The 108,576-nt window shown below is 47.7% G+C and overlaps 14 protein-coding genes across 22 annotated transcripts; 7 read left to right on the forward strand and 7 right to left on the reverse strand.

The window, feature by feature from the left end:
• Positions 1–5,036: 5,036 nt before the first annotated feature.
• Positions 5,037–10,924, reverse strand: ZMAT2 (zinc finger matrin-type 2). The gene is made up of 6 exons (XM_082621406.1): positions 10,797–10,924; positions 10,374–10,467; positions 9,038–9,161; positions 7,500–7,573; positions 6,905–7,050; positions 5,037–6,247 (listed from the first exon to the last, which is right to left on the reverse strand). Exons 1-6 carry the CDS (start codon positions 10,812–10,814, stop codon positions 6,104–6,106), a joined length of 600 nt encoding a protein of 199 aa, XP_082477532.1. The 5' UTR covers positions 10,815–10,924; the 3' UTR covers positions 5,037–6,103.
• Positions 10,925–11,657: 733 nt separating this feature from the next.
• HARS2 (histidyl-tRNA synthetase 2, mitochondrial) lies at positions 11,658–19,704 on the reverse strand. Of its 2 annotated transcripts, none has more exons than XM_082621863.1 (13): positions 19,416–19,704; positions 18,129–18,203; positions 17,384–17,503; positions 17,177–17,272; positions 16,357–16,482; positions 16,144–16,251; positions 15,786–15,884; positions 15,372–15,465; positions 14,918–15,045; positions 14,583–14,825; positions 14,303–14,419; positions 13,029–13,116; positions 11,658–12,480 (listed from the first exon to the last, which is right to left on the reverse strand). In XM_082621863.1, exons 1-13 carry the CDS (start codon positions 19,632–19,634, stop codon positions 12,449–12,451), a joined length of 1,545 nt encoding a protein of 514 aa, XP_082477989.1. In that variant the 5' UTR covers positions 19,635–19,704; the 3' UTR covers positions 11,658–12,448. The 2 variants fall into 2 exon arrangements, with proteins under 2 accessions (XP_082477989.1, XP_082477988.1); XM_082621862.1 differs by having other exon boundaries at positions 12,970–13,116.
• A 53-nt stretch (positions 19,705–19,757) lies between these two features.
• On the forward strand, positions 19,758–32,674 carry HARS1 (histidyl-tRNA synthetase 1). 2 transcript variants are annotated; one of them, XM_082620938.1, is made up of 13 exons: positions 19,758–19,953; positions 20,255–20,344; positions 25,008–25,127; positions 27,295–27,390; positions 28,031–28,156; positions 28,787–28,894; positions 29,046–29,144; positions 29,374–29,467; positions 29,742–29,869; positions 29,962–30,204; positions 31,445–31,561; positions 31,762–31,912; positions 32,291–32,674. In XM_082620938.1, the coding sequence occupies exons 1-13, from the start codon at positions 19,864–19,866 to the stop codon at positions 32,365–32,367; spliced, it is 1,539 nt and encodes a 512-aa protein (XP_082477064.1). In that variant the 5' UTR covers positions 19,758–19,863; the 3' UTR covers positions 32,368–32,674. The 2 variants fall into 2 exon arrangements, with proteins under 2 accessions (XP_082477064.1, XP_082477063.1); XM_082620937.1 differs by having other exon boundaries at positions 31,762–31,908.
• Positions 32,675–32,762: 88 nt separating this feature from the next.
• On the forward strand, positions 32,763–35,529 carry DND1 (DND microRNA-mediated repression inhibitor 1). Its single transcript, XM_082620940.1, is given in 5 exon segments — positions 32,763–33,109; positions 33,212–33,329; positions 33,717–34,178; positions 34,874–35,263; positions 35,266–35,529. Coding segments are annotated over 5 exon segments (1,062 nt in total). The 5' UTR covers positions 32,763–33,085; the 3' UTR covers positions 35,334–35,529.
• A 110-nt stretch (positions 35,530–35,639) lies between these two features.
• Positions 35,640–41,270, reverse strand: WDR55 (WD repeat domain 55). The gene is made up of 7 exons (XM_082620939.1): positions 40,960–41,270; positions 37,366–37,466; positions 37,186–37,273; positions 36,902–37,081; positions 36,706–36,805; positions 36,447–36,616; positions 35,640–36,365 (listed from the first exon to the last, which is right to left on the reverse strand). The coding sequence occupies exons 1-7, from the start codon at positions 41,148–41,150 to the stop codon at positions 36,044–36,046; spliced, it is 1,152 nt and encodes a 383-aa protein (XP_082477065.1). The 5' UTR covers positions 41,151–41,270; the 3' UTR covers positions 35,640–36,043.
• A 1,938-nt stretch (positions 41,271–43,208) lies between these two features.
• IK (IK cytokine) lies at positions 43,209–57,498 on the reverse strand. Its single transcript, XM_082620935.1, has 20 exons — positions 57,369–57,498; positions 56,741–56,807; positions 53,291–53,383; positions 52,503–52,562; positions 51,511–51,678; positions 51,218–51,332; positions 50,678–50,748; positions 50,539–50,585; positions 49,492–49,655; positions 47,124–47,232; positions 46,736–46,775; positions 46,361–46,574; positions 46,093–46,111; positions 45,557–45,635; positions 45,217–45,297; positions 44,904–44,961; positions 44,002–44,090; positions 43,691–43,799; positions 43,481–43,515; positions 43,209–43,396 (listed from the first exon to the last, which is right to left on the reverse strand). The coding sequence occupies exons 1-20, from the start codon at positions 57,382–57,384 to the stop codon at positions 43,369–43,371; spliced, it is 1,662 nt and encodes a 553-aa protein (XP_082477061.1). The 5' UTR covers positions 57,385–57,498; the 3' UTR covers positions 43,209–43,368.
• Positions 57,499–57,647: 149 nt separating this feature from the next.
• Positions 57,648–59,434, forward strand: NDUFA2 (NADH:ubiquinone oxidoreductase subunit A2). The gene is made up of 3 exons (XM_082621413.1): positions 57,648–57,791; positions 57,914–58,020; positions 59,234–59,434. The coding sequence occupies exons 1-3, from the start codon at positions 57,691–57,693 to the stop codon at positions 59,323–59,325; spliced, it is 300 nt and encodes a 99-aa protein (XP_082477539.1). The 5' UTR covers positions 57,648–57,690; the 3' UTR covers positions 59,326–59,434.
• A 79-nt stretch (positions 59,435–59,513) lies between these two features.
• TMCO6 (transmembrane and coiled-coil domains 6) lies at positions 59,514–64,955 on the reverse strand. 6 transcript variants are annotated; one of them, XM_082621411.1, is made up of 12 exons: positions 64,800–64,955; positions 64,553–64,665; positions 62,920–63,035; positions 62,630–62,813; positions 62,267–62,371; positions 62,005–62,090; positions 61,658–61,774; positions 61,333–61,444; positions 61,032–61,095; positions 60,793–60,887; positions 60,214–60,381; positions 59,514–59,963 (listed from the first exon to the last, which is right to left on the reverse strand). In XM_082621411.1, exons 1-12 carry the CDS (start codon positions 64,882–64,884, stop codon positions 59,850–59,852), a joined length of 1,359 nt encoding a protein of 452 aa, XP_082477537.1. In that variant the 5' UTR covers positions 64,885–64,955; the 3' UTR covers positions 59,514–59,849. The 6 variants fall into 6 exon arrangements, 5 of the variants coding, with proteins under 5 accessions (XP_082477537.1, XP_082477534.1, XP_082477533.1 ...); XM_082621408.1 differs by having other exon boundaries at positions 60,805–60,887; positions 61,032–61,218; XM_082621407.1 differs by having other exon boundaries at positions 61,032–61,218.
• Positions 64,956–71,079: 6,124 nt separating this feature from the next.
• CD14 (CD14 molecule) lies at positions 71,080–74,387 on the forward strand. Its single transcript, XM_082623104.1, has 2 exons — positions 71,080–71,634; positions 71,724–74,387. The coding sequence occupies exons 1-2, from the start codon at positions 71,632–71,634 to the stop codon at positions 72,837–72,839; spliced, it is 1,119 nt and encodes a 372-aa protein (XP_082479230.1). The 5' UTR covers positions 71,080–71,631; the 3' UTR covers positions 72,840–74,387.
• Positions 74,388–81,179: 6,792 nt separating this feature from the next.
• LOC309805365 (uncharacterized protein) lies at positions 81,180–90,639 on the forward strand (the record flags this gene model as incomplete). Its single annotated transcript, XM_082623288.1, is given in 11 exon segments — positions 81,180–81,320; positions 81,896–81,973; positions 82,238–82,320; positions 82,853–82,939; positions 86,179–86,346; positions 87,405–87,456; positions 88,034–88,096; positions 88,100–88,209; positions 89,054–89,130; positions 89,290–89,510; positions 89,589–90,639. Coding segments are annotated over 11 exon segments (1,221 nt in total). The 3' UTR covers positions 89,730–90,639.
• Positions 90,640–90,712: 73 nt separating this feature from the next.
• On the reverse strand, positions 90,713–92,623 carry SLC35A4 (solute carrier family 35 member A4). The gene has a single exon (XM_082621416.1). It carries the CDS (start codon positions 92,606–92,608, stop codon positions 91,634–91,636), a length of 975 nt encoding a protein of 324 aa, XP_082477542.1. The 5' UTR covers positions 92,609–92,623; the 3' UTR covers positions 90,713–91,633.
• Positions 92,624–93,025: 402 nt separating this feature from the next.
• Positions 93,026–95,028, reverse strand: LOC309804210 (SLC35A4 upstream microprotein). Its single transcript, XM_082621418.1, has 3 exons — positions 94,911–95,028; positions 93,823–93,921; positions 93,026–93,224 (listed from the first exon to the last, which is right to left on the reverse strand). The coding sequence occupies exons 1-3, from the start codon at positions 94,923–94,925 to the stop codon at positions 93,027–93,029; spliced, it is 312 nt and encodes a 103-aa protein (XP_082477544.1). The 5' UTR covers positions 94,926–95,028; the 3' UTR covers position 93,026.
• A 40-nt stretch (positions 95,029–95,068) lies between these two features.
• Positions 95,069–101,873, forward strand: APBB3 (amyloid beta precursor protein binding family B member 3). Of its 2 annotated transcripts, XM_082621414.1 has the most exons (12): positions 95,069–95,537; positions 95,824–95,987; positions 96,070–96,146; positions 96,733–96,793; positions 96,997–97,143; positions 97,266–97,393; positions 97,821–97,935; positions 98,075–98,159; positions 98,405–98,488; positions 98,762–98,877; positions 99,015–99,206; positions 100,738–101,873. In XM_082621414.1, exons 1-12 carry the CDS (start codon positions 95,489–95,491, stop codon positions 100,972–100,974), a joined length of 1,455 nt encoding a protein of 484 aa, XP_082477540.1. In that variant the 5' UTR covers positions 95,069–95,488; the 3' UTR covers positions 100,975–101,873. The 2 variants fall into 2 exon arrangements, with proteins under 2 accessions (XP_082477540.1, XP_082477541.1); XM_082621415.1 differs by lacking the exon at positions 95,069–95,537 and having other exon boundaries at positions 95,828–95,987; positions 96,966–97,143.
• A 91-nt stretch (positions 101,874–101,964) lies between these two features.
• On the forward strand, positions 101,965–107,839 carry SRA1 (steroid receptor RNA activator 1). Its single transcript, XM_082621417.1, has 5 exons — positions 101,965–102,104; positions 102,230–102,355; positions 105,962–106,167; positions 107,134–107,242; positions 107,397–107,839. The coding sequence occupies exons 1-5, from the start codon at positions 102,080–102,082 to the stop codon at positions 107,606–107,608; spliced, it is 678 nt and encodes a 225-aa protein (XP_082477543.1). The 5' UTR covers positions 101,965–102,079; the 3' UTR covers positions 107,609–107,839.
• The last annotated feature ends 737 nt before the right edge of the window (positions 107,840–108,576 follow it).

Below are 108,576 nucleotides of genomic sequence, written 5' to 3' on the forward strand. Positions count from 1 at the left end.
AAAAACAAACAAATGAACAAAAAGGAAAGCTAGGGAATTCCCTAGTGGTCCAGTGGTTAGAACTCTGTGCTTTCACTGTGAGGGGCCGGGTTCAATCCCTGGTTGGGGAAATAAGGTATCTGGTAAGCCATTTGGTGCAGCAAAAAAAAACCCCAAACAAACAATAAAACCACCTATGACTGCAGCATAATTTGGAGACAGAGAATATTATAAACTTCATTTTATATATAAACTGGTAACTATACAAACCAAATCAGCAGATCCAGTTACAAAGCCATGCTACTGAAGAGAGGCCAAGATAGTAAAAAAGATTAGAGAGCGGCAGAATCCTACCAAAGGTGGAAGACAGATAAAGTCACCACCAGAAAAAGAGTCCCAGCTTGAGTGGAGAAATGCTGACAATAGGTCTGAGACTTGGTGGATGAGAGGAATTGAGGACTCTAAAAGAAATTCTTGAAAATGAGACTGGAAACGGAAATCTTTGAAAGGCAGCTTGTCCAGAGGAAAGAGATGATTTGAAGGGCAGGTATCCCTTGAGGGCTTGATAGTGAAGAGAAAGAAGGAAACAAGGAGTGAAAATGAAGACTACCAGAGAAATGAAAAAGAGTCACAAAATCAGAAGACACATCAACCTGGGCTCCACTCGCAAAAAAGTGCCTTCTATTTGGAAAAAATGCACTCCATTCTACCAACAGAAGAGGGCACTCTCAAACTAAGAAACCTGATAAAACACCCAACTGCCTGCCTCATTTGCAATTGCTGAAACTGGAAAGTAGACATTTCAAAATGAACAGAAAATAGTAAGTATAATATTATATAAAGACAACAAAAAAAGAGAATAATTTTTTTTTCAAAACTAACCATGAGACAAGAAAACTCCAACCTGATTTAAATAACCTTAAACAGTCATTTGGTGATATGAAACAATACTGTGAATCAGAAAAATAACTCAGAACAAAAATGGACAAAAACAATAAGATATAAGACAAGAGTTAGTCAAAATCAAAAGAAACTGATCAAAAAGAAAAATCATCTCAGGAAAAAAAAAAAGACTAAATTATAAGATGTCCAAGGGGAAGAGATTTTACTTAAAATACAATAACTGGTTTTGACAGAAGGAATTAAAACAGCCAAGAAAATAAAAATAAAATTAAGAAATCAGTAAGAAAGATCAGAGAGAAAGTGCTAGATAGAGAGGCAAAGAAGGTCCAGCATATATTACAGTCCCTGTAGAAGAAAAACAAAATAATGAAACAGATGTTAGTATTCAAGAAAACTTCTTGGAAATAAAACTTCAATCTACACATCGAAATGGTCTCCCAAGGACCAAAGAAAATTGATAGGGAATGGTCAACTGTGAGGTATCTTAGAAAATCAATTAGATTTGAAAGAAAAAAATCCTCTGGACCTCAGGCAAAACGACCAAATCATTTAGGAAGGAAAAGAAAAGAAGTGAGAACCAAGATTTTATATCCAGCCAATCTGTCCTTTAAGTATCAAGGCTATAAAAAATCAGTATTAAATATGCAAGAATTCAGAATACTGTACTCAGGAGTCTCGTTTGAGGAATTTACTAGAGAATGAGTTTCATCCAACTAATACTCATCATGGTGAGTATTAAATATACTAATAAGTTGTAGATCTGCAAGTAAAATAAAGGTGGTGACAAGGGTGGGAAAAGAGTATGCAAATTGTTTTCTAAAAACAATATGACTCAAACTGGAAGGGAGGAAAGGGAAAAATGGAATAAAATAATTGATCGTTATATAAGTAATAGGAGGGAGTCAAGATAGAGCTGACAAACGAAATAATACAGCCCACTTATGGAAAAGTTATTTGAGGACTTAGAAAAAATACAAGTATAACTGGTAACTATTGGAACAAAAACGCAAACATTACTTAACGTCAAAAGTAATTTTAAAAGTTAAGTGGGGTTTTTCTTGGGGGGGGGGGTAGGTTGTTTTTTAGCACTTCCTTACTTCCTGGAACTACTAGGTGAATCCAAATGCTCTAGGTTCATCTCTGTATTTCCTGCCCCGGTCCTAGCACCAGCCATTTCTCCAACGAACCCTGGTTCCTAGTCGAATGGGAGCTGAACACCTGCTGGAAACCTGGTCGCTATGGTGCTCTCGTCAGAGGAGTCGTCTCAAAATGCTTTCTCGAAGCGGGATCACTGGGAAAATGAAGAAAGCTGGTATAACAAAAGGGATTAATGGGAAAATGAAGAAGGCTGGGACAGCAAAAGGGATTAATGGGAAAATGAAGGCTGGGACAGGGGCAAAAGGACTGGAGAGCGCCCGCGGGTCTCGAACCACTCTCGGAAGAGTGGTTGAATCATAATGCGGTCGAAGGAACCGCTGAGCTATAGCCAGCCCCACTTGAGACTCTGGATTATATCCCCTTGACTGTTGAGAAATACGTACGTCACAACCAACCAACCAGAACAGATACGATCCAGGCTGATTTAGCGTGCTACCCCACCCCCAATCCAGACACTCGGAGAGTGCCCATCTGCCGACACACTGCAGTGAGAAGGACCCAGGTCTCCCCTACCTCTTAGTGAGTTCTTCCGCAGTTGCTTCCGGGCTTATTCCCTCCTACCACGCGGCAGTCACCAGGTCCACCAGTCTCTGGACTTCTGGTCCAGCCTCTACGCTCTCCCGATAACCACACAGGGCCGCTCACTCTGTGGTCTAAACAACTTTCATAGTGCCTTGAGTCAGGAGAGTGGAATCTTTACAAGCTGCTAATTGTTACTTCAGGCCTTATTTTGGAACTTTGCAGCTAAACCCCACAGCTCCTCTCCTAGGTGTTATACAGTTCCCAGGTGTCATATAGTGTCACTCCTTCTGTTACTATTTTTAAAAAATTATTCTAAACTGCATAAAAACACCCTATTCCTTGCACGTATACTGTAAACAGCCACAATTCCTACTTTTCTCCAGGTAACCATGACTACGATTTCAGTGTGTACTCCTCCAGTTTTTTCCCTCAATCTACGTTATTTAACTGTACACACAACATAGTTTTGACTGGCAGGGGTGAAGGGTGGGCTTATTGGGGATTGGGTTGTTGGGTATTGTTGTTACACTTAACAGAATGTCTCGGAGATCTTGTCAGTACATACACTAGATCTAATTCATATATATTGTAATGGCTCCATTATACTCAAGTATAAATATACCAGTTTTATTTTAAATGTTTCACTGTTATAAACATAGCTGCAGTAAACATCCTTGTATGCATATGCACACATAAGCAAGTCTGTTTTTAGGATACTTATATGAGTAGAATTGCTGAATTAAAGACTTCACATTTAAATTTTTGGAGGTTATGGGAGAGATGTGAGAGGCCCTGGGACGCCTGAAGTCACAAAATCTGAAGCCATACAGACCTTTTGTTCCCTAAATACTTTAATTGGCAATTCCACCAGAATGTAAATTCCATGACACTTGGGGTCTTGTTGCCTTGTCCCAGAAGATGCTACCAGGGCCTAGAACATGTTCAGCATCTCAGCACTCACTGAACGAACTCATCTAGGCCGGTCACAGGCATATGACTCAACCAGAATGCAAAATTTCCTTGGATTTTTAGAAAGACCACAAACATCAATAAAGCTTCTCTTCCAGAGTTTGGAGTTCTCTAGGATTGCTCTGGGGTCCTCAATTTCCATCCCATCTCCTTCCTCCCTTCGTTTTTAATTCACCAGCTTGAACCCCTCCAAACACCCATGACCTAGACAGACCCCTTGGAAACTCAAACCACTTGCCAGTCCCAAGAGAATTTAGAGAAAATGGACTTCAGAATTGCTTTTTAGTAGAAATGAGCAGAAGTCAGATTCCACCGGTACCAAAGAGGGGGAAATCGCTTGAAGCCAAGTTGAATTAGCTGCCAGAAGAATGAACACTGAACCACAGAAGGAACTCAGCTCATTGTAACATTCTCTAGCCTGCCTTGACAGGGGGAACAAAAGGACCCAGTTGACTAGGGTAGATTCTTACCCAAGGACCTGTAGAACACATAATCCTGCCAAGGAAAGCACCAACTAATATGTCTGCAACTGGCCAACAAATATTGTATGAGAAATTTTGAGCCAGTCCTTGAACCAGTAGATAAAGACACATTCAGTGTTTCCATTGGCAAGATTCAGCATCAGAAATAAAATTAGGCAGGGAATTCCTGGTGGTCCAGTGGTTAGGACTCCGCTTTCACTGATGAGGGCTCAGGTTTGATTCCTAGTCAGGGAACTAAGATCCCACAAGCTGTGCAGCACGCTGCCTCTCACCACACCCCCCCCCCCAAAAAAAAGAAAAGTCGGCAAAAGAGATGCCTAACAGCAAGGGAATTTTGCACAGAAGTCCAAAGGAAAGAGTATGGTGCTTTGGGGGACCCATAAGTGGTTCAGATGCTACATAAAGGTGTCCAAAGGGCCAGATAAGGCAGAAAATGTCAACAAGCCATATGGTAGCAGCCTTGTTAGTCCAAGCAGAGCCCACTTTTCAAGGAACAGAAGCAACTAAAGTTGTTACAGAATTCACCTGCTTGAAGCTTGTGTAACTACCATTTGTTTTTTTACTTTAAGGAACTGACTTTTTTTTTCCGTCTGCATCCCTGGGGCCTGGCACAGTATCGGATCTAGGGAACATCAAAGTTGTTTTTGCTTTAGTTAGCCAGTCTGTACCTTCTAATTCTCAAGTTAGACCCAACTTGAGGCAACGCAGCTTCTCAATATTCTCAGTGGGGCTAGTAGGGGAGGAATTATGCCCCACCCCCCTGCAGGGACACAGACATCTTTCATTGTCATAACTTGGGGAGAAGGTGCTATTGGCAACTAGTGAGTAGAGGCTAGAGGTACTCTAGACACCCTACAATGCACAAGGGAGCCTCCACAACAAAGAGTTACCCAGCCCAAAATGTCAACAGTGCAAACACCGAGTAACCCTGTGCCTAGCCTAACTGCAGAGAGTTAGGAAAACACTAAGTTTTCAACCCTGAGCTCTGCTGTTCCAGAAACAGAAGATCAAAGGAGGCTAAAATTACAGGAAAAGTTATATTCAAACTCCTCCAGACACAGATCACATCAGAGTAAAGTATAACTCGTGTTGAAGGCACCTAGAAAAAAAGTGACAGGGCTCAAATGAAGGGAGAAGAATAAGTATGGGGAAGAATAAACAATACACAGGGAAAAATATGGGATGTTTCCACCAAATGTGAAATAGGCCCAGTCAATGCTATTTATTATACATGTTGAACAGCCTCTGAGACCCAAGGGCTCTCATATGAGGTTTTCTCCTTTTTCTTTTTTGCATCAAACAGGTTCTTCCAAGAGCCTGCTTACAAGGAAGACAAAAACAGAGTAATCCTCAATAAAATGAAACAAATAGGAAAAGCTAAACAGTTTACATATGAAGAACAAAGGTTAAAAAACTCACCGGACAAAAACCACACCAAACACTCATCCCATTTAATTTCCTGTTACATGCTCTGAGGAAGCTGAGAACACCAGGCCCCAAGGCAGCAATGCTCCTGAGGCTCTAGCTTAGGCTCCCTCTATGTGACAGTTTCATGCATACGCACCCGCACATACCAATGACCCAGGCAGAAGTACACATGCATGCACAGGTGGCCGGAGAACCATGGGGCAGGACTGGGGGAGAATGGCAAAAGGAGGGGCCAGTCAAGGATATGTTATCAACTGGAAACTGGGGACCCAGAGAACCCTTCTGCTGTAGGCTAAGCAAGAGTAAAAATTAAAACAAAGGCAGAACACAGGGTAAATGTAGGAGGCTCAGATGAGATGGACAGATGAAGAGGGAATGCAAGGGGAGTTTCGGGAAAGCAGCCTCAGAAGAGGTGTTTTTTCTTTATTGGGAACCCAGATGATCAGAGGTCCTCTGTCTCCAGTGAAATACTGAGGCTGAAGGAACATGCCACAGCACATTCCTTTGCATCCTGTGCTCTCTCCCAAGGTAGAGGGAAACCACAAACACCCACCCTCTAGCCCTCCCCACTGCCACTCTTAAGGACTTTCCCCAGTACCTCCCAAAAGATGACGCCCACACACACAAAGTTAGGCCTGGCAAAAAGCCAAGCATAGAAAGCCTCAGTAACTCTTCTTGGTGGAACCAAAGCCAGAGAAGCCCATCACAGCTGCCATCTCATCATCCTCCTCAAATGTCAAGTCCTCCTCAGCCCTCCTTTTCTTCTCCTTCTGTTTCTCTTTCTTGTAGGCTTTGGCCTTTTCCTCCTAGAAGGGAAATCACTCAGAATCAGTTCAGACTCGTGAGCCAAATGTTGAAAGAGATAGGTGAGCTTCCTTTCTATCTTTAGAATAACATAATTAAAGACAAGTGAAATTTTAAGAGCAGAGGAAAAGCCACAGTAAAGTTCATAAGGCACAAGAAAGAGAAGTTTTAGCCTGTGGAAAGCATTTCTCAATCCTACATCCCAGTTCATCTCTAGTTCTTAACAAGGTGATGGGAGTAAAGCCACATAATAGGAACTAACATTCTGGGGCATATAGTACAAGCCAGGAACTGGTCTAAGTGCTTTATGTACATTGTATACTAAGATATTGAATATGGGGAAACAGAGGCACAAAGAGGTTATATAGCTTGTCCAAGATTCACAGCCAGTATGTGAAGGAAACAGAATTCTGACCCAGTCAGCCTGGTTCCACGGGCCTGCTGGGGACTAGTTGCATTTAATTAATCACTCCTGTAGTTAAAAAAAAAAAAAAAAAGTATGGCCCAGAGAGTCCAGAAAAAAAGGATAGGTTTAGAGCCATTTCCTTCAGGTTATGAGAGTCCCAAACAAGGGCTATAAATGTTCCCCTTAATGTACAGAAATTCAGGAGATACAACTCTCCTCTGGGGATGGGAGTGGAATGAGGAAGACAGCCTACCTCTTCTCTGAGTTCCTTCATCCTTTCCTCAAAATCATAATCTTTCTGCTTCTCTTCCATCTTCTTCTTGTTGACTTCAAAACGTTTCTTCACCTGATCCAAAGTGGAACGTTCCACACGCATAGACATGCCCAGGTTTCGCTGATCTGGGTAGGGTCAACAGTGAAGAAGGAAAGGTTGTTAAGACATCCTAAGTCCCTCAAAAAGTCTTTTCCTGACATTAAAAAAAAACAAAAAACAGACTCATAAAACACACAGTAAAAATAATTAGGGCTAAAAAAAACTTCCCTGGCAGCAGCCCCAGATAACAAGATACATGCAGCTTTCAACTACCCTTACTGAGCAGATGCACACCAGTGGGGACAGCTGGGCCCTGGAGAAGACCATGGTCTGGGCTTGTTGAGAGCTTAGAACAGATACTCACCTCATGGACTCCAGAAACATTAAATAATGAAGTAAAGAATGACCTATGCTGAAGCAACTAGAGAATTCCCCAGACATTGAAAAAAAGAGGCCCAACAGAAACTACCCTTTCCCGCACCCCACCTCCAAAACTCAAATCCAGCCCCAATCACAAACTACCTCCAAGTCTTACGTTTCTTTCCATTAATGTGATCCAGGAAGTTGATGGAGTCTTTCACCACACAGTCACAGACATTGCAATAGTATCTAGAAAACAGAAAGAAATAGCACTATGATCAAATCTGGTTGTAAGGATTTTATCGTTTTCAACCAAAAAACTCATTATTTTTAGGTAACATTTCTTTTTAGAAGAAGCATTCTCATTTCCACAAAGCCTTGGCTCTTGGAAGAGTGTGGCTGCCAACCTCCAAGATGGCCCCCACAATGATCCCACTCTCCTGGTATTCCTACCCTATATAGGTCCTTCCCAATTTGCACCAGCGTTAGTCTGTGTGATCAATAGAATGTATCAAAGGTGATACTATGTCATTTCCAAGATTAGGTTATTAAAAAACATGGATTCTGGGCTTCCCTGGTGGCGCAGTGGTTGAGAGTCCACCTGCCGATGCAGGGGACACGGGTTCGTGCCCCGGTCCGGGAGGATCCCACATGCCGCGGGGCGGCTGGGCCCGTGAGCCATGGCCGCTGAGCCTGCGCATCCGGAGCCTGTGCTCCGCAACAGGAGAGGCCACAACAGTGAGAGGCCCACGTACAGAAAAAAAAAAAAAAAAAAACATGGATTCTGTCTTAGTCTGTTTAGGAGGATCACGTGCCCTGAGGAAGTCACTTGCTTTGTTGTGAGCAGCACTATGGAGCGGCCCATGGAGCACAGAACTGAGGCCTCCAAACCACAGCCACGTGACAGAGCTTGGAAGCAGATCCTCCAGCCCCACTTATACCTCAGATGAATGCAGACCCAGCAGACACTTTGATGACAGCTTTGTGAGAGACACTGAGCCAGAACCACCTAGGTAAACCTTTCCCAGGTTACTTCCCCACAGATACTGTGAGCTATCCATTGTTTTATGCTGCTAAATACTGGGTTAATGTATTAATTTAAATAGCAATAGATAACTAACACAAAGAGGAAGGACAACAGTGGATTTACTCAGAGAAGCAGCTCAGAAAAGTGTCACTCATTGTTATCTGTGTTATGCTCCTGCTGGAAAACCTAACTGGACAGAGAGGTAGTGGTGAGCAAAAAGATGAAGAGTTCTTGTGGGACCCTTCTTCCCAAAGGTTATAGTCTTGGTCTAGGAAGAAGGTGCACAACCAGGAAATCCATAACAGCTACAACCTTTGCAGCCAGTCTGGAACCTCAACCCCCTTTATTCACCATCAACAGCTCCTGGGCTCCATTCTAGCTTCACCTAACTTCTCCCCTAGAAATCTCCTCAGTAGTCCTTTTCTTCATTTCTTCCTCTGGCAGGAGAAAAAATAATCCCTTTTAAGATATTAAGAAGTAGTTACAGTGCTAATATGAAAAAGCCTACAGAGTGACCCCTCTTCGAGACACTATTATGTTAACTTGAGACCTTGGAGGACAATGGATGGAATTACAGGAAACAAGGTTGTTATTCTAAGGCCAGGTACCCTGCTCAACAATTCCTAAAACCAACGCAGTTTATGAGACTTACTGCTGGCTGCAGAGAAACATGAAAAGCCACTCACCCTCCCATCTCAGACTGTGGGGTGGTCTTGGTAATGACGATTGTCTTCCCAAGTTTGGATTCCAGATCCACCTTGTAGTCCCTATGCCGGAGAAGCTCTCGCTTGACTGGCTGCACTGGTTTTCCTGAAATATAATGGGGAAGGAAATTCCTTCATTATTAGAGTTCCTTAACCAGAAAGGAGAAGAAACTCATGAAATCCAAAATCCTGAGGTTTACTTTCATGTCTTTTTGAAACCTGAAGCAAGGGACACAACAGTCACTTCTAGCAGCAGCTAAGGAGCAGCTCAACACAGAAAAAATGACAAGCAATCCTTAACTCTCTACATCTTTCCTCCACTTCAAAGCCAACGAGTCTAAAAGCAATGTTTTTGTTTGTTTGTTTTGTTTTTTGCCGTACGCGGGCCTCTCAGTGTCGTTGCCTCTCCAGTTGCGGAGCACAGGCTCCGGACGCTCAGGCTCAGCGACCATAGCTCACGGACCCAACCGCTCCGCGGCATGTGGGATCTTCCCGAACCGGGGCACGAACCCGTGTCCCCTGCATCGGCAGGCGGACTCTCAACCACTGCGCCACCAGGGAAGCCCCTAAAAGCAATGATTTTTATTCATTAATTAACTGAATTGAAGGGAGGAGTTCTGAATTTTCACAAAAAGCAACCTTTTAAAAGAAGAGTAAGACCACTCAATAGTGCTTTCAAACAGATATCCCAAGCATAAAACAGAAAGGAATCTTCTGAGAGCTGGGAAAACTTTTAAAGGGGGACCAACATTTAGGAAATATCTGTTGTATGTCAAGTACTATTGTACAAGGCACATGAAACCCAAAAGTTAGATTATGCAACGTGGTGTAGAAGCAGAAGAAAAATGTACAGTTTGAAAACAGATGAGAAAATAAGACGTTTCTTTTTATACAGTGGAATCTCTAGGAGAGAAGCACCAACTCCCTGACATTGTATAACGCACAGAGAACAGCACTAAGCGCTAGGTTAAACAATACCATGTTCCCTGCTGCTCTTCAAAAGCAATAATACATAGCAGCAAAATACTTCTTCTGTCACTAGTAAGGATCCCACTCTCTTCTCTGTACTTGAGGAAAGTACGAAATGAGCCAAGCAAAGGTAGGGCAAGGAAGCAGAATCACAGAGCTGGAAAGCACCTCAAAAGCACTTCAGTCCATCTCCTCGCTCTCATACCTGAAGAAACTGAGGACCAGGGAGGCAATGCTCTGCCAAAGGTTACACAAGAAAGGAGGACAGCGCATTTCAACTCCCCACCCACTCTCCAACCATTGCATCGCCTCTTTAATACACTTAGCACTTGATAGAGAAGGCACCCACCATCCTTCTTTTCTCTCTCTTCCGTGAGCCTCTTCTCGGCGAGCTTCTCATATTCATCTTTGTCCCACTTTCGGCGAAAGTCCAAGTTTTTTGTCTGGGGGGAGGAAAAAGCGCTTGAGATTCGTCGCTAATCGTGTCCGGCTCCTGGAAAAACGGAAGCGCGTCCTCGCTGCCAAGGCGGCCCCGGGACCTGGGGAAAGCGAAGCCTCTCCGGACAGCACCAGGAGGCTGAGGTTGCCTCAGGACCCCAACCAGAGCCCTCCCCGATTCCACTGACCCTGTGCCAGTGCCTTACGAAGAAGCTCTTGAACTGGGGTCATTAAATTGCGAGGAGGTGTCGGGAAGTCAATCGGGTGCAGATACTCGGCGCCGAGAAGCCACCCCCGACCCCCCACCCCAAGCCTCCTCACACACAACACCTACCCCACTGCCCGACGCCATCTTCACTGCGAAGTGAATGGGAAGCCGTAAAAAGCCGTAAAAAGCGGCCTTGAGCCGTAAAGCAAGCTTGCCTCCAACAAGCTTAGACTCTCGTGTTCTAAACGAGCTAAGCACTGGAGGGCTTCTAAAACAGGATTGTAGGCCCCGCCCCTGCTCCAAAAATAGCGCATGCGCAAGGACAGTATGAAGCAACACGGAAGTAAGGGCGCCTGGAAACGTTTTTGCCGTGGCTTTCAAAACAAGCGTAGATTCAACTTGTCTTTTTAACCAAAGAGGAAAATGAGATTCGGATCAGTGCTCTCTGATCTAATCTAATTAACTTGCGTGCACTGCCAAGAATTTCCAAACCTTCTTTACGGCTGAAGCGCCGTTATAGGTGCTCTAGATGCTTCATTTACCTGTATGCACTAAAAATATGGCCCCAAGAGCACCGAACTGTTTGTAAAGGCTGCAGCCTTTCCAACGCACATATGCAAAGCGCTTTTTGCAGCTTGTCTCTATCTTGAAGCAATGCTATCAAACTTTGGTTAACTCATTTTTCCTTCAGCTGAGAAACATTAGAGTCATTCAATCTATAGGGCACAGTTTAATCAACATAATGGGACTTGGGAAGGTCGGTCATCAGTAACACTCTAGGGTGAAGAACTCTAGCAGACATCTAACTATACATTGATTTAGTGACGTGACTGTATCTCCAAGTTGGGGGGAAGGGGAACTGTGGCTGCTCCCTTCACTGAATACAAAAAAAAAACCTAGCCCACAGAATCCTCCAGTGTACACTCAAGCGTTTTCCATGGCCTATGCAAACCAATCCCTTGATAACAAATTACCCACCCAAACTACTATATTTAATATTTTATTTAATATATTATACAACCACTTCTAGAACAGGCACCTCCATGGCAGGACATGGAAGTCAGAGCAGTGATTCTGGCACAGGTAATGGTCTCCAAAATCTCAAAAGATCAGATCTCAATCTTGTCAGGTCACTTATTAAGTTCAACGTTCAAGATTATTAAACAGACAGCCTCACGCTGCTATTATTAACAATGGATGGGCTAGAAAGATGCCACATCAATATGGGCACTGCTATGCCCTTGGGATAGCATCTCTGTCCTCAGACAAAACAGAAAACAGTCATTGCCCAACTCTTTGCTCTCTCCCAAAAACTCCCTGGACAGGCCAAGGGCAGGTTATGGACAAACTTCCCAGAAACTGGCTCAGAAGCCAGAGTGGAAGGCTAAGTATTTGACTTTTGATCTCAGTGGTCAGAATCCTCTCAACCTGAGGTGACTTTCCCAGAGACTTGCTCATAGCAACCATCTCAGCATCTGTTGGCAGCACTCAGTGGCATTTCAAACCTGCCATCTGCCTCAGATGTTAGAGCATGTCTCTTTCACGTACCAGCCATCTGCACCCATGCAGAATAGCTGCTCACACTAGCCCAGGAGTCCTCAGGGCCTTCTACAGTTCTGTACCCAGGAAGGATGAAGGATGCTGAGGCACTTGTCACCCATCCTGGCCAGCAGTTGTTAAGTCCCTCAGGAAGTCAGTCCTAGATGAAACCTTTTCTACAAAGAGCAGCAGATGGCATTCAGGCAAGGATCAAGACTCAAGACAGTCGCTTCTGAATTTCAGCCACAAGATTTTCCCGTGTAATGGCCACCTGAAACATAACAGAACTCTCATGTGACAAACTAGAGAGTGATACTAGTTCCTTAGCCACTACTTTTCTGGATTCATTTAATTGTGCAACTGCTCCCACTTATGCAACCAGTAGGGAGGAGTATGTGCTTCAACCTGACCTGGAGAATGTATGCCCTCAAGACTAAAGGGATTCAAACTACTTATGCAACCAGTAGGGAGGAGTATGTGCTTCAACCTGACCTGGAGAAGGTATGCCCTCAAGACTAAAGGGATTCAAACACCTGATCTATGTCTATTTTGTTGATTAGTCTTGAAATACCCATAGAGATTTCATTTGTCGTTTTGCCCACCCAACCAATCATTGGCTATAATGATTGCCTAGGGTGGGTGCTCATTCATCTCTATTAACCCTGGAGATATTTTCTCAGCCAAAAGATACATATTTCTTAAAGAATCTAAGAAAGGCAGAAACACTTGGTCCCCCCTATTTCTGCGTGCCCCCACTCACCTCCTCCCTACTGGCCACTGAACGGAGCTTGATGACCCCTTCCTTCAGTTCTTGCTCACCAATAATGACCACCAGTGGGATGCCCATGTTCTCACAGTAGTGCAGTTGAGTTAGTAGTTTAGGGTTGTTCTTATACATCAGCTCTGCCTGAAAAGGGTGAAGAAAGAATAGGAGACTTAGGGACTACGCTGGTGGCACAGTGGTTAAGAATCTGCCTGCCAATGCAGGGGACATGGGTTCGAGCCCTGGTCCGGAAAGATGCCACATGCCACGGAGCAACTAAGCCCATGCACCACAACTACTGATCCTGCACTCTAGAGCCTGTGAGCCACAACTACTGAGCCCGCGTACCACAACTACTTACTGAAGCCCGCACGCCTAGAGCCTGTGCTCTGCAACAAGAGAAGCCACCGCAATGAGAAGCCTGCGCACCGCAATGAAGAGTAGCCCCCGCTCGCCGCAACTAGAGAAAGCCTGTGCGCAGCAATGAAGACCCAATGCAGCCAAAAAATAATTAATTAAATAATTTTTAAAAAAAGAATAGGGGACTTAGAAGTGACCATACCGAAGCAACCTAAGTGTCCATCGACGGATGAATGGATAAAGAAGATGTGGCACATATATACAATGGAATATTACTCAGCCATAAAAAGAAACGAAACTGAGTTATTTGTGGTGAGGTGGATGGACCTAGAGACTGTCATACAGAGTGAAGTAAGTCAGAAAGAGAAAAATAAATACCGTATGCTAACACATATATATGGAATCTAAAAAAGAAAAAAAAATGGTTTTGAAGAATCTAGGGGCAGGACAGGAATAAAGATGCAGACATAGAGAATGGACTTGAGGACACGGGCGGGGGAAGGGTAAGCTGGGACAAAGTGAGAGAGTGGCATGGACTTATATATACTAGCAAAAGTAAAATAGATAGCTAGTGGGAAGCAGCCACATAGCACAGGGAGATCAGCTTGGTGCTTTGCGTCCACCTAGAGGGGGGGATAGGGAGGGTGGGAAGGAGACGCAAGAGGGAGGAGATATGGGGATGTATGTATATGTACAGCTGGTTCATTTTGTTATAAAGCAGAAACTAACACACCACTGTAAAGCAATTATACTCCAATAAAGATGTTAAAAAAAAAAGAAGTGACCATACCACTCAAACCCCAGGAGCAGGCATATCCAAATAAGTAAGTAGCTAGCCCTCATACCCTAAGAAGACACACTAGTGAAGACTAGAAAGATCTTAAGTTCCACCTTAGGCATAAGGTAGAAGTGGGCCTGGTGCATGAATTCCACATATACCTAGATGTTTTGGATATTAGCTCCATTATACCTTGATCCCAGCATCCCAAAGCTCTGCAATTAGCTTCAGCCGTTCTTGGAGAAAGTTCTTCTGTGGTGTGGCCACAAACACTTGGGTCTCTGTGGTCCGTATCTTCTCACCAAAAGTCTAGTAAAAGAGAGAGAAAAGGTAAAACTAATAAAAACTTCCTTTGCACCAATAATTCAAAAAAAACCAAAAACAATCATCAGAAAAACAGTCCAACTGCACTTCCAGAAACATTAGAGTTTTTAAGGTCTGCAGCCTCACTCTGACCCTACCGAGGACCTACCTTCATCCTCTGCTCCACAATGGAGAAGATCCGCTCCACCCCAATGCTGAGCCCCACACATGGCACCTCGTGGCCTTTGGGGTCAAACATGCCCACCAGCCCATCATAGCGCCCACCAGCAGCCACACTGCCCACATTCAGTGGCTCCTCCTCAGCATGAGCTGGGGTCTGTAGCAGCACCGCTTCATAGATCACTCCTGTATAGTAGTCCAAGCCCCGAGCCAGGCTCAGGTCAAAGGAGATCTGTGGGGACAAGGTTATAGTCAGTCTTAGACAAGACTCAGGACGCTGAGAGCCCTAGACACAGCAGGAGGTCCACTCCCGACCCAGCTTACCTTCTCAGCAATTCCAAATAAAGTCAGGTATTCAAATAGCAGCTTCAGGTCTCCCAAGCCCTCTAGGGCCTGCTTGTTCTGGGATAGTCTGGGATCCTGGAACATTTGTTTCACCAAGGATACCCCTCCTGGGGAGACATGTGGGGAGAAATAATGTCTGTGTTATACACCCAGATGCGTTTCATCCAAATTTATCCCTAATATGCTCCAGCTAGTTCTCCTCATTTTCTTAAAAAAAAAGATCCTGATCACATATGACCAGATTCTCCTCCTCTGCCTCCATCTTTGACACCTAAAGACATAACTGGTTACAGTAAGTAAAAAGGTTATTAAATTAAAACCAGGCTCTGGAACTTAGAACATTTATGAAAAGGAGCTGTTTCAGAGGTAGAAGTTATACACTATCACCCTCACTCTGGTTCTATCATGTACCTCTGAAAACAATGATTCTTACCATGACATTGGACGTAATCCCCAATTCGATCAGCTACTTCAGCAGCCAGGCCTTTCTTTGCCACCATCTCATGTCTCACATCTTTCCAAGACATCTGTACAAACACCCAAACATTAGCCTAGCCCCAAGATCCTTCTTTCTCTTAATGGAAAGGGACATCTCATTTCATTCATTATGTATGTCACAAGTAGCTAACACTCTACTCAGCAAAGTCAGAGGCAGCTTTGGAAATCCAGCCACAATCTCCACTGTACAGCAAAACTCAGGTCTCGTTTCAGAATGTCTCCTTACCTTCCTCCCAGAAATACCTCACTTCCAGCCACCATCTCCTTATTTTCCTCTAAAGGTATATATAGATTTGAAGGCAGGGCAGAAACTCTGATAGGATCTACTGAAGCATATCTTCTTTGTTACCTTGTCTAGTTTGTCTACCGAGGAGCAGATGGCATGGAACTTGCTTTCAGGAACACCACAGACGGCAAATATCCCATCCAAAATCCGCCGGTCATTGACCTGTGAACTCAATGGAAGTGACCCAAGTGGCTTATGAATGACCTCTCCCTCAAAACAATGGCAGTCCCTACTTGCCTGACTCATAAAAGGGATAGAAAGGAAATTCCACAGGGTGACTATATAGATATAGATATAAAATGCAACACCTGTACTAAGAAAGTCCTAGAGCTACAGGCTTAATGGCTGGGGTCACCTATGTTTTCAAACAGCATTAGGCCAAATCCAGACTTCTCCCCTCAGTCCTCAGCTCTGGCCTCACCTTAATGAGAAAATCCCCCAGCTGCAACCCACTAAGGATTTCACACATGATCTTCAAACACTCTGCATCAGGGATCATAGGGTCAAACTGACCAGCAATGTCAAAATCCTACAGCAAAGAAAAAGACAGGCGGAAAAAAATTACTGAGCAGCCAGTTCCTAGGTTGTGGTCCCCAGAACTACCAAACCATGCTGCCTCCATCAGGTCACTTACACACTGGCAGAACTCCCTGTAGCGGCCTTGGACTATGGTTGGGCTCTCCCGACGCCACACCTTTCCAACATGATAGCGTTTCATCTTCTTCACTTTATTCATGGCCAGATAACGAGCAAAAGGGACCTCACATAAATAGGTTAAGGAGGAAGAATACTACATCCAGAGCTTAGCCCCAGTGGAAAGACATTAGGGAGGACTGGGCCTCTATCAATTGGATCTCATCCACTAGGATTAGAACAAGGACTTTCTCTGTCTCCTTTCCCACTATCACCAAGGCATAGCAATCAATAAACATTGAATAGTGTCAAATGAAGGAATCCCTGCAAGTCTGGCAGAAAGCAGGGGAAGCAGAGATAGAAATGACCCAAGAACTTCAAGTCTGGGCCATTCCCTCCCATTCAGATCAATTCTCAACTGTCTCAGAAGAGTCAAGCTTCAGAACCTGGATTTGCCTACAACTTCTATATCAATGTTTCTTCAAGTGTTCAAGGACCACGTGCATCTTAATTATCCAGGTACCTATTTAAAATGCAGATTTCTGAACACCACTCCAGTTACAGAATTAAGAAAATCTGGGGCTAGAGGTCAAGAATCTGTATTTTTGCAAGCTTCCTCAAGGGATTCTGACACACTATAAACTTAAATGACAGAGCTCCAGGCCAGGCTCTGCTGGCAGAATTGCCTTCTGGAAGAAACTTGAAGTAAAGGCTACTGCCAATGAACCTAAAGGGTCCCAGAGTCACTCCTGTCCCGTTATCAGAGAATGCCCTCTGGGTTTGGAAACAGGTAAGTCAGGTTCTCGTACTTAGAAGGATACAGTAAGGTCATAGCGCAAGGACAATAGCTCCCCACCCTGATCCTTCAGATCATAGATGAGCCCAGAGTCCTCTCCATACTTCTCAGTAAGCATTTCCTGCAGGGGTCAAACAGAAAGTGCCACGGTTAAAAGGAGGACTCCAGAACATAGGCTAGAAGCCCTTTGGGAAAGAAATGGGGTTCCTGCACTCTTTTTTTCTCCTCTTACCTTTAGCTCAAATGCCGGGGTATCCAACCCCTTTGCTCCATGACGTTTAAAGCAGCTAACAACCATATCAAGAATTTTCTCCCTCACAACCATCTGCTGGGGACTAAGATCTCTGGTGCCCTAGAAACCAAAAGGAGCCAGAGTGAAAACAAAGACAAAGACAAGTCCATTTAAGACAGAGTAAAACTACATCTATAATCTAAGGTCTGGAGTTGAAATCTCTTTGAGTTCAGACGACTATGAGCCCCACCCAGTATTCAAGAATAGTGAAGAATTAGTGAAATAGTGAAAAATTAAAAATAGGGAATACCCTGGGGGTCCTGTGGTTAGCACTCTGCGCTTTCACTGCCAAGGCCCTGGGTTCAACCCCTGGTCGGGGAACTAAGATCCCGCAAGCCATGCAGCACAGCCAAAACAAACAAACAAACAAACAAAAACATTAAAAGTGGTCAGGAAGGGGGCTTCCCTGGTGGCGCAGTGGTTGAGAGTCCGCCTGCCGATGTAGGGGACATGGGTTTGTGCCCTGGTCCGGGAAGATCCCACATGCCACAGAGCGGCTAGGCCTGTGAGCCATGGCGGCTGAGCCTGTGCGTCCGGAGCCTATGCTCCGCAACGGGAGAGGCCACAACAGTGAGAGGCCCGCGTACCGCAAAAAATAAAAAAAATTTAAAAAGTGGTCAGGAAGAGAAGTACAGGGCAGAACTCCAAGGCACTCTAGCGGACAGGGTGGGGCAAAGGGCATTACCTTTGGGGTCTTGATAATAAAACTTGATTTCTCTTGATGTGGTTTCAGTTGGGTTGCTAACGCTGCCTCCGCAACCTGGCAGAAGAAATGTGAGATATGGCTCCTCTCAATACTGGCCAAACCTGTGGTATATCTGGCCCTGTGTACCACCAACCTGAAAATACTTTTGGCCCTGAGCAACAGGAAGTCTGAACACTATTTTGTCTATCCCAATCTCAGCCCACTTCCAAAAACCCAGTTGTATCTGCAATATATATGTAATACATATGGGATCAGATGTTTACCATACAAGCTTCCTCACTATAATTGGAGTTTTTAAACGTATGAAAAACTTTAACCAGCAAAAAACAAGGAAGGCACAAAGCAACCCAAGACTATCACCACTAACCATATAGGAGTAGGGATTAGTACGATGCCCAGTTCAGTTCCTACTCAAAGAGCAATAAATAAGAATTGTTAATAAGGTAATAATGGTCATTAGGTTTGGAGATAGGGAAAAAGTAACTGGAAGACAGAACAGAAACAGCCCAAGAACACAGATCATGCCTGTGGAATGAAAAGGAATGGATTTCCTGATTGAAAAAAAAAAAAAAAGCCGATTGGTAGGATGCTGTGACTGCAAATAACAAAAGATCTGAGCTCTGTTGTTCATGATAGCACAAAGCATCTACTAGGAACACAACACTGTCATTGTTGTGACACAGAATCACAGAATCTGTGAGTTTGATTATCCCCAGCAGGCTGTATGCCCTTCCAGAAATATAGAGCGTGTAGTAGTTCATACTTTGGCAGATTCTGTGCTCCAAAGGACAGTAGTTGAAGCCCACAACCCCTCCTAAGAATTCATAATCTCTGAAAACTAAAAATTTTGAGGTAAATTCTAATGCGAACTCACTCTACTTATGGCCGTTAGTCATCTCACTTAGTGGGAATATTCATATATTTTGCTTAAAAAAATTTAAATGTGTTTGATCCCAAAAGGTTCAGATAAGGGACTGTGGACCTATATTAAAGTGCTCCCTTACTATGTAGCCATAGGTAAGTCATTTAACCTTGGAGCCTCCGTTTCCTCAACTGTAAAACGGAAATAATAACCCCAACATCTCAAGATTGCTATGATGATTAAATGACAAAGCATCCTAAAAGGCCTTAGCTCTGTGTCGGTACATGGTGGGCACTCAATAAAAAAACCGACTGTTAATACTGCGGGAGTACAGGCCGCGAGTCTATGCTTTCAGACCTGGAGATCCTGCCCCGACAGACCAGAGCTATCTCAGTCTGGCTCACCTGGCTATGAGAATGGACTGCCCTGATGCAGACAGCACCGGGCGGCCGCCGGAGCTGGCCAAACAGCACAGCCCAGGCCCTCCCATGTAGGAGTCCGAGCTGGGGCATCGTGCAGCAGGAGGCAGGATTTCCGGAACACGAGGCAAAGCACCTAGGAAGGAGGCAGACAGGACCCCAGGAAGGGTACAAGGCGCTGTAGAGGCGAAGCCCGAGCACCATAGAAGAGGTGAGCGTTTCTGCACCTCCCGAATCCCGCAGGGTGGCTCCAGTCCTCTCTGGCTCCCGCCCAGCTCCCGCACTTCCGGTAGGAGACGGAAGTGATTGTTGTACTGCGTGGTGGCTTTCTAGGCGTGCGGGCCCTCGACTCGATAGCCGGAAGTCATCCGAGCTGAAGCTGTGGCCCCCCACAACCTATTTAGACAGCAGTCAGCTCCAGTTGGCAGGCAGTATGGCAGATCGTGTCACGCTGGAGGATCTGGTGCGACTTCAGGGAGAGCGCGTGCGGGCCCTTAAGCAGCAGAAGGCCAGCGCCGAGCAGGTACGACCCAGGAGGCAGGAGAGGGGACAAAGGAAGGCCTGGGAGAACAGAGCGGGGAGTGGTCTGCACAGAGGATGGGGATGTGGAAGAAAGGACTGGACTTGTAGGTAGGAGGACGGGCTGGGTGGGGAGGTAGCTGCGGTAGGACCCGAGAGAAGCAAAGCTAGACTTGGGAGAGAGATATGCCCCACATCCTGGTGAGGGAGGGATACTGAATGAATGACGGAGGGATACTGAATGAATGAGGGAAGAGGAAGGGGGTGGCAGATGTGGTAGCCCAGCGCCTCCTTTCCCTCCACAGATCGAGGAGGAGGTGGCAAAACTACTGAAACTAAAGGCACAACTGGGCCCAGATGAAGGGAAACAGAAGTTTGTGCTCAAAACCCCCAAGGTAAATATTTCTTTAGGGAGCCTCTGAGAGGTTCCCTAATTCCACTCACAAAGACGCATATATGCCTGCTTCTCTGAATCAGGTCATTGAGGAGGATCTGAAATCCTGCAGAGGAAACAACAGTTGGCTGTAGGCGCCAGGCTGGATTGGACCCTGAGTCATTCTGGGATGGCAAAGTGATGGCAGAAACTAGGCCAGCTGGGTGCTTAGGGGAGTCTACCTGCAACTGCTACTCCTTCTTTCATTCAGTAAATATTTACTGAGTGCTTACTGTGTGCCTAGCACTGTACAAAGCAGTGAGTGTACCATGGTGAACAATATAGCCTGCCCTCAGGGAGCTTACATTCTACTGAAGGAAACAGACTTAGGAGAAATAATCCCACACATAGATATGTAACTACAAATTGTGTTAAGTGATGTAAAGAAGTAAAAAGGATGCTCTGAGAAAAATAAGGGAGAACTGGGAAGTCTGAAGAAGTGATAGACTAGCTAACCTAATAGATGAGTGGAAGACAGCCGGGTGAAGAGTGTGAGGAAGATAAGTCCAGGTAGGGTATGGGAATCCTGAAGTGAGAAAGAACCTTGGTAGTTTCCAGGAACTATAAAAAGACCTTTATGACTAGAACCAAATAGAGAAGGAGAGTAGAATGGAATGAAGTTGGAGATTCCTAGCTCAACCACCATGATTTCAGTTCAGATGCCACTTTCTGTAAGTTCTATAAACTGAACTATTTACCTATCATCTGGGTTCCCTTGGCACTTCATAAGTATCTCTGTTATTGCATTTATTGCTGACTTTTCATTATTCACATGGTTTATTTAGCCTGAGAGTCTGGGACTAAATAGGTATTCAATGAATGTATGTGAAATTTAATTCCAAAGTAGAGGGGAGATGATCTGTCTTCCTTATGTTGAGATGTCACCATTTAAGAGTAATTCTTTGGGCTCCTAAAATCATTGAGCTATTCCTTTCTACATATAACTCATTTCAAAGGTCAAAGAGATGGTGTAAAACCCCAAGGCAGTGACCATCAATAGTTATTCAAACTATTGGGTGAAAAGATTAATGGGGATTTATGATAGATCAGGCTGACCTCAGGTAAACCCAATGATCAATCTTAGCATCACTAAAAGTAGGACAACCAGACATTATATTCCTCTTGATGTGATGCAATAGGAAGTACACAGCACCACCTATGAAGTATTCTTGCCAAGAATTGTACCTGAATCTAATCAGTCTTCAGACTTAACTACCAGTTTACCTAACTACCAGTTTACTGAAAATATGGGAAATGGAGGAACATGTTAAATGACCACATTGAATATACAGTTAACCAAATCTAGAATGAGAAAAATTCTTTCAGAAAAATGACTCAGTTTCCTCAACAAATAGAGGACATTTAAAAAAAAAAAAAAGGAAACTGTTGCAGATTAAATAGACATGAGACATATCAACCAAGTACAAGTTATGAACTTATTAAGAATCTGATTCAAACAGTCAACCATAAAAAGATATTATTGTGGCAGTTGGGGGTAATTAAACATGGTTTGGGCACTAGGTAAAGGGTTGCTGTTAAGTTGTATTGGTTGTAAGAAAGGTATTGTAGTGTTTTGTTTTTTAATCCTTATATGTTAGACAATCATACTGAAATATTTATGGATGAAAGTATATGATATCTGGGATTTACTTTAAAATACTGCAGGAAAAAAATATTGAGGCTTAGATAAAATAAGAATAGCAGATGTTGATAGTTGTTGAAGGTAGGTAATAAACACAGGGTGGGGTGGTCCAGTGTACTATTCTCTATAATGTGTGTTGGAAATTTTCCATAATTTAATGTTAAAAGAAAATGAGATACAGCAGAAACTAACACAACACTGTAAAGCAATTATACTCCAATAAAGATGTTTAAAAAAAAAAGAAAATGAGAATATACTGGAGAGTTAATATCCACTTAGTTTGTTGAAATACATTTCTTGACACGTGATTCATAATTAACAGAAAACTCAGTATTATGGGGAAAGGACTTTTTCAAGGGACCTTCCTTGTCAAAATTATTTTCATAATGTTATTTGCCTTTTTCACTTCGTTTGCAGTGAAGGTGCAAAAGCACTGGTGTGTAGAACTGCTGGTGTCTTAGCACAAATTAAGATGTTGGCACTGAGCTGTACTAATAACCATTATGTTCTTTACTTTCGTGAACTCACGGTAAAAAAAAAAAGATTCAGTTTCACTTAAGAATATCCTCGATAAAACAGTAAAAATTATTAATTTTATTGAATATCGACCCTTGAGTACACTGTTTTTTAATATTCTGTATGATGAAATGGAAAGCAGATAAAGCACTTCTGCTGCATTCCAAAGTAGGAAAAATGCTTGTGCCATGTGTGAACTGTAGGCTGAACTAGCTACTTTTTTCATGGAAAACCTTTTTTATTTGAAAGAAAAACTAAAAGATAAACTATTGTGTTAAAGATTTGGATATTTGGCAAACATTTTCACAAAAATGAACAAAGTGAGCCTTGTCACCTCAAGGAAAACATTCAACAGTATTTGTTGCCAGTGATAAAATTCAAGTGTTCAAGTCAAAGTTAGAACTTGTATTTTCCACCATGAGCTTGACAGGTTCTCAATACTTGAAGACTTTCCTGATGAGATCTATGGTGACATGAAAAAATATGGTTTTTTGATATTGTATAATGAGGCATATCAACATTTGGAAGATCTGTGTAACTGTTATCAAAGAACAAATATTTTCTAAATGACCAATGCATGATGTTATAAAATTGTGCCTGCGTAGAATATCCAAAGCACAAGATAGAGTTACAGATATTTTAAAAATTGTACTAAAATATACATAACATAAAATTTGCCAACCATTTTTAGGTGTACAGTTCAGTGGCATTAAGTACATTCATATTGCTGTGCAACCATAACCACTATTCATCCCCCAGAACTTTTTCATCATACCAAACTGAAATTCTTTACCCATTAAACAGCAACACCCCATTCTACCCTCCCTTCAGCCCCTGGTAACCATCGTTCTACTTTGTCTCTGTGAATTCTGGGTACCTTATAATGGATTTTAATGTAACAGTGTGAAAAGTTCATTGATGTACTTTCAGATTCCACATTGCAAACCAATCCTTAAGAAGCTCTCCCTCTGGATTTTGATGTAGTTTAAGAAGAATATCTACAATTAGCTGAAAAGTTTATTAAAAATATTCCTCCTTTTACAATTACACATCTCTGTAAGGCTAGATTTTCTTTATATATTCAACCAGAACAACATATCACAACAGAATTGAATGCAAAAAGCATATATGAGAATTCAGCTGTCTTCTATTAACCCAGGCATTAAAGATTTGCAAAAATGTAAATCAATGCCACTCTTCTCACCAAATGTTTTTGTTTTGGAAAGTAGTTACATTTTCCTAAAATGTTATTTATGTTAACATGTAATGGATTTTCTTTTTGTTAAGTGGATTAATATTTTTAAATGTTTGCAGTTTTAATTTATAATACGATAAATATTGATAGGTATAATCCACTTTGGGGTCCTTAGTAAATAGTAAGAGTGTAAAGGGGTCCTGAGACCAAAGAGGTCCTACTTGTGAGTAGCATATAAAAGCCCATACTACAAGCTCTGACCTGGAAGAACAGAGTTCTAGTACTGACTGCCAGGAACCAGCTGAATGGCCTTAAGTAATGATTTAACTTCTCAACACGTTCAAATTCATTTACTTAGCCCTTGTCATAGGGCTATCAGAAAAAAATTAAAGAAAAAAATAGTGGAGACTTCCCTGGTGGCACAGTGGTTAAGAATCCACCTGCCAAAGCAGGGGACACAGGTTTGAGCTCTGGTCTGGGAAGATCCCATATGCCACGGAGCAACTAAGCCTGCATGCCACAACTACTGAGCCTGTACTCTAGAGCCCGCAAGCCACAACTTTTGAGCCCACGTGCTACGACTACTGAAGCCCATGAACCTAGAGCCTGTGCTCTACAACAAAAGAAGCCAGGGCTTCCCTGGTGGCGCAGTGGTTGAGAGTACGCCTGCCGATGCAGGGGACACAGGTTCGTGCCCCGGTCCGGGAAGATCCCACATGCCACGGAGCGGCTGGACCCGTGAGTCATGGTGGCTGAGACTGTGCTCCGCAACAGGAGAGGCCACGACAGTGAGAGGCCCGCGTACCGCAAAAACAAAAAAAAAGAAAGAAAAAATAGTATTCATTAGGGTTTCTTTTTAAGGTATGTTGGGAGAGAATGTTACTTGTAAAATTTGGAATTTGATTCATTAAGCCAGTTTGAGTTGGTTATATGCCTGTCATCAGGTAGATGTTTTCTATTAGGCAGGGGGATGTTCTGTTTCCCAGAATATGAGTTTAGGAAAATTTCTCAGAGAACAGAGTTCCAAGAATTCTAGAAGATAGAACCAAGCTAAAAAGGGGTTGGAATTTAGAAGGGTGAGAGCAAATGGGTGTGGCAATTAATAGGGAATTGTTTGTACTTGTTTTACAACTCAGTGACCTGTAGGAAAACCTAAGTTTGGGGCAGGGTTTTCATTCGCCATCATTGAAGTCATGCTTTTATGTTTCTAGACCTTACTGTTCTTTGTTTTTAAACCCCATCCCTGGTTCTCTGGCTGATTTTGACTCCAAGGGCACAAGAGACTACAGTCCCCGGCAGATGGCAGTTCGGGAGAAGGTGTTTGATGTAATCATCAGCTGTTTCAAGCGCCATGGTGCAGAAGTAATTGATACACCTGTGTTTGAACTAAAGGTGAGGGGTGGATGAGGAGAAATTGCCTGGTGGAATAATGGGTATACAAACAACAAAGGATGGCAAGAGAGTGAGGCCCAAAGGTCTCTCTCTTGTTGCAGACAAAGATTGGCATTTTCTCCATGAGAAGGGGGACAGGACTGGCATAGAGAAAGAGGCCCTGCTTTTTATTTACCTTGGTTGTGGCCGGCAGCATCCAAAAGAGAGCCCTTCTCAGGAGTGGAAGTTTTTATGGCTCCTGTCTACATTGAATTCCATGGCACCTGTACTTGAGATGTTTCCTAGATACATGTAAATCGAACATATAAAGGATAAATATGCAACCAGTCTCCTATTGATGGACCCTGAGGTTGTTTCTAGTTCTTTGCTATTAAAAAACAGTTCTTTGCATCCCTCACTGCTTAAAACCCAGTAACTCCCAATGCATTTGTAATAAAATCCAAACTCTTTACTCAGGCTTACAAGGCCCTACATGATGTGGCAACTGCCTACCTTTCCCACCTCATCTCACGTGCTTCCTTCCCTTGCCCACTGTGCTACCATGGTCTTTTTCTATTCCTGGAACATACTAAATATGTTTCTATCTTTGAGCCTTTGTTCTTGCTCTTCCCTCTTGCTGAACTTCCTTTTTCTCTAGCTCTCTGCATGACTTTAATTCCAGAGTAAATTAGACATAACAGATTTTAATTTCAGATTTCAACTAAAATGCCATTCCTCAAATACTCCTCTCCAACTGCCTTGTCTAAAGTAGCCCTTGTCTATCACATTGACCTATTTTATTTCCGTTAAAGCAGCTATCACTCTCAAAAGTTATGTTAATTTGTTTCTTTGAGTTAATGTACTGCCTGTCTCTTTTCATTACTATAGAAGATCCATGAGGGCGTGGACTGCCTTTGTTCACTGATGTATACACAAGGCTTAGAACAATGTCTGGTACTAGTGGGCATTTATCTGCAGGGTAAATTCACAGAAGTAGAATTTCTGGGTCAAATGGTTGTACTCATTCCTATTTCTACCAACTATATTAGTTTGCTAGTGTTCCCATAACAAAATACCATAGACTGGGTGGCTTAAAGAACAGAAATTTATTGTCTGGAGGATAGAAGTCCAAGATAAGCTGTCAGCAGGGTTGGTTTCTTCTGAGGGTCATGAGGGAAGGATCTGCTTAAGGCCTCTCTCACTGGCTTTTAGATGGTGTCTTTTCCCTATGTCTTCACATCATCTTCCCTCCTGTGTCCAAATTTCCTCTTTTTATAGGGACATGAGTTATATTGGATTAAGACTGATCCTAATGACCTCATTTTACCTTAATTACTTCTTTAAAGACCCTGTCTCCGAATAGAGTCACAATCTGAGGTTACGGGGGCCAGGTGGGTGCAGGGAATAGGGCTTCAATATATGAATTTCGAGGGGACACGATTCAGGCCATAATACCAACCATTGTATGAGTGTTTCTATTTTCTATACACTGGGAATTTTCAGGTTTTTTGAACTTTGCCAGTCTGGTGGTGAAATATGTTATCTTGTTGAAGACATCACAGGGCAAGGACTCTCTCAGTTTTGGCTTTTGACAGTGTTCAAATCTCAGGCCATCATAAAAACATTTATCTTTGTTGATCTAATGACCCACTCCTAGGCATTTATACTCCAAAAAAATATTCAGAAGAAAAAACTATGTACCCAAATATATTTATTGAAATGCTCTGGAATTTTTTTTTCAATTGGAATAACCTAAACATCTATCAGTGTAACACTAGGAAGGAAGGAAATAGCTTCTTCTCACTAGAATATTCTGCAGCTTTTTTTTTTTTTGGCCATGCCGCACAGCTTGCGGGATCGTAGTTCCCCAACCAGGCCCAGGCCCAGGCCCAGGCCCTCGGCAGTGAGCGCGCAGTCCTAACCACTAGACCGCCAGGGAACTCCCAATGCAGCTTTTAAAAATAATACTTCAGCTCTGTCACAAAATGGAAATGTGATAAGCAGAAAACCAAATTGGTATTTCCTTGATTATAACTACATCAAATAAGGAAACATTGGGAGAGAGAACAGAGGAAATGTAGATAAGTTGAAATCAGTCATAGTTAGAATGGTGGGTTTTTGTTTTTAAAACTTCCTTTCAAATTGTTATATTTATCATTATGATCACATTTCTTTATGTTTTCTCCAGGAAACACTGACTGGAAAGTATGGGGAAGACTCTAAGCTTATCTATGACCTGAAGGACCAAGGTGGGGAGCTGCTGTCTCTTCGCTATGACCTCACTGTATCTTTTTAAACTTTGGATGTATTGGCCCTTACTGGGCTGGGGCTTTTACTAGCCTCAGGTTTGGGGGCAGCTAGACATAGGTGGGATCAAATATAATGCATCTTGCAGTCAGGGAAGTTATTTCTCTAAACCAGGAGCTGGGCTTTGGCTAAACAGAGCATAGCTAGCCTTCGAAGGCTTCTGAATCCTGAGTGAGACCTCAGCTTTATGTCAGGGTCCAGTTCTGACTCTGCCAACAATCCCCTGGATTCAGAATATGTCTCCCTTGCCCTGGCTGGTGGACAGAGTTCTCCCTAATTGACCAACAGCACGTTTCCTTTATCTCCAAGCTATGTCAGAGAATCATCTGCTTAGAGATCCCTACTTGGGGCCCTTTTTCTGCTCCCTGGCCAATCTGCCCACCCCCCTGCTGTGCTCAGCATAGCCTAGAAAGAAAAGAGCCTTAATATTTTATGAGACTTCAGCTGCCCTATATGGTAACAAAGTTGATTCTTGCTGATGTTCAGAAATGCTGTTAATCTTACAGATGGTGGTTTTACCCACACAGGGTATGGTTAGACCCCAGCTTCTGTTGGTGATGATAATCAACTTCCAGACTGTGAAAGGTGGGGCTTTCCCCTTAACTCTTTGTCATCAGGTTCCTTTTGCTCGATATTTGGCAATGAATAAACTGACCAACATTAAACGCTACCACATAGCAAAAGTGTATCGGCGGGATAACCCAGCCATGACCCGAGGCCGATATCGGGAATTCTACCAGTGTGTGAGTATGGGGGCAGGATGGGTAAGGAGGCCCTCCCTTGAGCCAGTAGAATCTATTGAGTACTTATGGTGTCCTGAAAACTCTAGATGCCCCAGATAATGCTAACCCTAAGATTTCTTTAGTATTTTCATATACAGGACAGGGATTACGCTCCTCATTTTATCTGAGGAAACTTGAGGCTCAGCAAGATGAAGAGATCATAGGGATAAGAAAGGCAAAGTTAGGACTAGAACTCTTGGTCCAGTGCTTTTTATATTAAACCACAGTGATAGGATCAGAGCAAAGGATGAGGAAACTGGATTTGAGGTACTGTCACCCAGACTGGTGGCACAACTTCTGAATGAATAAAGGACTAAGGCCGTATAATTGCTCCCACAACAGTGGAAGGAAATAAGGAAAAATAGATGAGTGAGATAATGAAGGAATAGCCCTGTGGATGGGAAGAAAACCAGGACTGGTAAGAGACCCAGGAATACTGGGGTTTTGCTCTGGGCTGACAGTCAGACGGAGAATGAAGAACGTGGTCTGTGCATGAGTGCAAAGAGGCCTCCTTCATAGAGAGCAGAGCTCCCAGGAGTCCTCCCTCAAGGTTAAACCCCTGAGGACCTCTAGCTAGCCCTCTCCCTACAGGATTTTGACATTGCTGGGCAATTTGACCCCATGATTCCTGATGCAGAGTGCCTGAAGATAATGTGTGAGATCCTGAGTTCACTCCAGATAGGCGACTTCCTGGTCAAGGTCAGAGCTGAATGGGGCTGGGAGGGCAAAGCTGGGCCTGGCCTCTCACAGGAGAAGGTCCTTGTGCAGAGGAACCAGTAGCCTAAGTGTCCAAGGCTATCGAGGGTCATGTAAGGAGATTCTCTTCTCACTATGCCTTGGGTCGCTGCAGGTGAATGATCGGCGCATCCTAGATGGGACGTTTGCCGTCTGTGGTGTTCCTGACAGCAAGTTCCGCACCATCTGCTCCTCAGTGGACAAGCTGGACAAGGTAACAACCCAAACACCTGACTCTTCTTTTCCCAGATCCCACCCTGCTCTGAGAAATGGAAAAGATTAGGAGAGAGAGGGACCTGCTTCTATGCCCACAGAGGAAGATTAGCCCCAGGATATAGGTTGATGGGCAGCTTCTGCTCAAGACCACCCCCTGAGAAGGGCTCACACTTGCTCTGCACTGGGGAAGCTGCCCAGGGTTCCCTGACTGGTATCTGTCTGCTCAGGTGTCCTGGGAGGAAGTAAAGAGTGAGATGGTGGGAGAGAAGGGCCTGGCACCTGAGGTGGCTGACCACATTGGGAACTACGTCCAGCAGCATGGTGAGAAACAAACCCTGCCTCCCCGGCAGCCATCCCACTGCCCTCAAGCGAAAGCCAAAAACGTGTGTGTGTGTGTGTGTGTGTGTGTGTGTGTGTGTGCCAAACTCGTGTGTGTGTGTGTGTGTGTGTGTGCGCGCACGCGCGCACTGGAGAGAGAGAGAAAGGGAATGCATGTGTGTGTATGCACACATGCATACATGTGTAATCCAGAGGAAAAGGTAAAGCCCTTATCTTTTTCTTCTTGTCAGTCTGGCTCACAAATCTGTCTCCCCAGGTGGCGTATCCCTGGTGGAACAGCTGCTCCAGGATCCTGAATTGTCCCAAAACAAGCAGGCCTTGGAGGGCCTGGGAGACCTGAAGCTGCTATTTGAGTATCTGACCTTGTATGGCATTGCTGACAAGGTGAGTCAGGTTGGGATGGGAGCCTTAGCTGAGCTCCGGGGCTGGAGGCCTTTGATCCTCATCTGCTGCTGACCATGTTCTTATCCCTCCAGATCTCCTTCGACCTGAGCCTGGCTCGAGGGCTGGACTACTATACTGGGGTGATCTATGAGGCGGTGCTGCTACAGCCCCCAGCCCAGGGAGGGGAAGAGCCCCTGGGTGTGGGCAGTGTGGCGGCTGGAGGGCGCTACGATGGGCTGGTGGGCATGTTTGATCCCAAAGGGCGCAAGGTGCCATGCGTGGGGCTCAGCATTGGGGTGGAGCGGATCTTCTCCATTGTGGAGCAGAGGCTGGAGGTAGGTCTTGGGGCTGGGTGGACGACATTCTGGGCAGATGGTGGCACCTGAGCTATCTTCTTTGATCTCTAAGGGGGCAAGTAGTACTGCATTGGGCAAGTTGCACCTTTGCAAAGAAATGGGAGAGAAAACTTTTGCTGTCCTTCAGACTCCCACTCCATTATAGGCCAGCTTGATGGATCTTTGATCATTCTTTCTTCACAAAATCCTTTGCTCCCTACTTCCTTCAGCGCTGTCAGGAATCTAGGCCAGTATATCCAAAGACCTGGATCTTCCTCATAATACAGAACACTTAATACTTTACTACTCTGTGCTAGGCACTGTGCTTAGTGCTTTTCACACATTGTCTAATAAAACTCTTAAACAGCCCTCTGAGGGTAGCTACTTTTATTATTTACATTTCTCAGGCAAGGGAACTGAAGATTATAGATCAAATAATTTGCCCAAGGTTTAAGTGGCAGAGTCAGAATTCGGATGCAGGCAGTCCAACTCCAAAGTCTTGCTCCCAACCACTCTGCGATATTGTCTCTAAGTGGGAAGCGTGTATCTGAGGCTGTGGGATCCCTCAGATGGCTATCCTGACTCTCTAGCACCTAGAGTAACATGAAGAAAGCCCTTCTTGGCCTCAAGCCCACCTTTGTTGCTACTGCTCTTAAGTGGCTGGTTGCCTTTCATCCCTCAGGTAATGCTCTGGCAGTAACCTTCCCACTGCTCCCACCCTTTTCTCTAGAGTGGAACCCACTGGTGTTTTCCAATTGAGGTCACTGTTCCAGTAGGCATCTTATGTTGTAAGAACAATGGGAATAGTTTTCCAGAAAAAGAGACAGCAGCATTCTTTCTCCCCTCCATCCTCACCCCCCGCAAGTTGTGCCCTATGGCTGACGTATAAGAGACACAGTCTCCTGACTGTGGGAACTAGGACTGCCAGGGGTGACTGGATTGCCTGGGTGAACTCAGAATATCACTTATGATGCATAAGGTTCTAGATGGAGATAAGCTTGAAGTTACTGTACATAAGCTACCTTTGCCCTCCATTATTAATTCTGGCAAGTCATATGTACAAGCCAGTCAGTTCATTTCTTATTCTTCTAAGAGCTACTTTTTGCCCAATTGCTAGATGACTAGCCTGCCCTGATAGAGTTGGGCCTGGTCTCAGAATCCTGACAGGAGCCTGCTCTGTGTGCTCTTTTAAGGTGTTGTAAAGGGTAGCCCAGTTCTTTCTTAACTGCTTCTTCCCTAGGCCTTGAAGGAGAAGGTACGGACCACAGAAACACAGGTGCTTGTGGCATCTGCACAGAAGAAGCTGCTGGAGGAGAGACTGAAGCTCATCTCAGAGTTATGGGATGCTGGGATCAAGGTAGAGGAGGCAAGCCCCAGAGTGGCAGCAAATTTGGGAGTGCTGGACACAAATGAAATAAAAGCTTATCCATAGTGGCCCTGCCATTACTGTGACTTCTTGGGGTGAAGGTCAGAGAAAGGTGCCAACTTGGGGCCCAAGGAGATTGTCCCGGAGGACTGCAGAAGACAGCCTTCATCTCCTTCCCTGGTCCCCTGCAGGCAGAGCTGCTCTACAAGAAGAACCCCAAGTTACTGAACCAGCTGCAGTACTGTGAGGAGGCAGGCATCCCACTGGTGGCCATCATTGGTGAGCAAGAGCTCAAGGACGGGGTCATCAAGCTCCGCTCAGTGGCCAGCAGGGAAGAGGTAAGTAGGTGGACAGGAAGGCTGAGGGACGGGGAATGTATGCCATTTCTGCAGACCAAGGCCGAAAGTTACTGTACATAAGCTAGACCAAGGCCAAGGCCCATTCAAGACCTAAGCAAAAGCCTGGCATTCATATTAACGCCCAGTCCTAAAGGACTTAAGGGGGTAATATGTTACTGTGGTCATGGTAGGGTAAAATCTCCATCCCCACACATACCCTGTGTCTCTCCACCTCCCCCAAGAAGCGCTGTCTCCCCTGAGGTGTTTGATTGGGTTCCTGCGCCCAGCTGAGCCAGGCCTGATGACTAGAGGAAGGCATGGGTGCTCAGAGAGCAGTGGAACACAAGATGCTCATACCACCTTGTTCCTCCATCCTGGCCAGGTGGACGTCCGAAGAGAAGACCTTGTGGAGGAAATCAAAAGGAGAACAAGCCAGCCCCTTTGCATCTGCTGAGTTGAACTATCAGAGGAAAGTGGGACTGGCACTATTTAAGGCTAAGACAAAACTCTGCATACGTACTTCAACAGCTTTGCACGTTTCCTTCCCAACAGGAAGACCTGAAGAGTGGTCAGAACAGAGACTTTTTTATTTTTATTATAATTATTTTATTGGTAATCACAGGCAAAAATGGCCACCCAAAAATGGGTGGGCCACGGGGAACTGGCCCAAGATGGCCTCCTCGGCAGAGCCCTACAACCAAGTGGAGGGAACGCTTCCCACAACCAGCCGCCGCGGAAGGTCCAATAAAATGCCTCAACCACTGGAGCCTGCCTGTGTCACTACTGCCTAGCCCTGCCTTCCCTGTTAGAGCCTGGGCCTCCCACTGCGACCACTTCAGCGGTGGAAAATGGGGAGAGACACTTACAGTAGCTCCCACGGGCTATTCCGCACGGGAAGGGCGCCCGTGACGTTCTCGCCTCCAGCTTCCATCCTGCCGGTTTGCGAGCCGTTTTTTAGGAGGTGGGGCTACCCGCAGACCCACCCACTAGGGTCTCTAGCTTTCACCTGAGGGTCTGTGGTTCTCGCGGCGCACGTGCGGCAGATACCCCCACCCCTTGGTGGGCGGGGTCGTGCTCAGAACCAATGAGAGCTTGGGGGGGAGGAGTAGGGAAGCTTCCAGAGGGGCAGATAGGGAGGAAGTTATAAAGGGGGTACCAGCGAGCCAGCGGGAGAGCAATGCAGTCCAAGCGGGAGTGTGAGGTAGGTGTTTGCCTCCCAGGGGGTCGGTGAGCCCTGGACATAACAGGAGAGGTGGGGGTGGACGCGGCGATACGGCATTCCAACCTGCCCTTTTGCCCTCAGCTGTGGTGTGAGAGGGTGAATCCAGAGAACAAGGCGGCGCTGGAGGCGTGGGTCAGGGAGACGGGCATCCGCCTGGTGCAGGTGAACGGGCAGAGGAAGTATGGCGGGCCACCCCCAGGTACGGTAGTCCCAGCCCTACGCCTACGGGAGGGCTAAGGCAGCCCCGACGGCTACGAGCCGCCGCGTTCGGGGGAGGGAGGGGCCTACGCCGAGGCTCCACAGTCAGAAACTTATAACTGCCCCATTACCCGCCCCCGCAGCTGATGAAACTCATTGTCTGTGGCTTCCCACCCACCCGCCCCCTCGAGGAAGGGAGCCAGTCTTAACGGTGCCAGCCCCGTTGGTAGCTCAGTCACCCAGTTACGCCAACGACCCGGGGTGTACGGGTGTTGTAACCATTTCACAGACGTTTGCACACATACTCCCTCCTGCGCTCGGTTCCTGGACCTCGACCCCGGAACCGTCCGGGTGGATGACGGTGCCCCTCCCCACCCCCTTCCCCCAGGATGGGTGGGCAGCCCGCCGCCGGCCGGGTCAGAAGTGTTTATCGGGCGGCTGCCCCAGGACGTGTACGAGCACCAGCTGATCCCACTGTTCCAGCGCGTGGGCCGCCTCTACGAGTTCCGCCTGATGATGACCTTCAGCGGCCTGAACCGCGGCTTTGCTTACGCCCGCTACAGCTCGCGACGCGGCGCCCAGGCCGCCATCGCCACGCTGCACAACCACCCGCTGCGGCCGGCCTGCCCGCTGCTCGTGTGCCGCAGCACCGAGAAGTGCGAGCTGAGTGTGGACGGCTTGCCGCCGGGCCTGAGCCGCCAAGCGCTACTGCTCGCGCTGCAGCCGCTGGGGCCCGGCCTGCAGGAAGCGCTGCTGCTGCGCAGCCCCGGGCCGGCACCCGCGCAGATCGCACTACTCAAGTTCAGCTCGCACCGCGCCGCAGCCATGGCCAAAAAGGCCCTGGTGGAAGGTAGGGGTGGAGACTGCGGGGGGCCGCTGGTTGGGGCTAAACGCGTTCTACCCGGCACTTTACCTCAACACGTCAGCGTAGATCAGCATAGCGGGTTAAAGTCGCGAGACCTTAGGGTCAAACACACTTGAGTTTGAAACAGACTATCTGACCTCACGTCCTTAAATTTCCACCGGTGCTACCAGCTACCACTCACCTAAACTTCACACTACACATGCACTATCTCCTGACTTAATCCTCCACATTGCAGTGAAACAGAACTGTAGAGCATATAGAGTTGTCCCTCTTTAGATAGGAGACTGTGTTAAGAAAAATTGACTTGCCCAAGGCAATCCAACTGAGCCTACCTTTTATCCACTGTAGAACCTACTTCCTGAAACTGAGAATTAAGCAGCATTTAGCACATTCTGTAGTTCCTGGCAAGTATTCAGGGTAAAGGTTAGCTATTCTGATGGTTATGAGATAGACAAAGCCTGCAATCAACCAGTACTCCAAGGAGATTTAGAAGGTAGCAGTTATTGCACTCCCTTTGTGAGTAAACACAAAGCCTAGAGAAGTTATTTAACTTGTCTGGTGTCACACCAGGAAATGGGGAGGCGACAAATTAAACAGGCTTGTGTGACTCCAGAGGACTCCGGTCTGGGCGCTTGGGCCCAGGGCTTAGACCCAGCCCTGTCTCTGCCTTTTTCCTGCAGGGCAGTCACGCCTCTGTGGAGAACAGGTGGCCGTGGAGTGGCTTAAGCCAGACCTGAAGCAGCGACTCCGCCAGCAGCTCACAGGTCCCTCTCTACAGTGCCTACAGCCAGAGGGCAGCCAAGTAGCCCTGGCCAGGGACAAGGGGCTGGAGTCCCAAGGGGCTCGGGCTGCCCTGCAGCTGCTGTGCCAACGGATGAAGTTGGGCAGCCCACTGTTCCTCACCAAGTGTTTGGGCACAGGCTCTGCTGGCTGGCACCGATTCTGGTACCAGGTGGTGATCCCTGGGCATCCAGTGCCCTTCAGTGGCCTCATCTGGGTTGTGCTGGCCGCCAGTGGGCAGGATGGGCATGAGGTGGCCAAGGATGCTGTGTCTGCACGGCTGCTGGAGGCACTGAGTCTGGGGCCAGCCTCCTGTGGTCTGCTGGGGCTGAGGCAGGAGGTACCATGGTTCAGCAGTGACCTAATCCTCTCCCCAGGCAGCCTGAATGAGTAGGTGGAGCCTGTGTCAGTCCCTGGCCCAGCAGGCCTGGGCAGCTGCTATCTGATCCCAAGAAGGGGAGGAGCATGGGCCCTGCCCTAGGCCTGACACAGCCTCCCAGCTGAGGCAGGGCCCACAGCACCTCGGGGCAGTTCAAGTTTGGCTAAGTTGTGGTGAGGGAGCTTCCCTTCCCCCTCCCAGCCTGGGGTATAACCTAACCCCAGGGTTGTTCTCTGACACACACACGCACACACACCCCTCTCTCCTTCCACAGCTTAACATGAATCTTTGCTTCTTATTTTCTTGATTTGTCTTTGTTGATGTTTTTATTTGGGGACTGGCTGAGCCAAAGGGTCAGGGCCTTTGCCCCAACCACTTGGCATTCTGGTTTTGGTGTATGCGTAGTTTTGAGTTTTTCTATGCTGGTTTTTCTATGCTGGTTGTATTTATATTAAACCCCTGGTTGGTTTACACCTGTGTCCGTGCTGTCTTGCGCCAGCTGTGGGCTTGTCTTACACTGGTGGAGTGAGCAGCGGCTACAGGGCAAGTCCTTTCCCACATCAGTGTGCCGATCCTGAGCATCTTCTAGTGCACAATAGGATATTTTAAATTCCCAGCCTCTCTAGGGATCCAGCCCAGAAAGCAAGACTCTTGTCCACTGAGAACCCATCCTGAGGTTCAGCTCATTCCCTCAGTCACTGTCATCCTCACTCTCCTCCTCTTCCTCCTGAGCTGTGGCGTCGTCTCCCTCCTCCCTCAGTCCTGCAAAGAAGTCATCCGTGCTCCAGGCCTTGCTGCTCAGCGCCCGTAGTGGCCCTCCCTTTTTCTTGCGCCGGCGGTAGTCATCCACCACCAAAGCCCGCAGCTGGGCCATGTCCCAAAACTTGAGGCGCTGGTCATGGCCACTGCTGGCCAGGAAGCGGCCACAGTGGGAGAGGGCTAGGTTCTCCACAGGTTCCCCGGCATGCTGGCCCACACTGCCCACCACTCGGTTTGGCAGGATGTTGACAGCCCTGGACAGAAAGAAAAGTGTTCGGTATGGGCCAGTTAGGTCTGCCCTTCCTATGACTGGAGGGCCATCCAGCTTCTCTCACCTGATGACTCCATCAGTGGAGCCGGTACACAGCAGACTCTCAGTGACTGGAACCATGCAGTCAATGGACTCAGCTCTCAGGGCAAAGCGGTCACTTGTGGCCCCAAAGCCATCCCAGTTGAAGAGGTAGATGGTACCTTCACTGGAGCCACAGGCCACCTTCTTCCCACACTGCAGGGAAACAGGGAAAACCATGTTTGTGGAGCCACATCAAACCAAGTCCCTATTGCACACCCCCATCCCGCCCCACCCAGCTGTACTTTCATAAGTGTGACAGAGGTCAGGTCTCCAGATTGAGGCTCGGAGAGCAACTCGAACCGGCGTCGTCTGATGTTGAAGACACCAAGGCAGCCATCTCCGCTGTAGAGAGAGCAAAGCAGTAGGCTTGGCTGGAGGTACCCACCAAGGGAAACATTTAACACAGGGAAGGGAGGGGATACAGCTTTGAGGCTGTACCTGGCTGTGAGCAGCAGCTTCTTGGCTGGGTCCAGAGCCATGTCAGCAATGTACTCCTCATGCTGCCGCATATCCATTAAGGGGCCCTCCTTCCGCTGGTCCCAGAGGCGGATGCCACCTGTGTCATCCCCAGTGGCCAGAACATTCTCATCCACCAGCAGCAGGCTGTTGATGGGGGCACTAGAGACACAGATACAGAACTTCTTCGAGCACCTTTGTCTCAGTAGGGATGTACCAATCAATCCTTACCCTTTTGTCTCAACACACAGTTGGCTTCCCCTTACCTGTGAGCCTTGGAAATGCGTCTTTGCAGTCGTCCCAGCTCCACATCTAGAAAATGGATGGCTTTGTCCTTGGACACAGTAACAAGTTCTGTGGGGAGGGAGGGGGAAATGCCAGGTCATGGTGCTGTTCGTTGCTCCCTTCCCACCACCACACTGCTGGCTGCCTTTCCTAATACTCACTCTGCCCATCTTCAGAGAAGACAACGGCTCGGCAGGACTTGAGGTGGTGACCTGAGGACCAGTGCTCCTTGGTTTCTCCCTCTTGGCAGGAGTAGGAAAAGCTGGGGAGAATGGAAGAAGAGTGAATGACTCCAGACCTCACCTGGGAGGATAGAGACCAACTAGCCAAACTTCCACCTACCTAGGAGTTCCTGCTTGCACACCTCCAAGCCCAAGGAGGTTACCATCCCATTTTCTTTTTTTTTAAATGAATAGGTATTTATATTATTATTTTCTTTAATATTTATTTTGGCTGTGCCGGGTCTTAGTTGCAGCATGCAGGATCTTCGTTGTGGCATGCATGCGTTATCTAGTTCCCCAACTAGGGATTGAACCTGGGCCCCCTGCATTGGGAGTGCGGAGTCTTACCCACTGGACCAAGAAGGAAGTCCCCCATTTTCCCATCTTCAATGAGCTTCAAATGTGAGGTCTTTTTTTCATTCAATGTACATTTTTGTGACCTCACCCCACCCCTCTTCATCATCTTTGAAAGCCATAACCTGGAGAAAGATTAGGTCTGAATCACTCTGGAGGTCCAAAAATAGTTAATGACAGAACAGCCCAGAAGTTGGAAATGTAAAGATTAGTAAGACAGGGATATTACACTCCAGGTCTACAGGAGCTAAAGAAAGCCACAATTAATTACGGCACATTGGGCTTCCCTGGTGGCGCAGTGGTTAAGGATCTGCCTGCCAATGCAGGAGACACGCGTTCGAGCCCTGGTCTGGGAAGATCCCACATGCTGCGGAACAACTAAGTCCGTGCACCACAGCTACTGAGCCTGCGCTCTTGAGCCCGCGAGCCACAATTACTGAAGCCCACACGCCTAGAGCCCATGCTCCCAACAAGAAAAGCCACCGCAATGAGAAGCCTGCGCACCACAACAAAGAGTAGCCCCCACTCGCCACAACCAGAGAAAAGCCCACGTGCAGCAACGAAGACCCAACGCAGCCAAAAAAAAAAAAAAAAAAAATTACGGCACATTGTGAACACGTGTGGCGGAAGGATGAAAAGGGAGGTAGAGAGGCACCAGCCTGTAAGCTCAGCTTTGAGGCAAGTACCTGTCAGAGATTATCCCTAGTGCCTGCCTCAGCAGATCTTCAAAAAGGGTTGAATGAATAAGTGCTTGCTTGCTAGTGAGTTCCAGGCAGGCAGAACTGGGTCTACTTATTGTTTGTTCTGTCCCAGTGCCTAGCATGAAAAGGTTGCTTAATAAACACAGATTGAATGAATACTTTGGAAGGGTAGAGAGCCCAGGAAAGCTAACTAAGGTGACGGCATGTGAGTTGGATCATGAAGAATAAGTAGTTCACCTGGCAGAGAACAAAGGGCAGATACTGGAGGCAGATGCTGATGTCTCTCCCAGGGCAGACACGAGGAATGAGGAGAGTTCAAGTGGGAAGAGAGAGGTATAGCTGAATCTGGAAAGAGGGGCTGGACTAGGCTTGAGACAGCCATGTAGGCCAGGCAGAAGTCTGAATTGAATCCTTTGGGAAAAAGGAACCTCTCTGGAATGGTCATAGGAGAAGTTCGAGGCCTCCAGAAGGCAGTGGCTGAGGGTAGAGAAGAGGAGACAAACAGAAGCCAGGGGTGTGTGTGAAGAAAAGTCCAGGGTGACTCCCAAGTATCTGGCACTGTAAACATGGATAAAAGTAGTAAACCTCTCTGCAAGGTATGTATTATTGTTCCCATTTTCTTTCGTCCTTCCTTCCCGCCTTGCCTTCCCTGCCTGCCTACCTGCCTTACTCTCTCTCTCTCTCTCTCACCCTCCCTCCCTCTTTTTTTAAATATAAATTTATTTATTTTATTTATCTTTGGCTGCGTTGGGTCTTTGTTGCTGTGTGCGGCTTTCTCTAGCTGCGGCAAGCAGGGGCTATTCTTCGGTGCGGAGTGCGGGCTTCTCATTGCGGTGGCTTCTATTGTTGGGAAGCACAGGCTCTAGGCACGTGGGCTTCAGTAGTTGTGGCACACGGGCTCAGTAGTTGTGCCTCGCGGGCTCTAGAGCACAGGCTCAGTAGTTGTGGCGCATGGGCTTAGTTGCTCCGGCTCTAGAGCGCAGGCTCAGTAGTTGTGGCCCATGGGCTTAGTTGCTCCGTGGCATGTGGGATCTTCCTGGGCCAGGGCTCGAACCCGTGTCCCCTGCATTGGTAGGCAGATTCTTAAACACTGTGCCACCAGGGAAGCCCCCTTCTCCCTCTCTTTTTCTCTCGCTCTCCCTTTCTCCCTCCCTCCCTCCCTTCCTTCTTTCCTCCCTCCTTCTCTCCCTCCATCCCTTCCTCCTTCCTCAGAGCCACAGAGCTTGCGGGATCTTAGTTCCCGGGTCCCTGGCAGTGAAAGCATGGAGTCCTAACCACGGGACCGCCAGAGAATTCCCTACTGTTCCCATTTTCAAAGATGAAAATCAGAAATTAACTTGCCCAAGGCCATTGCAGCTAATGAGGGGTTTGGGGGTTAAATTCATTAAGTAAATCTGATAGCACAACTCTCCTGGTTAAGGCCTTCAATGGCTTTTCACTGCTTCTAGCCTACATCTTTTATTCAAAATCAAACGTGTATTGAGCACTAACCCTGGGCTAGAAGCAGGAGATAAAATGGAGAACTAAAGAGACTACAGATTACACTCCAGGACGTTGTTTTTCAAACTCTAGTCATGACCCATTACTGAGCTGCAATCAGCATTTTCTGTGTGTGCCCGCAATAACGACAGAATAAAATAAATCAGAAAATATTAGAGTGCATCACACATAATATAAAAGCTATTTTTACTGTGGGGCGAGGTCAAAAAAGTTTAAAAAACATTTTTTTAGTGGAGGAGACAGTGTTCAAATAATTATGCAAAAGGATGTATAATACACACCATTATGTAGTTTATGAGGAAAAGGTATCTGGTGCCAAGGCAACATCTAACAGGTAATCTAATTTAGTCTGAGGCATGTTTGAAGAGTGAAGAGATGCTGGGGACTCTGGGACAATAGGTGCAAGTGAGGGAAATTCCAGGAAGAAGGAATAACGTGCAAAGGAGCTGAGGCTTCAAGGTACATTAAAAAGGTAACGATGAATAAGCACAGAAAACAAAATAAAGTGAGCAAGGGCCAGATGGTTAAGGCCCTGAAAGCCGGATTAAGGAATCTCAACTTAATTCTAAAAGCAAAGGTAAACTATTGAAGGATTTTAATCAAGGAAGTGAGGTGGCTGGATTTGTGTTTTTGAAAGATCAATTAAAGTGGGCAAGAAGCGAAAGCAGGGGGCCCCGTTGGTCCTGTTTCAGGATCAATACAATATTTCGGTGGGAAATAACCGTGTCCTGAACGCCTGCCTGTCCGGGCTCCGTCACAACTTTCCAGCCACTTTGTCGCTCAGTTCTTTCAATAGATTTGTGTGGTAACTTGCTTAAAGGCGAATGTTATTAAACGAATTGGACAAGACTCAGTCTTGTAAACTTAATCTCCCTGTAACTTTCTCTCCTCATCCCAGCTCCATCGCTGCGGAGCTTCCAGACCGAGCAGCCCCACACCCACCACCCTCACCACGCCCCAATCTCTGCCCCGCACTTACACGAACACGTCCCCGTCCACGTCCCCAGCCGCCAGGAGATCGCGGGCCGGATGGAACGCCAGTCCACTGGCCGGAGCCTCCAGCACGATATCTTCCGGAGTGTCCCGGATCCGGGCTGGGGCTTCCGTGGAGTCGGGGTCCTCCTCGTCTCTCCCATCCTCCGTGGGCCTCTCCTCACACGTGCCGTCCATGAACCAGAGGATCCGAGCCGCGCAGCAATTGGTAGGTAAACCCAAGAACCCGTTACTCGGCGGGAGGAGTGGCCCAGGGCACCGCTTCTGGGGTAGGGGGCCAGGCAGGAAGTGGCGTCAAGGCGTTCTCCGTAACCCGGAAAAGGCGGGGCCTGACTCAACTGGTGGGAGGGACCGACCCGAGGAGCCCGGTTTCTTAATCCCGCTACTTTCCCAGTGTTGCAGCGGAGGAGATTCCTGTGTCAGATAGACGGCGCAACCTTCAGCCCCCTCCTTGGTCACTTCACGTAAAGTCGGGAACTGCGTTTAAGTTCTTTCCCCTTTTCCTGAGCGGTGCTGACAGTTTGGTAGTGTCTCCCGCAATCAGTAAAGGATGACTGCCTGCCTTCGGGAGAGAAGAGCGAGACGCCAGTCGTTCATGGTTTGTTGAAAGACCAAGACAAGCGACAGCCAGTTTGGTCAGTAAGCGACAAAAGCCCACGCCGCGAGAATTTGACCTCCGGGGGTCGTAGACAGCAGGCAGTCCGCGCACACACTTAAGCTGCAGCCCTCCATGCTGAACATCCTCGTGGCCAAAGCAACAGCGTCCCGCCCGTTCCTACCGTTTGGCTACAGACTCTCACCGGGACTGGGCCGGCAGTGCTCAGAGCTGGCAAGGAGTTGCTGAAAAGGAAAAATGGGCACAACAGTTGACGTTCTGGACATCCCGGTTACCAAAGGTTCCACAAAGATGAGAGCACTGTGTATGGTGGGGCAGATAAGGAGGAGCATGTGCTCCATGTCTGGATCTTGGTTACTTCCACAAGGCTTGGTGGTACTTGCAGAAACTTATTTTAAACTGGCAGTCAACCCCCAGAAGGTCTCGATCTTAGTGACCCTCTAGGTACCTTCATCTGAGCCAGGTGGGTCTCTGTGACCTTTTTCCTAATTGTGACTGCTGCCTACAGCCATGACATCAGGGTGTCACTTACTGTCTGAAATTAGCCATTCTAGGTGCTATTGCAGACTGCCCAATTTCAGCCTCCTAGGCGCCATGCATAAAGCTGGCTTCCTCAAAAAGCTCTTGCCCTGGGCTTCCCTGGTGGCGCAGTGGTTGGGAGTCCGCCTGCCGATGCAGGGGACGTGGGTTCGTGCCCCGGTCCGGGAGGATCCCGCATGCCGCGGAGCGGCTGGGCCCGTGAGCCATGGCCGCTGAGCCTGCGCATCCGGAGCCTGTGCTCCGCGACGGGAGAGGCCACAGCAGTGAGGAGCCCGCGTACCGCAAAAAAAAAAAAAAAAGAAAAGAAAAGTTCTTGCCCTGTCAAAGTGAAAGTAACCAAAGGCAATGGCTAAAGTAGCCATCTAGCTCTTCTTGGATCTTGTACGCCCACAGGTCTTAGCTCAGGGCAGGCAGTGGCAGCTATGGATCCAGCCAGAAAGAACTGGTGACCTTTGCTGATGAGCACCAGACCAAAGTGCTGGCAATGAGCCAAGAGGAAGGGTGGGGATGGAGTGATTTGGAGGCCAGGGATCCCACCCTGGGCCTTGGCAAACTTACAGTGTGTTGAAGGGCACTAAACTCTTCTGGTCTAGGACAGGGATTCTCCAAGGCACTTCCCCTTCAACCCAGTAAGCAGTGATTTGTACTTGGAATTACTAAAGATCCCAGAAGGGCATAAATTTGTGAAGGGTTTTTGTTCCCAGGAGTGTTTCTCATCAGGTGACTTTACCTAGAGCCCAGTCCTGCACAACCTTGGGATCAGACTGGCAGCCCACTGGGCTGACCCTAATTCCCAGGGAACCTCTGCCCTAAGACTAGGTCCCCGGATGGGCCCAGATGAGTCTGATATTTAAGACCAATCATCCTTATGTTTCTCTATCCACCTCTTGCCTGACAGCAAGGGTCATTCTTCCCTCCTCCACTGCGCACCCTGGCTAGTATATATCCTGCTTAGGAATCTAGAGCCACAGCTCAGGAAAGGACTGACTTTCTCCATGTGATTTTTATACAATCACATGTATATGGAATTAGTAGCCCTCCTGGTGCATCTGGGCTCTCAACATAGAGAAGATAAGAGAGCAGGTTAACCAATTTTAATGGAACCAAAAGATTATACAATGAAATTTTATATACATTCACAAAAAAAAAAACCATCGTGCAACTTTTTTTGGAATTGTAGAAAGCGAGCAGTGGAGAGCACATCCTTGTGGAGATTATTCTTGGGGTTGGAACCAGAGATTAGTATTTTGGTCTTTTCACTTCAACCCTGCAATAGAAAGAGAAATGAGCATAAGATCAATACACTAAGCAACTCTCACCAGTCTCACAGAGGAAGAATAATGCTGCTCACCCATCGGCTTCCATCTTCTTCCTCTTCTCAATGATCTGCAAAAACAACAGTTATAGTTGATGGTTATGCTGCCAGTCTAAGCTCACCTGAGACCCAAGACTGACCTCTCTCCTACTTCCATGGCTCTCCGACCCACTGCCTGTTCCTGAATCTGTGGGCCAGTATCTCCTCCCAGCTGAAGCCCTCCCACCCAGAACCAGTCCCACTTACCGCACTAATCTTTTTCCATTGGCGATCAAGCTCTGCTTTGTCATTGGTTTCCTTAAAGCGCCTGGTTTTACGCCCTTCAGACATCTTGATGCCATATTGAAATGCAGCCCTGAGGGAAAAAAAGGGCAGTTGAGGGAAGAAGGCATCCGAGGTTGAATAGCAGTAGCAAGGTGTTCCCAGGAGACCCGGTGAGCAGAGAACTGATTTCAGAATGTTTCAGCCAGACTGCACCCTCTAACCTGTTGTGGGCTAGTCCGCCCCCACCACCATCCCTCTCCTCACTCTTGGCTGTATTTAGTACCAAGACTCACTTGGGCAAAGCCTCCTTGTTGTTCATATACTCGCTGTATTCCTCCTGGGTATCGAAGTCCCAGCGGCCTAAAGGGCCTTTCTTGTTACCCTGTTGCAGGACAGAATGGGGGGCAAGGAAGGAAGAGATGTCAGTGGAAATGAGATTTTAGCCCTTGATTAAAGCCAGGCTCTCCCATAATCCCAGGTTTTATCATTCATAAATCCTACCCTAATAAACAATAATAAATGTTAACTGTGTACTTACTATGTGCCAGGCATCATTCTGAACACTAAACATGTATCTTATTTAATTCTCTCAAAAACTCTATTGAGAGAGAACTATAGTTATCTCCATTTTTCTAATGAGGAAACTGAGGAAAAAGCAGTAAAATAAGTTGGCTTGGTCACAAAACCAATACCTGGCAGAGCCAGGGTTAAGCAAGGTTCCAAGATAGAATTAAACCATGCTATTAAGCATCGCGGGACAGAGAAAACAAGGGAAAGTAGATGACACTTCTTCACCCTTAATGGTGTTAGTGTTTTTGTTTTTGTTTTAAGGCTTAGAGGAAAATGTCAATCCTAGCTAGAATAAAACTCAGTTTGTTTTCCAGTTATTTTCTAAAAACTGAAATCCTTCTTCCCTTTCTGCATGTGCACTAAAGGCGTGCTTACTCCCTAGGATGGAAATCAAAGCCTGGCACTTTACAGAAAATAAAAAGAAATATAGTTATGGCCCTATCTCATTTGACTTTGTACAGATGCTTTAAAACAGTTAAGCTGCCCAGGACTCCACAATGCTGCTGCTCCTATTGCTGCAGCTGAAGAAAGAAGAGGCCCAGGAAATGAAACAGATCATTTGGGAGGAGGGAAGGGGATATGCGCTAAAGAGTAACTGTCCCCACCCATCCTTCCAGCTCCACACCTGGTCCATTTTGCTATAATCCACCTCCTCGTCACTGTCCACAGCCATATCATCCATCCTAAAGAGAAGCAACAGTTAAAGAGATGGTGCAGACCCAGATTCCTATGGTTCATGCAGAAACCTACCCACTAAGAGGCTATATGCCTAGGAACAACCATCCCTCCTAGGCCTCCCACTCAGAGCCTAACAGAATACTTTATCCAGTAAGAAGTACCCCTGGGTCCCAACAAATCAAATTTTCACCTCACTCCCCCCGCCCCGACCTTGCTCTGCAATCATCCCAGCCTCCCTTCTTTAAAAGAGTCTCACATACGTGGCTGGGTAGCACTCAGCATAGCTGTTGGACATGCCAAAGAAATCTCCCAGCTGCTTCTTGTCTTCTGGCTTCTTCAGCATATGCTATGTTAAAGAAAATAATTCTACCAATAGCAGAAAAACTTCAAGCAGGAAGGGCCAAGGGCTAGAAGCCCCAACATGAAAACTCTAAGGAGAGGGCTGTGAACGTGAATGAGTCCTCTGAGAAAGGGGAAAGTCATGACTTCATCCTTATCAAAATTCAGCACAAAAGGGAAAGAGCAAGATGGGGGCAGGGAGGTTGTGGGGAAGCAGGGAGGCAGGTGGAGTTGGAATGAACACGCTGAAATAAAGGATATGATTCAGTGCCTTCCCAGCCAGTAGATCCAGCAAACTTTTCATTGATCGACTTGATCAGCTCCTTGGCGGATCCGGGTCCTGGGCGAAAGAGAACTCTGTTCAGACTTCGAAATAAGGAGCTTACCACCTCTTCCCCACAACACACTTCCCACCTGTGCCTTTCATAACAACATTTTTTAAGCAACAGAACCCTTTAGCTAACAAAGTTTTAATCAAATTCCAATTCAAAATGAGCTACTCTGCTTGAGATGCCCAGAATACTGTCCACTCAACCTGCCCCACGTCCTCAGAACCCCACAGCTGGGAGAATTATATCAAACAGAGCAAATATGCCCTGCCCTTGCCCAGGAAGACAGACAGAACTCCAGACTCATCTTCTGTCTATTCCATAAAAGCAAGACATGGATCTTCCGAGAACCCAGAGCTAGGAAGTCCCCCAGCCCCACCCTTGGCAACTCTGAGTTCTGGGTCAGACTCAGCCCAGAGGAAAGCAGCACTGCCAGAGCCAATGCAAGATGCCATGGGTAAAACTCACCTTTGTCAACATCCATGGGCTGGAAAGAAAACAGAAACCGAAGTGAGCGTCACCAGGAGGGATGCCCACTCACCTCTCCCTCAAGTTCGAATCAACTCCCTACCCTACCCCCTGCCCCCATTTCCAGGATGGTTCCTACCCTGGATTAATTGACCCAGTTGCTGCTGTGGAGCCATGAGCCACCTATATAACAGAGGGGTTCTGTACCTGGCTGGGCAGCCACAGAGATGGGCAGCTCCTCCACCTAGTGCCCGGGACTACATCTCACCTCATCATCCACTTTTGGCTTCTCAAAGTAGCTGTGCCTCTTCTTCTCTTCTTCTCTCTCTCGATCCCGCTCCCGCTCTCGATCGCGTTCTCGCTCTCTGTCACGGTCTCTGTCTCTCTCCCGATCACGCTCCCGTTCCCGGTATCTCTCCCGCTCCTTGTCTCGAGGTGTCTTGGTTGTGGAGGGCACATAATCCCCAATGTCTTCAAATATACTAGGAAAACAGAGATCCCTAGCTGACAAAGTCATACAAACTTCCATTTCCGCCGGCCATTTCTCCAGATTCTCACACCAAGGCCTCCCCCAAATGCCAAAGACAGGAAACCCAGAGGCCCTTCCTCCCTCAGATCAGGGGGCAGGGGCTAGGATACATACTTCATGTCAGCCTCAGGGGGTTTCTTCTCTTCCATTTTCCCTGTAACATAAAGAGAGGAGTGAGGAAGACACTCCTGAGTTATTTCCCACTCAGCCTCACCATGCTCTTCAGTTCTCAATGCCCTTTTAAACATCTTCTGTTTAAAAGATGGGACAACAAAAGCTACCCCATACTCCCCCTCCTCAAGCCTCAAAACTGACCACTGCTTCCTGGGTGGGTCAAGCAGACAGAACCTGGATGCAACCATCCCTTGGCTAATGCTCCACTGCTCCCATTTTTCTCTGGTCCCCAGGAGCCTCCCAATGTTCTGGAAGCTCCAGGAGACCTTGGTTCCATCTCAGATGCCCCTCCAGGGGTAAGGTTTCTCTCCCTAACTCTCCAGATTACCTTTATCTTTCTTTTTGAGCTTCTTGTTGCGGGTACCCTGCCTCAGGTAGGAAAGGATCTGGGTGAGCTTGCTGATGACAATGTCATTTGTGGTCAGTGTGGTCTGGGCCTGAAAACCCCCAAGGAGCAAGAATGTTATCCCACTGAGCAGGACTCTCTTCATTTACTCATTCATTTACTTAACAAATTAACAAATTAAAGGATAAGTGAGAATTAAGTAGGTGAACACAGGGAAAGGAGGTGTTGTAAAAGTATATTCCAGACAGATGAAACAGCATACGAAGGCCTGGGTCATAAGTGAATCTAGTACATTCAAGAAAGCAAGGATGACTGGAGAACAAACTGGGAAGCATGGTAGAAAGAGTCTGGAGAGGCCAGGAGTTACAGAGCCTCAGAAGCCATGATATACAGATTTTGGCCTTGGGCTTCCCTGGTAGCGCAGTGGTTAAGAATCTGCCTGCCAATGCAGGGGACACGGATTTGAGCCCTGGTCAGGGAAGATCCCACATGCCGTGGAGCAACTAAGCCCATGCACCGCAACTACTGAGCTTGCGCTCTGGAGCCCACAAGCCACAACTACTGAAGCCCGCACACCTAGAGCCTGTGCTCCGCAACAAGAGAAGCCACTGCAATGAGAAGCCCGGGCACCACAACAAAGAGTAGCCCCCGCTCACCACAACTAGAGAAAGCCTGCACGCAGCAACAAAGACCCAATGCAGCAAATAAATTAATTAAAAAAAAAAAAAAGATTTTGGTCTTTATCCTAACACTAAGAAACCATCAAGGGGCTTCCCTGGCGGTCCAGTGGTTAAGAATCCACCTTCCAATGCAGGGAACATGGGTTCTATCCCTGGTCGGGGAAGTAAGATCCCACATGCTGCGGAACAACTAAGCCCCTGCACCACAACTACTGAGCACGTGAGCCAAAACTATAGAGCCCGTGCACTGCAACAAAGATCCTGCAAAACTAAGACCCAATGCAGCCAAAAATAAAATAAATAAATAAAGACTTTAAAAAAATAAAGAAACCGGGCTTCCCTGGTGGCGCAGTGGTTGAGAGTCCGCCTGCCGATGCAGGGAACACGGGTTCCTGCCCTGGTCCGGGAGGATCCCGCATGCCGCGGAGCGGCTGGGCCCGTGAGCCATGGCCGCTGAGCCTGCGTGTCCGGAGCCTGTGCTCCGCAACGGGAGAGGCCACAACAGTGAGAGGCCCGCGTACCGCAAAAAATAAAATAAAATAAAGAAACCATCAAATCTTCTAAACCGGGGGCAGGGCACATACGGGAAATCTCTGTACCTCCCTCTCAATTTTGCTGTGAACTTTTTTTTTTTAATTAATTAATTAATTAATTTATTTATTTATGGCTACATTGGGTCTTTGTTGCTGTGCGCGGGCTTTCTCTAGTTGCGGCGAGCGGGGGCTACTCTTCATTGCGGTGCGCGGGCTTCTCACTGCGGTGGCTTCTCTTGTTGCGGAGCATGGGCTCTAGGCGCGCGGGCTTCAGTAGTTGTGGCACATGGGCTTAGTTGCTCCGCGGCATGTGGGATCTTCCTGGACCAGGGCTCGAACCCGTGTCCCCTGCATTGGCAGGCAGATTCTTAACCACTGCGCCACCAGGGAAGCCCTGCTGTGAACTTTAAACTGCTCTAAAAAATTATCTTAAAAAAAAAAATGACAGTAGTGAAGGGAGAAAAAAAAAATCTTCTAAACCATGATGAGAAAAAGTCATGTTGTTACATGATCACTCTGGCCATGTGTAAAAATGATAATGGAAAAGGGGACGGAAAGATGTGGGGAGCGGTAATGGCTAAAGAGTACAGGGTTTCTTTTTGGGGTGATGAAAATGTTTTAAAATTGATTCTGATGCCAGTTGTACAATTCTATGAAAATACTAAAAGCCACTGAATTGTACACTTTAAAGGGGTGAACTGTTTGGTATGTGACTTACATCTCAACAATACTAAAAATAAATAGAATATTGGAAGGGAACCAGAGTGGAAACCAACTAGGAGCCCCTTTTAATAGTTCCAACAAGAGATGATGGCTTTTTTTTTTTTTTGGCCATGCTGCACAGGATGTGGGATCTTAGTTCCCCAACCAGGAATTGAACCCATGCTCCCTGCATTGGAAGTACAGAGTCTTAACCACTGGATCACTAGGGAAGTCCCAAGAGATGATGGCTTAGACTGGAATGTTATTGTGTTATTGGTGGAGATAGAGAAAAGTGAATGGATTCAACTGAGATTTAGGAGGTTAGAAGGTGGACAGGACTTGGTTAAATGTGGTAGATGAGGCTCAGGGCAGAAGTGAAGCTGATTCCCAGGTTTGAGGCTCACATAGCAGGCTCTCGGGACTTGGGTCACTCACCTCCATGGTGGGGCAATCAGCTTTGCTGCGGATAAGAGTAGTGGGGATGTCAGTATCAGCATACTCATCATCCAGGTCTACCACATAGGCCATGCGGCCTGGAAGAAACAGCTCATTCCGCTCATATGCTTTGCTCTTGAAGAGCATGCGGTAAACATTTCGGCCTACAAAAAGAGAAAGAGCAGCAAGTAGCCAGTGAGAAAACGTCTACAATAACAGCTACTGTTTACTAAGTGGCTACTGTGTGCCAGCCACCATGCCAAGTGTTATGCATTCTTTGCTTCATTCAGTCTCCACAACAGCCCTGTGAGGTGGTCATTATTATCTCCTTTTAGCTGATAAAAATACTAAGGCTGAGAAGTAAGTGATTTACTACCACTTAAGTCATATGACTATTGCAAGTCCTATAGCTACTAAGCGACAGAACAAAGAATGGGACCCCAGCCGTTTAACTCCAAAGCCTGAGCTCTTATCCACCCTGCCTACATTGCCTTCTCAAGGGCACTATGTGCCTAGCATTGTATTAGGCCCTGTGAGGAAGAAGGATGAAGTTTAAGGTAATACTGATGAAGACGGGAAAAAATAGCTCTACTGCATGCTCAGTGTGACAGGCATGTTGCATGTATTATTTCTCTTCGTCCCAGTAATCCCATGAGGTGAACGTTAACCCCATTTTTGCAAGTGGAGCTGAGAAGTTAAGTTGGTTGCACCCAAAATCACATGCTTAGTGTGATTTCATTACAGGATTCAAATGCAGGTTTCTGAATTCTGAGTTTTTAATCATCAACCATGCTACCTCCCTTAATGGATAAGCCCAAGTCTGAAAGAGCTTCCAACCTAACTGAGGGGACATTAGTAATATATATGAAATAACTAAGTCTACATCTGAGTTCTATTAGAGTATTTTGTGGGAACTAGCTGGTTTGGGGACAAAAAAGAGATAAAAGTAGATTGAGGGTAAGGGGAAGCATATTCTGTCCAGAGCACTAAATTCCTTACAATTCCCCCTGGAATGCAGAACCACTAGTGTAGAAATTCTGTACTCACCCAAACGTGTTTTAAATTCAATTTTATTTTCAGGATCCTCATCTTTCCTGAAAAGACAAAAAGAACATTTTTGCTAAATGTGTTCCTACTTTTGGCCCCACCTTTCTAAACTCTCAAGCTCTCCCTGATGTTTACTTACTTGGTTTCCTTCTGGGGCTTTTCCATCAGTTCTTCCTCCTCTTTCTCTTTGCTGGCAATTTCAGCTCGTACCTAACAGGAAAGCAATTAAGGTTTAGACATTTATTCACTTTACATATCCTTACTGAACACCATTATACCACACTGTGCCAGGAACTAAGAACTCAATACTGAACAAAACAATATAGTCCTTGCCCTAATGGAGCTTATAAAAAGAGAGACAGACAAATTAAACAATTAAACAACAAAGTGTGATAACTGCTGTAAGTAAAACAGAAGAGCTATGCAAGGGTGCAGGTAGTGGGAGGTGAGGAGTGGGGAGACTTAACAATACACAGGTGATCAGGGAAGGTTTGTTTCCCCAAGAAGATAAAACTGAGGCTGAGACTTGAAGGATGAATAGCAATTAGTCCTACAGAGGGGGCACCATTAGTTCTTCCACATGGTCTGAACTAACAGCAGTCTCCCTCCTCACCCCAAAAGGCACTTATAAGAGCATTCAGCATGCTAGTATTACTCTCCATCTACCAACCAAGCTCACCTTCTGAAGCAGAGCAAAGTCCAAGCCTTTCACCAAATGGGTGTGTTCCATGTCACCACCCAAAAATTTGGACTCCTGGATCAACTGTCTTCTCTTCTCTGCAGCTGATTTGTCCCTGTAAAATGAAAGAGGCCACATAAGAACCATCCTTTGTGGGTGGCAAGTGATCTTGAAATGGCTTGGCATGGGGAAATGGCTTTCCAGAGCAAGGAAAAAGTGAGGAAGAATTCATACTGCCATTGTATGACTTCGCAATGCTGAGGGAACCATGCCCTGGCCCACTCGGTACTCACGCCTCAGCAGTGGGGCCCACAGCCCTGTAGTTAGCTGTGGTGCTGATCAGCTCAGTTTCCTCATAATCTTTGTTCACTCCATCCCGCCGTTCCTTGGCACGGTCCCGGTACTTCTCTGCTAGTTCTCTTTCTCTCTCAATTTCTTGTTGGCGAAGTTTGGCATAATAACTGTGACCAGGGAAAGGCAAATGTGTAAGGCTCAGCAGAACTGTTCCTGCCTGTTTTCCTATACCTTCACCCAACTCTCCATGCTGAAAGCTCATGTATGTCCTCATAGAACTGCTGGCCACCTCTTGATATTCCTCAAAAGCAGAACTACAGCATCTTCCAGCTCACAGATACACTGTTCTAATGCCACAATAGTGTACTCCATCTGTCACTTCAGAATCCTTTGATGTCACCTAACTCTACATCACCGAGTCTCTACAAGTATGAGACTTTACCATACGGCAACCAGGAAGTCTCTGAATTTTTATCACGTTCCAAATTTCACCTGAAAATATATCATTCCTTGCCAGTCCTCCTTAAGAAGAGAGAAAAAAGCAAAGTACCAGGTCTAGGAAGCTTAGTATCATATAAATAATAGCAATGACAATGATAATGACGGCAGCCAAAATTAACTGGGTGGTTACTATATGCCAGGCACTGGTACTAAGTGTTTACATGGACTATCACAGTTGATCCTCATGACAACCTGATAAAAGTTATTATCACTATCTTGATTCCACCCATGAGAATATTGAGGATTAGAGAGGTTAAACAAAATGCCCACGGCATCCAGCTAGAAACTGGTAAAGATGAGATTAAAACACCACAAGCTGACTCCAAAGCCCTAAACAGCCATTCTAAATATCATTCCTTTCCACTATGAAAGCAGAGAATCTCAAGACGAGAAAGGAAAACCTCAGTCTCTTGCCTCATAACTAGCCCCTACTCCTTTTCCCCAAACACTATCCACCATAAAACCCAACACTCCTCCATCCTCCCTTTACCTTTTCTTTTTTCTCCTTCGTGCAGCTGGATCTTCATCCTCATTGTACTCCCTTGGCATCCTAGAAAAGAAAGAAATTCACTGATTGCGAAATATTGCCACAGCCCCAGAAACCCCAAGAAGTGGCTCTGAGGACTGAAGAAAGGCTTAGAATACTGACCACAGCAATAGCTGACCAGTTTCAATCAGGCAGAGATCCATGTCAATATTTGTAGGTGAGTGGTTCTCAAGCTTTAGAAAGCATCACAACCACCTGAAGGACTATTAAAATTATATACTCCCAAATATCTGCCCTAGAATCTGAGTCCGTGGGGCTGGAATGGACCCAGAAATCTACTTATTTAAGCACCAGCAGCAACTCTAGTACAAATGGTCCATGGAACATACTCTGAGAAAAAATGAGATCCCCATAGGACTTCCCTGGTGGTCCAGTGGCTAAGACTCCATGCTCCCAATGCAGGGGGCCCAGGTTCAATCCCTGGTCAAGGAACTAGATCCCACATGCTGCAACTAAGAGTTCACACGCCACAACTAAAAATCCTGCATGCAGCAACTAAAAGATCCCGTGTGCCACAACTAAGACCCAGCACAGCCAAATAAATAAATATTTTTTAAGAAATGAGATCCATACAGTATCGCAGTCTTTCCTGGAGCTTCAATCTCAAAAGGCAGAGAATCAGAACCATAGACCTCAAAAGAGAACTAGCTTTCCAGTTCCTAAGATAACTAGTTCAATAAATTTTCCATAGGAAGGAGATGGGAAACAGATTGGATCACCCCAGAACTTACTCATGGTGACGTGACTTAGAGGGTGGTGCAGAAGTAGGTGCAGCCCTTGGAGTCATGAGAAGTTTCCTGAAGTCTTCATTAGTGAGTTTTGATCTAGAGGGCGAAAATTTTAAAAATTAGTACCCAACAAAAATAGGAAAAGGAATATGTAAAAAATATGGTTCACTTTACTAGAAATCAGAGAAAAACAAATTAAAACAAAGAACATGCCACTTTTAATGCATCAGAGTGTTAACGATTAAAAAGTTTGATAAATCGGACTTCCCTGGTGGCACAGTGGTTAAGAATCCACCTGCCAATGCAGGGGACACGAGTTCGAGCCCTGGTCCGGGAAGATCCCACATGCCGCGGAGCAACTAAGGCTGTGTGCCACAACTACTGAGCCTGTGCTCTAGAGCCCATTGGCCACAACTACTGAGCCCTCGTGCCACAACTACTGAAGCCCGAGCACCTAGAGGCCGTCCTCCGCAACAAGAGAAGCCACCACAATGAGAATCCTGCACACTGCAACAAAGAGTAGCCACTGCTTATGGCTACTAAAAAAAAAAAGTTTTATAAATCCAGAATGAGTGAGAGGCTGGGACTTCCCTGGTGGCACAGTGGTTAAGAATCCACCTGCCAAGGCAGGGGACATGGGTTCGAGCCCTGGGCCAGGAAGATCCCACATGCCGCGGAGCAACTAAGCCCGTGTGCCACAACTACTGAGCCTGTGCTCTAGAGCCCATTGGCCACAACTACTGAGCCCGCATGCCACAACTACTAAAGCCCACGCACTTAGAGCCCATGCTGTGCAACAAGAGAAGCCACCACAATGAGAAGCCCACGCACCACAACAAAGAGTAGCCCCCACTCGCAACTAGAGAAAGCCCGCACACAGCAACCAAGACCCAGCACAGCCAAAAATAAATTAATTTTTTAAAAATTAGAAAAAAAGAATGAGTGAGAGGGACTTCCCTGGTGGCTCAGTGGTTAAGAATCCGCCTGCCAGTGCAGGGGACATGGGTTCGATCCCTGGTCCGGGAAGATCCCACATGCCATGGAGCAACTAAGCCCATGCACGACAACTACTGAGCCCGTGCACCACAACTACTGAAGCCTGCGTGCTTAGAGCCCGTGCTCCTCAACAAAGAAGCCACCGCGCTGCAACGAAGAGTAGCCCCCACTGGCCACAACTACAGAAAGCCCGTGTGCAGCAACAGACCCAAAGCAGCCAAAAATAAATGTAAAAAAAAAAATAATAAAATACATTAAAAAAAAAAACAATGAGTGAGAATTTGGGAAGTGGATACTCTCATGTATCGTTGATAGTAATATAAATCAGTATAAACAATTTAGAGGACAATTTGGCAGTATCTATCTTAAAATTTAAATGTGTAATATCCTGTGACCAAGCAGCTCCATTCATCTGTATTTAACCTGGCCAATTACTGGCATATGTGTATAAGAAGGCCTGTAAAAGAGGTTCAATTACAGTTTTGAAAATAATAAAAACTTGAGAACAACATAAACCCTAAGCATCCATTATGGGAGATTAACTAAACAAACTGTGAAAGTGTTTCCCAAACATGGGAAAGACAGCACTGATAGTACAAGACGTAATTTTATCCGGTACAGTGACAATGTCTCGCTCTTTGACCAAACTTTAGTAAGGGTCCTTTGAGCCCTCTCTTGATTAGGCCCCTTCCTTGGCCTGCTGAGCCCAGTTTTAGCAAAGAATCCTGCTAGGTCTCCCCAAGGAAGACTTTATTCAACGCTACTGTAATAGAAATCAAGACTATTGCAAAAGGGGAGAAGGACTGAAACTAAACTCTGAGTACAACAGGGACAACTGGGAATGTATAGAAAATTACTTGGTTAGGTATTAAGGGTACGGTGGAAGAGGAAGTTGATTAGATATCAAGGGAAGAGGAGTGATTGGATCTCCTCGATTGATTGAAGGGTTTCTCTATACCTTGGCAGGATTCTTTGTTAAAACTGGGTTCAGGGACTTCCCTGGTGGCGCAGTGGTTAAGAATGCTCCTGCCAGTGCGGGGACATGGATTTGAGCCCTGGTCCGGGAAGATCCTACATGCCAGGGAGCAACTAAGCCTGTGCACCACAATTACTGAAGCCTGCATGCCTAGGCCCGTGCTCCACAACAAGAGAAGCCACTGCAATGAGAAGCCCACACACCGCAACAAAGAGTAGCCCCTGCTCGCCACAACTAGAGAAAGCCCGCGTGCAGCAACGAAGACCCAACACAGCCAAAAATTAATTAATTAATTAATTAATTAAAAAACGAAACAAAACAAAACAAAACAGGGTTCAGTAGGCCTGGTCAAAAATAGAAGCCTTGGGGCTTCCCTAGTGGTGCAGTGGTTGAGAGTCCGCCTGCCGATGCAGGGGGGTTCGTGCCCCGATCCGGGAGGATCCCACATGCCGCGGAGCGGCTGGGCCCGTGAGCCATGGCCGCTGAGCCTGTGCTCCGCAACGGGAGAGGCCACAGCAGTGAGAGGCCCGCGTACCGCAAAAAAAAAAAAAAAAAATAGAAGCCTTGGAGAAGTCTGACTAGAGTTTGGTCAAGAAGTGAGTCCTTGTCACTGCCATGAAAATAACCGCTAAAATATTGAGAAGGGAAAAACATCAGGTGGGGGACTTCCCTGGTGGCACAGTGGTTAAGAATCTGCCTGCCAACGCAGGGGACACGGGTTCGAGCCCTGGTCCGGGAAGATCCCACATGCCGCAGAGCAACTAAGCCTGTGCGCCACAACTACTGAGCCTGCGCTCTAGAGCCTGCGAGCCACAACTACTGAGCCCACACGCCTAGAGCCCGCGCTCCGCAACAAGAGAAGCCACCACAATGAGAAGCCCGTGCACTGCAACGAAGAGTAGCCCCTGCTTGCCGCAACTAGAGAAAGCCCACGTGCAGCAACGAAGACCCAATGCAGCCAAAAATAAATAAATCACTAAAAAAACACCCAACACAGGTGGCAAAGTTGATATATAGACAATATAACACCGATTAATTTTAATATTTTAATTCACAAAGCAATGATGTATTTTACTCAAATATGAATATGTGTATACAAATGCATTTAAAAAGAGTAGGACAAAAAGATAAGTGTAAAAAAGGTAACGGTGGTTACCTCTAAGAAAGGGGATGGAATTGGGGATGTTATCACAGACAACATTACCCTTATTCTGATGTTTTAATTTCTACAAGAATTAATTCCTATATAATGTGTAATTAAACATCAATTTTTAAAACTAGCACTCTCCCTGCCATAATTTCCCCTCTAATACTCTTATGCAGTTGGCCTGATCCAGTTAAAGTTCACAAAGATAAAGAGGCAAGCGGTATGATTTTTTGGTCATCCTTGCTGACAAGACATTCAGAATTCTTTCACCACCACCACCACCACTTTACTCATTACCCAGCTCATTCCCATGGTTCTACATCAAAACACTCACTGGTGGAAGGAGTGAGGATCGTCCACATCGTGGCCATCTGGGGCCAATGGGTTGGAGAACGGCTCGCCTAAGAAAAGGAATTGATGTTAATTTAATCAATCTCTTTAGAGTCAGGTCTTGTGCAAAAGTTGGGGATCTAGTAGTGAACAATACAGATGTCTTTTCCTGTCGAGTTGCTCACAATCTAGTGAGGAAGAAAGGCAAGAACATCGACACTGACAATACAGGGTAACAAGTGCTAAAGCAGGAAAATACAAGGAGCTATGGGAGCTCAGAGGAGGGGGCCCCTAAACCAGCGCTGGAGGATCAGCAAAGACTTCTTGAAGATGACACCTAAGATACTACGCGAAAGATAAATTTACAGAAGCGAAAATTAAGTGACGGGGGCTGGGGGTGGTTCACAGATAAATCTCATCTGTCGTGGGTTGGGGCAAGGACAAGATTGAGAGACAGTCTGGAGCTGCCCGGCCTCGCTCGGGGCCCAAACTGCTTCGCCAGGCTCCAAGCATCACACTCCCGGCCCGCCTCCACCCTCGCGCACACAGCCGGCTTAAATTCTGAGGCCAAAATAACGCGCCAAGTGTCCCGAGTCCCGCGGGGAAGAAAGGGCAGATGACCCGAGCCTTACTATCTCGCTCCGGCATTTCGTCCGCGGTGTTTCAACCCCAGCAACGACCGAGGATCCTACAACAACACGGCAGCGACAGGCGACTCCCCACAATGCACCTCAGGAGTCCACCCACAGTGCCTTTCGTGTCCCAGCTTTTCCGCCGCAACGGAGGGCGGAGAAATCCGAGTGAGAGTTGACCTGCAATGCTGTTATGGCATTGGCTAAACTTGGCCCCGCCCCTTACGTCAGCCAACCTATCCCGGGGCTGGAGCGTCCGCGGCTGGTCTGATAGGATCACTTGGCCGGAAGGTCTAGGGCGGATGATTTGGTACCAGCCCAGATGGCGGCTGCCGCAGCGAGTAGGGGGATCCGTGCCAAATTGGGCCTCCGTGAGATTCGTATCCACTTATGCCAGCGCTCGCCCGGAAGCCAGGGAGTCAGGTGAGGCGCGGCCCGGTGAGGCGGGCGGGCTTCGGGGCGCCGGGGTCACGACCTCGACCTCCCGGGTGTTTGAGTAGGCCCGCGCCCACACCGCACGCACGGTGCTCTCTTCGGCCCTGCAGGGACTTCATCGAGAAACGCTATGTGGAGCTGAAGAAGGCGAACCCCCACCTGCCCATCCTAATCCGCGAGTGCTCTGATGTGCAGCCCAAGCTATGGGCCCGCTACGGTGAGCACAGGATGCCGGGGGCCTGAGACCCCGGTGGAGTAACAAGGGTTCGAGAAAAGAAAGGGCCGCCCAAGGTCACACAGAAACCTGTACAGGGACTGAATTCGGACTTGCTGTTGACCTCGTTGCAGATAAAGAAATATACATTCGCAGGGTTACAGGATGCTTTGTGTCCCAATAACATCTATGTGGAGGCGGGCCCTGTCCTGCATAGGGATCAGGAGCTGTCGTTTTTGTAATTCAGAACAGGCTTCAGATAGGGGAGAAGGGATGCTGGTCCAGTCCATCAGTGTAGGACCTTCCAAATTGTGTGGTCAGTGCCGGTCCAGGAGAGTGTGAGAATCTCAGTAGTAAAAACCTAAAATAATGACTGTGTTGAGCACTTACTGCTAGGCCCTGTGCTGAGTGCTTTCCTGCCTAAATCTCATTTAACCTTAATTAATATGAGGGATGGATTCTTTGGTTATTCAGCTAGGATGTATAACAGGGTTGAGCTTCTACATCTGTTCCCCCTTCCTAGACTGCACTTCTGCCAGACTTCCATGGCTGGCTCTTTGTTGTAATTCAACCTCCTCAGAAAGGCATTCCCTGGCCAGTTATGTAACATTGCCCCTTTACCCTATATAATTTTACCACATACTTATTAATGTTACCTGTGTGTCATTTTACCACAATTTGAAAATTACTGTCATGTTGCCTGACACATAGGGACACACAATATTTATACTTACTGAATAATGGTATTTTTAATCACGGCTTTTAACTAAACCTCGCCCTAGGAATGTCTGGAGGATGGCAGGGAGTCACACCCAAGGCAGATCCATTATAACAGTAGACAACTGCAGTATGCCATGCACTAAACATTGTTTGGAGGAGGAACAAAGGTTTTCCTTCCAAAAGCCAGCAGACTAGAGAAGGAGATGGACACAAATAACTTTAGTTTAGATGAACAATGGGAGCCACTGAATGGGCACCATTAAAAGGCAGGCTCATGTAATACACTGCTCACAATGGTTAATAATAAGTGCCTACCATGCCCCTTAAAACGTTCCTGAAACACTTTCCTTCCCATTATGACCATCCAGAATCAGCCAAAATTCTACTACCCTTCCTGTCCTACCAAGACTTTAAATTGAAGACAGAGACCTTTTATTATACTTTGGTAGCCCGTACAGTGCAGAGTGGATACTTAATCACCTCCCTCTCTCTTCAGCATTTGGCCAAGAGAAGAATGTCTCTTTGAACAACTTCAGTGCTGATCAGGTAACCAGAGCCCTGGAGAATGTGCTAAGTGGCAAAGCCTGAAGCCTCCACTGAGGATTAAGAGCAAGAGCCCCAGAGCCTGAACTCTGCTGGACTGAGTACAATGTGGAGAAATGTGTTCTTCTGCTCTTTATAAAGCTTGTGCTGAAAATGCTGTCTCAGGATGTTCTGTTTCTCATTCCACTGACTACCCCTTATTGTGCAATCAAACGAGGCAAAGCAGCTGAATATAAAAATAAAACTTATTTTATTCCATCCCATCAAAAGCCACCAGCTGCTGAAGCAAAAAAAAAAAAAAGAAAGAAAAAAAAGAAAGAACAAGAAAAAAGGAGATTCTATGGACCCAGATTAAGTAGGCCACACTGGGTTCCCTCTGGTCCTCCCGCCTGGACACTGCTGGGTAAAACAGGAGGAGCTGGGATCCAGAGATCTTGACTTAGGCTTAGGTGTGGGAGCAGAGGGCATGATGTCATTATGGTTCTAAACCTCCCAAAGGGGCTCTGTGAGCCAGGAAGCTGGGGAGTGAGGGAGATGGGGAGTGGAGTACATGACTTTGAGAAGTCAAGTCACCCATGAAGAGCTGTCTGCTGGAGAGCATGCACACGATCCTGGAGCTGTGCCACCTCCTCATGCCTTTGTAGGGCTTGCAGCCCTGACTGCTGCAAGAAGGCCTGGGCAGCCTGAGAGCAGGGAAGAAAAGGATTCAACACTGGGTCCCTCAGTGCTAACACGCAATTACCACAGCCTTATAGGTTAGCCCACCTCCTCTTGGAAGAATGCATTCCCAACAAGAGTATGGAAGTTCGGACCTGGAGCCCACATAGGCTAGCCAGGCCCAGAGCAATGACTAAAGTTACAGGAAGGAAAGGGGCCATGGTGAGACCAGAGGCTTCAGAACAGGAGGACTGGGGACTAAGGCCAGAAACCCACCCCTGGCTGATAGAGGAACAGCAGTTGCAGCAGCTCCAAACTCTGGCCTACTACTTCAGTGTCAGAGAAGGCCAACACGTCCAGCAGGGAGGAGAGCAGGGGCCCTGGCCATAGACGCTGACAGTAAGCAGGACCTTTCTCTGCAACGTTGCACAGAACCGTGAGCACCTGCAGACAGATACATGTACACAGTCCTCACAAACGATGAAAACCGAAGATTTTAACGATAGCTTCTATGGAATCCTGACCACATGCCCAGGCAGTGTGCCAAGCACTTTTATATGCATATTCTGTAATCCCCTCAGCCACCCTCAGGTAGGATTACTATTCCCAATTATAAATGAGGAAACTGAAGCTTAAGGTGGTTAGTTGATTTGCCCAAGGTTAGTTACTAGTAAATTACAGTTTAGGGACTCACACCTAGACTGTCTGGTCTATGACTGATGGTCTGGCCCTGAAGCCATCCATACCACACCACCTGCCAGCTCTCAGCTAAGGGTACTTCTGAGGGCTCAGGGCTGCTCCCACTGTTTACACTTTGGCCACCAGACCTTGGACTCAAGTGACCCCAATACCTACCAACACGCTCACCACATTAGATACAGACAACAAGTGCAAGAGGGGCTCAATCAGATCCAGGGAGAGCAAGGAGGTGCAGAAACTAGGACTGTTTGCTGAAAGGGAAAAATGTCAGGGTGAAGTTCCTCCAACTGGGGCATGAAACCAACCCACTCCCAATCCTACCCACCTCAGCCCAGGCCATGAGGAATTATTCCCAGTATCTAAAGATCCAGGCCTAGGCAGATTATGGTGCTTACCAGTCAGGTTGTTAAGGAGCCAGAGGCCCTCAGGAAGCAGGCTGGGCTGTTTCTGGAGGAGGAACTGCAGAAGGATAAATAAGGCTGCCACAACACGCTCATCTCGGAGCTGCAGTTGCCTTCCCACAGCCTCTGCTGCTGCCTCTGTTAGCAAGTTGCTTAGACACCGAAGCACAGGGCATGCCAGCTGCAAAGATGAGTTAGGGTTCAGGTTTAAGGAGGAAGGGGCAGCCTGCACACTGGAGCAGGAGCTGAGTAAAAAGAAAGGTCACCCAGAGGTTGACCTGTCCTCTTCACCTACCAGCTCCAGTCCTGCATCCTCAGTTCTCTGGACAGCCCCAGCCAAGTCCAACAGCAGCAGCCCCAGGGTAGACAGAGCGCCCTGGGTGATGAGCAGGGCATTGTTGACCTGGCTGGGCAACAGGAAGCAAGTAGTCACTACTCGGTCAATCCTACCTTTAAGGTGGCAAATGACCTAGGTCTGTGGGTTTCCTGAGCTCCAAGAAGAGAGGACCATAGAACAAAGAAAACTCACCACAATTCCAGAAACCAAAGTTCAAAAACCTGAGTGTCATGGAAGGAAGCCCCAGGGGAGGTTTGTGGCACTTTCCCAATTGGCCTATTACCTGCAGATGATGTAATGAAGGCACCAGGCAAACTCCACAGCTACTCCGAGGTTCAGCTTTGGGCCAGGTTGCAACAGTTGCAGCATATGTTGTGGGAGAGTGGAGCCCAGGACAGAGCTGTCAGTAGAAGCAGAGCTGTGAGTAGGAACCACAGAAGGCAAGATGCCAGTCACTCTTCCCAAACCCTGAGAGCAGGTGGGAAAGCGTCCAAACCCAAAGCTCTTCCCAGTCAGGCACATGGGGTTGAAATGTGCAACAGCTTTGGAAACGACTCGATCAGGCATCAGGGCCTACGCTACCAAGTAGGTCACACCTGCCTACACATCTGGAGACTCAACTTTACTTACGGGATGATCTTCTCTGGAGCTTCCTTAGCCTGCAGAAGCTGGGACAAGGCATATCCAAGAGCTTCCAGCACAGTCAGATGGGGAGACTAGAAGCAGACAGAGTAGGGATCTGACTCTGGAGCCTAGGCCATAAGATTTCCTGAGAGTTTCAACCCCTTAGCACAGGGCAGAGGATGGAGCTGCCTACCCAGAGCAGGTGGGGCATGTGGAGAGACGTGAGGGGAGGGGTGCCCAGAGAGGAAGCAAGGAGGTGGACGCTTACCTGGATGCAGGCAGCCAAGGCCGGAACAATGCCCTGTGGCAGGAGCTGCCTTCTCACAGCCTCACTCTCCACAATCAGGTTACCCAGTGTATACAGACAGAGCTCCTGAGAGCGGGAGAACAAAAGCACCGGGCTTGGCCTGTCTCAGGCCGGGGTGGGGTAGGGGTGGGAGTGGGGAAGCTGGAGCATACCTGTCCTTGAGGATCGGGACACAGGGGAATGGGAGATGATGGGTGTGTGTATGGCTGGGGGCATCAGGAGAAACAGGTTTTCCTCTTTTGCCTACCTGCCAGCTCAAACTGGACCCAAAAGCACAATTTTTAAATCCAAACCAAGAACAAGGTAGGAAGGGGCAGGGCTTACTATAAAGTCTGAGCTGTGACCGGAGAGGTAGGTGAGAAGGTAGGAAGTGGCTGGCAGGCAGGCCTCAACTACTGCAGACTGCTCAGAGTGAGAGAGCTCATGAAGGCACCGAGCCGCCTCAAGCTGCAGCAGGGCCTGGTTGCTGGTCAGGAGCCCGACTAGGGTCCGAATGCTGCCCTCCAGCCTACATGAGTGAGCACCAGATCCCTGCTCAGCCAGTGGCCCATCCCCCCCCCACTCCTGTCCACCCCTCAGAGCCCCAGCCACACACTCACACCACCCACACTGACCTGATGAAGGTCTGTTGCGTCTCAGGGTGCTGCAAGCCTCGCCGAAGGCTGACCAGAGCCCTCTCTCTCTCCTTTTCCTCTGTCCCCCGCTGGGCTAACCGCAGGAACTGCTGGATCTGGAGCCCAGGGCAGGGAGAAGAGAGATGGCAACACATAGTTGCCAGAAAGCAAGGCATGAGTTCTGCTGTGCCCACTTCAGCTGTGAGCCCTTCAATATGGCACTATTCCTAGGACTCGTCATTCACAGTATTATGGCCAGTAAGTGCCAACCTTGCAGTAGAGTGGACAGAAGAGGGAATCAGAACTGGGTTTAATACAAGCCCTGCCACTTAGCTACAGGGGACTAAACCCCAGTTTCTCACCTGAAAAATGGGCATAACATCTACTCTGCCTTTTTACTGTGTTATTTCAAGGATAACATTTAAACCTCTCAGCCTGACACAACCTATCCCTCTAGCGATTCTCCCCATGCAACCAACACTGCAACAACACTGCGCATCACATGACGTGTTTTTTAATGCTTCCAAGCTTTCACATAATCTTTCTGCCTGGGATACCCTCCCCAGGTCCTCCACTTCCTTTAGATTTCTGCTCTCACTGCCTCTGGGAAGTTAGCTCTTTCTGACTCCCTTTGGAAGACTCAGGGGTTTCTATTGTGCCTCATGTTTCCTTCATGACAGGTAGAAGCACATCTGTCTCCTTCAATGGGTTGTGAACACGTCAAAGAAAGGGACTCTCTCTTCATCTTTCTGTACCTCAGTACCCAGCATAGGTGCCTTGGTATAAAGTAAGCACACAATGAATAAACGGTATAACCTAGGCGTAAGTGCTTTGTAAACTATATATGTAAACATAATATAAACAGGGGATGCCCAATGCTTGCTGAATGAATAAATGAGCTGAAATTCTTTCGTTCACTTATTCCATAAATACTGAGCATCTACTATATGCCAGATACTGTATAGGCATCTGAGTTTTCAATGATGACAAATAAGATAAGGTACAGGTTCCTGTGGATTTAAAGTCTAGTTGGAGAAACGGTAACAAGCAAACAATTAGTACGATTCTCTGCAGACCCACTTTAGATGCAGCAAATGCAAAGGCCTTGAGACAGGAAAGAGCCTGGTATATTGTTCCAAGAACTGAAAAGGGACAATTTGTCTGAAATGAGTGAACTGATAAGGTTGGAAGTAGCAGAGGTTAGACCATGCTGGACTGTGTAGATCACAGGAAGGATTTTGGTCTCTGTGTTTTTAAAAGACGCATCTGACTGACTGATGTATAGAGAATTAACTTGAGGAGGCAAAATTTCTGCAGATGACCTGTTAGGAGGCTGCTGTTAAGTATTCAAAGAAGAGGGTGGTGGCAATCGTGATGGCAAAGCCATTTAAAAGACTCCACAGCTCTTTAGGCGGTAAAAAAAAAGGGGGGGGCGTGCTAGGACTTGATGATATATTGATGTGGGGATGAGGGATAGAGTTGTCGAGGATGATTCCCTGGTTTCCAGCTTGGCCCACTAGATGGAAGGAGGTGTTGAAGGGACCGCGTTCAGGTCTGGGGGCGGACCACGAGTACAAGAGAAGGTATTTGCCGCTACCTGGTGTGGATCTAACCAAGCACCCTGCCCCCTCACCTCGGCTTCCCCGAAGATCATGGCCACACATCCCTCCTCGGCTTCCTCCAAGGTTTCGTCTCTCAGCAGCCTCTTGCTGACCAGCTGCTGCTCTCTCCGTGCCTTCCGCAGTGCTGGGAGCAAAGGAGCCGCTTGATCATGGAAGGGGCACCCAGGACCCAGAACCCATCTCCAACCCTGGAAGCCTCCTCACCCCTACTCCGACCGCCATACCCTCATCCTCCCGTGTTCCCTCGCCCGCCCGCACCTGCCTCCCGCTCCCGCCGGCGGCACCGTAGCTCCTCCACCCCGCAGCATAACGGCTTCAGGCGGCCCCGCTGTCGGCTCCACATGCTGGAACTGGAGTAAACCCGCACCAGAGAGCACGTATCGGGACCCAGGCGTCTAGAAGATGGTACGGACTGCGCAGCCGCAGCGCAGAGCGGAAGGGGAGCTGCCAATGGGCGGGGCATGAAGTGAAGTGAAGGCGGGGCTGCACTAGGGGAAGCGACCACGGGCGGGGCGGGGCGGGGCGGGGCGGGGCGAAGGTTAGAGGAGGAGTGGGATCTGCAGACGAGCTAATTCCAGGTAGCCGCCCCTTCCCTTGGCCTCCGGCTTCTCGGCTTCCGATCTAGTAAAGGAAGTAACTCAACCTCGACCCGGACAGCCCCAGGCCCCTAGCGTCACCTTCCACTCAGCAAACACAACCTACCCATCCCTAACAGATTCTAAACGAACATTCAAAACTACCCCGAGTTCTAGGAAGATGTCGAATGCCATTTCACTAATAACTCGGCTCTCAGTGATGAAAGCTGGAAAACCCCAGGAAGTGCATTACCTTATTGAATGTTCGCCATGACAATTATCCTCATTTTTCAGGTGAGAAAAAGGAAACAAATTCAATTATGTGTCACTGTTCTGGATAAAAGTGAACTGCAAGGGCTTCCCTGGTGTCGCAGTGGATAAGAATTCGCCTGCCAATGCAGGGGACACGGGTTCGAGCACTGAGCCAGGAAGATCCCACACGCCAGGGAGCAACAAAGCCCGTGCGCCACAACTACTGAGCCTGCTCTCTAGAGGCAGAGAGGCACAACTACTGAGCCCACGTGCCACAGCTACTGAAGCCTGCGCACCTAGAGCTCGTGCTCCGCAACAAGAGAAGCCACTGCAATGAGAAGCCCGCGCACCGCAACAAAGAGTAGCCCCTGCTCGCTGCAACTAGAGAAAGCCCGTGCACAGCAACGAAGACCCAACGCAGCCAAAAATAAATTTATTAAATAAATAAAAAATTTAAAAATACTTTTAAAAAGTGAATGGCATTATCTTCAGGATAAAGTAGTTCTTTCATCAAATTTTGAGCGCCACTAATCTAGTAGGTACTGGGGAAACTGGTGAATTAAAAACTGTGCTCCAGGGAATTCCCTGGCGTCCAGTGCTTAGGACTCGGTACTTGCACTGCCATGGCCCCAGGTTCAATACGTGGTCGGAGAACTAGATCCCGCAAGCCGCCCGCCGCAGCCAAACAAACAAAAACTGTGTTCCATACCCTCAAAATCTGAACTGTGGCCAACTAAGCCCTACATGGTCTAATCCCTGCATACCTCTCCAGCCTTACCTTACTCATCTCTCCTAGGATCTTTGTTCCCTGAATAAGCCCTGCACATTTTCTCTTCCGGGCTTTTGCACAGGCTGTTCCACTGCCTAGAGCCCTGTCTCTGCCACCCCACCCTCACAACAACCAGCACTCTCCCCTTAATTAACACTGTCCTCAAGATCTCCAGTGTCCCCTACTCAGAACTACTGTACCAGTTCCCCCGTTATGAGAGCATATAGCACCGTACGCTTCTCCTTCATAACCCTTTTCACAGCTGACATTAATTACAGTGTAATTGTTTGACGTTGTCTTCTCCCAAACCGCCTTCACAGCTCCAAGAGAGTAGAGTCCTGGTAGCACTTAAGAACTTTTATTGAGGGAATTCCCTGGCCGTCCAGGGGTTAGGACTCCACGCTTTCACTGCCAAGGGCCCGCGTTCAATCCCTCGTGGGGGAACAAAGATCCTTCAAGCTGTGAGGCCAGAAAAAAAAAAAAAGTTAAAAAGAATTCTCACTGAGGCCTCTAATCTTTAGAAAGCTACTACTTAGACAAATATGCAAGTAAGAACAAATCCAGGAATGGGAACTGTTCTTCAAACCCATTTCCTTCCCTTTAATTTAATTCCACCTCTTGGAGTCAATCAATGAAGCCTTTGATTTCTTCCACAAAACACCTAGTTAAAAATCTGCAGACCATCATCCTGCTCTCCATATCTTCTCTCCAGGTCCAGCAACCATCCAGCCTCTGGACAGCCACTTATTGAGCACCATTTATTTATTTAACTTTATTATTATTTTTTTTTATTTTGGCCATGCAGCTTGAGGAATCTTAGTTCCCCCACCAGGGATCGAACCCGTGCCCCTTGCAGTGGAAACGCAGAGCCCTAACCACTGGACCACCAAGGAATTCCCTGAGCACCATTTATTAATGCACCATGCTCTGGCTGGGGATAGGATCTGGGTCTTGTCCCCTTCCTCATGGGGCACGCTGGCTTCTAACACCTACATCTTCCTCCTGGCTGGGAAGATAAGGCAAGTCCCCAGGAAAAATCTATGCTCTGCCCAGAGTGTCTGCTCAAACAGTTACAGCTGCCCAAGCTGTTTTTTATTTGGGGTTTTTTTTTTTGCACTTATCTGCCTGGCAACTCTGTTAATCCTGTAAGAAACAGCTCCATGTCCTCTCTACTACAAGGCTAGCTGTTCCTTTCTCTAGAGCTCCCCCAAGTCCTTGTCTCCTCTGTAAGAGTCGTCTTCACTATGGACTGTAGTTCTGCATCTGCATTTGCCTCCCGCACCTACTAGAGTACTTGAGGAACCATGTGATGGTCACATCAGCATCCCAGGGCTTGGCATTAGCGCTGGCACTTGGTTTAGACAAACGATAGATATTTTTTGAATCAAGGTGTTAATTGGGGACCTTTGCAGAAACATTATTGCCCCTCTTAGCTTGGACCCCTCATCCAGAGTGTCTCCCCTAAGGTGATGGAATTTTTTTAACCATTTTTTAAAAATTGAAGTATAGTTAACTTACAATGTTGTGTAATATATATATATATTGGGTTGGCCAAAAGGTTCGTTCGTTTTTTTCCGTAAGATGGCTCTAGCAGCACTTAGTTGTCTTTAACTTCATTCAAAACGATTTTGTTAGATTGTGACAGCCGTCATATCAGCGTGCATTTTAAAAAAGAGTTATCGAAATTGGTGAATTTTTGTGTAGCCATTTTAATATTGAAGATGGAAGGAAAAAAGCAACATTTTTGGCATATTGTGTTTTATTATTTTAAGAAAGGTTAAAACGCAACCGAAACGCAAAACAAGATTTGAGCAGTGTATGGAGAAGGTGCTGTGACTGATAGAACACGTCAAAAGTGGTGTGCGAAGCTTCATGCTGGAGATTTCTCACTGGACGATGCTCCACAGTTGGGTAGACCAGTTGAAGTTGATAGAGATCAAATGGAGACATTAATTAAAAACAATCAACGTTATACCACGCGGGAGATAGCCCGACGTACTCAAAATACCCAACTTAAGCGTTGAAAATCATTTGCACCAGCTTGGTTATGTTAATCACTTTGATGTTTGGGTTCCACATAAGTTAAGCAGAGGGAAAAGAAACTTCTTGACCATATTTCCGCGTGCGATTCCCTACTTAAACGTAATGAAAACGTTCCGTTTTTAAAACAAATTGTGATGGGCGATGAAAAGTGGATACTGTTAGGTGAGCCGACATGGGTTGTGAAAGAATTCACAGAAATATTAACAAGTGAAGAAAAGAAACTTTTTATTCCTCCACTTTCCAAGGGAGGAAAGGGGCCAGACACATAGGGTGGCATTGGTCCCAAAAGGTGGGGTTTGAATCTTTTATTGAGCTTCAAAGGGCAAGGTGCAGGAAAAGGAGGTGAGTTCATGTCTATTCTGGTCCACAGCAGTACCAGGGCTGGCTCTGTGTCTATAGGATGTGGTTTTTCGAATAGACTTGCAGTCTTCAGTAATTTCCCAGGTCTCGGGTGTCTGAAAGAGACTTAATAGGTGCCCTTGACAGGTGTTACTCCATTTTGAATCATGTTAGGTGGGTTTACAGATACTGTACAATAACGTGGAATGGAAGAGATCGTGGGGCAAGCGAAATGAACACCACCAACCACACCAAAGGCCGGTCTTCATCCAAAGAAGGTGATGTTGTGTATATGGTGGGATTGGAAGGGAGTCCTCTATTATGAGCTCCTTCCGGGAAACCAAACGATTAATTCCAACAAGTACTGCTCCCAATTAGACCAAATGAAAGCAGCACTCGACAAAAAGCATCCGGAACTAGTCAACAGAAAACGCATAATCTTCCATGAGGATAACGCAAGACCGCATGTTTCTTTGATGACCAGACAAAAACTGTTACAGCTTGGCTGGGAAGTTCTGATTCATCCGCCATATTCAGCACACATTCACCTGCGGATTTCCATTTATTTCGGTCTTTACAAAATTCTCTTAATGGAAAAAAATTCAGTTCCCTGGAGGACTGTAAAAGGCACCTGGAACAGTTCTTTGCTCAAAAAGATAAAAAGTTTTGGGAAGATAGAATTATGAAGTTGCCTGAAAAATGGCAGAAGATAGTGGAACAAAAGGGTGAATATGTTGTTCAATAAAGTTCTTGGTGAAAATGAAAAAAATGTGTCTTTTATTTTTACTTAAAAACCGAAGGCACTTTTTGGCCAACCTGATAGATATATATATTCTTTTTCAGATTCTTTTCCATTGTAGGTTATTATAAGATACTGAATATAGTTCCTGTGCTATACAGTAGGTTCTTGTTATTAAGGTGATGGAATTTCCTGAGGAGCCAGGCTTCAGTGGCCTGAGTCTTCTGAATGCAGAGACTCTGATGAAGAAAATAACAATGAACGGCTATTGTTACAACCTTAGCCGTAGAGCTGGGATTCCAAGCCTTTTTGTCTGACTGCAGAGTCAGTGTATTTCACACTGAACTATACTTGTATCTTGGTCCTCAGGGATGTCCCAGTGACATGGTCTGGCCTTTAGACATGGCTTAGGGTATTAGAACATGCCCAACAGGACACACAGGGAGCAGTGTGGTCCGATGGGGCTTCCTTGTTTGGATTGTGGACAGATGTAGCTACTTCTGGAAAAAGGGAAGTGAGAATTCAAATGTTTTTCATGTAGCTCTTTGCCCAGAAATCCAGAAGTTCAGACTTGTGAGGGCTGTTTTAAAAGCATAGCCCTTCTAAAATTGAGGGCAGTCATCAATTAGATCCCTTGAACTGTAACTTGCTTAATAAATAATATCGTGTAACCTGCCTTCACTGATCAAGCTCACCTTAATTGTTCCCGCAAATTACATACCCTCATGTAGCTTACACAATATGTCACAAGACTCCTTTAACTGCCCCTCTGTGGATAACACCTCTGACATATGGGTTGCTATAGTAATGGTTCCTTAAGTTGATTTTCAGGCACTTAGAGTCAGCTCTTGCCAGGTCGTGTTCCAGCTGATTAAGACTGCTTGGAACAACAGACCCTCCAACTGGGCCTGTGCGAGTGTTGGATGGATGGCCTTTTGACATCAGAAGGCCAAAACTTCACCCTCAGATCATGCTAATGCCACCATTTTCTGAACATGCATCCCATGAAGAAGCATGTAACTCAGATACACCTGAGCAGAATACTGATTACCTCACCTTTTTCCTGTCCCCAATCACCTTCCCCTGTACCTCCAACCACCCTATACCCTTCACCCATAAATATCCCAAGCCCCTTGCCTTCAGGGAGGTGAATCTGAGACTTGTTCTCCCTGCTCCTCACTTAGATCCCTTGTGAAAAACCCTTTCTCTGCTACAAACAAAAGCGTCACAGTGTTTGGCTTACTGCCTGTTGGGCAAACAAACCTGGTTTGGTAACAATTCCCCACCCTCTGGGACACTTGCTTTTTTTTTCTTGACAAAGCAGGTGAGTTACTAATTAACCCTCATTCAACATAGGTCCAGCTTTTCATTCCTAGGGCATAGGTATTGTGCTGGGGAAAGGGAAGGAGATAGCTAGGTACAAGTGGGAAAATTATATTTAGGAATATCTCATTTCTCAAATGTCATGGCAGGGAAGTGGAAACTAAGAGAGCGAGGGACTTGGCCAATGTGTCTCTGTTAAACACATAGACTTCTCTACTTTTAAGAAAGCTATCACTTTAAAAAATTGTGAGGGGACTTCCCTGGCGGTCCAGTGGTTAAGACTCTGCTCTTCCAATGCAGGGGGCACGGGTTTGGTCCCTGGTCGGGGAACTAAGATGCCACATGTCGTGCGGCCAAAAAAAAAAAAAAAAGCTATTATTTCTTAATAAACAAATTTAAAGAACAAGTCAGCAAAAAAAAAGGGCGGGGGGAGCTATTCCTCAGACCAACTTCCTTCTCTTGAACCTAATTCTAGCCCTTGGAGTCAACAGATGAAGTTTGCAATCTCTTCCACAAAATATCCAGTTAAATACCTGAGGATATTCAGGGAGTTGGACTTGGGTGACAGGAGGTTAACAGTAATTACCAAGACTAGGGAAAAGTTAAGGAAACTACCCGGGTTGAGTTACTGGGCTATAGGCAGGGGACGTGAGAGTCCTGGCCTGAGGCACTGGGGATCTTCCTTTTCCCCATCTCAGACAAGGCTGGGGGCGCCTGAGTCATCAGGGCACTGCCTGAGGCAGAGGGCCCTAGACGCTTTGCAAGATACTTCCTGTTATGGCTCCTTTCCTGGCAACATCATTCACTGCAAAATTTCCTAGGACAGCGGATGGGGTGGTTGGGAGGAAGAAAGGTGGGGAGTGACAGGGTTCAAAGAGGAGGGAATGGAGTGACATCCCAGGGTTACATAAACGTTCAGAGGCTGCCAACGAGTAAGGACAGATAAGTTTGTGGAGTCTGGAAGCCGACTGAGAGCCGCTGTAAAGGAAAGAAGCCACAGCCCATCCCAGAGCCAGGCGGAGAGGCAGATGTTCTGAGGACCTATCGACCATGGTGAGTGTATGCTCTTGGGGCCGAAGGAGGGCTACTCGGGGAACCTTAGGGACCGGCAGGATCCGCCCTGACCTCCGCTGTCTTCGCAGGTGTGCGTGCCCTATCTGCTGCTGCTACTGCTGCCACTTCTGCGTGTGTCTGCGGCCACACCAGAGCCCTGCGAGCTGGACGAAGAAGATTTCCTTTGCGTCTGCAACTTCACGGATCCGCAGCCTGACTGGTCTAGCGCCTTGCAGTGTATGGTTGCTGTCGAGGTGGAGATCCGTGGCGGCGGCCGCAGCCTGGAGCAGTTTCTAAAGAGCGCCGACGCCGACTTGAAGCAGTATGCTGACACGATCAAGGCTCTGCGCTGGCGGCGGCTCACGTTGGGAGCTGCCCAGGTTCCTGCTCGGCTTCTGGTCGCCCTTCTGCGGGCGCTCGGTTACTCCCGCCTCAAGGAACTGACGTTTGAGGACCTGGAGGTAACCGGCCCGATGCCGCCGCCGCCTCTGGAAGCCACTGGGCCTGCGCTCTCCACCCTCAGTCTCCGTAACGTGTCGTGGGCAACAGGAGGTGCCTGGCTCGGCGAACTGCAGCAGTGGCTCAAGCCTGGTCTCAGGGTACTGAACATCGCGCAAGCACACTCGCTTGCCTTTGCCTGCGCACAGCTCCCCACCTTCCAGGCCCTCACCAGCCTAGACCTGTCTGACAATCCTGGACTCGGCGAGCGCGGGCTGATTGCGGCTCTCTGTCCGCACAAGTTCCCGACCCTCCAAGGTCTAGCCCTACGCAACGCGGGGATGGAGACGCTCAGCAGCGTGTGCGCTGCGCTGGCGGCGGCGAGTGTGCAGCCCCACCGACTGGACCTCAGCCACAACTCGCTGCGCGCCACCGCCCCGGGCGCTACTTCATGTGTCTGGCCCAGCGCACTGAGCTCTCTCAACTTGTCGTTCGCGGGGCTGGAGCAAGTGCCTAAAGGACTGCCGCCCAAGCTCAGCGTGCTTGATCTCAGTTGCAACAGGCTAAGCAGGGCGCCGCGGCCAGACGAGCTGCCCGAGGTAAATAACCTGACACTGGACGGGAATCCCTTTCTAGACCCTGGAGCCCTCAACCACCAAGAAGACCAGAAGAGCTCCGGTGTGGTACCAGTCTGTGCACATTCCGCCTTGACCATGGGGGTGTCAGGAGCCCTGACACTGCTTCAGGGAGCCGGGGCCTTTGCCTAAGGCCCAGGGGAGAGGGGGGAGAGGAATTAATTGGCTCAGATTGCCCTGGCTCTGGGAGAGCCTCGTCAGGACATCTCAACCAACCATCCCTCTGCCCCATCTTCATTAAAATCTTAAACAGCGGGTCCGTGTCATTCACTCAACAGACGTTTACTGGGCACATTGCTGGATAGCGAATCCATTATACTTAAACTTTCTTCATCCTAACTCCCTAGAAACCATACCTGCCCTTACTTAGAAAAGAACTACAGGGGCAGAAAGGGCAGGGAAAAGTCACCTGTCTAGGGCTGTGTGGGAGAACCAAGGGTTTCTGCCCAATGCAGGCTTCCTGAACAGATTACTGGCACCTGTTAAAGGATGTTTGAATGGTAAACATGCCTAGGAGGATACAGAATGTTTCCTCTCTGGTGCATTTTCCAAGAGTCAGCTTCTCCCTTTCCAAGGTAATAAAAACCAGAGCCATTTGCTTATTCTCACTCTCTTTTTTTTCTCCAACCCCCAGTGAGGAGAGACAGCTATGCCACTTGTTCTACATAAGCTCTGAGTTTTATAATTTCAGGGTTCCTCTCCTGTAGTGTACAGCCCCTCTGCACACACAGGTACACTGGCTTTCACTGTGTCATGTAATGGAAAGTTTGGGGTTGGGGAACTGATACAAGATGCTGTCATTTAACAGCCTGTCTCTGAACCAGAGATCTTGTGACTATGTTAGTATATGTGTGTATAATCGTTCTTTGATTTGCAAACAGGATAACACCTTAGACCCTTCACAGCTCCTCAGACCCCTGCACAGGGCAATTAATAGTATACGTCCTCTGAACCACATTATCTCAGCGACCCAGGACATCAGCCAAGAGGTACTGTTCCTTCTAAGGGTCCCTTCTTCATTACATCAAGGAGGCAGCCACACCCAGCAGAGATCTAGTTATCTGCCTCGAGGGGGACCTCAAGAGGAGTGGGAGGAGGCATGTAAACATAGCCCTCCAGCCTGCCTCCCTCCAGTGTCCAGAACCACGCAGATAGGAATGGAGAATGCAAATTAACATTGATGGGAGAGTTACACAGGTTATCAGACCATGGGCTCAAAGAGTCATAGGGACAGCTAAATAAACTGCCAATCTATGTGGCTGAACCACACTGACTCCATTTTGTCACCTCCATCTTAGGCCCACAGTCTTGCCCCTCCCCTTTCTGCACAACTGAGCTTTAGTCTACTCACAAGGAGTGCACCCAAGCCAGATTACTTTCCTAACAACTTTTACTCTTGCCTTCATGTGATATGAAAACTGGAAGAATGCCTTTTGTTGACACAGATGGTTAATGGTCATGAGACCCCCAGGAGGAAAAAGCCCCCGTTCCCTTGGATGCAGATGTGCATCTTACCTGCGAGTCAAATTCTGTTTTTCGCTTTGGCCCCTTTAAATACAAGGTATCCCCTTCGCAGAGCACAGCTGTGGATGCCTCTGGATCCTAGCTGTATGTAAATTCACAATACGCATTATGTAATATGGCTGTATGTCAGTACCCACAATACACTTCAAAATTGCACTTTATGGAGTTGCCTGCTTTGTTTTTTGGTCTCAAAGTTCTTTCTCAGTTCGGTGGATATTATTCAATATCTCTGCCTCCCAACACTTTTGCATGTGGATAGACAGTTTTCCCAATACCATTTTTTGAAAAGACATTGAATGGTCTTGGCACCCTTGTCGAAAATCATTTGACCATATATGTGAGGTTTTATTTCTGGGCTCTCTACTCAATTCTATTGGTCCATATATCCCTTTTTTTGTTTGTTTGTTTGTTTTTTGCGGTACGCGGGCCTCTCACCGTTGTGGCCTCTCCCGCTGCGGAGCACAGGCTCCGGACGCGCAGGCCCAGTGGCCATGGCTCACGGGCCCAGCCGCTTCGCGGCATGTGGGATCTTCCCGGACTGGGGCACGAACCCGCGTCCCCTGCATTGGCAGGTGGACTCTCAACCACTGCGCCACCAGGAAAGCCCCATATATCTGTTTTTATGCCAGTACCACACTGTTGTGGTTACTGTAGGTTTGTAATAGGTTATGAAATCAGGAAGTGTGAGATCTCCAATTTTATTCTTTTTTTCAAGATTGTTTTGGCTCTTTGGGGTCCCTTGAGATTCCATATGAATCTTAGGATGGATTTTTCTATTTCTGCAAAAAAATGCCATTAGATTTTGACAGGGATTTAATTAAATCTGTAGCTTGCCTTGGGGAGTGTTGATATCCTAATAATATTGTCTTCCAATCCATGAATATGGGATGATTTTCCATTTACTTGTGTCTTCTTTAATTCTTTCAGCAATTTTTGTAGTTTTCATTGTAAGTCTTTCGTTTCCAGTTAATTTCTAAGTACTTTATTTTATTTTTTGATGCTATGGTAAATGGAATTGTTTTTCTTAATTTCCTTTCCAGACTGTTCATTGTTAGTGTATAGAAGCTGCTGAACTGAAACAAATAGACTGCCAGATAGTTCTCCTGCAAAGACAGGTTTCTTTGGGATCAGCAGAGAATTGCAATTCAGGGGTCTCAACCACAGCGAGCTATCAATACATGCAAGTTTCTGTATGGCAAAGGTAGGAGAACACTTTTATACAGAGGAAAAGGAAGGTGGGAGGGCTCCTTGCCAGTAAAAAAGGAGTCTTTCTTCTTCCTGTTGGGCTCTGCTAAGGTCTCAGGGCATGAAGCAGTCCCTTCTGGTCTCCCAACTCTATTTAATTGAGGTTTCTGTTTATTTGTTTTACAAAACTCACTGGATTTTGTTTGTTGGTTTTGTATGCTTCAACTTTGCTGAATTTGTTTATCAGTTCTAACAGGTTTTTTTGTGTGGAATTTTCAGGATTTTCTGTATATAAGATCATGTCATCTGTGGACAAAGATAATTTTACTTCTTCCTTTCCAGTTTGGATGTCTTTTGTTTCCTTTTCCTGCCTAACTTCTTTGGCTAGGATTTCCAGTACTATGTTAAATAGGAGTGACAAAAGTGGGCATCCATGGACTTCCCTGGTGGCGCAGTGGTTGAGAGTCTGCCTGCTGATGCAGCGGACATGGGTTCGTGCCCCGGTCTGGGAAGATCCCACATGCCGCGGAGCGGCTGGGCCCGTGAGCCATGGCCGCTGAGCCTGCGCGTCCGGAGCCTGTGCTCCGCAACGGGAGAGGCCGCAACAGTGAGAGGCCCGCGTACGGCAAAAAAAAAAAAAGTGGGCATCCCTGTCTTGTTCCTGATCTTAGAAAGTTTTGTCTTTCACCATGGAGTATGATTGATGTTATGTTCATAAGATAATCTTCATTAAGATGAGGGAAACAGCATGACTGTATGCAGATAGGAATAAGATATCTATTTTTTCTCTTTATTCTGGTAAAAAATATATATATAGTAAAATTTGCCATTTTAACCATTTTTAAGTGTAAGTACGGTGGTATTAATTACATTCACAGTATTGTGCAACCATCACCACAATTTCCAGAATTTTTTTGTCACCCCAAGAGAAACTCTGTACCCGTTAAGCAAATACTCTCCATTTCCCCTCCCCCTAGAGCCTGGGAACATCTAATCTACTTTCTGTCTCTATGAATTTGCCTATTCTAGATATTTAATATAAGTGGGATCATACAGTATTTATGTCTGGTTTATTTAACTTAGTATGATGTTTTCAAGGTTCCTTTATGTTGTAGCATGTGTCAGTACTTCATTGCTTTTTATGGCTGTACGATACTCCATTGTATTATAAACTACATTTTGTTTATTCATTCATCTATCGATGGACACTTTTTGGCTATTGTGAATGATGCTACTATGAACATTTTAGTACACAAATCTGTTTATGTACCCCTTTTCAGTTCTTTTGCATATATACCTAGGAGAAGTATTGCTGGATCATATGGTAATTATATGTTTAATGTTTTGAAGAACCTCCAAACTCTTTTCCACAGCGGCTGCACCATATTACATTCCCATCAGCAATGTATGAGGGTTGGACTTCCCTGGTGGTGCAGTGGTTAAGAATCCGCCTGCCAGTGCAGTGGACATGGGTTCGAGCCCTGGTCTGGGAAGATCCCACATGCTGCGGAGCAACTAAGCCTGTGTGCCACAACTGCTAACCCTGCTCTCTACAGCCCGAGAGCCACAACTACTGAGCCCCCGTGCTACAATTACTGAAGCTCACGCGCCTATAGCCCGTGCTCCGCAACAAGAGAAGCCACTGCAATGAGAAGCCTGCGCTCCGCAATTAAGAGTAGCCCTGGTTCACCGCAACTAGAGAAAGCCAGAGCGCAGCAATGAAGACCCAACGCAGCCAAAAATAAAAATATGTATGAGCATTCTTATTTATCCACTTTCTCACCAACAGTTTTCTTTTTAATTACATTACCTCTTTTTATTTTATAATACATTTCAAAAATGCCATTACAGTTGCCTTAACTGCTCTATAAGACCTGGAATCAAAGAACACTGAGAATTAGAACACAAAAACGTCAAGCTGTAATACCTACTTGTGCTGAATGATTACTACCAAAAGGATGTCATTTTTTTAAATAAGCAGATGTGTGTCAATGTAAAATACAATACAAACTTGTTAAAAACAGAACAGTAAACTTTGTTTCAATGGCTATAGAAAGGAAGTGGTTTTGTTTTTTTACAATGCATCTGGTCTGACAGCAAGTTGTATTATGCATTTAAAGCAATACGTGCCCCGGGGCTTCCTTGGTGGCTCGGTGGTTAAGAATCCGCCTGCCAATGCAAGGGACACAGGTTCGAGCCCTGGCCCGGGAAGATCCCACATGCCACGGAACAACAAAGCCCGGGCGCCACAACTACTGAACCTGAGCTCTAAAGCCCATAAGCCACAACTACTGAGCCCACGTGCCACAACTACTGAAGCCTGTGTACCTAGAGCCCGTTCTCTGCAACAAGAGAAGCCACTGCAATGAGAAGCCCGCCCACCACAAGGAAGAGTAGCCCCCACTCGCTGCAACTAGAGAAAGCCTGTGCACAGCAACGACAACCCAACATAGCCAAAAATAAAAACAAACAAATAAATAAATGTATATTAAAAAAAAGCAATACATGCCCTGAAAGTTCATATTTTCAGTTGTGTGTACCAACTGAATCAGAGTCCATTTTTTTCTTTTTATTAGAGCCATACTAGTGAGTAAGAAGTGGTACCTCATTACGTTTTTGATTTGCATTTCTTTAATGACCAAGGATTTTGAGCATCTTTTCACATGCTTGTTGGCCATTTGTATAGCTTCTTTGGAGAACTATCTATTCAAATTTTTTTTCCTAGTTTTTAATTGTCGTTTGTCTTTTTGCATTTCACTAATGTATAATGATGTTGAGCAACTTTTTATGCACTGTGTATATCTTCTTTGGAGAAATGGCTATTCAAGTCTTTCCCTCATTTTTTACTTGAGTTGTTTGTCTTTTTGTTGCTGAGATGTAGGAGCTCTCTATATATCCTGGATAGTAGATCATCATCAGGTATATAATTTGCAAATATTTTCTCCCATTTTGTAGGCTGTCTTTTCATATTTCTGATAATGTCTTTTGATGCACAAAAGTTTTAACTTTGATGAAATTAAGTTTATCATGTTTTCTTCTCTTGCGCTTGCTTTTGGTATCATACCTAAGAACTCATTGCCAGATTAAAGGTCATGAGGATTAATTTCTGTATTTTCTTCTATGAGTTTTATAGTTTTAGCTCTTAAATTTGGGAAATTGATCGATTTGAGTTAATTTTTGTATATGGTCTGAGGTAAGGGTCCAACTCCATTCATCTTTATCTGGATGTCCAGGTGTCCCAGTGCCATTAGTTAAAAAGATTAATCTTTCCTCATTGAATGCTCTTGATGTCCTTGTCAAATCAGCTGTCCATAGAAACATGGGTTTATTTCTGGACACTTACTGCTCTGCTCTCTCACTGATCTCTGTGTTTGTTCTTATGCCAGTACCACAGTGTCTTGGTTACTATTGCTTCACAATAAGTTTTGAAATCAGGAAGTATGAGTCCTCCAACTTTGTTCTTCTTTTATAAGATTGTTCTGACTATTCAGCACCTGTTGAAATCCGTATGAACTTTAGAAGGAGGAACAGAAACTGAGAGTGAAGGAACGAATAAATAGTAATGAATAAATAAAATAAATAAATAGTAATGAATAAATAAATAGTAACGAATAAATAGATGCAATTGTTGCATCTCCTTGTACCTAGAAAAGCACTAAAATCATCCCTCATGGTGACACCTGCTCCTGGTGACTAGCAGTAACCTTCACGAGACTAGCAGAAACCTCCTGCAAAAAAATATGTGCTTCATTGCACGTACTCCCCCTGCACCAAAATCACATATATACTGAACTTCCCCCTCTACCTCTTTGGAGAAGCTTCTCAGAGCAATCTGAAAAGCTGTCTACTGGACTATAGTCCTAATTTTACCCCAAATAAAAGTTAACTCACAACTCACAGGTTGTGCTTTTTAGTATCAGAATTGGATTGAAATGTAGGACGTCCAGTCAGTGTTAGAGAATTGGTGTCAGATACAGTAACTATAATGCTTTGCTGGGTTCTGTAAGTCATTCCAGCAAATTATGGAAGCTGCAGGAGTAGTGGGAATACCTGGGAGTGTAGATAGCTAGTCAAAGTGAGGACCCCTGAGCTTGAGACTAGCGTCTGAATTTAGGGCAGTCTTATTGCAACTGTGCTCTTACCTGTGAAGTTTGGCCAAACTCTGGGTAGTTGGTGACAGAAGTAATTTCATCCTACATGGAACATTATTCAGCCACAGAAACGAAAGAAGTACTGATACATGCTACATCATGGATGAACCTCGGAAAATAAGAAAAAAGCCAGTCACAGAAAGAACACATATTATATGAGTCCACTTATATGAAATGTCCAGAATAGGCAAATCTATAGAGGCAGAGAGTAGATGAGTGGTTGTTTAAGGGTCAGGATAGGGTGGGGGTTAGGGAGGTTATAGTAAAGGAAAGCAAGTTTCTTTATAAAGTGACGGAAACGTTCTAAAATTAACTGTGGTAAGAGTTACACATATCTGCAAACTTACTAAAAACCATTGAATAATACACTTTAAGTGGGTGAATTGTATGGTATATGAATTATATCTCAACAAAGCTGTCATTTTTTTAAAAGGTAGTTATCTTTTATAAATACATACTGAAATAGCTATATGTGAAATATGAGGTGTCTGGGATTTGCTTCAAAAGAATCCACTGGGGGCTTCCCTGGTGGCGCAGTGGTTGAGAGTCCACCTGCCGATGCAGGGGACACGGGTTCTTGCCCCGGTCCGGGAAGATCCACATGCCTTGGAGCGGCTGGGCCCGTGAGCCATGGCTGCTGAGCCTGCACGTCTGGAGCCTGTGCTCGGCAACGGAAGAGGCCATGACAGTGAGAGGCCCACGTACCGCAAAAAAAAAAAAAAAAAAAAAAAAAAAAAAAATCCACTGGGGTGGAAGCGGGAACAGAAGGAATAAGACCGGTCATAAGTTGATAACTGCTGAAGCTGAGTGCCTGGAAGCTCACTAAACTATTCTCTCCACAGTTATATATGTCTGAAATTTTTCATAAGAGGAAAAAAAGAAAAATTCCATGCAATAGTCTGGCTCACTCAGAAAAGAGAGGTCTGTCACCTCCTATGGTAAGTTATTGTTTAGAGGCCCCACCCAGAGCCCTCAGATCAGGGATATGAATTGTTGAGGGGAATCTGAGAGGCACAGAAGCCATGGAGTGTGGAGAGGTGATGAGCACAGGGGCTGCTTTGGGCTGGGGCAGCTCAGCCCCTTCAGTCCTGACAGGCCACAGACCAGGCTGACCGTGGTGGTGGAAGTAGAGTGAAGGAGAAGATCTGGTAAGAAGCCTCCACACATTCATCTCAGAGGTAACGCAGCCTGGGAGAGCCTCTTGGGAGAGGGGGAGGGTGAGGCCATCTCACATTAGGAAACTGAGGCAAAGGTTGAGGGCAGGACTCAGGAGTCCTGGGAGTTCAGTTTCCCCCATGAGAGTTGATATGAAGCCCACCTGTCTCAGGCCCCGAGGAGACCTGTTGCCCCACGCTCCTCCTGGAGGGGCCCAAGAGCATCCGCCTGTGTCAGCGTGGGATTCTGGAGAGTCAGGTAGAGATGGGATGGGCTGGGATGGGGTGTGGGTAAGTGCAGGGAAGATGGGAGTCCTGGGTTCTGATGCTCCTCAGGTAGGGGGGTCTGGTAGGGCGACGGGAGGAGGGTCAGAGCACTCAGGACCCTTGATCCTGGAGTGCTGAGTGCTTCCCAAGCTCTCTGGTCAGGGCAGGCTGGGCAGGCACCTGAGTCGGAGATGTACCTGTGTCCCCCAGTAGGAGGTGGAGCAGGAGTTGCTAGCAAGAGTCCAGTGCATGCTGGGCTCGGTGGGCTGAGGGTACAGTGTGGCCCTGCTGCTTCGGGGTCGAGAAACAGAGGCACCCGGCTTGTACCTCAGGTGAGTCCCAGAGGATGCACCAGTCATAGCTGTTATGAGACTCAAGTGTTGGCTCCTCCAGGAGACCTTCGAGAACTTTCCCCTCCCCACCCTAGCTGGACTGGGTGCCCCTCCTTGGGCTTCCTATGGCACCCTGTGGTCCATACAGGATGTTTTGCCAGCATCAATCATGAAGCTATTGAGAGGTCAGGGTAGGTGGGAGGCTGGGGTCCATGAGGTAAGGGTCAAGGAAGGGTGGTGTGCAAAGATCAAATACTCAGGGAAGTCTACTTTTCACTGTTCTTAGTAATACTAATAATGATAATAAACATTTTGTTTTTAGGCTTCATCAAAATGCCCCCAAACTAAAACAGTTGCCTCAAAACCTTGTCATGTTTTACCCTAACAAACAGGAGGTCCCACTGAAAATGTCTGCTCACTTGTCTGGCTCACTGTGAACCACAAGGCCGGGGGCTATTTTTGTCCTGGCCACCAAGTCCATAGCACCTAGCACAGGACCAGGCATAGACTTTGCCCTCAGGAAATGTTGAAAAACAGGTTAATCCTTAATCCTCACTCACCCTTCTCCTCTTTAGCTGCTGCAGATGCTGTTTGAAGAAGCTCTGCCCCTCAGGGGCTCTGATGCCATGCTTAGTACTCTTAGCCTGGTGCAGGTGAGGCCCTGGGGGGAGGAGAGACCCGGGGAGCCAAGGCCTTGGTGATGCTGCAAAAGAGCCCGAGGCTCAGGGGCCGCCTGAAGACTTTGGATCTCTGCTGCTCACCACTGTCAGCTTGCCTTGCTGGGGTCTCCTTTTTCCTGCCTGAGATGGCTGAATTTTGGTTCCCTTGGTTCACAGGGCCCCAGCGGGAGGATCACATGAGCCAAAGGCTGGGGAAAGGTTCGGTTTGTAACAGATGTTGTGCTTGTGTGATCCCAGATCAGCACCAGTGGGAGGAGTCAGGACCTGCTTGCCCCAGGGTCAGAGAACCGGTCAGTGCTAGATGTGGCCCCTCTGGGCTTGTGAGTGTCCAGAGCCCAACGGGGTCTGAGGGAGCTTGTCTTAAGGCAGGGCTGACACCCCAAACCAAGCCGTTGGAGGCTTCTCCCCACTGCCACCCCAGGGAAGGGAAGTTATGAACTTGAGGTCATGCTTACAGGTTTTGGGTTTGCCCCCAGAACTCCCTCTCACTGTCTTCCCTTCATCCCATATCTCCATAACCTCTCACTCTTCTCACCACCCCATCCACTTACACCTCTTCAGCTCAGTCATTACCATCCCGGGTTATCTGAGCATCTCACAGAGCAGAAGTTCAGTTTCTCCATCTATAAAATGGGAGCAATCCCAACTATCCTGTTTCCCTCACTGGGCAGATGAGAGGAGAAAAAATAAGATCATGAAGATGAGAGGCTTTTAGGGGAAATATTGAGCTTGGAGTCTTGGGGATGATTCTTATAGGCTCTTGGGCCCCCATGGGCTCCCCAAGCAGAGATTCTGGGGGGCTGGACAGAACCCTTGTGCTTAGGAGCTGAGATCAGCCTTCCCTTCTTCCAGGGTGGTAGAAAATGCCAGTGAAGTGGAGGTGTCTGACTCAAGAGCTGCCTCAGAGCCGTACTTGCAGGCTGCAGGTGGTGAAGGCAGGTGAGGACAGGCGGGTGCCTTCACCCACCCCCACCCCCTAGCCATTTGGCCTGATCCTTTGATGTCCTCCACAGTGCCTGCTCTCTGCTCACTGTCACCATGTCCTGCCCACGGCCTGACCCTCCTGAGAGGCCTGGGACCCAGGGCATGTGGCGAGGAGCCTTGCGGATCCTGCAGCTCCCAGGAGCCCTGTAAGTCTGATGGAGCCTTTTAACAGCTTTGGGGAAGGCTTGGGTAGGTGGCTGAAATATGGATGTAGAGGCCCAGGGCAGCATCAGAGTCTCCTCCTTTCCTCATCTCTGACATGCTGAAGGATTTGCTCCCTTTAGTATTTCTTGTAAGGCAGGTCTACTAGCAATGAACTCCCTCAATTTTTGTTTATCTGGGAATATCTTACTTTCTCTTACATTTCTGAAGGATAGTCATGCCAGATACAGAAATCTTAGTTGACAGGTTTTTTTTTTTTTCTTTCAACACTTTAACTGTGTTATCTCACTGCCTTCTGGCCTCCATAGTTTCTGATGAAAAATTGGTTTTTAATCTTACTGAAGATCCCTTGTGCATAATAAGCTGCTTCTCTCTTGTTTTCAAGATTCTTTCTTTGACTTTGGATTTTGACAGTTTGATTATAATCTGTCCTGGTGTAGATCTCTTTGAGTATACCCTCCTTGGAATTTGTTGAGCTTCTTGGATGTGTAGATTCATGCCTTTCATAAGTTTGGGGGAACTTTTGAGCCTTATTTCTTCAAATATTCTTTCTGTCCTTTTCTCTTTCTCTTCTCCCTCTGGGACTCCCATTATGCATATGTTTGTACACTTGATGGCAGCCCACAGGTCTCTTAGGCTCATTTTCCTTAATTCTTTTTTCTTTCTGCTCCTCAGACTGGATAATTTTATTTGACCTATCTTCAGGTTTCTTGAGATTCTTGTGCCTGCTCAAATCTACCCTCTAGTGAATTTTTAATTTCAGTTATTGTACTTTTCAGCTCCCATATTTCTACTTGGTTCCTTTTTATAATTTCTATTGTTCTATTGATAGTCACTGAGACATCATTTTCTTTATCTTTATTGCCCTTCTCCCCCCACAAAATTTTTAGGGAAATTCCCAAGATAGCAGTGAAGCTACAAGTTGGGTGGGAAAGAGGAAACTGGGAGTTGACAGAGGAGCCAGCTTTGGTGAGACATCATTTTCTTTAGTTTTCTGAAAATATATAAAACAGTTGATTTAAAGTCTTTGTCTACTGAATCCAGTGTCTGGTTTCCTCAGGGACAGTTTTTATTAATTTCTTTTTCTTTTTTCCTGTGAGTGAGCCATACTTTCTTTTTTTAAATTAAAAAAAATTTTATTTATTTATCTGGCTGTGCCAGGTCTTAGTTGAGGCATGTGGGATCTAGTTCCCTGACCAGGGATCGAACCCAGGCCCCCTGCATTGGGAGTGCAGAGTCTTAGCCACTGGACCACCAGGGAAGTCCTGAGCCATACTTTCTTATTTGCATGCCTAATAATTTTTTGTTGGAAACTGGCCAATTTGAGCATTTTTTGTAAAGACTATATTCTTTATTGTGTTGGTCTCTTAAGTCTCCATTCTTTTTCCTTAGTGCTCTGACACTCTGGATATGATAATCTGGTAACGCTGAAAGCTGGATTCTCCCTCCTCTCCAGGGTTTGCCTTGTTGCTTGTTGTGGGCATCAGCCATCCATTTGCTTACTTTTCCAAACAATTTTTGCAAAGACTGTATTCCTTGCAGTCACTGAAGTCTTCATTCTATTATCTCAGTGATTAGCCAATGACCTGACATAGAATTCCCTAACCTCCGAGAATGCGCCCCCCCCCAAAAAAAGAAAGAAAAAGGAGAAGGAGGAGAGGTAGGGGAAAGGGAATGAGGAGAGAGGAAGGAGAAGAAGGAGGAGGCAGGGAGGAGGAAAAGGGAAAAAAAGGGAGAAAGGAAGAAAAAAATTCTCCAGGTTTCTACAGACTGGCTCTGTGTTGGGTCGCTCCTTAAATGCTTACCAAGACCATTTACAGCTCTGCCTTAGCCTCACCTGATGCTGGCACTGAACCCTAGTTCAGCCAGAGGTGAAAGCCTATGGTCTGCTCAGGTCTCTTCTGACCACACATACTGCCCTGGACATATGTGTGGCTTTCTAGGTAGCCTAGTACACATGGGAACTTTTCAAAACCCTTATTCCTCCAAAATTTCACTCCCCACCTTTTCTCCCAGTCTTTCCATGTGTCCATTGTTTGCCCCAACTGTTATTTTTGCTTGTTCTTTCATCTCTCAATGCTTTGGGGGACTGTCCTCTGGCATAGCTCCTCTGCTCCAAGAGAATTCCAAGATAAGTGAAACAAAGGGAGGCAGCTTTTGTCAGTCCTTTGTGGGAAACCCCAGACAATCAAAACAGGCAAACACAGTTCCCTGGGAACAAGACCTACTCTGCTCCTTTCAGAACCAGGTACCCGCCCCAGAAATGTGGGCTGTGCTGGGGAGAAGGTTGGGGCTAGAGTAAGTTAAAAACACCACAAAGATCTCTTACCATATTTAAGCTGCCTTTCTCCTGGTTAAACATTCACTTGATTGCTGTCAACCTTTGACTATCTCCCAGAGTTCCAGTAAGGTTGATTCTGACCATTTTTTTTTGCCAGATGTTTCTGGGAAGGGACAGACCCACAGAGTTCCCTACTCTGCCATTTTTGTTGATGTCACCTTGCTTTGCCATTTTACAATTGGGTTGTATTTTTATTATTGAGGTGTACGAGCTCTTTATATATTCTGGATACAAGTCCCTTGTCAGATATACAATTAAATTGTTTTTACTATGAGAATGTATTATTTGTGTAATTTAAAAAATAATCAGGGCTTCCCTGGTGGTGCAGTGGTTGAGAGTCTGCCTGCCGATGCAGGGGACACGGGTTCGTGCCCCGGTCCGGGAAGATCCCACATGCCACGGAGCGGCTGGGCCCGTGAGCCATGGCCGCTGAGCCTGCGCGTCCGGAGCCTGTGCTCCGCAACGGGAGAGGCCACAACAGTGAGAGGCCCGCAAAAACAAACAAACAAAAAAATAATAATAATCAAATATAAAATAAAATAAAGATCTATACAAGGTTGCAAATCTGCCTGGTGCTACACAAAAGTGACTGGAAACAGTCAATCTTTCCATCAGAGTGTGATTTGGGCCAGTTTTTTTCTGCATCTACCAGTGGACATCTCTTTTCTTCCTCCCTCCCTCCCTCTGGCAGAGACTGTCCCTTGCTGCAGGTGTTGGCTGGTAAGGTTGTTGGTGAGGAGGTGGAGGGCTCTCTGCCCTGGACTGTCTCATGTCTCCTGGAAGGAAACAACTACAGTGGCCTTCTTCTTTGCCTGGACACTCAAGGTGGCCTGGGGGAGGACGTGGGTTTCTTTGGGAAGCTCTAGGATCTGGTCTTAGGCCTGCCCCCCCTTCACCCAACCAGCGGTAGCCCCAACCCTAGCGAGCCGAGAGAGAGCCTGAGCCTCTGGGAGGGCCAGGATTCAGAAAGGTCCCAGAATTTCCGGGCTCTCACCGTCTGGAAAGGTAAGGCTAATAGTAAAAGCAACCCCTCACCCTTTCCGAGGGCTTCAACAGTTTACCAAGCATTTTTACACTGACTAAAACCTCTGATTCTTACCACAATGCCATGAGGCAGATAGAACTATGGGCGAGGGAAGGGAGGCAGGTTTAATTTATAGATGAGGAAAGGGAGGATCAGAGAAGGGAAGGTACTTTCCTATTTTCACACACTCATTAAAGATCAGGCCTCTGTGAAATGATATGTCAGAAATTTGGGGGAGGTCAAGTTGAGGGTATAGATCAAACAAGAATGACCATGAGTTGATATTTGTTGAAGCTGATAAGGTGATAAGTAGATGAAATTCCTAGACTTTGTATATGTTTGAAGTTTTCCACTAATAAGAGAGTAAAAAAAAAAAGTCCATGGGGCTTCCCTGGTGGCGCAGTGGTTAAGAATCTGCCTGCCAATGCAGGAGACATGGGTTCAAGTCCTGGTCCGGGAAGATCCCACATGCCGCGGATCAAGTAAGCCCGTGCGCCACAACTACTGAGCCTGCGCTCTAGAGCCCGTGAGCCACAACTACTGAAGCTGGAAGGTCACCCCTGTCCAGCTTCTCCTGGTGCTTTCATTTTCTTAATTACTTATAACTTGTTTTTACAGCCCTGGGCCTTGGGAATTAGGCCTGTAAACTCCAAGTAATTGAACAGGGCTGGCCTCTGCTCAGTGCTTTGGGTGCCTTATCTCATTTCATGCTCTCTACAACTTTTATCAGCTCCATTTTATGGATGAGAAAATGGAGACTCAGAAAACTAGCCACCTGCCTGAGGTCATACAGCTAAGAAAAGGAGGGGCTGGGACCCTGATCTGATTTCAAAACCAACACTGTCCTGGGAGAAAAGGTAACAGAATTCTCATTCGTAATGTATTCTCAGCAGGTCACAGATTCAACAGCAAGCCCCAGTCCAGGCCTCCAGGAAGAGCCTCAAGGTGAGGCTGGTGCTTGGGGTGGAGCTGGAGGTCTTCTCCACCTGGTGTGCTTAACTGCATTTTCCTCCAGTGGCAGGAAGAACAGCATCTATAGGACCTGATCTCCACCAAATGCACACTCTCAGGGACTCTGAGGAACAGGTAACACCTCATGTAGCCCAGAACACCTGGAAGCTGTTGGGGAGTTGAGTCGCAGAGTCCTGACAATACGTGTCCTGTTTACCTTGCCCTAGCATCAGGGAGAAACATGGAGCTCCTGGCAAATAAAGGGCCTGAAGGATTACTGTATCCCTCAGGGAGAGGCATGGGAAGGGGCTGTTTTCCTACTGGGTTGGTTTAGGGGCATGGGGTCCCTAGGGCCTCCATGGCACCTACTGGCAGAATCAATACCTCTCCCCTTCCCTCACGGCCTCTGAGTCTCTGTCCAGGCCACAGGCTCTTTCAGGCCAGCTAGTCTCCTGGATATAATTCTGGGAGCTGCCCTGGTAATGGGGGTCTGTTAGAAAAGTTGGGCCCTGTGTCCCAAGGCTGTGTACACACATGGGCTTCTGGCTGAGCCTAGAATGATGCCACCTAGGCCCAGCAGGCCCCGGATGTGGCCCTGCAGTTCTTCCTGGCTCAGGCCCAGAGGCAGAGACTGTGAGAACAGCACCAAGTTGGGATCCAAGAGGAACTGAAGCATTTGGAACAGGAAGAAGTGGTGGCAGGGGACCAGGTCAAAGGCCTGGTGGCTGAAGAGGTGAGGAACGTCAAGTAGGGTACTTGAGGCTCCTACTTTTTTTGTTGTTGCTGTTGTTGAGTCAGGTCTTAGTTGCGGCACGGGGGATCTTCGTTGAGGCATGTGGGATCTTTCGTTGTGGCACTTGGGCTTCTCTCTAGTTGTGGCGTGCAAGTTTTTCTCTTCTCTATTTGTGGCGTGTGGGCTCCAGGGCGCGTGGGCTCTGTAGTTTGCGGCACGCAGGCTCTCTAGTTGAGGCGCATGAGCTCAGTAGTTGTGGCACGTGGCTTAATTGTGCCGCAGCATGTGGGATCTTGGTTCCCAGACCAGGAATCAAACCTGCATCCCGTGAATTGCAAGGCGGATTCTTTACCGCTGGACCAGCAGGGAAGTCCCTTGAGGCTCCTTCTAACCTGGCCAGGTACTGTGCTGGGATCTAGCATCAATCACAGCAGACTGGACCACAACCTCTCTCATGGCCCTCGCAGCTTTGTGGGGGATAGACGATGCAATTCTCAGTGCTAAGTGCTGTAAATGAGGGAGCTAGTGACTTGTGGGAACAAACAGGTGTACCTGGCCCAGGCTGGAGTGGAGCAGGGAAGATGACATCTAAGCTGAGACTTAAAGGACAAACAAATTAGCCAGAGAAATTCACTAGACTCAGATCCACAGGGCAGTTTGTGTTCATCACATGGAGGCACTAAGGAAACAGAGCTTGTTTAAACAAGAAACAAAACTTGTGTGCACAGAGGTCGGATCAGGGGAAGGTGGGAGACATGCTCTTAGGAGAGAATCCTATATGAGCAAAAGTCCAAACGGAAGCAATGGCAAAGTAGGTTCTGGGTGTTGTGAACTGTCCATCTGGCTGGAGCCTGGCAGGTGCATGGTCAGAGGCAAGGCTAAAGAGACCAGCGTGTGCCAAGCCTCTGGATTTGGACTTTACCCCAAGGATGACGGTGAACTATTGAAATGCATGTGTCATCTCAGTTCTGTCCCTCACTAGCCATTAGAATTTGGTCAAGTTAGGTCACTTCTCTGATTCACTGTTTCCAAATCTGTAAAATGGCAATTACCTCAAAGGTTATCATTAGAGAAAACAAAATAATAATATAAAGTAAGTAGAGCAGAGCCTGGCACACAGGTTGCGCTCAACAAAGGGTATGTATTATCACTGAAGGTTTCCGAGGAGAGGCAGAGATGGCATCGGGAGTGGACAGTGCTGAGACTCCAGCTGGAGGCCCTTCAGGCAGAACAGGACACTGCAGAGCAGGACCTGACAGCCCTCTATGACCTGCACGTGCAGGCTGCCCGGGCTTGGACATGCCACGTGCTGCAGGTCAGTGAGGACAGAGGGCAGGCCTTGAATTGGTTCCAAGGCTGGCTGACTCATGGGGATCTCTGAATCTGCGCACAGGTATTCCGAGCCTGGCGGGGGCTGTGGGAGGAACAGGCTATGGCCACAGAGCATCACTATTGCAGCCTGCTGGCTGGCTTCCTGCAAGACACCATCAACCTGGCCACGCAGAACCAGGAGCTCCAAGCCCAGAGCCAGTGACTTCAGCAGACTAGGCTGGGCGCAGGCATGCTGGATCCCCGCCCTGAGGAGAAATGTGGGGATCAGGAATCCTTCAGGGGCAGTCTCCTCTCTCCTCATTCGTAAAGGTCCTAGAAGGGAGAGGAGTTGGGACCCAACAGCCAAGCTAACCTCCATTATGGATAATTAATAACACCACTAACTAGGTCTCATTGTGCCAGTACCTGCTGAGCACACTAACGTCCCTTAATTGATTTAGCCATTTCCAGTCCCCTTTATAGTAGTAGGTATCACGAGACCTCCCATTTCAGAGATAAGCCAACTAAAGCTAAGAGAGGTTAAGTAATTGTTCAAGGACAGTCAGCCAACAGGTGACAGAGCCAGAATTAAACCTCAAGCCTGGTTGGCTACATAGTTCTACACTGCCAGCAAGAGTAGTTCACAGGTTGCAGTGTGCATCAGAGTCACTGAAAAGAAAGGAAAACAAAGGAATAAAGAAAAAGAGTCCCAAACCTCACTCCCTAAGATTCTGCTTCAGCAGGACTGGGATTTCTCTTTTTTTTTTTTTTTTCCCACAAGCTTACCAGGTATTCTACCACGGGAGCAAGGCCTGACATTCCTCTGGTCATGAGAAGAGATGACAGGCAGGAATATCAGAGAGGGATCCAGAGGAGATGAGAAACGAGACCACCTTGAGTCCTAAGAGTTCTCTAGCCTACAGTCTACAGTTTGCCTTGCTGGGCCCAACACTTTCTATTCCCAAGACTCCTTCCAAATTCTCCAGGGCCCAAGTTTTATGCTTCAGAGAAACTTCCAAAGCTCCGTGACAGAAAATAGTCTCAGCTCCATGGAATTCTCAAAGGAAACAATGCTGTAAGCAACAGCTGGGAGAAAACAGCCTCTTCTCTTAGTCAGTAAGTCACCCCAGGATTAAGATACTCAGGGCACCAGAGGAATGAAGTTATGTTTGAGAGGAGCTATGCAACACAGAAGACACAGGACAATTATGGCCAATTGTAGGAACCACCTATACCCCAGAGCACTTTATTAAGACCTTATTGCTTATACAGACACTGATTGAGCTATACACGTTTCCCTGTGCCTGGTCCCAGGGCACTCTGTGTAGAGTTTCCCTAGGCTGTTGGGAGCTGGGACACTGCTAGGAAAGGGCAGGACCCAGAGTGGGAAAGATGGTACCTCCTAGAAGCTAGAGGGGGCAGTGGGCTTTGAGAGAGCCCTTAGGGTGAGCAGAGAGGTCAGGAGTGTAGGCATAAGCCAGGGCCCAGGGGCAACATTCCCTGAGATGAGTCTAGCCCCAGTCCTCTCTGAGGTTTCCAGAACAAAGGCTGGATGTGGAGAGAGTGGGGGCATTATTTCCAGGTGCTGCTGCAGCTAGGGGAGCATGGCAAGAGGCCTGGGTGATGGGCGTATAATCTGCAGCAACTGGGCTTTCCTACATGTCAGCGGGGGGTGAGTATTATGGGGGAGTCATGCACCATGGCTGGGCTGGAGCAGCCAGCACCAGGCCTGGGGGCAGTGGGTCTGCCGGGGTGAGCACAGTAGGCAAGGAAAGCCAACTGCTGCCCACACCCCACTTTAAGAAACTGCACTCATGCAGGCTGAGGCAGGGCACCTCCGCCCATCAGGCACGGTATCATTTCTCAGGCCCATGAACTGATGCTCCCCTAATTCCTTAGTCAGGAAGAACTTCTAGGGGTGTTAAGAGTTTCCTTAACCAAACCCAGGCTTCAAGTCTCCCAGGCTCAACCCTCCATCCACCTACCTCCAGAGACTGACATGGCTGCTCGCACTTCCCCAGCTTTTCTCGCAAGGCACTTGTTACAGGGATGCTGAGGGGAGGGAGGCTGGCTCCGATAGTGGCGCCCAATCTACAGGTCAGGAATCAGGGTGGAGGTGGTGAGGGGCTAGCGACTGCCATAGTACAGGCGCACAGCCAGGCCAATGAGCAGTGTGGCCAGGAAGAAGGCAGCTGTGAGCTGAAGCTGCAGCAGGGCTGCTGAGAGCACAGCGTTGACCACTAGCGAGCAGGACACAACGAAGAGGCGTGTGATGCTGCTGCCGTGCTTCATGACAGCTGACATGAGCAGCCCATTTAGCGCCTGGCTCAGCACTACGAGGGCTGCCCATCCTGAGAAACCCTCCAGGAGGCCTGGGCCAGGGCCGCCACCTGCATGCAGACCTAGGTTCAGGAGCACACCAAAAGTGTAGAGGAAGAGGTTCTGAAGTGCCAGGGGCAGCCGCTGTCGCTTCATGAGCAGCTCTGTGTACACGGAAGACAAGCCTGAGATGAGGCAGTACAGGATGAGAAGCAGCAGTCCCAGTGGACTGATATGCAGGGGCATGGGGCCTGCAGCAGCTGCGGAAGGGGGCCCAGGAAGGGTGTTCCCAGGGTCCTGCAGGCCACCAGCTGCATAGCAGGCTCCTGCTGCCATGAGCAGCAGCAGTGCTAAGCCCTGGCGTGCAGAGAGGCGGTGTCGGAGGCAGAGGCAGTAGAACAGGGCTGTGCTTCCAATCTTGAGATTGCTCAGCACCTGGTAGGTGCTGGGGTCCATGTAACGTTGAAGGTAGATCACCAGGTTGTTGCTGGCGCCGTAGAGCAGGGCTGATAGTGCGAACGGGGCGGCCTGGCGCCAGGGTGGGGTCCGCTGGGGCCATGCTTGCCAGCCCACCAGGAGGGAGAAGGCGCACAGCAGCAGCTTGGTCAGTTCAGTCAGCAATACAGCCGAAGACGGTCGGAAGGGCACACGGCCATCCACATGGCACAGTGCCAGCAATGGGGCATGGGCACCGTACATGGCAGTGGACAGGAGTAGCATCAGGGTCCAGCGGGCCTGCCTGGGATGGCCCAGGCCTGGCACACCCCCGTCCTCTACACTCATGCCCAAACTAGACCCTGGATGGCCTGTGTAGCTAGCAAGGGGGGTCACTGGGGATTGTGACACGTTCGGGGAAAATCAAGTTATGGAGCTGGCTCCCAGGGGAGAGGAGCCTTGGTACATCGCCAGAGAGAATACTGAGAATCAGAGTCAGCAGCAAACTCCACAGTAAGGGCTAGAAGAGGAAGGGGCTGGTGGTTCTAGAAGCCACTGTCTTGGGGCCAATGCCATGGGGTTATGGAGGCGAGGAGTCCAGGGTGCTGTCGGATGAGCCACTGTCCAGCCTCTGCAGGAAGGCGGCAGGAAAGCTGGAGACAGCAAATGGGTGAAAGCCGGGGAGGCCAGATATGGCATCTGTGGTTGAAAGGCCTCCACCTGCAGGCCCCAGCTGCTCATCCTGCCTCCCCCATGGGATCCAGAGCTAGTCGGGCCCCTTGCGCAGTGATCGAAGATAGTCCCTCAATGTCTTCTCCACATTGGGCACAGCATACGCCTGAGCTGCATATATGCCCGTGCAGGTGCCCACGGCAAAGCCTAATACTGCTGACGCCCTCAGTTTGGCCACCACATAGCCAGCCAGGAAGCCCTTGAGGAATGGAGAGGACAAGAGCGAGCCATCCTGTGGAGGAAAATGCAGGAGAAAATTCAGCCAGGCTCTCCCCTTCTCCACCCAGGAGCTACTCAAGCTGGGCTTAGCATGTTCCACTACCTGCTCCTCCTTACTCTGGAAAACCGTAGTATGCTCACCAAAGATTTTTTCAAGGTCCTGGGCAGAAAAAGAACCTAGGAGTCATGATCACACAATGTCAGAACCCTGAGGTTAGAAGGCTCTAACCACAGAATCCCACTGAGAGAGATGTCCCTGAAGAATCTGACCCCTGCTTACTTCTCCAGTCTCATATCCTAGCATGCTCCCCCACTACTGCAGCCAAACTGAACTGCTTTCACCTCGCATGTTCATCATGCTACCTCCGACCACAAGGGCTTTGCCTATGCTGTTCCATCTGCCTGGAATGTTCCCTCCTCCCCCCTTCACCCAGTTAACCCCTACTTAAGATGCCGGTTCAAAGGCCATTTTCTCAGGGAAACTCTCCTTGGTGTCACAGAGAATAGGCCCTCAATAACCAACCATTTGCTGAATAAATCTCTACCACCCACTCAAAAGCATAATGGCCAATGAAGCCTAAGTGGGAGGCAGGGGGCAGGTGCACCTTTACCTGGTCTACACCACTGTTGACTTCGTCTTCCACACGCTGCTGCAGGCGCTCCAGCTGGTTCTTGAGAAATGCCAGGTCCTTAAGCTTGGGCAGAGAATCCTAGGACAAAAGAGAGGTTGGCTCCAGAAGGCTGACCCAGCCCCATCCCCCGCTCAAGTCTATCAGAGGCTGGGGGCAGGAGGCAGTGAGCCTAAGAAACCCCTTCCTATAAAACCTTCCTGAGATGACAGTGGTAAAGGAAAAAAGGCACTGAAAAGTAAAGAATTCACACGGGGGCCTGGGAGGGGGTGACCGATGGGGCCTGCATCGGTAACTTACAGCAACTCTTACAGGAATTTTATACAGTAAGCGGTGTATAGAGAAAACAAGAGGGGCAGCTAGGGGACCTAGGTTTATCCGGCAAGCGCTAGTGAGTAGGAAGCTACCTGAAAGTCTATCTTGTCGTCTGTGTCCCGAGGCCTAACACAGGGACTCCAAGTACTTAGTAAATGTGTGGTTGGTGCTGAACTTCCAGACTAACGGTGAGGCAGTTCCTTGGACAATTTGGGGGTAAACCTGATTTCTGCCTAGGCTTCTCCCTCTTCCTCCCCAAACCCATCCCAAACTGAATGTGTGACTGGATGAGCTGGGGTTTGGTGCGGGGGTGGGGGGAACGTGGCTGTCTGCAAGAGTGTGGGTAAATGAATTCAGGATTTTGGTCGCACATAACGACGAAATTAGTGTGCCCAAGGAATGTGTTCGAATGCGGGTGTGTCTGTGTTGTTGGAAACTTCCTGTCTCTGAAAGGGAAATTTCGGTGGCTAGGGAATAGAGCAGAGTGAGGAGTGTCTGCAAGTAACTAAGGATCATCATGGTCCGGGGTTGGGGGGTGGGGTGACACCTGGGGGATTCCCGGCTCCGCTTGCCTTGCGCAGTGCTCCGCCACTCCACTTCCCATTATTGAGGCAGTCGACAGGAGTAAAAGTCCGCGCCCAGGAGAAACAAGGGGCACCACCCACCCAGGAGCCCCCCCCATCTGTCGCCTCTCCCCAGGACTAAAAAGGTGTGGAGCCCAACCCGGACTGCAGACAACCCTCGAATTCGCTCACCTTGTCATCCGCCATCTTCCCTGCCGAGCTTATTGCGCAGGCGCAGCACCGCCTCCCTCCTGGCAAATGCTACTGCCATCTTTACTGAGGGCGCAGGCACTTCCGGGGCATTTCTGGAACGGGTGGAGGCGCTTTCCTGAAGGTCTTCTTTTCGCAGATACTCCCACGTGACCTCGCCCTTTGAGACCCAGGCTGCGTGTGCGCGCGCGTAGACTACCTGAACGCCATGATCTCACTCGTGCGCGTGTGCACTCCGCGCAAGTTCGCCTGGCGGATCTTCCGCCGCTTGATGAGCTCACAATTGAGCCATGATGTCAGCGTGCGCGCCGCGGACCTTGCTCCTCCTCCAGACCTTCGCACGCCAACGCGCGGCAAGTGGGGAATCAGGACGGCTGTTTTCACGCGCCACCTTTCGACAGGAGGCGCTGCTCAGGCGGATCCTTTCCCGCCCCCAGGACCCGGCCCCTGCCCCGCCCCGTATTTGTGCGGCGCCAGCTGGCCAGGCCGATTCCAGCGCAGAGAGGCTGGACTTGTAGGCGCAGCAGCTCCGGAGGCGAGCTGGGGACGCGACCAGGGCTATGCTGGGCAAGGATTACATGCTGGCCATCATTCTGGTCAACTGCGATGGTGTGCACAGAGGGTCCCGATGGGAGGATCGGGAGCTGAGGGGGGACGAGGGAGCGCGAAAGGCTACCCCAGCCTCAAAGACAGGGAGGGGCGTCGTCTCGGAGTGAGGACCAGGGAACAAATGAGCCCCGATCTTTGCACTGCAGTATCCAAGGTTGGAAGCCTGGACCCTCAGGCTGAACCTTCAGCGCTAAGTTATGCCTTTTGGGTTGGAGGAAGGGTTATGACAAAGTGTTCTTCTGAGCGCACATATATGCCTTCCTTCTCCAATCCCACGTTCCTGTAGATGACTTGTGGGGGGACCAGAGTCTGGAGGGGGAGCCAGGTTTGCCCCCTGGCTGGAGGAAGATCCGCGATGCTGCAGGTACTTATTATTGGCATGTACCCAGCGGTAGCACCCAGTGGCAGCGCCCAACCTGGGAGTCAGGAGATGCAGAGGACCCAGGCACGGTAGGTGGAGTGTGAAGAGGGGGCCTGAGCTCATGTGTGGATCTAAGCCTGCTGCCACACTGACCTAGCCCCCTCTCTACAGAAGACGGAGGGAATTTGGGGACTTCGGCCCCCCAAGGGGAGATCCTTCTCCAGCCTGGAGAGCTCACTGGACCGGAGGTAACAGGGATAGGCCAGGCAAAAATGAAAGGCTTGGGGTTCCATGGCACTCAAAGATGCAGCTGGACCCACAGTCCGCTTTCCAGCACAGGTTCTGGACCGTGTCCCATGTTTAGGGTTTTGTTATGTGTTCTTGGCTCTGTCCCATATTGTTGACTCTCCCAGTGTTTTGAGTTTTGTTCCTTGTTCCAAGCTGTTTTTTGCTACATGTTGTTTTATGTATATCTGGGTCCTGACCTCTCATATTCTAGGCCTTGGTCACTACCCTAGGTTCTGTCCACGGAGGTTCCTATCCTGTGTTCTAGGGTCTTCTTGTCCTGATTTGGGGCTCTGGTCCAGATTTTGGACCCTGTTCCATGTTTGTTTTATTCTGTGTCCTGTGTGTTGAATTTTCCCTCAAATTCTAAGCCATGCTTTATGTTACATTTATGTAATATGTCCTGGGCCTTGTCTCACTCTGACTTTATATTTGGGACACTATATTCTGGGTCTTATCCCACATCTTGTGCCCATCGAGTAGTCTGGTCCTCACCATTGTCCCTTCTGTAGGAATTGTGGTCCTCTTACGAGCTCTGCTCTATTGCAGTAATTCTCTGTCCTGGTATGGTGAAGAATCCTACATCCAGAGAATGGAGCCAGGGGCTAAGGTAGTGATTTGGGCCTGAGGGCCAGCCCAGGGCATTGGGGAGGGTCCCAAGGGAAAGGTCAGGGGTGAGACTGGGCTGAGCAGAGGTAATCAAGGCTGAAGGGAGGTCTCAGAGGGTTTATATATGTGGAGCCTGTGGCACCTCCCACCCTACTTCACCTCTACTTACTCAGGGTCCTCCTGTCCTTTACCTCAACCTGTCAGTGCTTCGCAGTCCGCTCTCTGGGCTGGGTAGAAGTACCTGAAGAGGACCTGGTACCAGGGAAGAGCAGTATTGCAGTCAATAACTGCATCCAGCAGCTGGCCCAGACCCGTAGCCAGAGCCAGCCCCCGGATGGTACCTGGGGCGAGGTAAGCTGGCTGGCCCTTCAAGGGGTTCAGCCCAGCATCCAGCAGAGGTGGTTGTCCCTGAATTGCCTGTTCCTCATGGCAACCACCTTCATCTGAACTCCGGGCTGACCTCTCCTTGGCAGGGCCAGAACATGCTGATGATCCTGAAGAAGGATGTGATGAGCCTGGTGAATCCCCTGGACCACAGTCTGATCCACCGCCAGCCTCTGGTGCACATTCGTGTATGGGGTGTGGGCAGCTCCAAGGGCCGGTGAGGACCCCTACATCCCTGAAAGGGAGAGTTGCTCCTCCCTCCCCCTTGCAGGCTGTGATCCCCACTGATGCTGACCCCCTGTACTTGAACCCCTGGACACAGGTCCTCTGACATGTACCCAAGCTCTGCCTCCCCTGCCTGGTCCAGCCCTGGTTGGGGAGGGTGGGCCCAGCTCAGCAGGGACGGATGGGGGAGAGCCTGAGAGGCTGGGCTGATTCTCTCGTGTGCTTCCACATGCTTCTGGAACAGTGACAGGTGAGTGACAGCCAGGTGCCTGGAGCCCCAGCCCTGATCTCCTTGTTCCATCCCTGCCATAACCCTGACTTTCCAGCCTCCTGCAGGCACTACAGGCCCCTGTCACTACCTAGCCTCTACCCCAGCTCCATCCCTGGCCCTGCCCTAGCCCCATCTCTGACCCTGCCAGGGACTTCGCTTTTGTGGCGGGTGACAAAGACAGCTGTATGCTCAAGTGCCATGTGTTTCGCTGTGACGTCCCTGCCAAGGCCATTGCCAGTGCCCTACACGGGCTCTGTGCCCAGGTAAGGGCCAGGAGTGGGGCAGGGAATGTGGGTATGGAGGTGGGTCTGAAGCTGCTAAGGTGGTTGGGTTAGGGTGGTATTGGCTCCCTTACCTCAATTCCCCCTCCCTACACCTCATGCTGGCTGCACTGTGTTTCAGATCTTGTCAGAGCGAGTAGGGGTCAGTGGTGATTCCCCTTGCTGCTCGCTAGACCCCATCTCCCCTGAAGACCTGCCTCGACAAGGTATGGGGAGGGAAGGGCTGCACTGCACCAACAGGCTACTTTGGTGAAAGATGGGAAGGGGGTTCTGGTTATTTAGTACTTCTCTGGAGATGGAGAACTTCTGAGGTATCCTTTTCCCAGGGATCCCAAACCCTAAATTGGAGGAACATCCATGGCCTTTTTTCTGCTAGTTCTAGTTCCCTTAGAAGTGTGGAGAAAGGGGTTGTTGAGAGAGTACCCAGGCCAACTTGGTGTATGTATTTCAGTGGAGCTACTGGATGCGGTGAGCCAGGCTGCTCAGAAGTACGAGGCACTGTACATGGGGACCCTGCCAGTCACCAAAGCCATGGGTGAGGACTGAGTGGGCTGGAGGGGGTGGGCTGCATAAGAGAAGAGGAAGGTGGGAAAGGAAGGATCTACCACCATTTCTAAGAGTGCTCCCATGGCTCTCTATAGCCTGGGATGTACCACCCTTCTCAACTCAGGAGTCTAAACCTGGCTGCAGCTATTCTGTTCCCATCTCTCTGAATCCTAAGTCAGTGAGTGGGGCCTAGACACTCCCTGCAGATCTTTCTTTACGCCTGGGAGACACCATGGTGAGCTTGTCCCCCCCCCCCGCCCAGGCATGGACGTGCTGAACGAGGCCATTGGTACCCTCACCACCCATGCGGACCGGGACGCCTGGGTCCCTGCCATGCTCAGCGTATCTGACTCTCTCATGACTGCACATCCCATTCAGGTACCAGCCAGAAGAAGGTGAAGTTGGGGGTGTGGAGGAGTGGGTGGGGATGCCAAGGGGTTATTGCTTGCTACTGGAAGTGCTCAGTGGGTCCAGCTAGTACCTGGCCCTCTAGTGACTAGGCCTGATTTGGGCAGACAGAGGCTGGTGCAGAGGAGGAGCCACTGTGGCAGTGCCCTGTGCGCCTCGTGACCTTTATTGGTGTTGGTCGTGACCCACACTCCTTTGGCCTCATTGCTGACCTGGGCCGTCAGAGCTTCCAGTGTGCGGCCTTCTGGTGCCAGCCCCATGCAGGGGGACTCTCCGAAGCTGTGCAGGCTGCTTGCATGGTGAGTTCGGGGTGGGAATGGGTGGGTGGGATTGCCCTGCAGCTGCTCTGTACGGGTGACTGGGGTTCACGATCGGCAACCTCTCCAGAGATCACAAACCAGCCATGCCAGGGCTGACTGTGGTTCAGCAGTATTTTATTTGACCCTCATGCTGTTTTTAATAAGCTTTAGTTCGTTGTCAATATTTAAAGGCCAGGACATTTCACATAATAATTGCCATTTGTGTTTTTTGTAAACTATCAGAAGCTCTGACACTTGGGTTCACACGTATACGTTTCAGCATTTAGCTGGAATTGTGTAAGGGCTGTGCCTTGAAGGGTGAGCATTGTCTTTCCTGTTTCCTCTCATTTAAATTGTTTTCTGGTTATCTGTGGGCATTTGAGTATGAGACACTTGCACTCAGTTCAGTTCACTTATTCACTCAAACACGAGTGCTCGCCGGAACTCAGCCATACTTGACCCTGGAACTTCAGTGGTTTAGAGGGCATAGCCTTTGCCCTCACAGAACACTTGGGTTAGAGCAGAGACAGGCCAGAAAGAAGTTGTACACCACAGGATGATGGAGGATATGGCCCCTTTGGAGGTTCAAGAAGCCTACCTGAAAGAGGTGATAGAAAACTGAGAGTTGAAGGTCCAAGGAGGGAAGTTATCCAGGTGAAGGGGAATGGGACAGGACATGTGCCAAGTACAGGGAACCCCAGCGGTGAAGGTGAGAGGGATGTCAGTGGATTAGAGTATGTGAAAGAATCTAGTGTATCTGGAGCGCAGGGTGGGGGATGGAGTGAGAGATAGGGGCAGAAAGAATGGCAGAATCCAGGTCATGGAAGAACTTACAGGGTAGGGTGATGAATTTGTTTTATCTTGAGGCACTTTGAGCCATTGAAAGGTTTTGAGCAGGACAGTGAAGTCAAGTTTGTGGATTTTGAAGATCACTGAAGCTATAGTATGGGTAGATTTGGAAGACACAAGAGAAGTAAGAAGACCATTTAGAACCCTGTTGAGTTCCAATGAGAGAGGAGCAGAGCAGTTGCACTGGGACTGGGTTGTAGAACATCCCCTTGATTAGGGAGTCCACTTTGCCAGGGTCAAGTCCACTGCAATGAGAGATGGAGGAGAGTTAGCATAGTGGTAGGCATGGTTAAGAGCACAGGCCGTGCAATTGGAACTAGTTTTGAATTCCAATTCTATCAATTTCTGATTACGTGACCTTGGGCAAGTCATGTATTCTCTCTGAATCTCACTTCCTCATTTGCAAAATGGTGATTATAACACCCGATAAATAACTAGACTAGGATTAGATTATATATATTAAGAACTTAACACAGTGTCAAGCTCTCCTTAAATGCTCAGTGAATGTGAAGTTTTAGGCTTTTGTTACTCAGCTACCTGTGACTGCTGTAGGGGCTCCAAATGTGGCAGACTACCAGCTTCATTTCCTACTGAAGCCTTGGCTGGGTCCCTGTCCTGCAGAAGCTTTCAGGGGGTCCAGGGGCAGAAAGGAAGTGGATCCTCACATTCCCCTTCTCCCTAGGTTCAGTACCAGAAGTGTCTTGTGGCCTCTGCGGCTCGAGGCAAGGCCTGGGGTGCCCAGGCCCGTGCCCGCCTGCGGCTCAAGCGGACCAGCTCTGTGGACTCCCCTGGAGGTCCCCTGCCCCTCCCCCTGCTCAAAGGAGGGGTTGGGGGTGCAGGGGCAGCCCCTCGAAAGCGGGGCGTCTTCTCTTTTCTTGATGCCTTCCGGCTGAAACCCTCTCTGCTCCACATGCCCTAAATTAATCGGGGAGGACTGGGGAAGGAGGTTCTGGGTCCATGCCCGATTCTGTACCCCTTCATTCCCCAGGGACCTGCAGCCTCTCGCCCCTTGGAGCCTTCTCTGCCTTCCCCACTGACCCTTGCCCACCCTCTATTTATTGCTCAATTTATTGTTTATATGGATGATTGAGAGGCCCTGTACCACAGCCTAGGCCCCGGGCTCTCCTCTCCCTGGGTCCCTGTGTTCCTTGCCCCTGTCCAGCCCTGGACAGTTGGCTCTACCTCAGCAACACTTTATAGCAAAATCAGTACAAATAAAAATCCCTCAGTGACCTCACTGGATGTGAGTATATTGGGCCTGGGACTGGGTTGGGAGTTAACAACCTGTATGAGATGAGTGTCTGCGTCTGTGCTTGGTGTTGGTGGCTGCAGGTAGTCACATAAGGGCATGGGAGTGTTGGAAAAATGACTTCATTTAAGAAATATATTTTTAAGAATATATAGGCACTAGGCACTAAGGTCGGCACTGGAAGTATAATAAAATAGGAGTTCCACCTTCTGAGACTGTCAAACAAGAGTCAAATAAACAGTACTGAAGATAATATGTAGTTCAACTAGGAAATCTCAGAAGGTTGTGGGAGCTCAGGTGAGACACCTGAAGTACCTGGTCTGAGGTACTTTAAGTGTGCTAGTCTTCCTGATAAATACATTCCAGCCGAGAGAGTGTAAACGTTCAGGGAAGTGGACAGAGGTTCTGGAAGTCCACCTGGCTAGATCACAGTGGGGGCATGTGTGGGGCAGGAGCTTCTGGTGGTTTGAACTTGCTCCTGAGAGCAACTGTGAGATTTGGAGAGAGGGACCCCACTTGGGCTCCTAGAGCGCCACCTCCTGGAAAACAGCCCCACTTGGTACCATGTGGTTAGGGCCCCGTGCTTTATTAGCTGGAATAGATTTAGAGTTCCTTAGGGAGTTGGAGCAGGGCCTCGACGGCGATTCCCAGCGTTTCTGAACTATCCAACCTGGAGGGCTCCAGGCAACCGGCCCTGCCGGGGGCGTGCCCCAGCCGGCTCGGGTGCGGCCGCCCCGGAAGTGACGTGTGCCCCGCTGGCCGTGCGGAAGTGGAGATGGCGGGGCTGTACGTGAAACCGGGTGAGCGCTGCGGGTGGGCTGGGGCGCTGGGTCTACTGCCGGCCCAGGCTGGGGGCGGTTACCGCGCGGGTTGCGGACCCTCTGTCGCCCCCGGGCTCGCTTCACACGTCCTCTCACCTTCGCAGGCAACAAGGAGCGCGGCTGGAACGATCCGCCGCAATTCTCATACGGGCTGCAGACCCAGGCTGGCGGACCCAAGCGCACGCCGCTCACCAAGAGGGTCGCCGCTCCCCAGGATGGATCCCCCAGAGGTGCGTGGGGGCCCTGTGCGCCGTGACCCGCCGAGAATGGGCGGTGCCAGGGATAAGCTTGTACCGTGGGCCTTTTTTGCTCTCTGAGGACTTCCTGAGGAGAGAGGTTGGAGCCCCAGAAAGGGGCCGAGTTCTGGCCCTTTTCCGAGCTCCTTACCTGTTGCCCAGGTAAATAATTGGTACGTTGGTCTCAAAAGAATCTCTCTGTGCTTTCGCCCTAGGTGATCTCATCCAGACCTACGGTTTTTAATATAGTTTTTAATTCCCAAATTATTTTCAAATCCTATTTCCAACCTGGATCTGTTCTCAGAACCCCATCGTGGTATACCCATTTGTCTGTTCTTCCTCGTCACTTGACTGTATGATAAGCATTTCAGACTTAACGTGTTATTCATTTAATCAGTATCATCTACTGAGCACCTACTGTGTTTGAAGGCAAACTAAACAGCAGTGAACAAGACAAAAAGTTTTGTTTTCTTGGAGTCCACACTATCGCTTTGGAGATAGATGAAATGGTGGTAAGGGCTTTGCAGAGAAATAAAACAGGGTGATGTGAGAGTGACTGGGTAACTAAAGTATCTGAGGGGCTGACACTTAAGCTGAAATCTGAATGATTAAAAGCTAGCCACACAAAGATCAGGTGCAGGAGTATTCAGGGCATTGGAAACAGCTACTGCAGGAGCTCTGAGATAAGTTTGGCAAATTCAGAGACTGAAGGAATATCTGATGGCTAGAGCACAGTGGGCTAGGGATAGAGATTAAGATCTGAGAAGTAGGCAGGGGGCCAGATCATAGTGGGTTTTTGTAAACCAGGATAAGGAGTTTGTATTTTAATCTACGTAAAGTGGAAGCTATTGAAAAATTTAAAGTAGAGGAGGGCGTCCTTTCCCCCTGAGCATTTCCCGTGCCAATAGGTGGATCTGTGGTCCTGAAAAGGGAGTTCAGATTCAGCTCTTTTCACCCCTCTCTTATCCACACCCGTAACATTGCAGAGTTATAATATAAATCAGAGTTTCTTAACCTTAGCACTAATGGCATTTTGGGCCAGATAATACTTTTTTGTGAGAGAATGTCTGCAGCATCCCTGGCCTCTACTCACTAGATGTCAGTAGCACCCACCCAGTTGTGATAGCCGAAAGTGTCTCTAGACACTTGTCCTGGGGGCAAAATCTCCCCAGGTTGAGAAACACCGACATATCTTTAAAAAGATCACTGTGTCTACTGTGTGGAAAACAGATTTTAGGGAAGAAGTGGAAAGACAAATTAGGCTATTTTGCTAACATAGGTAAGATGTAATGATGATTTGGACAAGGGTGGGAGTACTAGAGGTGGTAGGAATTGGATGGATATAGGTTATGTCATGAAGAAAGTCAGTAGGAATGAGTAGGTGTAGTAGGTGAGGTGAAAGAAGCAGCAATGTAACATACATTTTTTCACTTGAGGAACTGGATGGTGTTGTTCATTGTTATGGGATAACTGGGTTTTGGTGGGTGAGGAAAAAAGCTTTCTGTCTTGGCCATGTTAAATTTGGGCTGCTACTCTGGGGAGAGGTCTAGGCCAGAATTACAGAAATGTGTCACTGTCACATGGATGGTATTTGATGTCATGGGCTTGAATAAAGAGAATGTGTGGATAGAGGCCTAAAGAGGATCCAAGACAGAGCCCTAAGGTGCTCTAGCATTTCAAGGTTGAACAGGGAAGGAATTAGCAAATGAGACTGAGAAAGAGCAAAAGAAGTAAGAAGAAAAGTAAAATTTACTCTGGGAGAGATTAAAATCTTGATTCAACCCTGATGAATGCTGCTGAGAGGTTAAATAAGATGAAGAAAAGGGACCACTTGATTTGACAAACATAGCAATCACTAGTGACCCTAACAAAAGCAGTCAGGAGTGATGAGAGCAGAAACCCAGCAGGAATGGGCTGAGGAGAGAATGTGAAAAGTAGAGAGAGTAACTGTAGTCAGCTCACTGAAGAAATTCTCCTGTAAAAAGCAGAGATGAGAAATAGGGCAGTGCCTGAGGATGCAGCGTGAGGTAAGGGATGGTTCTGTATGCTGATGGGATGGTTTAGTAGAGAGGGAGAACTGATGGCACAGGAGAAAAGGGATAACTGCAGGAGGGAAGCCTAGAGAAGGCGGCAAGAGAGGCGGGGATGCAGAGTACAGCTGGAGAGATGGCCTCTGATAGGAGCAGGAACCTTTCATCTATTAGAGGAGGAAGGAAAGCAGCCACAGATGCAAGTGGGGTAGTAGAACTGGTGGTGAGAAGATGAGAGTGTTCCTGTTCAATGACCTTTATTTTCTCAGTGAAATATGAGGTAGGGTCAGAAGTAGAGAGACAGCAGGGAAAGGAAAATAAGAGAAGGTAGAAAAGTTTAGAGGAGATAAGATGTGAAAATAGTTGTTCTGAAGAGTGGAAAAATGAGGCAAAGTGTATGATTTCCAGGCACTGTTGGATACCTTTTAAAATCTGTAGCTATGAATTTAAAGGGAGTGAGTTTAATGCACCTCAAAAACCTGAGTAGCTGAGCTGGAAGGGTAGGAGGGGTGGTCATTGTTGCTGAGAACGAGGCAGAGGGGGATGGGAGGCTGAGGTAGGGTGGCAAAAATGGTTATTGGAGGTGAGAAGGTCAAATTGACAGACCAAATTAGATGAATTATCATCCATGTGGATGTTGATACCTAGAAGTAATTTTTGACTTTTCTCCTCCAGTTTTCTCATTTTCCATAGTGATTCCACCATCCCATCATTAAAGTCAGAAACCAAGAGTCATCCTTGGCTTCTCTCTCCTTCACCCCCTGTTCCATCAAGATCTGTTCTACCTCCTCCTAAATATACCTCAGACCACTCCATTTCCCCTCATCTACTCTTTCACTCTAGTCCATGCCAGCATTCTCTTCCCTGCACTATTGTTAACCTGCCCTCCTCTACCTATTCTCATCAACTTTTCACAGACCATACAGAGTGAATGTCATAAAAAACAAGTTTAGTGATATCAGTCCCTGCTTTTATAAACCTGCAGTGGCTTCCTGTTACCGTTAATGGAGTAATGGCTCAAGATTAAACTCCTCCAAAGCCCTGCAGGGTCTGGACCCCTGCTTACCTCTCCAGTGAAAGCTCATACTACTTTCTTCAGTGTTAATCATTTCCAGCCACACAGGCCTTGTTTCTGTTCCTTGAACAAGTCAGGACTTTTTCCACCTCTTGGGCCCTTCCCTTACCTCTGCCCTAGTACATGGTTCCTTCAACTCTTTATGGCTGCATCTGTCTCATCCAGGTTCTTAACTTTGTGAGCACTTTTTGCTACACACTAATGTAGCAGCTGTACCTCTATTCTTACTTAATCATCATTGCAACCCTGTGAAATAAGTACTATTCCTATAATAGCCCCATTTTACAGAAGAGGAACCCAAGCTCAGAGGTTAAAGGTAATTTGCCATAAGTCACATAGTGTGAGCTGGGATAAACTTAGATATCACCTTATAAGGCCTTCCTTGAACACTCAGGCTAGGTAGGTCCCTCTACTATTCCTCTTTATCACATCATCCATTTTATTTCTTTGTACCTATTTAAGCCATGTTTGCTTGATCCTGCTTCACCTTTTCAGTCCCCACTTCAGAGACATCTCCTGGGGCCCCCCCAATGGGGCCTCCACCTCTGTCAAGTAAGGCTTCCAGACCCCCATTTGTGGGGAGTTGTCCTCCCTCCAGCATGGAGCCCACAAATTTCCCAGTTGTTGAGCCTGAGATTCTGCTGGAAGATGTACTGAGACCTTTGGAACGGGCATTGGAGGATTGCCGTGGCCACACAAAGGTAAGTGGGAAAGCTCCCATCAACAGCCAGATGCAGGTATGACTCTCAAAGGTAGACCCTCTGACCCTATGAGCAATGGCTCTTAATCCTTTCTGAGTTATGAACCCCTTCAGAGTTTGCTAAGGACTTCCTAGAAAAATGAACACAGGATTTAGGAGGGTTCACAAGCCTCAGAAGAGGCTTATAGGAAGAAGAATTGAATTCAGCTCCCATTAATGACAATAACAGCCTGATTTACGTACCTCTAGGCCATTGAGAACAGACCCTGCTGATATTATGCTTAGGGAGGGGAAAAAAAACCCAACAACCACAACCCCTTTTCTTATTGATAATGTTTCCTAAGTTCTCTGGAGGCAAGGGATCTGAGGAGTCTTAAAGAAAAGTAGCAGAGGGGCTTCCCTGATGGTGCAGTGGTTAAGAATCCACCTGCCAATGCAGGGGACATGGGTTCGAGCCCTGGTCCGGGAAGATCTCACATGCTGCAGAGCAACTAAGCCCATGTACCACAACTACTGAGCCTGCGCTCTAGAGCCCGTGCTCCACAACAAGAGAAGCCACCACAGTGAGAAGCCCGTGCACAGCAACGAAGACCCAATGCAGCCAAAAATAAATAAATAAGTTTGTAAAAAAAAAAAAAAAAAAAGAAAAAGAAAGCAGAGTGATCTTCACCTCTTTGGTCCTTAGTTTCCTTATTTGTAAAGCAGCACTATAGAATTAATTTCTGAGCATATGAGAAACTCCAGAAATTTAAAAATTCTAGCCATACATGCATTTTTCTTGAGAGGAGATCCATAGATTTCATCAGATTCTTAGTGGGGCCTCTAATCTTTGCGTAAAGAACCATAACTCTGAGATTAGAGTGTAAAGTTCCTGGGCCAGACAAAGCAGGTGCTTCCTATGTGGTGCTCCTTTCCCTGCCCCTGTTGGGCTGGCAGCACTGACTTGGAGGGGGCTTCTGTCTCTCAGAAGCAGGTATGTGATGACATCAGCCGACGCCTGGCTCTGCTGCGGGAACAGTGGGCTGGAGGGAAGCTGTCAATGCCTGTAAAGAAGAGGATGGCTCTGCTGGTGCAAGGTGTGGCTGGGTCCCTTGGTATAGCCTAAGTCCCTCATCCTGCCATGGTTGTCCAAGTTGGACTAGGTGCTGAGATTTTGACTGGTTGGGAGGGGAGGAGTTGCAGCTATGTTTTTTGCTCCAGGTTTCTTGCTCAGCCCCTCTCTCTCCTCAGAGCTTTCAAGCCACCAGTGGGATACAGCAGATGACATCCACCGCTCACTCATGGTTGACCATGTGACTGAGGTCAGTCAGTGGATGGTGGGAGTTAAAAGATTAATTGCGGAAAAGAGGAGTCTGTCTTCAGAGGAGGAGGCCAATGAAGAGAAATCTGTAGCGACAGCTGAGCAGAACCAGACCGTGCCAGGCATCCAACATGATCCTTAATCCTATGGGTTCCCCAGCCTCATCTCACACCATCTCTTATGCCTTGGCATGGGAGGCCTTCCCTAACTTGGATTCCTTTTACCACTTGGGAGACTGTCTGCCCCATTGGGGTGTTTGGCCTGACCCATCTCTGGGGGAAGAGGTCCCTCCTGGACCACAGGGAGGCCGCTTGTTACCCATACCATATGCATTTCAATAAAAACATCTCAATGTGGTGGGACCTGGGCAGGAGAGATGAGCCCTTCCTATGCCAGCCTGGTTCCCTCTGGTGTCCTTAACTGCCCTGCCCGCTGTGCACCGTGCACACCTCTGTTCTTCCTCTATTCATCATGAATGGCCTTGCTAGGCGTGAATAGATTACTGCCTGCCACTCTCCCCCAAATTAGACAGAAACATACATCCCTTGCTGGGCTGAGTAACCCTATGTTTGGATGATTTGTTTCAGTATGGGAACAGAGGCTCAAATAGCATGGGGAAATTTTTTTCCCTCAAAAAAAGGAGACCTATTTGCATTGCATCACCCTTGAGGTATGCAAGTGCTACAGAGATTAGAACCTAGCTGTATAAATTGAAGGTGAAAAAGACCAGATTGCTGACATATGGGATCATGATTTTTTTTTTCAGGGGATGGGGAGAGTAGGATTATGACTCTTTATCTGACTCACCAAATAAGCTTCTGCCTCTGTTTGGGTCCTAAGGTCTTCTAACGCTTTGAGGACAACAGAACCAGGTGGAAGGGGCCAGGAGGCTCATATCATGCTGTGAAAAGGGAGAGTACAGGTTTCCAGTGTTGGAATATGGTTGGTACTTACAGGTGGGAGGCAGAAAAGGTATGGGGAGACACAAAAGAAGGCTATAGGCTGGGGCAGTGCCTCTTTTCTCCTGCTTTGGAAAAGCTAAGGAGGGACTGGTAGAGAGGCCTGATTCCAGGAAGGCTGCTTCCTGGAAAGGCTGGAACAGCCCTTGGC

This window comes from Mesoplodon mirus (assembly GCF_964341445.2).
Source record: "Mesoplodon mirus genome assembly, chromosome: 5".
Classification (NCBI taxonomy): Eukaryota; Metazoa; Chordata; class Mammalia; order Artiodactyla; family Ziphiidae; genus Mesoplodon; species Mesoplodon mirus.

Coding starts and splice junctions, on each gene's coding strand:
- APBB3 (XM_082621414.1), top strand. CDS start 95,489: ATGCTGGGCAAGGATTACATGCTGGCCATCATTCTGGTCAACTGCGAT. Junction 96,147..96,732: donor GAGAGCTCACTGGACCGGAG/GTAACAGGGATA, acceptor GCTCTATTGCAG/TAATTCTCTGTCCTGGTATG. Junction 97,144..97,265: donor CGGATGGTACCTGGGGCGAG/GTAAGCTGGCTG, acceptor TCTCCTTGGCAG/GGCCAGAACATGCTGATGAT.
- TMCO6 (XM_082621407.1), bottom strand. CDS start 64,884: ATGTGGAGCCGACAGCGGGGCCGCCTGAAGCCGTTATGCTGCGGGGTG. Junction 60,382..60,792: donor CTAATGTGGTGAGCGTGTTG/GTAGGTATTGGG, acceptor ATCTGTCTGCAG/GTGCTCACGGTTCTGTGCAA. Junction 59,964..60,213: donor TGTTCCTCTATCAGCCAGGG/GTGGGTTTCTGG, acceptor CCCTGCTCTCAG/GCTGCCCAGGCCTTCTTGCA.
- HARS1 (XM_082620938.1), top strand. CDS start 19,864: ATGGCAGATCGTGTCACGCTGGAGGATCTGGTGCGACTTCAGGGAGAG. Junction 29,145..29,373: donor CAGTGGACAAGCTGGACAAG/GTAACAACCCAA, acceptor CTGTCTGCTCAG/GTGTCCTGGGAGGAAGTAAA. Junction 31,562..31,761: donor TATGGGATGCTGGGATCAAG/GTAGAGGAGGCA, acceptor GGTCCCCTGCAG/GCAGAGCTGCTCTACAAGAA.
- LOC309804210 (XM_082621418.1), bottom strand. Junction 93,225..93,822: donor TCAACAGTGGTGTAGACCAG/GTAAAGGTGCAC, acceptor TTTCCTCCACAG/GATGGCTCGCTCTTGTCCTC.
- SLC35A4 (XM_082621416.1), bottom strand. CDS start 92,608: ATGAGTGTAGAGGACGGGGGTGTGCCAGGCCTGGGCCATCCCAGGCAG.
- HARS2 (XM_082621862.1), bottom strand. CDS start 19,634: ATGGTGCTCGGGCTTCGCCTCTACAGCGCCTTGTACCCTTCCTGGGGT. Junction 17,273..17,383: donor CCCCGGCATTTGAGCTAAAG/GTAAGAGGAGAA, acceptor TGACCCCTGCAG/GAAATGCTTACTGAGAAGTA. Junction 12,481..12,969: donor CAGTGGCCAGTAGGGAGGAG/GTGAGTGGGGGC, acceptor GTTATGTTTCAG/GTGGCCATTACACGGGAAAA.
- IK (XM_082620935.1), bottom strand. Junction 49,656..50,538: donor TGAATTTAAAACACGTTTGG/GTGAGTACAGAA, acceptor CTCTTTTTGTAG/GCCGAAATGTTTACCGCATG. Junction 46,776..47,123: donor GCTCAAAAAGAAAGATAAAG/GTAATCTGGAGA, acceptor TTTATGTTACAG/GGAAAATGGAAGAGAAGAAA.
- WDR55 (XM_082620939.1), bottom strand. CDS start 41,150: ATGGACGGCACGTGTGAGGAGAGGCCCACGGAGGATGGGAGAGACGAG. Junction 37,082..37,185: donor CGCATTTCCAAGGCTCACAG/GTAAGGGGAAGC, acceptor CTGTGTCTCTAG/TGCCCCCATCAACAGCCTGC. Junction 36,617..36,705: donor CCTCTGTCACACTTATGAAA/GTACAGCTGGGT, acceptor GTTTCCCTGCAG/TGTGGGAAGAAGGTGGCCTG.
- NDUFA2 (XM_082621413.1), top strand. CDS start 57,691: ATGGCGGCTGCCGCAGCGAGTAGGGGGATCCGTGCCAAATTGGGCCTC. Junction 57,792..57,913: donor CCCGGAAGCCAGGGAGTCAG/GTGAGGCGCGGC, acceptor TCGGCCCTGCAG/GGACTTCATCGAGAAACGCT. Junction 58,021..59,233: donor CAAGCTATGGGCCCGCTACG/GTGAGCACAGGA, acceptor CTCTCTCTTCAG/CATTTGGCCAAGAGAAGAAT.
- ZMAT2 (XM_082621406.1), bottom strand. Junction 9,162..10,373: donor AGAGAGAGAAAAGAAGGATG/GTGGGTGCCTTC, acceptor ATTATATTTCAG/GAAAACCAGTGCAGCCAGTC. Junction 7,574..9,037: donor CCACAGTCTGAGATGGGAGG/GTGAGTGGCTTT, acceptor TCTGTTTTCTAG/ATACTATTGCAATGTCTGTG.
- SRA1 (XM_082621417.1), top strand. CDS start 102,080: ATGGCGGGGCTGTACGTGAAACCGG. Junction 102,105..102,229: donor GGGGCTGTACGTGAAACCGG/GTGAGCGCTGCG, acceptor TCACCTTCGCAG/GCAACAAGGAGCGCGGCTGG. Junction 102,356..105,961: donor CCAGGATGGATCCCCCAGAG/GTGCGTGGGGGC, acceptor TCACCTTTTCAG/TCCCCACTTCAGAGACATCT.